Source organism: Megalobrama amblycephala, linkage group LG23, assembly GCF_018812025.1.
Source record: "Megalobrama amblycephala isolate DHTTF-2021 linkage group LG23, ASM1881202v1, whole genome shotgun sequence".
Classification (NCBI taxonomy): Eukaryota; Metazoa; Chordata; class Actinopteri; order Cypriniformes; family Xenocyprididae; genus Megalobrama; species Megalobrama amblycephala.
In genome coordinates this window covers 24,614,045-24,743,130 of record NC_063066.1, presented here as the reverse complement: position 1 = coordinate 24,743,130, position 129,086 = coordinate 24,614,045, and the positions used below count along the sequence as shown (strand labels likewise).

Below are 129,086 nucleotides of genomic sequence, written 5' to 3'. Positions count from 1 at the left end.
CTGGCCTAAAAAAGTCACAATGTATCTCAGCATTCTTGACGATCACAGGACACCCCATTCATTTAATGTGTGTCCAAAAATGGGCTTAGCCCACTGTGGCATTGGGCTTGTTTGTAATCAGACTGCTGGTGATAAACGAAGTAATCTGCGGTATTGGCAACCCGCTCACTCATGCTTTCTTTTTGTGTTGGCTGGTTGGGTAGGACTGTCAGTCAAACTGATAGGGCTGTCCAGCAGACAATCTTCCCAGCGGCCTTATGGGAGAACCGCAACAAACATGCTGGGTTTTAATCAAAATATCAGCCAATTTGCTTTTTGTATTCAATTTATATTCAGGGGCTTTTTAGGGATTATTAACAAGTCTTATGTGAAATGTAAGTACCTAATAACGAGGTTAGATATTTGACACAGTTGCTATATATTCACACTATCGTTAAAAATTTTGGAGTGTCTATTTGAACTAAGTGTAAATAAACTGTATTGTTGGCAAAGGCTATTTACACTAACTCCGCCCACTAATGTATGGTTGGGTCACACAAGATTTATAAAGACACGCATGTAGAGAGTATGGTGCGTGAAAGCAGCTTTTAACGCGTTTGACCCAAGTTCGAATCCGCCTTTTGCTGAACTCGCTCTTCTTCCTTTTCCCTTTTCCCATCACATATCAGACCGGAAAGGCATTTATTTTCAATAAAAATGAAGAAAATATTTGAAAAGTGGAAATATAGTGCATAATGACTGTTTAATAATAAAGTATTTATCAGGTAGAGTTGGGGATAGGTGTAGGGAGGGCTTTATTGTCCCAGTAAGGCTGCATCCATTTAATAATTTTAATAAATATAATCATTTACACTCTGTTATTAATGCATCCTGTTAATGTACAACAATCCTGAGGTGCAAATAGTATCTGCCACTATTTATAAGTATAAAAAAACTATTTGCATTTGTTGCAAAGAACTGCTATTTTTATATAGTGTAAATAGAATATATAGAATATTAATTAAGAATATATATAGAACATAATAGAAAATAGAATATTTTCACTCAGTGTAAATACCATATCACTAAGAAAATGTTGCTATTGTCACTTTGTGTAAATAGAATATATTGCTATTTTCACTTATTGTAAATAGCATCTACAGTTATTTGCACTTTGCGTAAATAGCATCTATAGCTATTTTCACTTAGTGTAAATAGCACCTTTGTATAATTTGCACTTAATGCAAATAGCCGCTGCCTAAAAAGTCTCTTATGCTCAACAAGGCTGCATTTATTTGATCAAAAAGTAAAAACAGTAACATTGTGAAATATTATTACAATTTAAAATTACGGTTTTCTATACACTATATTTTAAAATGTAATTCATTGATGGTAAAGCTGATTCTTTTGGCAGTCATTATTCCAGTCTTGATCCTTCAATAATCATTTTATTGTACTGATTTGGTGCTCAAAAAACATTTCTTATTATTATCATCAATGTGTGTGTGTGTATATATATATATATATATATATATATATATATATATAAGCTACATTCCTTGTCCTACAGTAAACAGTATTCCATAATGCACTGTGCTGTTATTTTAATTCAAGGGTCCACGGTGAACTTCCTGCTAAATAATTGCCCAAATGGACAGAGTAATGAACACGTGGCGATGAATGCTCTCTGAAGGCCGACATAAAAACATGAAACAGCCGTGACAATCAAAGGGGAGCAGCAGTGTTTTATCTCGGAGATCAAAATAACCATGTCACGTGTCACAGTGCTTGATATCACCTCATAAACATTAAAGGCTCTACAGTATTTTCATGTTAGCTGTGCAGACATTTGATATTCAGTTACCAGTAATGCAACGAACAATGTTTCTTTGATGGATAAAGAAAGGGATCGAAACACTGAACGGCTGCCATAACAGTGTGATGGTGAGGGGCATGATATAAGAATAAAGGCAAACAGTCACCAAAAGATCTTCTACAGTCCTCCTTACCATGGCATTTTAGCTATCACAGCAAACTTAATACTGACTGACTTGACTGATAACAAAACTACAATCCCTTGCCCTTTTAAAAGAGTGTGAAAGTTTTATCCAATCTGAGCTCCTCCACTCCATATGCTGTAGGAGTACAGTTTGTGATTCTATAGATAAAAAGGATCACAGGACAGTACATTTTGCTTCCCTGCCTCAAATATACATTCTCTCCTTGAACGTTTCTACACAATCTGAGAGGTGAATGAATGCCTTCGAGCACTTAGCTTGCCATTGGAGTCAGGGAAATGAACAAACGACCTCTCTCTGACTGAAAAGCTGCACAAGTGTGACAGGAAGATGAATTTACTGAATTGCAAGAAATGCAACACATTGACACAACAGAGAATTTTGAAGTGTTCTGTTTTGAGGAGTGTCTATTTTGAAGACTTGGGAAGATAATGTATTAAATATAATAAAGAATTAATGCATTCATTATATGCATGCTAATATATTACATCTAGGGCTGCAACAACTAATCGATAATAATTGATAATGAAAATCGACAGCGATTGTCATTATTGATTAGTCGCGTCTGCTCACTGTGCATGGAAAACTTCCGCCAGTCGTATCAAATTACGGCACTGAATAATGCATTTCTATGGACAAAATGCATATAAAAATTGTGGAGGAAACAGAGTGAGCTGCTGCGGCAAAGGTATGTGACCCAAGCAGCCCAAAACATTTCGAGAATTCTTTATTTTTAAAGATGCCCTAGAACTTTTTTTAAAAAGATGTAATATAAGTCTAAGGTGTCCCTTGAATGTGTCTGTGAAGTTTCAGCTCAAAATACCCCATAGATTTTTTTTAATTCATTTTTTTAACTGCCTATTTTGGGGCATAATTACAAATTAGTTGATTCAGGGTGTGTGGCCCTTTAAATCTCGTGCTCCACACCCCAAGAGCTCGCACTTGCCTTAAACAACATAAAAAAAGTTCAAACAGCTAATATAACCCTCAAAATGGATCTTTACAAAGTGTTTGTCATGCAGCATGTCTAATCGTGTAAGTACAGTGTTTTGATGATTTATTTTGATGTTTACATTGATTCTGAATGAGTTTGAGGCTGTGCTCCGTGGCTAACGGCTAATGCTACACTGATGGAGAGATTTATAAAGAATGAAGTTGTGTTTATGCATTATACAGACTGCAAGTGTTTAAAAATAAAAATAGTGATGGCTCTTGTCTCCGTGAATACAGTAAGAAACGATGGTAACTTTAACCACATTTAACAGTACATTAGCAACATGCTAACGAAACATTTAGAAAGACAATTTACAAATATCACTAAAAATAGCATGATATCATGGATCATGTCAGTTATTATTGCTCCATCTGCCATTTTTGGTATTGTCCTTGCTTGCTTACCTAGTCTGTTGATTCAGCTGTGCACATCCAGACGTTCTGCCCTTGTCTAATGCCTTTCATAATGTTGGGAACATGGGCTGGCATATGCAAATATTGGGGGTGTACACCCCGACTGTTACATAATCATGACATATTACACACATTACATAACATGTCATTTCCATGTACTGAACTCTTGTTATTTAACTATGCCGAGGTAAATTCAATTTTTGAATCTAGGGTACCTTTAAGCTTCAAGCTAAAGCATTAGCTTAATGTTTGATATAGCTTGCCCTGTCAAGACTCGTCCTCACAGTCTGGTTAAACCTTCAAACCTTACTGAATGAGCGCTGGTGTTACGAGATTTTCGGTTTTTGAGATTTTCGGTTTCAGTGGGCGGAGCATACATGAATATTCATGAGTTTTCCAGGCATGTGCGTGGAACCGAACCGAGACAATTAAAATTCAGCGCAAAAACATTAATTTTGCTGAAATATCTGTTGTTGGATGTTACATTTAGGTTTAAAAGTCAACATGTAATTCAAGTATTTTATGAGAGTGGTAACTGTAAAGGGATAACTGTGTCTAATTGAATATAAATGTAAGACATTTCTTACATTTACAGGATAAAGATGTTACTGTGTCCAGAGTGAATGTTTGTTCCTGCAGAACATTGTGAGTTGTGTTTTTGTTTTTGTTTATTATATTTATAATTAACTTATTTTTATATTCATTTTTAATGGAGGGATTTAAACTGTCTTTTTCCTTTATAGCTCTTTTATTCACTACTGTATATATGTTTTCATAGCATTCAGTTGGCACGTTTGTTTGAAGGACAGCATTGGGCAGGATGTGGAATAGTGTGTTTTGTCAATAAAATAAAATAAAAAAATAAAATCTGTATTTTTATCAGATTAATCGTTTAATGGCAGAAATAATCGGCCAACTAATTAGTTGCAGCCCTAATTACATCCATTCCAAATTCAAATGTATCTTGTTTGCTACCTCAAATCAAATTCTGGAATTGATTTAGGATTTAAAACACATTCTCAATTAAATTCTGCATAACGTACAACCCTTACGAGTAATTCTGGATTTATCCACCTGTTTCCGCGGGCCGCTACTGTAAAAGAGAACGTGGGTACAACTTCCGGTGAGGCGGCGGAAGTAGCATACCAATGGTATTTAGTGTGCTAATTAGCGAAGAGGCTACGTGTTTTTTGGATCATTGTTTACTTTGCAAAGTTGCAAATCTTTATGAGATATGTCGTTACGGCGCTCAGGGACAACATTTCAGTTTAGTACATTTATTAGTTAATAATATCACAATACAATAAATAGTTTTCGTGCCCTTAATTGCCCTTTACTTTACTGACCTTCCACAAAAGTGCTGCTGCATGACTAGAGCATCCTGACCCTGCAATACATGAACAACCCGCTGTCTGTACTTCACCTGTCACTGATGCACCAAAGCCATATGATGTGATATTTTACTCCTAACGTGTCGTGCGTGCCAGAGCCAGTCGCGTTTCCACTGTCATATATGCGATGCTAAAGGCTACTGATGTTAACCATTGCGATAAATATACACGTTTATGGAAAATATCAGAGACTGCTTGAGGAACGAAGACAATTCTTATATGATTATAATCGTGTATTTATTTAGTTTAATGTTTTATCTGTCTCTTCCCTGTGCCTGTTGATTCCTGACAAATGCATATCTTTCACAGATTCACACACTCCGGTTAACTCGTATAACTCATAACTCCTGTTGCCTTCTCATGAGCTCCCTCTGTTGCTCTGGTTGAAAGGATCAGGATAGATAGACAAGAGATCGCGCTAACATCCTCGGATTGCAATCATCGCATAATTTAGAGGAAAATAAATGCTCAGAAAAGTGACGTAAACATAGAGTATGTTATCAATATATTTCTAAATGTGTAAGCCTTTGGATTTAAAAGCCTTAGTGGAGTTGTTTTGTGCATTCTCGTGATCGTAAATAAATGGAAGCAGGCGCAACTGAATAGGTCTGTTAGATTTAGCATGATTGATCTGCACTCCTGACATAAATTAATACATTACTATTAATGTAACATTTTTTATTGTAAAACATTGTATCTTTGGAATCATTGGAATCTTAAATCTTTAAGTAAAAAACAAACGTTCGCAAGTTTGGATCGTTAAATCTTGAATGACTGTCAAATGTTGAATGAATGAGTGTCACGTCCAGCTTGTTTACTTCGAACCGGAAGACGCTCCCACGTTTGACGCAAGGCCTCATGGGGCGTAGGAAACTTGTGGATAGGTTTTGCAGAGAGAACATTTAAACTTAAAAGTGATATTATTATAAAAGACATCTTAACAAGTGAAGCTCACAATAATCTCCCCCAAAAATCTCCAGAGGTTTCAACGTCTGACAGTAACGGGTAACATCCAGAACATTCATCTTTCCCACTGATAAGCTAGCAGGGTGTTACTACATTCTAGCTAGGCAGAAGCAATTGTCCTCCCCAAGCTTACTTCGCTGCTTTGCTAAGATTGATGACAGCAGCCGTCGGGTTCTAGACGAAAAGATCCATGAGACAATTCCGAACCTCAATTCCCCATATGACAGCAATTCAACACAAAATGGGCCATTGACTTTTTTTCCTTTAAGCAGTCCAATTCAACTAAACATCACTATGGCTAAATGCACAGAATTCATCTTCATTCCAGTGCAATAAGAGAGGTGAGATGTCCCATCCATCTACCCGTAGACCAAAGAATGTCCGTGATGAAATAATATCATATTCCTTGGGTGGCTAACCAAATTAGGAGATCTAAATTGGGACAGAGCTTCTCCATCAAAACAATGAGTCAATTATCTTGAATGTTATTTCTCCACTAACCATGACATCCATCTTCTTTCCACTCCTTTTGTCTTATTAAATAAATCATTAAAAAAAAAGAAGAAGAAGAAGTTCCAACATGTTCCATCATAAGGGGCACATCAAGTATTCCAGGCTTTCTCTTGCCTAAAAGTGGCTATTACACCTGTTGACAATACCTGCCTTTATTATTAAAAGGGAAGAGTGAGGACTTTGAAGCCTCCAGAATCAGATGTGAGGAAAGCACTTCAAAAAGCGGATGACATTCAGCATTATCATTAATCGCTTGAGCTGATGATGAGATTTACAATTCCAGGAAATCCTGTTGAGATGCACAGAAACCCTTTTAGGTAAAACTGTCAGTTGCACCAACAACCCTGAAGTGCCAAAAACTATGATTTCCTTTCATGAGCTCACATTTAATCTGCTAATATATCCTCACTAAATAGCTTACTGTATATTTTAAAAACCAAACACCCTTATCGAGCTGTACCAAACAAACCATCAAACCTTGATCTTGTGTGTCTGCATTCATGATTTTAGAGCCTTAATAAGGTTCCTGTGTCTCACTTTTTGGTACAGATGTGATTGTGGTGATGCTGCTCTAATCCTGCTCACGATCAGATAATCCCACGGGGGTGGGTTGAAACGTTTAATCACGCCTTCTGGAGCTTCGCCATGCATGACCTCATCTTTACCTCTCCAGCTTCCCTAAAATTACAGAACAATTAAAATGTGAGCACAGTTACTGTGCATCTCAGATATGCTATTTTTCCCTAAAATCGTGTTTGTTAAAACAGCTCTCTATATACCAGAAAATAAACAGTTGGGTTAAAGTGGTGTAAGGTTGTGTTTACATCATAAACCAGGCTGGATTCTTGCAACAGTCTGGCTCTGTTTAATGTGGATCTTAGCACAGATGTCTTGTTTTCTGGAGGAAGTCAATTCTCTTGATAGTAGACATCAGTTTTGAACTCATTTATCTGTATTGACAAGTTCTGTTTTCTTGAAAGTGGAAGTTGGAAAGTTTGAGATCTGGGATGGTATAACGTGAACCACATTTGAACCCAGAACTTCCTCAGGGGTAAATAGATATCGAAAAGTACAGTAAATAAAGAACATATTTCTTTTTGAGCCCCCAATATAAGAATTCTTTTTCACTTAATAAGACAAATTTTTCACTTTATATTTGTGCTGTTATTTTGTCCATGTAACACAAAAGAAGAATTTTGAATAATATTCACACAGCTGTTTATAATGACCACAAAACAGTAGTCCATATAACTTGTAGATTTTTTTTATAAATATTTTATATATTAATAACATTAATATTTATCTTTAATAAAGTAATTAATAATAATTGAATAAAATAATAATTAATTAAATAATATGAGTCATATGCACTACTTTTATTGTGGATTTTGGTGGCTTTCTTGGAACTTGACATGGTCACTGTTTTATGAATATTCTTTTTTGTGTTTAGCAGAAAAAAGAAGCACACAGCTTTAAAACGATATGGGAAAAAATAAATAACACAGAATTTTCCCTTTTTTGGTCAATTAATACATTGAAAAAATTGCTTCCACAACAATAATAAATCTCAAATCAATTGCAATCTAATAGAAAAAGGGGACTAACACTACTGACTATTGGGGGAAAAAATTTTGAGTTTGTTGTATAAAATGTCTTGGATGTGTTATTTGTCCCAAACGAGGGGCGACAGTGCCTCAACTTCACACAGCATCTGAATAAGTACAGCATGAGTGTTTTCAAAAATAAATAATAATTAAAAAAAAAAAACCTTGTCTGGATATATTTATTGGTAAGAATTAATGAGGGTGGTTGTTTTTAAAGTTGGTCTGAACATATCAGTGAACAGGGAGGGTTTTTGTCTCAGGCACATGTATCTTCAGTGCATACTCATTAGAGTAAATCAAGTTTCCCTCTCTGTTCCTCATGGCCTTAGTGTTTTTTTTTTTCTTTTTTTTTTTTTTTTTTTCCTTCTAATTCTCATTTTATCCCTTTAATCCATGTCTCAGCATCCAACAGGTAGTGCTGTGCCTAATAGGCTCATTAGCAGTCTGGGCTGCAGTAGGAGGGAGGGCCAGGGTGGGTCTCTCTCAAAGGACACCGCAGCTGTCCCCCAGGGAGAGAGCTTTAATTAGATGTCACTGCAGACTCTTTCAATACTCTCTGGTACAGGGTGACACTCGAAACAACTGACATGTCTGGGCACAAAGCCATGTGGGGAGTTATATTTTCATGTGTGAACTCATTAGAATTCTGTGATAATGTAGCTGGGATAACAGATTTTATTTTGCAATAAATAGTATAAAAGATAAATAATATAAAAGATAAATGGTATAAAAGATTCAATGAATATCATTATGTTTTTTTAGGAATGTTTATCATGTTTATCTAACAGTTGTATTCAAGTCACATTTGTATGCACTGAAATTGTATTATATTTTTGAAGAAATGAACAGATAAAAAGTGACAAAAATTTGCTTCATATTACTAAATAACATTTGATCTTACATAATATTTATATTTCATAAAATAAATATACATATAATTTTATTTTACACTACCATTCAAAAGTTTTTGGTAAGACCTTGAGTCTTCAGTGTCACATGATCCTTCAGAAATCATTTTAATATGCTGATTTGCTGCTCAAGCAACATTTCTTATTACTTATTACTTATTTCTTATTACTTTTTTTTTTGGAAACCATGATACATTTTTTAAGATTCTTTGATAAATAGAAAGTTAAATGTCTTTACTGTCACTTTTGATCAGTTAAATGCACCCTTGCTAAATAAAAGTAATTTCTTAATAAAAAATTCAAAAAATTAAAATTCCCCAGGCTTTTGAACAGTAGTGAATAGACGTACGCAATGACCATGAGGTTCTTTTATCCCAGTTCTATCATGACTTAACCATAAAATTTTGAACACTTGAAGTAACTCATTTGAAGTCTGTCAGTCCTTTCAATTGTCAGCAACATTCAAAACAACAGAAGAAAAAAACAAGACATGTGAAAGACTGATGGCTGAATGGAGTTACATCAGATAGACCACAAGCATCATTAATTTTTTATTCTTATGAAATAAATTGAAGTAATGGGAAAAAAAGAATGAGATGAATATATCATCTTCGAAACAACCCAAACAACCCAAACTTACACAGCGTATGCATGGAGCAAAGTGCAGAATTCTGAAAGAGCCATTTAATTTCCCCAGTGCAAATAGTCATATAGCGGGTGAGTCACTGAAATAAGGGACATAATTGAAGCTTAACAGACAGAGGAAAGCTTAATGGGGGGATATTTTTCCCTAACAGTTGATGCGGCAAGAAATGAACCTTTTTTTTTTTTCTCGCTCCGACTGACAGTAAAGCTGTCTTTTGAGACGTCTACCGATTATTCATCATAAGTACTTTGAAAGTTTAAAACTTTGACGCATAATATTTTTCCTTTGTTTGATGTATTAAACAGGACGAGCATGGTACCATAAATCTTGGGGGTCCCATGTAAAACTATATGACAGGTCTTCCTTTTTTATCCTTTTCTGTGCAGATTTTCTGTCCATCTTTGTAGATTTCGGTCTTTTAGAAAGCATTCATCTGGTGGGGGATAGATAGATAGATAGATAGATAGATAGATAGATAGATAGATAGATAGATAGATAGATAGATAGATAGATAGATAGATAGATAGATAGATAGATAGATAGATAGATAGATAGATAGATAGATAGATAGATAGATAGATAAATATTTAAGTAAATATCTACACTGTAAAACATTTCAGCTGGTTAAACTTAGAAATGTAAGTTCACCTGCTGCCTTAAAAATGTGAGTTAACTCAACTTGAATATAAGCTTTGTTTCAACTCAAAAATAGTCAAGACAACGCATTACTTTAAGTTAAAGTTTAAACTTAAAGTAATGCATTGTCTTGACTATTTGTGAGTTGAAACAAAGCTTTAAGTTGAGTTAACTTATGTTTAGTTGAGTTAACTCACATTTTTAAGGCATCAGGTGAACTTACATTTCTAAGTTTAACCAGCTGAAAATGTAAATATCTAGTAACACTGAATTAAACACGAAATTCTAAAGTAGAAACACTGACATTGTATTTTTATTTACAATTTTAATAAATTGCGATTGGTCAGGCCCCTTGCCACCAGTGGGTATCCCGTACGACACTGAACAAAAGATGTTTCTCTGAAAGTAATGCTTTGTAATTGCACATAATGTACTATTGGGCTCGAATGTATGCGAAGAACAATTAGAAAAGCATTTACAGTTTACTTTGCCAGCCCAACAGCTTGCATCCCATCGTTATCCAAACCCAGAACCTCGTGCCAAACCACACAGCCCTACAGGCACGCAAAATCCGAAACCTCTTCCTTGGCTAGAGAGAACTCCTTCACTGCCTTCCTACTGGGACACAGAAGTTCTGTAGCCTACAGCATATGTTCTGTGATGTTTTATTACTTATTATGGCATCTACCCTGCTACTTCTCATCTTTGCCCTGGTCAGCACATAGTTTGGGAGGAATCAGCAGTCTCTTGATGTTCTGTGAAGCTTTCATCCTGCTGCTTTTGGTTAATTTGCTCTGGCGTATGCACAGGCCCCAAATCACTAGACTTTGACAATATCAGTATTTGTAAACACCGCCTAGCCAGACAATCAAAAGCCCTGAGAGACAAGAAAAATATTGGAGCGGTACAGAGAAGGAATCGTGGAGTATAAATGAAGCATTAGAGAACACTAGTATGCAGAATACTTTGGCACTTAATTGGCCACTGCTGTGTGCAACTAGTGCAGAAATGACAGATTTCTACACAGAAAAAAGATGATAAACACACACACACACACACACACACACACACACACACACACACACACACACACACACACACACACACACACACACACACACACACAAAAACACTATACACAGATAAAAACACATTTTTTGCACCTACAATAATAATTTAACTTAATTATGAAAAGGTACAAATGCTTCTGCATTTTCTGATCTGTACACTGTTCACATTAGATTTATCTGTGGTCCAATGCATTTACTGTTTATCAAATCCAGTGCATTCACTGTTTTATTTTCTTCTTCTTCTTCTTCTTGTTTTAAGCACACATCTAAAAATAAAATTTGATGAGGTTTGTTCTTGAAACAAGAAAAGAAAAAGCAATTTGGCAATGGAGGAAAACAATAAAAATAATAAAAAAGATATATTCTCTTACACAATTTCGCATCAAATTCAATAAAATAACCTTGTTTATATATTTGTACTGGAAAACAAGTGGAAAATACGAAATAAAAATTGCAGGATGGCACATTAGAATCAGAATTAAAGGGTTAGTTCACCCCAAAATGAAAATTCTGTTATTAATTACTCACCCTCACATCGTTCCACACCCGTAAAACCTTAGTTCATCTTTGGAACACAAATTAAGATATTTTTGATAAAATCCGATGGCTCAGTGAGGCCTGCGCATTGCCAGCAAGTTAATTAACACTTTCAGATGCCCAGAAAACTACTAAAGACATATTTCAAACAGTGCATGTGACTACAGTGGTTCAACCTTAATGTTATGAAGTGACAAGAATACTTTTTGTGCACCAAAAAAAAAAGAAGAAAATAACAACTTTATTTAAAAATATCTAGTGACCGGCGATTTCAAAATACTGTTTCATGAAGCTTCGAAGCTTTATGAATCTTTTGTTTCGAATCAGTGGTTCGGGGCGTGTATCAAACTACCAAAGTCACGCCCCCCAGTGGTGAACCATTAAAATTTCGAAACACGTATGATGTAACGAAGCCTCGTTTACTGAAATCACATGACTTTGGCAGTTTGATACACGCTCCAAACCAATAATTCGAAACAAAAGATTTGTAAAGCTTCGAAGCTTCATGAAGCAGTGTTTCAAAATCGGCCATCACTAGATATTGTTGAATAAAGTCACTATTTTGTTTTTTGGTGCATAAAAAGTATTATCGTCGCTTCATAAAATTAAGGTTGAACCACTGTGGTCACATGAACTGTTTTAAATATATCTTTTGTAGCTTTGGGCATTGAAAGTTTGGGGCACTGAAAGTGTTACAGTAATTATCTTGCTGAAAATGGAGGCCTCGGAGTTTATCAAAAATATTTTAATTTGTGTTCCAAAGATGAACAAAGGTCTTACGGGTGTAAAAGGACATGAAGGTGAGCAATTAATGACAAAATTTTCATTTTTGGATGAACTAACCCTTTAATTCTTAAAGCTCATCTCTGGTTTTCAGTTGAAGAGAGACTTTCTGAAAGGTAAAAAACTATGCTTAAAGTTCAGATAATGGTCGCCAATGCAGAATGTTATTTTGCTTCCAGAATTACAAAAAGCTCTTTAAACTTATCAAAAATAAGCACAAAAATTATGTTTTGAGTGCCCCTGCCATTGTGAAAACCATTAGTGCCTATTTGATACTTTGTGGACACCTAATTATCCAATCCAAACATCTCTCTAATTATCAACTTTCTACAGTTTAATATTCAAAGTTTTCAAGTAAGGAGAACAAACCAATCATTTTCTAAAACCACATACATGATTGATATGCTAACAAAGATATACACGAAAATGCTAATAAAGCTATGTAAACAACTAAAAATGTATGAATATTCAGAGGGCAATTTTGCAATCAGACATTGCGGTGTCTTCCTGAATTGCAGGACAATCATCTACACTAACCATACATCTCTCTGGCTCTCCAAACTTACACTGATTGGCCCAAGCAGGTCAATATCATTGTCTGACAGCCAAATGCTCTGACTGAGATTTGATTTGAGAGGGCATTTAGAGGTTTGATTTCTTGGTAAGAATGTGGAAGTGCTTGGCTTATTGCCTACTCTTTCTGATGGAGAGATGGAAGAGTTTTCCTGCACATGTATGCAGTAGTTAAGGTGGTGTTTTGCATTCATAGGGCTGTCTATAAAATAATAGTGAACTTAGTGAACTTGACAAACTCAAAAAAAAAAAAGAGCCACTGAGATGATCTACTGTGGTACAATATGAGAGCATACAATTTCAGCATTGTTTTTAAAATCTTTCATATATCAATTTGTTTGGAACATTTGATATGATGGTCCATTAGTTCAACGGACACATTTAATATGCTATAATTGTTCATCTAAAGTCATCTTTAAAAAATATAAAGTTTTTTTTTTTTTTTTTCTTATCCAGAAATTAAACCTAATATAAATTAGTCAGCAGAACAGAGCAAAACAAAATGAATGATGATTTAAGAAAGTTAAGTTTCCAGTTCTAAATCAGATTTTACAAGCACAACATAATATTTTTCCATTCATTAGTGGCCATTACTACTGCATTAGGGCTGGACATAATTTCTGAGAATTGTATCTTGATTATTATGCTGAACAAAACAGCCTCTCTTTTTCTTGGAAAAGAAATTTGTCAAGTACGTCTCCTTTGCCTCGCTGTACACATCAGGATGTGCTGTTCTTATAACTCAACTCAACATCCTTTTCAGAATTTACAAAACCACATCTTTAAACAATTAAGTATGCAGTTCACATAAAAATGGCTTTAACAACCACCTTAATCAAACAAAGTAGTCCAAATATGCAACTGGACAATGATGGACAAAATACCATTACAAATCATATCAGGTTCTTTACCTTTGTAGAAGCATTCCTCGCTGTGCATGATGGTTATTCTCTGATGGGCCAAACAGGAGGCTCTGTGAAGCTCACAGTGGTTCTGGTAGAGTTTGCCGTCAGATCCACACACAGGTTTGTAATGTGGTTTGCAGCGATCCAGGCACTGACATTCTCCTTCACCTGTTTCTTGGTCAACCACACAGTGCTTCCCCAAACCACAGTACTTATGTTCACAGGGCCCAGGATAACCATTCTGACCAAAGAACCCTGCAAAGAGAGGAGAAATTGTAATATTACACATATATGAAGAAACATGTCATGTTCATTCACTTGACTTCATTAGAAGTCGATGTGTTCTTTAGAGTTCATATCATGGAATCAAAGTATAAATATGTGTTTCATCCCACATCCAACTGAACAATTAACTTACTGTAATTTAAAACACCAACTTTACAAAACAAAGCACAGTAAAAAGAGTAGAGCTAGAGAAGTTATGAACAATCTCACAATTGTTTTGTAATGCCATACAGTTGCTTTGTATTTTTGGTGTTTAGTCAATGTTGGAAGTTAAGAAGCAATGTGGAGGAAACAATCCCACTGTACTGATAATATGAAGGCCGTACGGGCTTCACATGAAATATGTATGACTGCAATAAAACATAGCCTGAGCTCTACCACACTTCCCTTTATTATCAATTACAGAGATGTGAGCTCTGCTCCTCCTTCAGCTGATCATTTCATAAATACTAAGAATTGAAAATGCACAGTCACGTTTCAGATCTCAGTTCCCCTGTTAGACAATGGCAATTACATTTGAGTAAGGGAACTTGATAAATAAAGCTTGTAAAAGCCATTAAAAAATCTCAGGGAATGTATAAAAATGACAGAAGGGCTTTTTGTATGTTTGAAAAGTTAGAACATAGTCTTTAGTATTTCTTCTTAAAATGTACATAACCTTTTGATTGTATTACATTTTTTTTCTCTGAAAGAAACTAAACTAAATCAGAAATTAATATTTTGTTTCTTAGTACATATACGAAAATTACATTTAACTAAATTAAAATGTAAACAAAAGAAATATTAATTGGATTGACTGCACAGTAAGAAGAGAAATGTGTATTAAGAAAACTGCTATAAATTCATAAACTTTTGCTGGTAAATGGTGGCATATGCCACACAATATTATTGATTTTTCAAGTCAAACCTGTAATTTCAACAAAACTCTAAAGCAAAATTCCCATCTAAAAACTCTATAGCAAAATTCACAACAATCATGATGTTCAATACATCACAGAAAATCAAATACATTTGTGAAGCATAAAAACACACAGTCGTGCTTTTAAGTCCAGGATACACCAAGCTGACATCAAAGAACTAGCGGCGATGAACGCTGACTGTGTTGTTGCCTCTCGTCGGCTGCGTCTCAGCCAAAAAGCTGCGCTTGAACACACCAAAAGAACTAATGGTGACTGTCAACTAGCATGTATGTTCTGTGCCTGCATGTAAGTAAATATATGTCTATTAGGGGTGTAACGATACCCTCATGTCACGATTCGATACATATCACGATACTGAACTCACGATACGATATTATTGCAGTACTCCAAGACATGGTAAATGGTTAACAAAAAATGTACTGTTGGTTAAAATGCTAAATCTGGTATTACATTGGGTGTGGAAATTAATAGGCTTGGTGCTGGTAACCCAATGCACAAGGACAATAGTGACTAGAGTTGTCAAAAGTACTGACTTCGGTACCTAGTCGGTACTGAAATTTTAAAAATGTGATGCTTTGAGCACTGTTGAGCAGATTCGTAAACACCTCTGATTGGCCATTGTGTTCACGGCTCATCAGATATGTCTGAGATTGGCTTCAATGATCAACGCTGTAAAAATTTTGTAAATAGTCATCAATGAAGCTCTTCACTGTGCGCTTACACAGATAAAAAAACACTTTCAAATTCAAACACTTCCGCGTACTTTGAAACGCTGCCGTGCGTTGATCATTGTAGCCAATCACAGACATATCCAATGAGCATGAGAACACAATGGCCAATCAGAGGTGTTTACGAATCTGCTCAAAGCGTCACATTTTTTTAAATATCAGTACTGATAGGTAGCGAAGTCGGTACTTTTGACAACTCTAATGGTGACACCAGATTACAAATCTTCATGATTCTGAAGCTGAAAATACAGAATTATTTTAGACTAATATGCTTGTACTCTGTCACTGACTATGTATATTTAAAATAATGTAGGCCACTTTTTACATTATCAGGACCCACAAATGATTATTATATTACATTATCATACATTATATTCAACATTATATATATAGTAGTTTAATGTTGTACTGACACCAAAATGTTGTAAACTTGAATTTCTTCACACAGTAATTTTCATATTTGGTGAACTATACACAATACATACTGTCACTATCCACCATACAAATTGTGGCATTTTTGTATTGTGATATATAGTGATAAGATATATTGTTACACCCCTACTGTCTATATCAGCAGGTATCTATAGTCTATTTTCATCATTCAAAAAGGGCAACCGAAACTAGGACTGCAGATATACAAATTATAAACAAAGCAGAGCTTGCTTACCGTTTTGAATATCAATCACACTGATCAATTTCTTCATTCCAGTCGGCTCATGTTATTACGAAAGTATTTGTGCATTCGAATGCTCAGGTAAGATGATGTAAAATTAGAACAGCCTTCTGTCGGTACCATCTTGACTTCTTTGCTCGCTTTCATTACTTTCGCTTTTATTCTTGTGCACAGACTGCATAGACTAATTTGCAGCCAATCAGAGTTCTCTCTCTCACCGACGGCGATTCAACACGCTGAATCGGGCCAAAATTCCGACAATGTCTGTCCAATGCTGAAGAACACACTGAAAAAACGAAGCTGGACAACACTCAAAAACGGCACTATATTGCCCGACGGCTGACTGTCGGCTTGATGTGTCCCTTTAGGCACACTGTCCTTTAGAGAGTTAGAGACCTTTTAGATGTGTGTAATTAAATGATGACTTCTTTCATCAAGTACCACATAATGAGGACCTTCTCACTGCAGGTTGTTGTAGTAAAAAGAGAAAATTGGCTTTTGCCAGCAGGGTGGACAGAAGCCAAGATAGCTTCTGATTGGTATGCACACAGTGCCTCACCGTGACCACGGTGACATCAAAGACAAATGACTAATTCAGTCGCAACGATTTGTTATTGATGAGTCAGCTTTTCAAAGAGAGAACAGAGAGTCCGAGACCGAGAGAAGGAACGCTTGATTCTGATGAAGGGTTTGGGTGAAGGTGTGGTGTCCGGCTTTCATCTGCCCACCATCAAACATGGACTTTTCATCCCAGTAAAAGCCAACGCAAGAATCCTAAACAGAGCACCATATGAAAATGGAAAAAAAATGATCAGTGTCTGCACTAAAGTAACAGCACAAAAGAAGTAGTAATCAAAAAAGTGAGCCAACAAAACGTTGACAGCAGCAGAAACAGAAGACAAATTCTGATGACCTGAGGAGGTCAAAGTAATGCAGCAGTCTTCACCGGGGAGCGATTCCTCTACCTGACACCGACAGCAAAGCCATGACTGAGCGATAACTGAGCTCCGCTCTCCCGGCTGGTCTCTGAACCCAGTGTCAGCCCTTAGGTGCTGATTATAGCAGATCCATGGCATGCATGATAACTAATAAGAGCTCGGCACAAGGCTTCAGAGTCAGATATATAGTCATATCTCTTCATACAGATGTACACCCGAAGACTGCCAGACAAAATAAAAGGACGAAAACATCAGTTACTCTGTATTTGTGCAGATTTTATATTAGCTGTGTGAAAGAGCAATGCAGAGAAGAGCTGTGAATGCTTGTCATATCTTGTAATGTAGTGTAATTGATATCTGTCTACACAAAGCCATTTGTGGTGATAAATAGAGCACTCTCTGGTTTCAGAAGAAAATCCCATTCTTTTCTCCATACTGACAATTCGGTATAAACATTTCAAGGCAGACCTACCATGAGCTCTGAGGTTATTGATAAATGGTACAATACTGTATATGCTTCTTTTGAACCCATCATAAAAAAAAAAAAAAAAAAGCATTGTGAATGGTCTAACGAACGTCTTATATATTTCTGTGTTTATTTGTGAGTGTGTATGTGTTTGTATAGTACATATACATATATATGTGACATGACATTACATAAAAATGTAATATATATTACAATTTTATATTGTAATAATATTTCACAATAGTATTTTTTACTCTGTTTTTGATCAAATAAATGCAGCCTTGGAAAACATATTTTTTTTTAAAAAACAAAACAAAAAACAAACACACACACACACACAAACAAAAAAACATTTGTACAGTTGTTTTTAATTATTTATGTGTGTGTTGTGTGTGTGTGTGTGGTCCTGGTAAACCCTACGTTGTTGGGACCAAATGTCCCCACAAAGATAGTAATACCAGTAATTTTTGACATAGTGGGGACATTTTTTTTTTTGGGTCCCCATGAGGAAAATAGCTTAAATTCTACTAAATTATGTTTTCTCAACATTTAAAAATTTATAAAGTTTTCTGTGATGTGTAGGTTTACAGATTGGGCTAGAAAAGGTCTTTAGCTCAGTATAAAAGCCAATGGAATGTCCTCATAATGATAGGTGTACCATCATGTGTGTGTATGAGTGCATGAGGAAAACAGCTTATAAATCATACTAAGTGATGTTTTTTTGAAAATCTAAATATGTAGAAAGTTTTCTGTGATGGATAGGTTTAGGGGATAAAATATACAGCTTGCAGAGAAAAATCATTATGTCTATGGAAAGTCCCCATAAAACATGTAAATACAATGTGTGTGTGTGTGTGTGTTTGTGTTTTGTGGCATATTTTTGTTTGTGACAAATTTGAAATCCCTATGAAGTTCTCTATGGAGAAAATAAATGGGAAAAAATACCTCCGGAATCATACTGATAAAAAAGACAGCTGGAATCACTTTCTATACAAAATGCTACACAATTTAGAGATGTAGTGAGACAATGTTTTCTTTATGCATTTCTGTCACGAATAGTCCAAAGATGAAGACAGTTTAATAAAAAACAAAAACGAGGTTTATTTAAACAAGAAGCTAACACGAGACAGTGTGCCACTAAAACACAAACAATACTGGACAAATGAAGAGTATACAAGAAGGAACTTAAATACACAATGGTGATGAACTAAACGACGAACAGCTGTGATGATTGAGTTGGTGTTAATGGAAACAGATGAGTGGCGAGTGACTGAAAGGGTTAGTTCACCCAAAAATGAAAATTCTGTCATTTATTACTTACCCTCATGCCGTTCCACACCCGTAAGACCTTCGTTAATCTTCAGAACACAAATTAAGATATATTAGTTGAAATCCAATGGCTCCGTGAGACCTCCATAGGGAGCAATGGACACTTCTTCTCTCAAGATCCATAAAGGCACTAAAAACATATTTAAATTGGTTCATGTGAGTACAGTGGTTCAATATTAATATTATAAAGCAACGAGAATATTTTTGAAGTGCCAAAAAAACGAAATAACGACTTATTTAGTGATGGCCGATTTCAAAACACTGCTTCATGAAGCATCGGAGCATAAATGAATCGGTGTGTCGAATCATGATTCAGATCGCGTGTCAAACCGCCAAATCATGTGACTTTGGCACTGCGAACAGCAGATTCGACACAATGATTCATCTGTGCTCCGTATCTTCCTGAAGCAGTGTTTTGAAATCGGCCATCACTAAATAAGTCGTTATTTTGTTCTTTTTGGCGCTCCAAAAATATTCTCGTCGCTTTATAATATTAATACTGAACAACTGTACTCACATGAACCGATTTAAATATGTTTTTAGTACCTTTATGGATCTTGAGAGAGGAAGTGTCCATTGCTCCCTATGGAGGCCTCACAGAGCTATCAGATTTCAACTAAAATATCTTAATTTGTGTTCTGAAGATTAACGAAGGTCTTACAGGTGTGGAACGGCATGAGGGTAAGTCATAAATGACAGAATTTTCATTTTTGGGTGAACTAACCCTTGAAGATAAACAAACTTGTCTGCTACAAGTTTGACTGAATTGAATCTTAGAAATAAATTAAATTAGTGTTCAAATATAAGAGCCTTGAGGCTGTTAGTAACAAGTACAAAAGACATCACTGACTATATATACTGTTATCAGACCTGTGCTTTACCTTTGTGCTTTGGGGACCAAAAGTAATATTGCATTTTATTTGTTTTATTCACATGCCTAAACAATAATGAAATTGGATGTAGCCACAGGGCACTTTTTAAATATATATAAAACATTTTATATAGCATGAACACATCCTAAACATTAAGATTAATGATGTTGGTCATGAAAAAAAAAAAAAAAAAAAAAACTCACTTTAGTTGCTCTCAGTGAATTTGGCATTAAAGTGTTTTCAAAGTCTCCATAAAGTCTTTCAACTAAACACTGACACCACTGCGCTTGAATGAGCGGTGACATGCCAAACTTTCAGAGCCTTTGTTTAAACACATGGGTTTTGTCTCTTTCCTCTTAACACTGCATTGTCGTTTCATTCTCTTGTCACCACCAAAGGTGCGAGTCCCAGGCCATCTGATGTTTTCCAGCACAGAAGCCGGTCCTTAGGGACTTTGGGTAATGTAGTAAACAACACTCGGCAGCTTTCAGCTCGGCTCGCTGCAGCCCTTTAAGCAGCCTCTGTGGACTCTACTCCTCCAAAACAGAGGAAACGCATCCGGATAAACAGCCTTCAAACAATGCTTCAAACTCCTCATGAAAGATGACACAGAAACACGCTGCGCTCACCTGCCTGCCATTACTCCTCCATCTGCTGTCTCTTTACCAACTACTCTGCAATTCCTTTAAACAAACCAAATCTCTCCCGTAGTTGTTGCTGGAGTGCAGAATGAGATATCACAAAACGATGGCGGGTTGTATTAACAAGCACCTGGCTGAGAGGAGCCGTATTTATAGAACGCTTCGCTATGGGAAAGGTGGAAAAACACTAAGTTTGATGCGTTCCGGTTTTCATTCATTAAACATGCTTCTGTACAATCACTGTGCATAACAATTCACGTCTCAGCACTGGCTAAATTAAAGTGAGACGCTGCAGCATCTCAGGCATAATGATCTGCGATATGCTTCCTCCGAGACACGTCACTTTGAATCAGTTGTGGCATTATTTCTCATTTATTATTTTATTTTCCTTTATTACCTGACACTGATCAGCTCTAATAAATCTGCTGAAAGGAACGAGAGCAGCTACAGAACATCATCAACAAACTGCAACGAGAAGCCTTAGCAGGACAATAACCACAGGAAGAGTGTCACAATTCACATATTTAAATTATTAATAAATACAAATATCACTCTATGATGAAGTGCTTCAAACAAAGTTTGACCCTTAAATTTCAGTTTACAAGTATTATTTATAGTCAGCTTATTTGATAGCTCTATTCAAGGAGATGTTTTTATGAATTGCATAATATTTATTACTAATAATACATGGTGCTCTACAGAATTTCAAAAGGAAATATTTACAGTTCTACACTCAAAAATCAATAGGCAGTAATAGTTTTCAGCCAGTCAATAACCTGCTAAAAATGCTCCAAGCAAAGAATTTCACTTTTTCTCCTTTTTTTCTTTTTCGTGATGAAACTTTGTATAAGTACTCTGCAGCATTTAAGTATAATTTTCTTTAGAGAACAACAGATTTCAATTTAAAGATGTTTAGGTTTCATTAGTTAATGTATTAACAAACATGAACTAACAATGAACAATTCATTTGTTACAGTATTTATTAATATTTGTTGATGTTAGTTAATAAAAATATAGTTCATAGTTAGTTCATGTCAGTTCACAGTGCATTAACTAATGTTATACTACGGGGCTGTTGAATGCTCGAATCTGATTGGTTGACCATCGTTCTAAGATGTGCAGTTGTTTTCAGGGAAACGCACAGCTAAAGCAGTTCTAGCAGGTCTTGACCGCATTGCAGTTCCATATCACTTCGCCAAATGTTTTCAGTTATTTCAATAAGTCTTTACAGCCTACAACCGCAAAAGAACCAAAACCTACAATGACACTGACCGAGCAAATAAATATAGTAAACAATAGGATGAAAACTACAAATTATTGTCATGGTTTTTGCTACAAAATACGTTTTATTGTCCTGAAAGCGTATACTCTCTCGCACGCTCTCTCTCTCTCTCTCTCTTTTTCAAACGTACACACGTAATGTTACTGTATAGTGCGGATACAAACTCGCACAGAATCATTTGGGCAGCCCTGCTCTGACGAATTAATCAGTAAAATAGTTTAGCAACTTAAGCTACATGACTCACTAGCGAAGTAATAACTGTGCGGTTCTTGAGATAAACATATAGTTTCGCTATTAGTAGAGACACTGCTGCCGTTAGAGATGCACAGATCAGGTAGGCTAATTCACATATGCTGCTTATTCTCTCTCTCTCTCTCTCTCAACTGCGTTACTAACTGTATCAACGGTATTATTCTGTTATCAAGGCTCAAGCCTCCGTTAATAGTTCTGAAATGACGTTTTGGAATTAGCAACGGAGGCTTGGGATGCGATCCGTAAGAAATTAGTCCCACACAAAAGAGTGTTTTAAGGACAAAAACCTAACAAATGTCTTGAAATACACCATTGGAACAGTGTCTTTAGGTGTTGTAACCGTAGTATAAGTGGAATAATTGACCCCAGGCCGTTGAATTCTTAGAAAATAATCCGCTTTGTGTCGTGGCCGCATTACCACCTCGGGTGTGCATTATTTTCTAAGAATTCAACAGCCCAGAGTCAATTATTCCTTACTTAAAAAACACAGCTTTTGATTTTAATAATGTATTAGTAAATGTTGAAATTAACATTAATTTAGATTAATAAATGCTGCAGAAATTTTGTTCGTTCTTAATTAATATTAACTAAAGTAGTTAAAGGATTAGTTCACTTTCACTTTACTCACCCTTAAGCCATCCTAGGTGTATATGACTTTCTTCTTTCTGATGAACACAATCAGAGTTATAATAATAAATATCCTGATGCATCTGAGGCCGAGCTTTATAATGGCAGTGAGTGGGATCAATGGGAGTATGAGCTGAAGAAAGTGTCTCCATCCACATCAATTCATCATAAACATGTACTCCACAGGGCTCCGGGGGGTTAATAAAGGCCTTCTGAAGTGAAGCGATGTGTTTGTGTTTAAAAAAAATAATAATAAAAAATATAGCTGCAAGCAGCAATTACGGGGCCAAGCACAAAAACGGCACAAGAAGCCAGCCAACATGGCTGGGAGCATCAGACCAACAGCAGCAGTGAGCAATTAAAGACCTATTAAGATTATTTTAGGCAAAAGAGCTGAAAAATGATCAAAAATGATGATTTACTGGTTCATCACTTTCGACCAATAGGTGGCGCTATGACCAAATTAATGTGGTATAGTCAAAGTGAGGTGACAATGACACTTGCAAAGTTTGGTGTCAATATGTCAAAGCATTGCAGAGATACAGCTTCAAGAGTGGGTTTTGCATCATGCCTCGAATTAGTTTCTCCGGTGTATGAAATCAGTTTGATGTATCGACTTGAAATCCATAACTTTTTGTCGTCATGGTCTGAAGATGATACGGTTCGATTTTGGTGAAAATCTGAGCAACGGTCTAGGAGAAGTTCGAAAAAGTATGTTTTTAAAGAAAAACAATACGGCGGATAGGAAGTTCAGCCAACTATGGCAAATTTGATATCTGTGTTCTCAGCATGACGCAAGGAATCTACTGAGACCAGTTTCATTACAATCGGCTAATAAAGTCAAAAGTTATTAACATTTTTGTAAATTTTGTTATAAATTTTGACCACAAGGTGGCGCTGGTCCAAAACTTCTCAGGCACCTTCAGGGCATTGTCCTGATAACCCATACCAAGTTTCGTAACGATACGCTAATGCATTCGTAAAATACAGTATTTTAGCACAAAATTCAAAATGGCCGATGGACAAAATATGGGAAAATTGGATATCATTCGACTCGACATGATGCCCTGAATCTAACGAGACCAAATTTATGATTTTTTAGCCATTTTTCATATCTCCACTCCAGTAGGTGGTGCTGCGCTGAAACACTGCATGTTGCCTCAGGTCATGCTTGTGATGACATGTACCACGTTTGGTCTGAATACGATAAAGCATTGCAGAGATACAGCTTCAGGAGTAGGGCTGGGCGATATATCGCATGCGATTGTCAGGCACATTTCGTCAGTAAAGCCGGTTCCCTGATCACCGCTAAATCGCCATCACCTGCTTTAAAAAGAAGCGGCATTTAATAGACAGAGCCGTAGATCACTGACAAGCCACGCAATATTGCGTTCATTATCGCAGATGAATCGCCTTCAATAATGAACTTGATATTGCGTAGCTTGTCAGTGAACTACGGCTCTGGCTATTAAATGCCGCTCCATTTGAAAGCAGGTGATGGCGATTTAGCGGTAATCAGGGAACCGGCTTTACTGACGAAATGCGCGTGACAATTGCATGCGATATATCGCCCAGCTCTATTTAGGAGTAGGTTTTGCATCATTCCTCAAATTCGTTGCTCCGGTATATGAAAACGGTTTGACTTATCGACTTGAAATCCATAACTTTTTGTCGGCATGGTCTGAAGATGATACATTTCAATATTGGTGCAAATCGGAGCAACGGTCTGGGAGGAGTTTGAAAAAGTAGGTTTTTAAAGAAAAACAATATGGCGGACAGGAAGTTCAGCCAACTATGGCAAATTTGATATCTGTGTTCTCAGCATGTCACAAGGAATATGCTGAGATCAGTTTCATAACAATGAGCTAATATAGTCAAAAGTTATTAACATTTTTGTAAATTTTGTTATAACTTTTGACCACAAGGTGGCGCTGTGCCGAAACTTGTTGAGTATTGTCAGGGCATGGCGCCAAAGACCCATACTGAGTTTCGTAATGATACGCTAATGCATTCGTAAAATACAGCATTTTAGCACAAAATTCAAAATGGCCGACAGACAAAATGGTCGATAAGGAAAAATTGGATGGCATTCGACTCAACATGATGCCCCGAATCTAACAAGACCAAATTTATGATTTTTGGACAAACCCATCAGAAGTTATAAGCAAAAATATCCATTTTTCATATCTCCACGCCAGTAGGTGGCGCTGCGCCGAAACACTGCATGATGCCTCAGGTCACGCTTGTGATGACATGTACCAAGTTTGGTCTGAATACGATAAAGCGTTGTGGAGATACAGCCTTATGTCTATTTTCGTAAGCACTGTGTACAATTCGTTTGCGTGTTTTACAAAAACGGTTTGAGGAATCGACTTGAATTCCATACATTTTTGTTGGCATGGTCTGAAGATGATCTGGTTCAATTTTCATGAAAATTGGAGTAACGGCCTAGGAAGAGTTCGAAAAAGTACGTTTTTCAGAAAATTCAAAATGGCGGAAATATTTTCATGACGGAAAATGACGTCATAGGGTGCAATCGAATCGGCTTGACCCAAGGAATCAGAGGAATTTTGTTTCTAGCCCTTACGGTTCAAAAGTTATTAGCATAAACATAAGTGCAAATTTGGACAGCTGGTGGCGCTAGAGGGATTGAGTTAGAGACTCCAAATTTGCTATGGACAAAGGTCAGACTGTCCTCTAACTGTGTGCCAAATTTCACAACTTTCCCGTAAGCGGTTCTATGGGCTGCCATAGACTTCAAGAGCGGAAGAAGAAGAAGAATAATAAAAAGAAATCTAACAGATACAATAGGTGCCTATGCACCTTCGGTGCTTGGCCCCTAAAAATCCATATTTAGAAAGTTATGAAGTAAAATATCTAGCTTCCGCCAGACCGCCTTCCGTATTCTACTTACGAAGAAAGTGAAAGTCTTGCAGTTCAAAATGTTTCTGCTACATCCTACGCCTTCCCTATTCAACTTATGGAAAAAAAAAACGTAACTGATGCGATGCCAGTTCCATTTTCCGTAATTTGAATACGGAAGGCGGTCTGGTGGAAGCTAGATATTACTTCATAACTTGTTAAATATGGATATTTTTCTTACACAAAGGCATTGCTTCGCTTCAGAAAGTCTTTATTACCACCGGAGCTGTGTGGAATATGTTTATGATGGATGGATGTGGATGGATGGAGACACTTTCTTCAGCTCATACTTGTTGATCCCGCTCACTGCCATTATAAGGCTCGGATGCGTCAGGATATTTATTAATATTTCTCTGATTGTGTTCATCAGAAAGAAGAAAGTCATATACACATAGGATGGCTTGAGGGTGAGTAAAGCTTGGGAAAATTTTCATTTGAAAGTGAACTAATCCTTTAATGTTAAATAATGAACCTTATTGTAAAGTGTTACATATGTTCTCTCATACAACATAATGCTGGTATGTTCCAGTGACTGAATAGGAGCTTTACATGTAGAAATGAAGGATTCAATAATGTTTCCTGCTCTTTAATCACATTTACCCAAAGCTAGCAACATACTGTGCCTCAAAGAGAATAGACTTCTCAAAGGGAACAAATGCTGAATTCATTTCTTTTTCATCCTTTTAGTTCTGAGATTAAGCCAAATTCAAAGTCAATATTGTGAATGTTTCTATGTAAGTGCAAAAGGGTGAGACATTGCAGGAATGTTTTCCTTATTTCCAATAAGATATTTTTATTGTTTTTTTATAGTTTATTGTGCACACCTTTACATTTTTGACATTAATAAATACATTATCATTATAAATATACTTATATATTATATAACACATTGTATATAAAGTATATAAATTAATGCACAATATATAAATCATATTATCAATATGATATTGTTTTCTTTAACTGGGGACTTTAAGTTCTGAAAGTTATAGCAAGCTTTACAATGTATAAGGCTGTTTGATTCCACCTTTAAGATTGAAGACCACTATTTATTTTTCTGTATCTTCTAAATTAATATTTAGATCAACAATGAAAAAATGAATGACCATTAGATGGCAACATTGTTTATCTTCAATCAGTCTCTGACAAAATTATGTGCTACTGAGAAACTCGACTTTTTCCTGAACTTTAATAAATTACAAACTGTCTATCAGTGTAAAGGCATCCAACAGCTAATGACTAGCCAGATGCAGATATAGACTGGTTCCCATAAAGCAGTAGATATAGTGTTCAATAGAAAACAACACTGTGGCAAAGTCATTGGTTGCAAGATCAATTCGAACTCAGGAGGTGGAATCTGTATAGTGTTAAGATCTGTACAGCAAGTGGAGTTAAACCCTATTAAAATGCAGCAGTCATTAAGTCCCACTGAGTTACACTATTTATGAGGCACCACCATGCTTCAGTAATTGTACACCCCGCAGAAACCAGCCCTGCTAATTCATATAACATTAAACCATTTCTGTGCCATTGAGCAAATCCATCGACTATCACTGTATCCATCATCTGTACTCTTTCAGGGTGTTTCAAAAGTATCTTGTAGAACAAGGCAAATCAAATCAAAAACAAAACGAAGACAAAAGGAAGCAAACGACACCATTACAACCAACAACTGACAAAGAAACAAGAGAAACACAAGGGCTATATATCATATATGGAGGTCTGTGGCATGTAAAAGATTGAAAACCCCTCGTTGAGTAATGTTTTGAAGGTCGTTCATCTGCCCTAACCTAGACAGATTCATCATGATAAGGTTAAAAGAGAAAAATGAAAATGTTGCCATTAACAAATGCTGAGAGTCCACCAAGACCGAAAGATTCAGATGGATCTGCTCTAAAAACTGATGAGTTACCTGTGTAGGATAATAAAAGCTCTCCCATAATGCACTGCAACATGCACTATATAATGCCGAAAAGCACTGATTAATACATTTAATCTAATTAAAAGTGAACTATTTCACCCAAACATGCTAACACCAAATTCTATTGAAGTTAATAGTTGCTTTTTGTGCTATTTGTATAACACACAGAGTTGCTGCCAATGTAGAATGTTCCAAATTAGTCACTTAGGACTGACAGAGTGAAAGGGATAGAAAGAGATACAGTAACATAAGCAGGCATCTGTTACAAGAGAAGAACAACAACAGCAACAACAAAAATAGTTTAGATTTCTGCACTTTCAGCCACCACACAGCAAACCATTCTCTGCTTCAGGTCTAAATGAGCAAATATCACCTGTCTTGTTTATTCATATAGTCTTTCGTTCATTTAATTGTCTGTTTTTATGCTACCACTGCAGTTTACTTTACTGAGTTGGCAAGATTCAGTCCTGGCCAGATGCACCAGAACTGCAACAATAGAAAAACTGAGATAAAAACTCTACAGTGGTTTTGGAGAAAATGAAACATTTTGTCTGAAATAGTCTTATTTGTACTTTGTGAAGGCATTACTTACATTAAATAACTTATTAGCATTACATTAATGGATTGTAGATGGGCTATAAGAGCTGCTAAAGTGGGGCTTTTAAAAACACTCTCAGCAAGCGTTGTCAGCTAGCGATGATGCTGAGACAACATCTGTTAAGAACAACAACAGAAGCGTTCATCTCCCATATGAGTCTTTTTAGATTCATTACCTTCCATGTGCAAATCCCTTTGTTGAAATTAGACACCCTCCCGCTTCATTGGCTTTTCCACTAATGAATATTCATGGGATTCAATATTAACTTTTCCTACTGGGTTGAACGCTTATTCTGAAATTAAATTAAAGGTCTTAATGGTCAAAGACCAATTTGAGACGTAGTATTGTTCAGACTTTTACCACACTTTTTTTCCTTTCTTAAAGGAATATTCCAGTTTTAATAATTAATTGTGATATAATGTTGATTACCTCAAAAATAATTTTGATTCGTCTCTTGTTTCTTTAAAACAACAACAACAACAACAAAAGCTTATAATAATAAAAGCTTATAATTTTATAAAAAAACACAAATATGTGCATTATTTGAGCTGTAAAACTGTTTAAATAATCATTTTTTTACAGTTAGTTTAGGGTTTTAGTGCTTATAGCATTGCAGTGTCATGGCAATAAAGTTGTAAAAAAAACATTAGTATGCAATGTTTTCGTAATACAGTCAAATTATGTGGGTATTTGTAAGCAATAAGGTACGAAAGGCTGTGCTGTATCGTGAATAAGTCATGGCTGAAGGCCGTTGTTAGGCACGATGTGAAGCAGAGTGCCTGCAACCCCTTCAGCCATGACTTATTCATGATACAGCACTAGCCTCGAGTACCTTATTGCTTTTATAAAACGGTTACCACACAATAAAAATATTAAAGCCAAAAATATGTATCAATGCAACTTTCATGAAGTAAACTTTAACTAAAAGCCTTCCTTCCGCCGGAAAAAAATAGTCCCTGAACGTGAACAGCAACAGAAGTTACATTATTATGCCATTAGATGGCAGCAAAGACCGCCATCTTTATAGGTGTGCCAGTCAGTAGTGAAGATTTTCACATTGAAAAGACTGAATTGCTGTGAACACTGAACAAGATGCAGCTGACAAATGCTTTGACCAGCGTTGTCAGTCACAGGAAAACCCCTTAACTGTTAAAAGGACAAGATAATACATCGGACATTTAAACAGGTTTTTTATTATGAACATAGGACTGACCTGCAGGAAAATGCTAAATCTGAATGCAGGTATTAAACTCGCTCAATCGATATCTTTCTCACAATACTGTTCTAATTCTACATAATACAGTAAGCTTCAATTCAGTTTAAGTTGCTAAGAGTGCTTGCTAAGGATATTGTGTATTGATACACAGAACTGTTGGGTGAAGCGGCCATAGCCGTGTTTTATTATGAATAAAACACAGCTATTGACCAATCAGAATCAAGGACAGGATCTAACCAATTTATAATAATGTTTACGGATTGCCCGCTATTGATTTCCATTGTAAGTATTCCTCATTGCAACCCAGATTGAGAGGCAACCAAAACTTGTTTTTTTGTGGTAATCAAGTGATGTTGCTTGAGCTTACTGAACCAGGAATGTTCTTTCAATCAAGCATCTAATTACAAAATATCATCTTCCTCTCCTCTTCAGGCATGCAAAACAACATTTACATTTAGCGATCGTACTTTAACAAGTACACATGGGATGTTCAGTAGCTAGCTGAACGGTGGGCAGTTGTCCAAAAAGGAGATTCTGTCAAGTAAAATTACTGCAGCCTGGCAGTAAGTCTAGCAACAGTCTCACTAGACACAATGCAATGTTCCCTTTCAAGAAGTGAAAAGGAATCCCAAAGAAGCAAAAGAGATTTCAGGATTAACATACAATTTAGAGTTAAAGCCTTTAGCATTTCAAAATGTTTCATCGACTGCAGGCCAATGAGGGGTCCCTGTGTGCACATTATTAAATCGTATCGTAATGACAAAGTTGACACAATATATTGAAAGCTAGGATCAGGGGACCAGGCCTGCTTTTGTGCTATGAGCATGCTAAGAGCTCTATGGGCACACCCTGTCATGTTGGTATTTGGATATAAATAAAACAGAAATAAAGTTTTTTGTCTGTGAAATGTTTTGTGTGAGAGCAGGATATGAGTAATAGTGTCGAGTGGCTGGTGGTCCAAATACATTACCTCCAATTTTCATACTATTAAAAAAAAAAGCTATTCTTCAACCCAAAAAGAAGTGATTTCACCCTCAGTAGTAAGATATTTTGTGTTCAACTGCACAGTGGAACTGTGGAAATCCCAACCACTTAATTTAAGATTCCAATTACAGGGCATTCTGCTATGTGCTTCTGCATGCTTTCTTAGTTTTTCTCTTTTTCAAATTCCTGACAGCCAATTTCAGTTGGCTTCATATTCTTTCCAGCTATATTTTATGTGCTGCACTCTGCAATTTGAATTCACAAAGCAGGAAACATTTGCCATGTCACAAATTAAGCCGAAAGCAGTTTGTCTTGACTGTACTGAATGTGTTCACCACTGAGGCTTAATGTACTTCAAAAGATGAAATAATTATTCAATAGATGAGCTTCATCAAAAGAAATGAATCAGCTTCATCAAAAGCCTTTAACATAGTCACAGGAATCTTCCAAAACCTCCATTAAGATAATATACCTAAGTCAGAATTTAATCCACTTAAACATGGAGTAATTAGACTGAATAATTAAAAATGATTAATAAATAATTGAAACGGCCCCTCAAAAATAATTTCCAGACAAAATCTTAAGTGGAGTATGGAACAAGCCATCCAAGCGTTTCTACATTGGTTTTCTTATTTGGGTAATATGAAAAAGAAAAAAACTATTTTATGCATTTGTTAGGATTATGAGAATACTTTTTTTGTTTGGCTTAAAGAGTTAGTTTACCCAAAAATGAAAATTCTGTCATTTATTTCTCACCCTCATGCCGTTCCACACCCGTAAGATCTTCGTTAATCTTTAGAACACAAATTAAGATATTTTAGTTGAAATCCGATGGCTCCGTGAGGCCTCCATAGGGAGCAATGGAAACTTCCTCTCTCAAGATCTATAAAGGTACTAAAAACATATTTAAATCGGTTCATGTGAGTACAGTGGTTCAATATTAATATTATAAAGCGACGAGAATATTTTTGGAGCACCAAAAAAACTAAATAATGACTTATTTAGTGATGGCCGATTTCAAAACACTGCTTCAGGAAGCTTCGGAGCATAAATGAATCAGTGTATCAAATCATGATTCAGATCGCGTGTCAAACTGCCAACGGCTGAAATCACATGACTTTGGCGCTCCAAACAGCAGATCCGACACACCGATTCATCTGTGCTCCGATGCTTCCTGAAGCAGTGTTTTGAAATCGGCCATTACTTATTTAGTTTTTAGTTAATATTCTCGTCGCTTTATAATATTAATATTGAACCACTGTACTCACATGAACCAATTTAAATATGTTTTTAGTACCTTTATGGATCTTGAGAGAGGAAGTGTCCATTGCTCCCTATGGAGGCCTCACGGAGCTATCAGATTTCAACTAAAATATCTTAATTTGTGTTCTGAAGATTAACGAAGGTCTTACAGGTGTGGAACGGCATGAGGGTAAGTAATAAATGACAGAATTTTCATTTTTGGGTGAACTAACCCTTTAAGAAGATTTTCAAATGTATCCAAAATGTACGTACTAAGTATTAAATTCAAAATGCATTCTTGTTCGCAACCCATTGCACTTAAGTTATGTTAAAAATAGAGGCGGGGCATGATTTTATCCATATAAAACTGATTGGATGGACTGAATGTCAGTTTGCTAAAACAATGACTAATTAGCCATTAGGATGTTGGCCAACATTATCCAATAGCTGGTGTGGTGATATCATCAAAACAGTTATTTTAGAGGAGTATCTATGAAGAACATTTTAATAACCAGCAGAGATTAACTGTTCACAATAAGACCAGGAACATGAATGAATAAAGTAAATAGTGTCAGTGTAGATTTCACATTGAGCACATTTACACGCACATTCTTATTATTATGCTTAATAAGCCAACATGCATGTGGTCGTGTAAATGCGTTAACCTGTTTTCCTTTATCGGGGTAAGGTGATAAATGGCTTAAGCATAAACCGATCGACAAAGCTAGATTTTTGCCCCCTTCCCAGATTTCTCCCAGCATGTAAACACATTAAAGGGTTAGTTCATCCAAAAATGAAAATTCTGTCATTAATTACATTAATTACCCTCATGTTGCTCCAAACCCATAAGACCTTTGTTCATCTTCAGAACACAAATTAAGATATTTTTGATGAAATTCATGAGCTATCTGGCTTCCAGTAGACTGCAACACAATAACCACTTTCAAGGTCCAGAAAGGTAGTAAAGACATCGTTATAGTCCATGCAACTACAGTGCTTCAACCTAATGTTAAGAAGCGACAAGAATACTGACATGGAAGAGAAGACATTGTTGAATAAGGTCATTATTTTTTCTTTTGTTTTTGTGCACAAAAAGTATTCTCGTCACTTTATAACATTAAGGTTGAACCATTGTAGTCACATGGACTATTTTAACTATGTCTTTACTACCTTTCTGGGCCTTGAAAGTGGTATTTGTGTTGCAGTCTATTGGAGGCCAGATAGCTCATGGATTTCATCAAAATATCTTAATCTGTGTTCCGAAGATGAACAAAGGTCTCACAGGTGTAGAACGACATGAGGTTGTGTAATGAATGACAGAATTTTAATTTTTGGGTGAACTAACCTTTTAACCTGCGTTCCTTTGGCTTATTGATCTGTGCATGTGTGATAAGTGACAGAAAAGCATCCTTACATGTGAATTTAAAAGGTGAGTTCACCCAAAAATGAAAATTTGTTCACCATTTGCTCACCCTCATGTCTTTCCAAACCCATAAGACTTTAGTTCATCTTCAGAACAAAAATGAAGATTTTTTTAATGAAATCGACAATCCTTTGGCATTCTGTGCAACTACCACTTTGACGCTTCAAAAAGTTCATAAAGAGATCATAAAACTAATCCATATGAATTAAGCGGTTTAGTCAAAATTTTCTGAAAGGACACGATTACTTGAATTTAGGCTTTTATTCACATATAAACATTGATCAGTGAACATTAAAGGGATAGTTCACCGAAAAATGAAAATTTTATGTTTATCTGCTTACCCCCAGGGCATCCAAGATGTAGGTGACTTTGTTTCTTCAGTAGAACACAAATGATGATTTTTAACTCCAACCGTTGCCGTCTGTCAGTCAAATAATGGGAGTGAATGGGAACTCGAACAATAAGAGTCGAAAAAACTACCATAGACAAATCCAAATTAAACCCTGCGGCTCGTGACGACACACTGATGTCCTAAGATACGAAGCGATCGGTTTGTGCGAGAAACCGAACAGTATTTATATCATTTTTTACCACTAATACACCACTATGTCCAACTGCATTCAGCACTCATTTAGTGAGGTCTGATCGCGCTCTGACAACGGAAGTAATGTCTAGCACTCATTGAAGTATATATAATTTGGATTTGTCTAAGCAAGTTTTATTTACTCTTATAGTAGAAGTTCCCACTGACTTGCAAAATACGACTGACAGACATCAACGGTTGGAGTTAAAAATCATCATTTGTGTTCTACTGAAGAAACAAAGTCATCTACATCTTGGATGCTCTGGGGGTAAGCAGATAAACATCAAATTTTCATTTTTGGGTGAACTATCCCTTTAACAGAAGCTCAACCGAACCTGCATGATGCACAAGAACAAAACTTTTGCGGAAGCTCAAACATGCTGCGTAACATGAGAATGAACCTCAAGTTCCTTGCACGTCAAACAAACATGCTTGAGCTTCTCTTTACCACAACTGATGTGTGGGTTAATGAATGTTTGTTTTTATGTGAATAAAAGCCTAAATTTAAATCTGTCCATTTGGAATAAACCTCTAAATTCATAAGGATTAGTTTTATGGTCTCTTTATGAACTTTTTTGAAGCATCAAAGTGTCAGTTGCGTAAACTGTGAATTGAGGGACAAGCTCTCAGATTTCATTTAAAATATCTTCATTTGTGTTCCAAAGACGAACGAAAGTCTTACGGGTTTGGAATTACATGAGGGTGAGTAAATGATGAAAGAATTTTAAATTTTTCAACAAACCCTTGGGTGAGCAAACGCATCCAGACAGAGCAAACATTTTGAGAAAATACAATATATAGCATATATATAACTCCTAAGAAATTATAAAACTCTTGGTATAAAATGTTCTCATCTCATTGATGCGTTATTTAACATCATACCCGACATAACATATGGAATTCTCTGAGTCATATACACAAATGATTACATTTTGATGTCCCTGTCTTGTAAACAGTTTACTTGCATTGCTGGGTTATTGGTTTGTATGTAAAATGGGACAACAAGTTATTTCAAAGCTGATTTTTGCGAGTTATCAGAGTATGGATGTGCATGTAAACAAGCTCAATGACTTTAAAAAGGCAGAGAAGATAAAAACAAAGAGCATCCATTTGATTGAGCAGCTGTAGATAAGTGAGTTCCTGTCTTTTATCACAATGCCAACTCAGCTTTGACCTTCTGCAGTAATACAGTCTGTTTCTCTATTAAAGTCTGATTATATTACCTGTAGCCAAAGGAGCTGCTAACATATGCACCTTTGAGCTGACCGGAGATAAAATTTATGGTGGGACTTCACCTCACACAGAGACTGAGTGAGATGGATTTTTCACATCTCAGCGCTCTCTGTAGGTTCTTGGCATCATCTGACCAACTCTTGTGCCATCTTAATTACAGATGACTGCTGGGAAATAGCCAATACATGATTTACACCTTCAACCACAGACTGTTTGCTAGCATGATAATTAATGTGGCTATATGCTGCCTGCTTGATTACCCAATGCCGCTCCAAAACAAAGTCTCAATACTAATACTCTATTAACAAAGTACTACATCATAACCGTGTACCGTGTCCCCCTAAGCTGCCCCCTAAAAAAAAAACATGGTAAAATCCTGGCACCTTTTGGTCCTTTTTTTATAATACATTTGCATTGTGAGTGTCTAAAAAGGGAAAAAGAGAGAGAAGTGGGGATTGTACATACCTTTAATCCGTAAACTCTCTGAGATCCCATCCTGCTGGAACAAGAACAGAGAGAAAAACAATACTTACAATACATTCACAGTACAGTATGTCAATAGAGTCCGGATCATAGACATCCACACACTTTTTTTTTTAACCACTTCCCTTTTTTCTGTGCTTCTAATATGTAAAGCTGCTTTGAAACAATTACCAATTGTAAAAGCGCTATATAAATAAATTTGACTTGACTTGACTTGACTTGACTTGACATTTAATGTTTTACACACCCCACATACATCTGATTCCTGTTTTACTTCTACATACAATTGCATTATTAAATTAACAATGCAATTTTTTAACCGACTGCTGCTCCTTTCTTTCTTTAAAAGTATGTTGTACATAATTTCTATGGCATATTGCCATAGAAAGCTGGAATATTCTTTCAAAATGTCGGTGCCTGAATTATTTGTCAGTATGAGTTAAATGATTCATTCATTCAGACCAGCCAGGGTGCGGCAGTCTCTCAACAAGTCTATTTCTAAAGGTTAAAGGATGCTGTATTCCAACGTTAAGGAGACAAATGGGAAATGTTAATGTTAGCTATCATTTTGCTTCCAAGGAAGACATACAACAGTGTCATAGGATGAAAAATAAAAGAAAAAGTGTAACAAAATTCTAAACCAGAAGCTTTAGCTGACCCAAAATGAAAACTTAGTCATCATTTACTCGTCATTCTGACCTTGTTTTATTTTCTTGTAAAATACAACATAAGATTAGATTTTCCAAGCCGTTCTTTTCCATATGATGAAAGTCAATGTGCATATAAAATGTGCATATAAAGTGCTTCATGAATTACAGTATGTGTGAGTATGTATAGTGACTTTTTTGTTGTATAGTCGAGCATTAAAATCTGTAATCAGTAAATATATCAGTAATTGGCCTTGATATAAATAGATCAATGAGATAATTAGGATATCTAGAGGGATTATTCGTTTAATTTTGATTACAAGCTTTCTCTGTTTTCCAAGGACTTTGGAGCCATTTGTCCAATCTGTCTGAAATGAAACCAATGTTGCCCCTCCCCTTCCGGTGCCAGTCAAAAAGACAGTTTCACCACAGCACCTTCCTAACTGGAGCATAAACACCATCAGTTATGCACTTACAATTGAATGGTGTCTGTGTCACCAACACTTATCCCTCTTACTTTTTTCCTCTTTTCTCTATCTAACCTTGCAGTTCTTATTTAAAACGTACATACACGGTTGGTTGTTTCTTGATTCAATGTATCAAGGAAGGAGTATAACTGCCCTGAACTGTTATTCATTTCATGTTCAAAGTCACATTCCTGCAATAGTCGAGGGAGCATTTATCTTATGGTAACAGCTCATTCATTCCGTTGTGACGCTCTGAAGACTTTTGAGTCTATGTGAATAGATTAACTTCCTGGAATCAATTGTACATCAATTACGCAACTGAACTACAGAAATGAAATCGCAGCTATAATAAGATCCTACGAGACCCCGCCCTCCTTGCTTTATCTGACATGTGCGCCATCTGTCACTCAAAAAGCTAGTTTTTTTATTGGTCTAAATGTGGGGTGGAGCCCAATTTGGGCCATAATCTGAGTGTAGGTAGAGGAAGGATGGGGCTACTGTGAATTAAACCTTTGGCTTTGACAGGAGATTGGCTTTTGCAGAGCAGGACAAAGCTTCATACTATAAGCTGAATTACTCATGATGATTGAAGCAGGCCGATTTGAGGGAAAGCTAATGGGGTCACCGCTTATCTCTGTGCCTGTGCCAGAAAAACAGGCTCAACCCTGCAGCCCTCGCCCAACACACCTCCCTCTGTTTGAAACACATGCTTGGTACGTCAGTTCCCTTACCCTAGCCAGCCATCCTTTTGAATTTATATTGCTGGAATAACTCCACTCAAATGACACGATATAACCCTTAATATACGATTCTATTATAACACGAACACTAAGTATAATTATAATAAGAATTAATGGTTCTGGTTTGTTCTATAAAATACATTCTTATCTGAGGCTGTGTTTTGCAATTAATGGATATTTTCACACATTGTGGTCTGATGAGGAAGTTATTGTAAGAAAAACGCCAACTACATGTTCCCACAGTGTGCATTTCGACTATATATGCCTTCTGATAGGCCTGTGACAGCATTAGCAATTAATAGTGAAAGAGAAGACCGAAGGGCATCTTCTTTCATAATTTCCAGCTTTATTAAATGTATGTCTACATAAGAGGGTTGTGAGCATTAGGAAACAACACTGATACTTGAGTGGAGTGGGATATTCAAGGTTACCTTCAGAGAATTAATGAGAATTAATGACATAGTCAATAGGTTAAATGTGCACTTAAACCACATTTGTAACCACAATGGTAGTAGTGATCTTCCACTTTTATTAGTGGGGCACATTAAAACTGAGCTCCGCATTAATTTAATGTCAATTGATGCTCACTGCTCATAATCTGTGTTGGGGGTAACGCATTACAAGTAACGTGTTACGTAATCAGATTACTTTTTCAAGTAACTAGTAAAGTAAAACATTACTTTTTCAATTTACAATAAAATATCGAAGTTACTTGTGGCGACCAGGGCGGGCGAGAGCCGTGAGGGAATGGCGCGAGGCCAGTGGCGCGAGAGTTAATGAGCTCCACCTGGGAGCAAACAACACTGATACTTGAGTGGAGTGGGATATTCAAGGTTACCTTCACAGAATTAATGAGAATTAATGACATAGTCAATAGGTTAAATGTGCACTTCAACCACATTTGTAACCACAATGGTAGTAGTGATCTTCCACTTTTATTAGTGGGGCACATTAAAGGTCCCGTTTTTCGTGGTTTTTTGAAGCTTTGATTGTGTTTATAGTGTGCAATATAACATGTGTTCATGTTTCGCCGCGTGTAAAAAAACACAGTATTTTTCACATAATTTACTTATCTGTATACCGCTGTTTCCACTGTCATAAAAACGGGCTGATGACTTCCTTGTTCTATGAAGTGCCACCTTCAGAAATACGTAACGAGTTCTGATTGTGCCAGCGGTTCCTGTGTTGTGATTCGACAGCTCTGAGCGCACCGTGCCCGGAAACGTCACGCCTCTTACCATAACGTGGAGATGGACACACACAGTCAAATACCAGCAATTGAGGCGTAATGCAGCTCTAACAAGCTCCACTGGTTCCCTCTTCTCTTTTTCCTTCATCATGTCCATGAGCGAACGTTCATATTATGTAACGGATCAATTAAACTCCAACTGAGGGAGGGCACTGAGTGACAGAACAGGGGAACACTTTCATTTTTTATGAACATAAACAGCTGGGTAGGGGGTCACAAAAATCATCCCTTTAAGACATGTTCATTTTCCAGCTACCAGAAACTCTAAACCTTTGATGAAAGCTCCTCTTGACAGTGTGGTCTGGAGAGTTAATGAGCTCCACCTGGGAGGCGCACCGGCCTTGAGTCTCTCACGAAGGAGCTCCGGAAGAATAAAAGGAGGAGCGACGACAGTGAAGGAGGAGAGCGGACCAGGCCTGGACTTTATTTTATGTTTTATTATGTTTGTGTGGCCGGCAGACGTCCGCGAGGGTCTGCCAGCATTATTATTGTTTTGTTCTTTTTGAATTAAAGTTATGTTGAATGTTCGCCGGTTCCCGCCTCCTTCTTCCCGTACATGTGAACTGTGTCACATTACTTTTTCAATTAAGTAACGCAAGTTACTTTTTCACATTTATTGACTGACAGCTCTCCTGTCCCCGTGTTGAGAGAAATAAAGTGCAGAGGTGTTGTGTGCGCTGTGTAAACATGATGGTTATTGTAGTTCTAGACTAAATGTGAACATGCATTTACTCATCTCACTTGCACGAAAACATTCAGTATTCTTCAAAATGAATAAAAACTGTGAAATGCAATCTCAGAATTTTACACAATCCTGTAATAATTAATAATATTAAATACACAAATTACACAAATAAATACACTTTATGTATTAATCTCACTTTATTAACCAGTATCTTTGCTGCTGACCTTCAATGATCTAATTCAGCCATACTGTACTAATAAGCAAAAATTACTTTAGATTAGATTTAGAAATAAGTGTTGAAATTCCTTCTCCTTGAGCTGCGCCCTTTACTGTACAGGCATGAATATGCATTTTCTTCATATACTTGCATATACTTTATTCAGTTCACTTTTGGTGTGAAAGAGCTTTAACATTTGCCAAAAATAAAACTTTTTTTTTATTATTATTAAAAACATAATAACGCAATAGTAATGTAATGCACCAGGTAATGCAACACTGCACAAAATATAATAATAATAATCTTATTATTATTATTATTACTACTACTATCCCTATTTCTCAGATGCAAAACAAATGTAAAACCTCCCATTCTTTTCCTCTATTGCTAAATAAATAAAAAATGCTAAAATATTTATTGTAAATAAATCAGGCTTAAATTGCACCGCACATAAGAAGAATAAATTGAACTGGCTGACATGATACTAACGCTCTAGTATCAGTTCCCTACAAGAAATATAAATTCACAGGAAGCCCATAACCTATAAAACACCGCATATCTGCCTATGCCATCTGTCAAATTCTAATGAACTAATAATTAGCACCAAACTGCATGCATAAATGGAATATTTTGATAGCATGACAATACTAAAAGCTGTCTGAATCGGTAACAGATGAAAAATGGAGAGAATATTTTCTAAAAGCCTGGGTGTGTTTTTCCTCTCAGGCTGTTTTCCCATTCGGTTGAACTGCTTGGTTCTATCCACATTGTACTTTTGGGTCAGGGCTCTGCCATGACTGCATCCTCTCTAACAGTAATTCCCTAATGGCAGCTGTTTACTGTAGCAAGGTAACGACTCAGGAGGAGAAGACGCCAGTTTCACTGTGTTATTGAAGTACTTGTCTCTTTGGATTTACCAGCAGGTTTAACATGCAAACAAAGACACTTCAGTTTGTCTGTTTGTAAGCTGCAGATGTATTGCAAAAGGTGCAAAGAATGCAAGATGCTATGAGAAATGCTTTAAAGTGTAATGAGTGTGACAGGAAGCATGCAAAGATGTAAATTTTACATCATCAATAACAATTCATTTACTTAATTTACTCCAGACCACACTGTCAAGAGGAGCTTTCATCAAAGGTTTAGAGTTTCTGGTAGCTGGAAAATGAACATGTCTTAAAGGGATGATTTTTGTGACCCCCTACCCAGCTGTTTATGTTCATAAAAAATGAAAGTGTTCCCCTGTTCTGTCACTCAGTGCCCTCCCTCAGTTGGAGTTTAATTGATCCGTTACATAATATGAACGTTCGCTCATGGACATGATGAAGGAAAAAGAGAAGAGGGAACCAGTGGAGCTTGTTAGAGCTGCATTACGCCTCAATTGCTGGTATCTGACTGTGTGTGTCCACAAAGCTCGCTGCAATGGCCAGTCAATAAACATTCAATTACACAATCACGCTGCGCTCTTTCATCATGATGTCAGCGCAGCAGGAGTTTTCGCCTGGAGTTTGAAATGTCCAGACCGAAAGATCCAATACGTTTTAGTCTAAAGAAATACTATTATGCGTATCTGATATTCAGTTCATGACAATAATCAAACAAGAAGTGCTCGATGCCATTCGGATTTCCATAGCAATTAGCATCGTAACCGACCACACGGAAGTCTCCTCTTGTAACGGGATGGCTAATGAAATAGGAAAAATCGATACCTTGTGACGGAATCTGACGAGAGGTCGATACGCCAGAGGGCTAAATCCTTCTTTGCCTGGACGTGCCTCTGCGATCAGCGCCGCCCCCCAGAGCAGGACAGCTGCCCACCATCTTCTGGAGCCTCTCATTACCCTCCTGTAATAAAATAAAAGACATGAATACACAAATAAACAACTAACCATGTAGGTTAAGTCAAGCAGAGCATTTAAAGCCTTTTGAAACAAACAATGCATCACAGCTCAGCTAATTAGAGCAGACAAAGGAGGATGCCAATCTACTGTGGGTTTAAACTAATGCTTTCAATAAGAAGCCCACACTCAATGGCAAGATTAAATCTACTTTGAATCAATTAAGGAATAATGAGCACCATGAGGAAATAAAGATAAAGCTGAGGAAAAGGATCAATATATTACTGTGATGACGGAGAGTGCATTAGATTGCAGTTCTTTTTAAGTCAGGTACACATACTGAGGTAACATTTAGATTAAGTCCTGATATGAAACAGTTTCATGCCTTATATCAGTGGTTTAAAAAAAAAAAAAGAAAAAAGAAAAAAAGAAAAACTGTGTAAAAGTTTAGAGAACAAAAGTGTAAAAATAAAAATATATATATATATATATATATATATATATATATATATATATATAAAGACATTAAAAATAATAAAAAAATGATTAAAACAAACAAACAAATAAAAATAGATTTAAATAAAATAAAATAATTAATAAATAATAAAATGCCTTAAAGGGTTAGTTCACCCAAAAATGAAAATTATGTCATTAATGTCTCACCCTCATGTCGTTTCAAACCCGTAAGACCTCCATTCATCTTCGGAACACAGTTTAAGATATTTTAGATTTAGTCCGAGAGCTTTCTGTCCCTCCATTGAAAATGAATGTACGGTATACATATACATGTCCAGAAAGGTAATAAAAACATCATCAAAGTAGTCCATGTGACATCAGTGGGTCAGTTAGAATTTTTTGAAGCATCGAAAATACATTTTGGTCCAAAAATAACAAAAACTACGACTTTATTCAGCATTGTCTTCTCTTCCAGGTCTGTTGTCAATCCGCATTCATGACTCCGCAGTGACGCTGCTGATGTAAGACGCTGCTGACGTGTTATCTGGTGCGCCTGAGCTTCGTTTACCAGAGATGTTCACAAGTCTTTATTACTGGAGTCCGAGTCAAGTCGAGTCTCGAGTCATTAAAAAAATTTTTTTTCTCATAATCAAATCCTATATTCTATCCTTGTTGTATTATATAAGACACAATTATATGATCTTTCTATAATCTGTTTTATTTGAAATTAAGGTCCTATGATGTAAGGGATAATGTACATCCAGTTTGTTACTTTATAATCCATTAATAATAATGAACAAAACAGTCGAGGCAACACGAGTAGTCATTTTCAATACAGTCGCTAAGTGGACACAAGATGGCGCCAGTGAGTCACGGTTTGTTATACAGCAAATTGTTATACAGCTTCGTTGTTATTGACGACAGTCATTATCAGAAAATATCAAACTTCGGAATGTTTAAGAATGTCAATTAAAAACTCTACATATGCTGATTGTGATACGTTAAAATATGAGCTTTAAGTAATAAATGGATTAGCATCTCTTTCTATCTCTCTCTCTTATGGACACACATTAAGAAATAGAAAAGCTGCAAATAATACGAAGATTGATAAAACGTAGTGCTAGGTTTAAAGTGTAGTTGTTGTTTTTTTTGTTTTTTTGTTCATATTTTAACAGATTGGCAATCCAAATAAGTCATGCAGCTACACCACAGTATAATAGCTAGTTGTGTGAGTTAATGTGACTAACCTTGTGGATGCGATGTCTCATAAAATTTGATGTTGTTCCGGTGTCTTTAATTGTTTTCCCACATTCTGTGCGTCTAGCAGATCTGACATGACAATAAACTCAAACGAAAGAACATATGGCACAGTGGCTCCCGTCATGTTGCATAGGACTCTTATTATGACATTTCAGAGTTTATGCGCACGGACATACGTAATCAAATTCTATGACAAGAGTCCAATCTACCACGACACGTAAGGAAATAAATGTAACGCAGATATTATAAAAACATTTAAAGACAACACAAATTCTTTATTTATTATATCAGTAATTATGGGTAAAAGACTTGAGTCGTTTTTAAAATATTCAGAGTCTTTTGTGCCAAATCGAGTCAAGTCTGAAGTCATTTCAGGCCGAGTCCGAGTCTGAAGTCTAACTCGAGTACCCATCTCTGTCATTTACAGTCTGAGGGAGACGCACGCTGTAAACAAAACAACTTTCGCAAACATGTCTAAGGATTTCGACACAGAGGGAGACTTGCATTTTTTTGCTCAGCCATATTTATTTGAACCTGAATACACGGACGAAGAACTAAGAGCGATGGAAGAAGCTCCTACACAGCAGAAACCGCTGTCACAAGCAGCGTCACTGCGGAGTCGTGAACGCGGATTGACAACAGACCCGGAATAGAAGACAATGCTGAATAAAGTCGTAGTTTTTGTTATTTTTGGACCAAAATGTATTTTCGATGCTTCAAAAACTTCTAACTAACCCACTGATGTCACATGGACTACTTTGATGATGTTTTTATTACCTTTCTGGACATGGACAGTCTACCGTACATACACTTTCAATGGAGGGACAGAAAGCTCTCGGACTAAATCTAAAATATCTTAAACTGTGTTCTGAAGATGAACGGAGGTCTTACGGGTTTGGAACGACATGAGGGTGAGTCATTAATGACATAATTTTCATTTTTGGGTGAACTAACCCTTTAAATTAATAAATAAATATTAGTGTATGGTAACACTTTATTTTAGTGTCCTTGTTACATATACTTACCATAGTAATGTTAGTAATTATGCGTAATTATATGCAACTAACCCTCAACCAAACCCTTATCCTACCCTAACCCTATAAGTGCATGTTGTTAATTAATCTATGTACTTAAATATATAATTACACTGTAACATAACAATGAAGTATTAATGCAATGTAAAAGAACTTATTAATAATAAACAATATCCATTTTTCACATTGGAGAATTTGGGGTTCAGTGGCATCTAAAAGACTGAAAACCCCTTCCATATGTGACAAAATAAGGTATCTAAAAATATATTTGAATTCACTAAATATATAGAAAAACAAATAAAAATCAATAAATATGGATGATAGTACAAAGCAATGGGGACCATTTTGTTATGGTTTCAAATGAGTAGGATGTACTCTGAGGCCGCCCTCATCACGGGTCCCAGGATGATTGCTGTGTGAGAGAGTTGTCCTGCAGGAGTTCAGGGATTTGGAATGGAAACAATAGTTTAGAATGACATGGCATTGGTTTTCAGAACCGAGCAATTCAGAAGATATTCTTTTCATTGAGCTGTCCAAACACCATCCATATTTCACATCATCAGTTTGAAATCAGGCACATGACTGGCCCAAAAATGAGCAAGCACTCTCGATGCAAACCTGTGCTACCCATCTGTGCTTTTATTTCAATCTTGCCATGCATGACTATCATATTTCAGGCTGTCTGTATGCCAAAATGAAAAAGAGCATTAAGGAAGAAGATTGAAAGCTGTGCAACCACCTATAGGGACAGTCATCATAACTTTATCAGGTGGCCATAAATCGTCTATGCCACATCTATGCCAAGTGTCTTGGCATTGACTTTCAAATGAGGGATGTCTATCACTCACAATGTTCACAATAGATCATTGTGTGACAGTCTCACAGCAGGAAGAGCGGTACGAATGTCTCCTATTGCATCTAAACTGTACTTGCCCACAGTCACAGCAGCAGTGATTGTTTACTGATCAGTGCTGCCATGTATTCAGAGAATGATCTTCTGAACCATCCTTGGTACACCCCCATGCTTGAGTAGACTAGAGTAATAATGCTGTGTTGGTAACACTGGCTTTGCAGACATTTGTAATCTTTGTAGTACTAATTTATGCCACCTTCTATAAAGTATTTAATTCTTGGTCATACAAAACTGACCATATGAGATTGGTAAGGTTGCCAAAGTGGCTCATCAACTGCAAAGATTACAAGATGAAATGAGACAACTGCTTTTTGTACAGTGAGAATAAAATAAAAAAGTGTAAATAAAATAGTAAAATAATAAAATAAAATAATAAAATGAAATAGAATAATAAAATAAAATAAAAAATAATAAAATAAAATAATGAAATAAATAAATAAATAAATAAAATGATAATAAAATAAAATGTACTTTTTGTACAGTGAAAATAAAATAAAAAAGTGTAAATAAAATAATAAAATAAAATAATATAAAATAATAATAATAAAATAATAAAATAAAATAATAATTACAATTAAATAAATAAATAAATAAAACCAAAAAATAAAAAAATAAAATAAATAATGAAAAAATATAAAATAAAATAAAATAAAATAAAATAAAATAAAATAAAATAATGAAATGAAATGAAATGAAATGAATGTAAAGCTTCACCAGAAATTAATGTGAACCAGACTCAAAAGTCTGGCTATAAAAGACTAACCATTGCGTAACGTCAACAAGACCAAAGAGAGAGAAAAAAGGCATTAGACAACATCTCCACTTCCTCAGGGGGCTAAAACATCTGGCCTAAATCTTGACCAACAACATCACTGTCATCTCTGACAGGAAGGTCCTTTTGAAGGTGGTGAGCACAACATATGTCCTGATGGCTATTCAGCATTTATATGGGTCCAATCGCCTTACCATGATGGACATCTCCACCATGTACATTTAAAAAAGCAGCAGTGCTTATACCTAATTCAATCTGTTTTACTCTCTGGTGAGGGAAACAGCTCTGACTAATTGAACTGTGAATTGTGACTAAAACATGCAGGGTTGCAAAAAATGCATAAATATTTGGATTACACACTGTATAACACAAAAGGACAGTGTATCAATAGTATACACAGGTTCAAGAAATACAGAACAACAGTATTTCATTGTTCACTTAAATCTGTTCAGCGGTCCCAAAGGTCTGGTTACTGGATTTCATGGCTGGCAGCTACAGCAATAACAAACACACCGTTCTATTAGCTCTTACTGTACATACAATTGTTTGCTTTGGAGGAGAAGAAAAGAAAAAACACATTTATGTGTTGGTTTCATTTGTGCACATATGTTTTCAGCTGAAATGGTCTTTTCAACATCAAACTAATCTGACCAGCTGGGGCGAATCTGAAGACCTATAAAACATTCATCATGCAACAAAGCATACAGAGAGAGTCAAAAAAAAAAAGGTTATTTTGTCTTACTTTCCCTGCTTTTATTCCCTAGCCTGTGGCTCATATCTGTGTATTTTTAAATGTTTATGCTGGACCTAATTATGCTCTGCACATTTATGATCTGTGATTGCAATTGAAAGCATCTTCCTTCTGAAATCGATCAATAAACATGAAATCCTTATATGGCACCCTTTTACCTGTTTTTCAGCAAATCAGTTACTGACGAATGTCACGCAACCTAATTAATATTCATGAGTCAGTTGTCTAATTAATATTCATAATTGTTCCTACACCCCTGGAGGCAGCTATATTGTGTTCTCAGCAAAATTTGACAGTGACATAGTGTAATTTCTTTGTATATTCATAAGAGCACAACTCAGATCTTTCTGCAATCTTGCTCCCTCCCATGTCTCATCCTGAGAATTTGAGATTCAACTGTTTACGCCACGTCCAAAGAAGTGACAGCGACTGTTAAAGTCTGGAAATGCTCCACTAACAAATCCCTGTGAAAATCTCGCCTATATTTTGCAGTCTGTCAAACCGTTGGGCTGTGGGCAGTGACAGATGTTGGCCATTTGTGTCAACGTGACTTTTCTGTCATTGTGTAAACTGTCAGCAGAACCTATAATTATACTGGACTGTACAAAGAGGCTTGTGTTGGAAAAAGACAGAATTTGCCTGCAAGACTGTTAAACCTCATGAGTGTCCTAAAGGTCATGCAAAATATCTTTCTTCGGCTTTGTTTCAATATCATTAAACTGCAGTCAGTCTTTAAATGTCACCTCACAAAATGAAAACCTGCAAAACTCTCAACCACCACTAACTATTTTTGGTTTATATTTCATATAACAGTTGATTCAATTAAAGGGAAACTTTCTTCTGTGGAACACAATGCAAAAATATATTTTGAAACTCAGAAGGCTCTAAACATATCAAACCATACTGACATTCACTGTATGAGCAAAAACACATTTTTGAAATATCTTTTGTGTTCCACAGAAGACAGTCATAGACATTTGGAACAACATGAGGGTGAGTAGGATTGATGACACAATGCAACAGTATGAAATACTCCCTAAATTTTGTTATCAAGCAATACATGCTGACAATAGAGTGCAGGAGGGATGGCATACTATTTGTAGGCCAAAAAGCATAAACAAATTAGCATTGAACATAAAACACACCGGTAATACCCCACTCGTGATTTTTTTTTAAGCTTTTATGTGTCTTGAAAAAGGCGGTTGCTAACAAGTTGCTAAATGAGAATACAGAGGTTGTCACTGGGACATTAAACATCATCAGTTAAACTCATATGCACTAGTCCACTTTCACAGCCTCATTGTGTTTATAATCATGCTCTTGCAAACCATTGGTGCTTGGTGGTGGGGAAGTTGAAGACGAGCTACCATGGTGTAGTTAGTTTATAACCTATGGTTAGCTTTTTATTTCTGCCGATTGTATTAAAGCTTCAAAATTCAAGAAGTTGTGTTCATTTGTGAAAATTACCTTGATGCACAAAATGTGTAAGTATCATAAACCTTTGTTAATCACAGAGGTTATTTTTGGCAATAAAATATATTGTCACTGCAGAATAAAAATACATTGCCACTCTATTGCAAGTCAACAATGATCAGGGATCTTGGAGATTCTAATGTGTTTATGAACATCTGCAATGCTCATAAACCCACTCCTATGGAGCGTTTCCTTACTGAAGTTGTAAAGCAGAGCTGGAAAACAGCAAAGTGATTAAAAACCTGCTGGTGCACAGGATCCTCACTCACATGCCCAACAGCCCAAAAAAAAAAAAAACATACATTTTTACAAATTATATATATATATATATATATATATATATATATATATATATATATATATATATATATATATATCAACTTACAACAACAATATTTGACCACTGTTTTGTAACAAAAATCTTTCAGTGATAGTATCATATTAATTTGTGTCACAAGTGCAAGTGCAAATCTAGGATGATTGGGATGTAATACCTATACCTATGCAATCATTCAAATTCTAGGGGATTTGTCATGTCAAGTGTTCCATTAGGGGTTTTAATTCCAGAAGCGCACACATTTAGAGAAAAAATTATGGATTGTATATGTTTATGTCGTAATTCTCCATAGTCAAATAAATACTGAGCATTCATCAGTGCAACACCTTTCTTATAGTTTCATTTATCATAGATTGCCCAAGCATTTACATGACCAGCGAAGAAAATAAGTCTGATGTCTTATGATGACAGCATTTGGGGTAAAAATTTGGGTTTTGGTAAGATTTTTTTTTAAACAAGGACATTAATTTGTTCAAAAGTGACAGTAAGGACATTTACAATGATACAAAAGATTTCTGTATCAAATAAATTATATTCTTTTGAACTTTCGGTAACAGGTTCATTAGTTAACATTAGTTAACTACATTAGTTAACATGAACTAATAATGAACTGCACTTATACAGCATTTATTAATCCTTGTTAGTGTTAATTTCAACATTTACTAATACATTATTAAAATCATGTTAACATTAGTTAACGTACTGTGAACTAACATGAACAATGAACTGTATTTTCATTAACTAACGTTAACAAAAATTAGTAAATACAGTAAAAAATGTATTCCTCATGGTTAGTTCATGTTAGTTAATACATTAACTAATGTTTAACTAATGAACCTTATTGTAAAGTGTTACAGAACTTTCTATTCCTTAGGAATAGAATCCTGAAAAAAAGTATAACCGTTTCTATAAAAATATTAAGTAGCACAACTGTTTTCAACACGGATAGCAAGAGGAAATTAGCATATTAGAATGATTTCTGAAGTATCGTGTGACACTGAAGACTGGAGTAATGATGCTGAAAATTCAGCTTCGTCATCACAGCAATAAATTACATTATAAAATATATTAAAATAGAAAACAGGCTGCTTCTGTTTATACAGAAGAACAGGAAAGAGCCAGAAACATTTTTACAGATTAAAAACATTGCCAATAAACACATTTCATGATTTATGTTCTTCAAGTAGTCTCAAGTGATTTTACAAGAAAAACTTTCTTCTAAGCCAGAATGGAAATGAAACGTAAGTGTCCTTCATAGAAAAATTACAGACACAAGCAATAATGTAAATGAAAAGCAGACTACTACACTACTACAGCAGACTAATACACAAAACAACAACAGCAAACACATGCATTCTACACACTTAACTATTCAAAGAAACCACAAAGTAAATTACATTTTACCACTAGAAAAGTACATTACAATTAACTTTAAATTAAATTAATTTATCAGGTAAAAAAACCAGGATACATTCTCGCACCACTCCGAGCAGGATTCAAACTAATGTTTCCGGCATGGGAGGCAGGCATGCTAACAAGGACGCTAAAGACTGCAGCCTCTAGCATCAGTCGCTATTGCGCCTCTTGAGGCTAGGGAAGTGAGGTTTACATGCACAGCTCTTACAATCTTGCTTCCGTTACACATTATTCCGTTCCCACCACAATGCATCCATGGTAATCCCACATGCACCCCTTTATTTGCAGTATATTGGAAAATGTATAAAAAGCCACAAATCTATTTTGTATTTTCTCTCATTCCATGATAAGGATCCAAATAAGATAAAAATGAAAGTTGCTTTATACACATCTTGGTGTATTGTGAGCAGAATAAATAGTCAAAAGTGTTTTTTTTTGTGTGTATATTTAGCTTACTATGCTAAGCTAACACTATTATAGCTTACAGTATGTTGTGTTCAGGTCCCATTGGGAAGTTCCAGCTTACAGGTTTGTCAATTTACAGAAATCGTAATGACAATGGATAATTTTAAACAAGGCAGCATCACATCATGTTTTTGAGTCATGTACATATAAGACTATATTTTTTTTGTTAAATGTTCTTTTGTTGAGTTGTTTACATGTTTAAGATGTAATGAAAACTCCATAATGAAGGTCTGTCATTCTCCATATTTAATTTTCCATCTGTGTATTCTGTTTCTGTGCAACATCTCTTACGTAAATCAATTTAACAATCTTCAGTAAGAGTAATGAAGTGTAAAATAAAATGGCTTAAGGCATATATTTGAGTTTACTTCAACTAGAAGCCAAGGCACTAACAAAGAGATAATTAATTTATCAAAGAGTTAAATATTTTCTATCATATCACAAATGTTGCAAAACATTCAAGCTCACACATAGAGGTCTTCATGTGACCAGATAAACCTCGCATAACCAGGGTTTAGCCAGGCAGGTCAACCACGTGCTGGTTCTTTAACCAGATTAGCATGAGGAGAGTAAGCTTTATCCATCCCAGGGTACATAAATATCCCTGACTCATTACACCCGAAGTTCTGCAGAAAAACAAAGATAAAAACATGCTGGCAGGGACACAAAATCACAGATGAGAAAAGAGATCAGGACTTGTGTAAATGCTCTGTTCATGGTGGCATTATTTATTGTTGCTCATCATTTTCATAGACGTGTTATCTTTTTGTACAGATATCTCTCCCAATGCAGCACTGTAATCACAAAAAGCGTGATTTGCTGCATGCTTTGAACACGGTGCTGTATTGCATATCTCCTAGTAAGTCCTTTGTGCATTAAAGAAATGTCACTGATAAAGAAATGTCAAAAGTTGAGAATGTGCAACTGTGTGTGTGTGTGTGTGTGTGTGTGTGTGTGCTCATGCACATGTGTCAACAGTGCACTGATTTTTTAGTTATTTTTTAATTTTTTACATGGACATTTTGCATCTGAAAATATCCAATAAATTATATCTCATCCCAGATTTCCATTAGGAATCAAGTGCTGACCTAACACTGTACCAAAATTGCTTAATAATAATAATAATAATAATAATAATAAATTAGTTAATGAACTAGAAGTCCTAATTATAAGGAAATAAAGGTACACAAAAATACCTTTAAATTCAAACTGTAAAAGTTATTAATTTTAACATAAATGGCATAAGCTTAGTATAATGCAAAGTAATTGTTTCATTTTGTCGAGAGTGCCAAAGATGTTGATGATGTTGTTGAATATTTTATTTTATTTTATTTTCCAATCAGAAAATATATGTTAATGCTTTACTCATAAACGTTTTGGGTTCCCTCAAGAAACTTTGTGCTTCCTTGCAAAACTTTTGTGTTCTTTGCGAAAGACATAGGGCCCTATAATACACCCGGCGCAATGCGACGCAAGGAGCAGCGCAAGTGTGTTTGCTAGTTTGCGTCCGGCGCCGTTGGCGTTTTCCCGTTCAGCGCCACGTCCTTAAATTAGTAAATGCATTTGCGCCAGTTAGTGCGCCCATGGGCGTGCTGGTCTAAAAAAGAGGCGTGTTCAGGCGCATTGCTATTTTAAGGAGCTGAAAATAAACTGCGCCATAGACCAACTCAAACCTGGTCTAAAGTCTAAAGTCTAAAGTCAATGGCGCAATATTTTTTTGTTAGAGCGCGTTGGTAGAAACTGGGCGCGTCCACAGCGCGCGTTGACTTTGCTTATTACACACAGGGATGCGCATCACACAAACATGCCAAATATTAAAAACAAAAGGATTACAGTGTAAAAGAATATTATTGTGTAGGCTACATAAATATAAAAATGTAATGATGAATAGTCATTGCGTGTATTAGAATTAGGCTACCTATTTTCAATTCAGCCTATTACTACTTATAATGATGAACGAAATTGGCTAATTAATTGAACAATCATGCCAACACACACACATATATATTAACTGACTCATCGAGCTATTTGAAAGCCTGCATTCAACGCAGACGACTGAAAGACTGACTGGCCACTTAACAGGTAATTTCAGCAAAACATCACTCGTTGAACTCAGTTGAATCGGTGTGTTTAATAAGTTAGTGTATTTTATAATGTTATATGTTATATAATATATAATTATATAATATATATAATGTTATATCCTGCTTGTCCCGTAGATTTAACGCTTTAACTTCACGCACGAGCAGATCGGTTTCTTCGCTTGAAAAGCGTTCAGCTTTTCCGCCAACAAATTCCGCCATGTAAATAGCAATCCGCCATGGCGCGAGCGCATCTCGCTCTTAAAGGGAATGGGAGATGACACTCTGATTGGTTTATTGAAACGTTACGCCCATTACTCATTAAGAGAATAGGGACAACCCATTTCAAAAATGCGCCCCGGCGCACGGACCGTTTTTCTGTCGTTAAAATAGCAAAAGTGGATTTGGACACGCCCTGAGTGCACCTGCGCCGTGCGCTTTACACTTTGCGTTTAGATCGTTAAAATAGGGCCCATTATGTTTCTGAGGGGAACTGTTATGTCCCGTATTGTTTTAGGAGGGTTGTTCTCCTTTTTTTTCTCTCTTCACTATCTCATCTCATAGGTCCTGTGATTGGATGATGTTCCTGCCAGTCATCGAGTCCATGCGCCACCCTGAGAACCAATCAGACGCATATGCAGATGCACGTATAAAGACCCGGTTGTGGCACGAGCGCGGGAGAAGCATTTGCTTTTCCTTTGTTTGCTCACCTGCATTTGACTCTCGGTTTACCAGAGCTTATTCAAGTCCTTCTCCGATACATAGTGATGGGACCAGGTTAGTATGTCACGTAACTTACATCTCACAGCACATAAAGTTATTTAAACACACTAGGTTATGAGCGGGTGCCATTCTATGTATTTATGTTTATTAGGTAGCGTAGTTAGTGGCGTTCTACGCTGAAGATGTTATTTTCCTGTTTTCTTTTGTTTAGCTTAGCGTTTTTGTTGGGGTTTAGTTAACATGTTTATGTTTTATTGATTTATTTTCTTTAGCACCGCTCTTGTCCCTCACCTTATTGTTAATCTTTTACTTTTGCATATCATTTGTAAATAGATATTTATTTGTTTTGGATGTATATTTGGTTCACTCTTTATTGTATTATTGGGTGTTTTGTTACATTGAATTATTTTTCTTACTAAAAGCAAGTACAAATTCAGTTTCTGTCTCTGCCTGTTTCTTAATTTCACACATTACATCTCCTTAATAGAGCAAAGCATCTTACTTTTAAATTTTCATGTGTTACGTCCCCATAATCTCTAGACGCCAAGTATATAGGGGGATGTAACATAATTGGGGGCTCGTCCGGGATTTAAACCTGGGGGGCTCGTCCGGGATTTAAACCCGGGGCCTCTCGCAACGCAAAACATTTTGTCAGTAAATGCAAAATTTATAGGGGAATGCGAAACATTAGCGAAAAAACGCAAAAGCATTGACAAGTAATTGTTTTTTTCTCCCATCTCTCTTTTTTTTTTCCTTCACCATGTCCCTTTAGAGGCTCCGTAGTTTTCAAACCAATATGTGTGTGTATATAGCCTACATAAATACATTTAAAAAAAAAAAAAAACTATGCATGGCAACAGAAGATGAATGTATGTGCAAAAAGGGGAATCATTCATTGTAGGTATTAAAACAAAAACAATAGGTTCAACATTTTCAAGTGTAAACTTGAACTTTATCTGTTTCCTTTCTTGTTCAGCTCAGAAGGGTCTAACACGGAGAGGAGACACAAATGTGTAAATCCTTCCAGTTTTACTTGGAAATTGAGCTCAGAGCTAAATCACTCTTTAGAGGTAATCTTTCTTGAAATCCAGCACAGACGTACATATCCAGGAGGATAAACAAGTTTCAAATCAAATTCAGAATTGAGGCAACTGAGCCACCAACTTCAGTAGAAGACTTGTCTGTGTTATCACAACTGCGCTACATTGCTGAAGGGAGATTACGCACAAGGGCTCACATCTCATCTCTATTTCTCTTGATAAAACCATTTGGCCCCTATTGGAGCCAATGTTCAGCTGGACTAAAACCAGATTAATGTGCAAACTTACTTATGAGCATTCTGAAATATCTCCCATAGGGGTTCTCCCACCTTGAATGACTCACTTTGCAGTCTCCCCCACCCACAAACATGAGTTCTCTGAGCACGCTGGGTAATATGCTAATCAGCCTAGATTGTAAGGCACTCCCTGGGCAGAGCATAAGGATTTCTCTAAATGGTTCTGCTCTCGTTTTTGAGCATGTGTGGTCTTGCTCTTTGAAATCTAATAAGATGAGAGGCGTAACAACAGGACCAAACACTCGTAAAGTAGTCATGCCTGAGGGAACTCTCTTGCTTGCACTCCCCCTCAAGTACTGTATCCTCTAACTGAGACCATCCCCAAAATGTCCATCTCAACCTACATTTCACTAAATTCACTTGAGGGGTGTAGCCTTATGGGAAAGATGAGATCTTAAAGTGATATTTCACCCGCAAATGAAAATTGTGTCATCATTTACTCACCCTCATGTCATGTCCAAACCTGACTCTATTGCAGAACACAAAATGAGATATTTTGAAGCATAATCCATATTTTTTCATGAAATTACAATTAATAAATCATTAAAGTTTCAGGATGTAAAAGTACTATAAAAAGTAGTTCGTAAAAGTAGTTTACAGAACTTCTGTGCTGTAGTCCGTAAGTTTTGCCTCTCTGTTTAAAACCTGCAATTGCAGTTATTTGTGGAATTATCATCTTTACGTGGGTTGTGCATCGGCACGGCTCCTCAGTGTGGATGAATTTGTTTGCTGTCAGTCACCACATCGGTGTGGATACTGTACTTTGGAATCACAGATTCTACGTCTTGGAAGTATGACCAAAATAAGAATTTTCACCAGAAAATGTCATCTGAAGGAGTAAGTAAGAAATCTGCCACTTTTATTCTGACTAACTGAGAAAAAAGCATAAATCGCGCTGCCAATGGTGATTAAATCTAATGATCGCTTAGCTTGGATCACGGCAAAATGTGCAAATGACTATTATTGTTATATTTCATTCTCAGAATTTGTTCTACATGTTAACAATATCAGTATTGCGCGCTTATGTGTATTTAGTGTGTATTAGCGTTACTTGTAGATTTCAATTTATGTAGCCACTCCGCAGTCTTTTGCTTTTGACTACAGGTGAATCTCCAATCTCATGATTGTCATTTGGACCTTTCTGGATTACAATCTGCCATCAGAATGATTAGTTTAATTATTCCAGCTGCTGTGAGAAAACGCTATAAATGATCTGCTACTAGTAGCATCCTCACATGCTATATAGCCTACTAGCTGGGACTCATTCTGTTTACAGACCTGACGTAATTACTCAAACCCACCAATGAACCAGTGGTAAGGTAAGGAGATAGTTTTGAACACTGGCTGGTTATGTACTTGCTCAAAAATTGATTTTTGATCATTTTTAACCAAAAAAAAAGTTACAGACAGCAGCTTTAAGTTTATACAAAAGAAATTGTGTGACAAACAGACAGAATTTAAATTATGTTCTGATAATGTTTCTGTGAGCTGCCACAACCTTATTTCTGTTTCAGTGAATTTTTCAGAATCAGTCAAGGTTTTTTTAACAAAAACCAATGGTTCACTTAAAAGATTTGACTCAAAAAGAATCATTATTTATCTGCTACATCTCCAATGATTTTTCATTTATTATAAATACAACACAAACACAACCAGGAAATTGTTCACAGTTTCTTTGTTTGTGCTCCTTGGTAGAAAGAAACTCACTCGAGTTCTAAATGACATGAGGGTGAGTAAATGAAGACAGAATTAAGTTGGAACGAACTACGTATTCCATTAACAATAATTTCATCCTTAATATTTTTAGACACAACAAAAGCATCTGTATTCCATGATGAAATTTCTGCAATTAACAGTGCAATTTAAAGTAATTTATTTTATTCATAGTCTGAGTCAGTGTCATTACAAAATTTTGATCTGCAATGAAGCATCCTGAGGTTTTAGTTTAGTTTGTCATGACATTGCTGGGCTGCTTAGCGTTTCTCCCCGGGTAATCTGGAGTCATTAAATGTGGTGCACACGCTCAACCTTAGCAGCCAGCCGAGGTGAGATTAGAGTGGAGAGACAGGACGCAGCTTCTGTTACGTTATGCAACAGATACACTGCTTTCTAGAGCTGTACCTGTGTTTCGGGAGAGATGCTACCATGTGAAATTGGCACCTGCATCCATTAAAATGTGACATTCAGTAAGGCAGCTCATGCTGTCAAACTGAGTCTCTGCGTATCCCACAACATGAACACACAAACACACACGCATGCAAGCACACACGCACAGAGAGAAACACACATATAATACACAAAGGCAGTCCAAGAGAGCATGACCCCATTGGCCAGAGTTTAAAAACCAAAAACCCTCCTTCACAAAGACTGGTCTTTTTGTCTATGTGCAGACATGCTCCAGAGCTCACACCTAGAGCAATGTGGGCACACACACACACACTGCATCAGTAGGATCAGACAGCCAGCCCACCAATCTGGGAACAAGCCTGAGAACAAGCTGAAAATATCCTGACAATTTCCCTATGTGAGTTCAAATCACTTTTCCAAGCTTGGCTTTGTTCTTTAATCTATTCAACTTCAAAACGATGGTTGTACAATATAATTAATTTTTTCCAAGCCCAAAGCCAGATCCAGTATGTTGTGAATATGCCTTGTCAAATTCAAATGTTCCCTATCAAGCAGAAATCAAGTCAGCCATACAGATTTGCCATATTCAATAGAAATGGACAACAAATAATAATTAAAATAAAAAAATAACAGAGATAAATGCATAAAAGGGGATAAAAACAAAACCATATTAGGGGTCATGAACTGCATTTTTTATTTTATTTTATAATGTTCTCTGAGGTCCATTTATAATGTTATCATCCTAATTTAGAAATAATAGACTCCAATAGTTTTGATGGTCGTGTCTCATTCAAGACTTGGAAGTAAACACCCGCTGCTATGATTGGGTAATAGTTTTGCATATTAAAATAATTTCAACGTCCCCGCCATTACACACGTGGAATTGTTTTGCAAACTCCTGATGCTGAAAAATATCTAATTACATAGTTGAAACAAATTGAAATGTTTATGCATATTACATATGTTTATAAGTCTGGGTTGTGGCAAATAAAGTATTTGGAGTTACCACAGTTATAGTTGACAAATGATAAACAGTGTTTAATGTAAACAGAATTATGAATGAATGTGCCACTGTTTGTCACACTGTCGTTCTTATTGGCTATTAATAGTTCATCCTCCTCGACAAAGTGAAAAACGTATCCACCTTATTCCTGACGAGCCTACTGCGTTTTGAACAAATGGGTGGCTCTTCCGGTTTGGGGAACTTCCATTCAAAAAGACTGAAACTAATCTTAAGGTTGCCCTACAAATAAAGCTTATCTATCAGTTTGACTGAATAAGCTGTCCATTTTCCTTCATGTTTTATTTTCAGACATCATGAGAGTAATGTAACACATGGTATTTTAGCATGACAAGAATATTTATGGCAAGAGGTCTTTCAATCACTGCTTTTTCCTCATGATTATTTTATTTTTTCCCTTTGCATTCCGCTGTAACAGTATGAAAAAGGACAGCATATACTGCAGATTTGTGGTCTGTTCTCCCGATTTAAGATATATCCCATTAATAATTCACTGGAATGCACAAAGGATCTCTCGTTTTTCTCCTCAAATGCTTGTGTCTCTTTCCAGGTTTGTTTTCACAGGTAAATACAATTAATTATCTGTCAAAATGATGGAAATCACTTTGAAATAGTATCACGCAATGCTGAAGTTAATGAACATTTTTGATTAAGGCAACGTTTGTTATATCATATATCATATATATATATATATATGTATATATATATATATATATATATATATATATATACATTATTCATGATTACAGCGAATGACTTTGAACAAAACAATAACAAAAAGCAGCACTTTATTCCATATGCGATAATCCAATGCATTAACCCCATAAACGCCGGAGCAAAAGAAAGAACAGGAAATCACAACTATCAAAACTATCATCAGTTTGACTGCAGCGCTACAGTATAAATACTCGATATATATATCAAACGATCTGTATCAGACAAAGCAATAGTGACACATGGTAAAAAGACTGTTACTCACACTTGTGTTGCGAGATTACTGTCAATCCAATGTAGTTGACACTGCATCATCTTTTATTTTCAGTCTCTCTGAAAAGCCTGCATCAAACTATGTCTCGTTTAAAAAACATGATACGATCTGACTGGTCCATCCAAGCTTTCTTAATCTTAGTGTAACTTAGCGGTGTGGGACGAATGCGCACAACGAAGGATTGGAACCCAGTCTTTATTAACTCCCTGAGGTCTGAAAACGCGCCGGCGCGTTTTGCAGGATTTTTTTCACATTGCAGCAAAACAGACTTAAAATACTCCGTCATTTCTTGTCATAGAGACATAAGTAATATATCAATTGAAACTATAGAATGTCATCTTTTATTTGTGTACACTCAGAGTAAAAACACAATGTTGTGCTTTTTGTAAAATAAAGAAAACTAACATGATGCATGATCTCTCCTCTCCCTCTGAACGAAGTCCAATCTGATAGTTCTCAGAAAAAGAACTGTAACTTATGAATACTAATGACAAAAAAAATGACACTTATGTCTAAAGAAACGTTGAAATGTCAGGTTTTAAATCGTGCAAGTCAAATCGAAAACAAACATTCTGTGTTAATGTAATCTGTATGAAAAGAGAGCCATGTCAGAAGTCTGTGATTCAGCTCATTACCCGCTAATGCGGCCACGCCCACGGAGCCAGCGCTATTCAGACGCAAATTCAGAGGCAATACATGCATTCGTCATCTCAATCGTGTATTTATTGTCTTGAAAAGTGTTTATTTGGATGTTAAAGCAATGGTTAGCGATCTCAAGAAGACATGCCGTTAGTTCCTAGTTCCTTTTCTTCTTTATATGAATTTGTGGCCTAAAGGTGTACAGAGAGCGCCCTCCGGCTGCAAGTATGAATTGAAAAAACAGTATCCAGCACTCATAGTGATGACAATAAATATTACTTCTCAGTATAGAAAATTGACATAAATATATAAGAATCCATCAATATTTCTCCAAATGTGCATGCTTTTAAGCTAAAAGCCTATATGAAATGCCATAGAGGTAACAATTGTTCAGACACTTTGCATCACAGAAATACATTTTATTTTAAAGAATATAATAGAATACCATTATTTTAAATTGTAATAATATTTCACAGTATTGCTGTTTATGATGAGCTGAGACATTATTACAGAGGGTTTTTTTTCACAGCCTACCTGACTGAAAGGCCTCATTAATATGCAAGTCATTTCAGGTCATTATTATGTAAGCTAACTTTTGAGCTCCGAAACTTAAAGGATATTTTTATAATACCATGACCTCTTATATGTCAAATGATCAAGGTAAATTGATTTCTCAATTCATGACCCCTTTAAATGGTTTTATACAAAACAGCTCATTAGAGCTCTTTATGTGATTCTTTTGTCTTCTCAGGTGAGAATCACCCATTATTCATGATGATTCATGCCTCCACGCATACTGTGTTTCTTGACCAAAGATGTTTTAGAAAATTTAAATCTCTCTATTGTTTTATATGAAGGAGTAGGAAGGATAATTTTTACATAATTTTGAAGCAAAAACTCTAGTCTACAATATCCAATACCCAGAAGTCTTGTGAACACAGATTTAATATTATTTTTTTGGCCTTATTTCAGTGACTTAAGTTTTTTGTTTTTTCAATAACCACGCATAAATGTTATTCCTTCAAAAATACAAACATGTACATACATGTTCCTCACATATTATTGTAGCCTAGTTTGTGCTGAATACAGTGTAATGACACTTTTTCCATTAATATGTTTATGAACAACTGAAAAAAGCACAAATGTCAGGGCATGTCAAAACTTCTCCAGGCCCCAAATCAGCCTCAGACTCCAGAGGGTTAATCATGATTAATCGCACCTAAGTTTTTAATATATTTTTATATTGAAATACTTTCACACTGAATCTTTAAAATAATGTAGAAACAACATAAAGATGGTATATTTTATATTTGTTAAATGGCATCTTATATAGTAACAATTCCACTGCAGGTAGAACCCAAGAGCAGCATTATTTCACTAACATGACCAAACATAAAACAAACAAAGCCTTGGCTAACATGGCTTGAGAAAAATGGAAATGCCAAACAGCAGTTAAACGGACAAAGCTAGACAAGATACAATGGAAACATGAGGGCTATTTATACAACTATACTAATGACTAACAAGAAACACCTGTGAACAACCAAGACGATCAACCAATCAGAACATATCACACAAGACAAGGGAAGCACAAGACATGATCACATGAGGGCAAGGAAGTCACATGACAAGAAACCAGGTAACTGTGGTTCAAACTTAATTTTATGAAGCGACGAGAATACTTTTTGTGTGCAAAAACAAAACAAAAATGATGACTTTATTCAACAATCTCTTCTCTTCTGTGTCATTCTCATACGTTGTTTATGTTCAGCGCTTCCACGTTTTACTGTATGTCAGAACGCCGACTCATTATTGGCCGGCTCCTGCGTCAGCATCACATGCATGTGTGTGCTGCTCACGTTACAGCTTCGGCCAATACCGAGCGAGAATTTGGATGTAAACACGGAAGCCCTCACTGTGCTTACTGCATCAACTGCGTAAGGATAACAACAGGGAAGAGATTGTTGAATAAAGTCGTTATTTTTGTTTTTGCGCACAAGAAGTATTCTCATCACTTCATAAAATTAAAGTTGAACCACTGTAGTCACATGGACTATTTTAATACCTTTCTGGACCTTGAAATTAGTGATTACATTGCTGTCTACGGACGAGTCACATACCTCTTGGATTTCATCAAAAATATCTTAATTTGTGTTCCGAAGATGAACGAAGGTCTTACGGGTGTAAAATGACACGAGGGTGAGTAATTAATGACAGAATTTTAATTTTTGGGTAAACTAACCCTTTAATTCATTCTAGGTTTGAAGTCTACTCAACATTAAAGGTTACATAATGGAAATGATTGCCTTATAGATGTTAAACTGGGTTCCACAACTTCCATCTACTCTAAACTTAACAGAAATACAACAAAGTTGCCCTAAACCCAAAGTTCACAACAGTAGATACATAGAGCAAGTCAAAGAGGCCTTTTGTGAGCTGAGTCTATGAGATAGCTCTATGTTCGCTGACCAGTGAACTGTGTTATTCGCTGGTCACGGAGGATTGCACTGACCTGTCCAATCTGTGGGCAGTGTCAGGATTCATTAGTGCAACCGTAGGACTCACTCAGGTTTGTGATGAACATATCTATGGACAGGGGAATCCACAGACACCAGGAATAAAGTTTGCTCGACATATCCATCTCAGCAGCATTGTGTGAAAATAAGGCTGGGGTTTTATTTTGAATGTGTATCTCGGGGTGATGCTACGCACGTCGAGGCTGCAAAGGCAAGGCAGTCATTTGAGGAGATTAATTATTGAAAGCAATTAGAGTGTTTGTATTGCCCCTCTTTATTTTTTTGTATCGTGTGAGTGCAGCGCCTTTCAGTGCAGTAAACAACTGCAAATCTCAGACTACTATTATGCTCGCACAATAACATTTCCATGAGTTGTGATGAAGGAAGAAAATGAGAAAAACAAGAAGACAATGATGGTGATGATGATGATGGCGAAGATGCAGCTGTGGCTGACAATGTTGCTGATGATGAAGAGGATAGTGATGATGAAAATGAAAAACATGGATGTTATTTCAAAGAAAAATGATTAATGCCTCATCTGCTGATCCATTACTGGCAAGCCTGTTAGGGAAATTCACCTAAAAATAAAAATTCTGCCATCAGTTCCTCACCCTCAAGGTGTAACACTTTCTTCAGAGGAACACAAATTAAGATATTATAAAGAATGTTGGGGCCCTTTTACTTTCTTTGTACAGACAAAAAACATTTAGCAAAAGTTATTATGTCCCACAGAAGAAAGTCATACAGACTTGGAACAGCATGAGGGTGAATAAACAAGTTATAATTTGTGGGTAAACTGTCCCTTTAAGTAATTTTCTGTTACAGATGATGCATCAGAAGCCCTCCCATCTCGCATGCAAAACCACTCTCATGCGTAATGGTGCCTACATTTATTTCCACTGTGAGCAGCGCTTCTCACATCAGTGCACAGCACAGCATTACAGCAGCTCTTCTACCTGCTGCTGAAAAATTTACAATAATTGGATGAAACTCTAAAAGTGGAGAGTTGGTGAAAAACGAGAGGGCGAGGTCTTGATACAGAATCAGGAAGGATAATGTGGTCTCCTGTAGAGTATTATGGGAAGATCAAGTACTGAGGATGTACTTACATTTTCCCCTCTGTCTATGTAAATTGATATATTTCCAATAAATGTTTTTTTCTCAATCTCTCCTGCTAGGTTTCATTGTTTCTTACAGATTTTTTCTGAGTGCCATCTGCTCTGGAGGCATATGTAATGGCCTATTCAGTGCTCTTTAATGTGTGTTTGTCAGATCTGAAGATTTATTTTTGTGTCTAAATGTGAGTATGCATGTTTGCGTGTCTCTGTGTAGGAGAGGCAAATGTTTGTTGTTCCTTTTGCTTTCTGCACTGTGTGAGTTCCCTGTAGAGCCTTTGTTTTCAATGCTTCTCTACTAAGCGCGATAGAAAAAGTGCCAGGATTGCACCTATACACGTTTGATGGAAAATTTGGTGTGCATTAGAATCACTCGAGCAGAGAAGCATGGGAGCTCATACAGTAGCCGACCCTCACTGAATTCTCATACATTAACTATGAGCCTCATCAGTCACACGCTGAGCAGGTGGTACCATGCATTTCCACCCACCTTTCTGTGTTTTTACTCTTTAGTTTTTGTTTTTTGTTTTGTTTTGTTTTGTTTTGGGTTTTTTTTATCTGAATTTTCACTTTTATTCACTTCGAGTAGTAGTGGAAGTTATACCTTTCCCTTTGTAAATAAGCTGGAGTCAAACAGTGCACATAAAGCACTGGCTCCAAACAAAGCTTACAAGAGCATTTTCTATGTCAATGGTTGGCTGCGAATTCAAGGAAAAATCAAAATGTTCCTTGCAAAGCCAAACCAACAGGCAATAACAAAACAGGAGAGCTTATGAACATGGCATAGACTAAATGGTGACTACTTCACTTCAAATCTAAAATAAAATATCAGCTACAATGCTGTCTCTTGGGCTGTTGTCTCATATTGCTGCAATAAATGAAATAAAAATAAATAAAAAGCTGAAAATAACGGCAACAACCTATCACACAGAAACTGTGAAGAAGGCAAGTATTATTGATCGATGGCCGGTTTCGATTCGATTAGGGCACAGGCAATTAAAAAAAAAAAAAAAAATCTATAAAAAATCTATAAAATGACTGTCCTTGTGAACATGGTGATAAATATCATACAGTGATGCATGTCATGTTTAACCCATTCAGATCCAGCGTCAATTCTTACAGACATCACATTCAAGTGTTTTTTAATGGTTATGTCATTTGGTGCCAACCAAATTAATGGGATTATTAGATGCTGCTAATTTGATATATGAGCACAACATCACACAATCTGAACAACAGATACAATGTTTTTTAATTAACTTGTAATTTACATAAAGTTACTTGTAATATCTTAAGTGCATATGCACTACAATGTGGATGTTGGACATCAGAAATAACTACAAAATTGATCATATATACTGATTTATCATCATTTATGGCTGCATCCAGAGTAGAAATAAAGTATAGCCATATAGGCTATGTGACATAATTCGAATCTGAACGCGTCAAAGCGTTTGAGCCGTTCACACAGGACGCGTTCTTGTATTAAGTCTTCCCTATTTTCTAATAGTCGAATTATGTACGCACAGGCTACGTTAAACAGACATATTTGTTCACTGTATCTCATCCCGCTGTCAAGTTACAACAGTTAAACTAGTTAAAACGCGTCTGGAGAGCCCTGCGCTCTATTGCGATGCGCCCCTTCGATCTGTTTTTGAACGCAAGAACACGTCCTATATGAACGGCTCCGTGTAATTGCACTACAGACACCAATTTGTCGCCCGTCTCCAGCCAACCACGTCAATTACCAGCGATCGCCACACACACACACACACACACACACACACACACACACGCCAGATTGAATCTGTACGAGGAAAACAAGAGTATAATCCGCGCGCGCACGGTGTCACTCAAGGATTTGCGTGCTAAGAAAAACAAAGATAACTTGCTAAGTACCCTGCGGTTAAATTAAACAGCCACGAGCTTTGCACAGGGTCCCGTACAATCGCCTAACATTTACTTTGTTCATTCGAGAAACATTGCAGCACCGTATGGGGGAGCGTGACATCGGATCGACCGACGAGTGAACTTGTCCCCGATAACGGCTGATGAAAAAAGCTCGTCTAACTTCATCACCCTCCATCAAGCACGGCTACTGGTATTCAGTCAGTATTGCCCGCTACGCTGAATGTCACTGCACAATATGCTAAATTATTCACACTCTACAGCGAAAGTGCTTTCCACCGTGCCTCTCTATTTAATCCCTTTGAAAAACTGCATACCAAACCAAAAACAAGCACAAATAACATAGAGAATGCGTTTAAATTACACTGAAATTCATTCGTGCGGTCTCCACAGACCTGAGGCTTGATTTTAAATCACAACAGGCTATGTAGTACATCACAGAAAGAAGAAAACATACCTGTGCATCCAACTACAAGTCATCCAGAAAGGTATTTCCGATAGAGTTATTTTGATATAAGAGTATTACTTTCGGAACAACAATGTTAACTGCGAAGTAAATCCAATCCCGTTTTGGTTATGCTGTAAAGCGTCCTCTGAGTTTGTGCATTCCTTCCAACTGTCGGTTGACGTGAAAATCCTCGTTTCAGCACCTCCTGGAGTGGACAGCTCCACAGAAAGATGCTTCACCTCGCGCTTCGGGTCTCGAGAGCCACACCAGCGCAAGCCTTTCACCTACTGGCTGCAACCCCGACCGGATTTGCATACAATAATACAATCAGCCAATCAAAAGCTCCGCCGCAAACCCCGACGAGTGGAAACAGCCAGCCGACTTGTCTGAGCTCATCCGTTTAAATGAATTGTCCTTGACAAAGATGAAGAGAGTTTGTGTGCAGGCTGTCCTGTCCTCTCCCTTCATTTCCGAGCGGTGCATTTGCGTGTGCTTCCTAACTATAACCTATATGTTATTAAATCATATAATATTAATATACCAACCTATTTGAGTTGTTAAAATCAGTTTGTTACCATAAAATGCGCTGACACATATGGTACAATGAAATGGCAAAATACATGCATTACACTAAAATAATGATATAAATGAAAAAAGAAAAAGAAAAAAAAAAACACTCTGGTGTGTATACACACGTGTATATAACTTCAATAATATAATTATAAAATTTAAATAGAATTTTGAAAAATGAAATCAGCATTAGTGCAGCTCCAGGACCAGGATTGAGAACCACACACAGTGCTGATCAGCAACATTATCACTCAGGATTCAGCCCGTGTTCTAAAGGAGCATCTTCACATCTGTGCCGGGACTCTAATATCTGTCTCAAGTATCTCTCTGATTTCCACACTCATCAGTTCATCATGGTATCAAAAATGATGTAGCTCAAAGGGGATTTGTTGAAAAAAGACGACAGAAAATTCTGTCACTTAAGAAACATTATAAAACGGATAGTTCCGGCCCTTGATTCTCATTGGTTTGCCGCGTTCGAAGCCGTTGTAAAATTCCTGAAAACATACAGCTGACCGCATTACATAAGTATCGCTGCGCCACTGAGTGTGTATGTTGCTGCGCCTTAGCAACCACTCTTAGCAACGTAAACATATGTTTGTTCTCTATTGATTTTGTTCATTGAACCTTACTGCATTATGTAGAAGAGTATTGTGAGAGTGATATCTAGTGTATTACCTGCATTCAAATTCAGATCATAATAAAAAATCCGTTTGAATGTTTGCTGCAATCTTGTCCTTTTAACATTTAATGAGTTTTCCCTGCTGACACTGACAGCGCTAGTCAAAACATTTGTCATTTGCGTCTTGTTCCGTGTTCACAACAAGTTTCAATATAAAAGTCTTTGAGACTGAGTGACTCGCTCTTAAAGACAGTCTTTGCCGCCATCTAGAGGCGTAATAAATGTAACTTCTGTTGCTGTTCATGGTCAGGGACTATTTTTTCCAGCGGAAGGAAGGCTTTTAGTGATTTTACTTCATGAAAGTTGCATTGATACATATTTTTTGTCTTTAATATTTGTATTGTGTGGTAACCATTTTATAAAAGCAATAAGACCCGTGAAGTTCCTGTTTATAACAACTAAGGGGGTTTCAGGCACTCCACGTCATGCCTAACAACGCCCATTAGCTGTTATATATTTACTGTAAACTATGGCTACTTGGGGCTTATTGCTTTATTTTATTTCATTTGTGCACATTGGTTTTGGTTTGAAGTAAACATTGGGTTTTATGCACTGCTTAAAAAGAGAACTCTATTCTGCATTTCCACACTACAAATATTGGCAATCTTCTTTTTTTGAATCTATAAAATGACTGTCCTTGTGAACATGGTGATAAATATCATACAGTGATGCATGTCATGTTTAACCCATTCAGATCCAGCGTCAATTCATACAGACATCACATTCAAGTGTTTTTTAATGGTTATGTCATTTGGTGCCAACCAAATTATTGGGATTATTAGATGCTGCTAATTTGATATATGAGCACAACATCACACAATCTGAACAACAGATACAATGTTATTTAATTAGCTTGTAATTTACATAAAGTTTCTTGTAATATCTCAAGTGCATATGCACTACAATGTGGATGTTGGACATCAGAAATAACTAGAAAAATAATCATATATACTGATTTATCATCATTTATGGCTGCATCCAGAGTAGAAATAAAGTATAGCCATATAGGCTATGTGACATAATTCGAGTCTGAACGCGTTAAAGCGTTTGAGCCGTTCACACAGGACGCGTTCTTGTATTACATCTTCCCTATTTTCTAATAGTCGTATTATGTACGCACATTACACACAACAAATATAGGCAATCTTCTTTTTTTTGCCATTCAGAATTACTATCTCTATAGTGCTATTAAACACAAATATTTCCACAAACGCGTCAGCCATCCCAGCTATTACACTACAGTGTACCATTTAGACTTCACAGACCTCCTGTTTGGGGCAGCCAGCTGACATGGAAAAAGTTATTATGTTTGTGACTGTACATTGGAGTATATCAGTAAGACAATGCATCTGGTTGGGCTCCAAGTGGACCAATAACTCACTGTAAGGACACAACAGAGAAAGCTAGGAAGTCAAAGCAACCTTACACAGACAATCAGAGTGGAATTCTGAGGGCAACTAGTCTGAAGGGTAGAGAGCCAAATATTGGAAGAGCACCAAAAACAGCTTGCTGAGTGAGAGAGGAAGAGCGAGAGAGCATCTTCATATAATTGTTTTCACTACAGACCCACTTAGCTGTCTAAAAACACCTACAGTAAAAATGACAGAGAGAGAGAGAGCTACAAAGACAAAGCCCATATGGCTCAAGCAGATAGGCAGAGGAAATAGTACTCACACAATAAAGCTGATAAAAGCACTCACAAAATGAATGATGCAGACAGAGGGGGTGCTGTGGCTGGATTTAACCACCCACACTACGTAGGAAGCTAATTGCACGGTCTCAATCAGCAACAGGACACCACTGAGCTTTACACACTCTCTCACACACAGAGAGACACACACACACACACACACACACACACACACATGCACACACACACTGATTATTTGGTAACTTGTAATTTGCATCAGAACTGTTACCGGTGTGTTATGCAATAAAAAATTACTGTAAGGGAGAAAAATGATTCAAAACAAAGTCTTTTGACCTAAAAAATACATGAATGCATAACGGGTACAAATGACCTGTACTGGATTTAATGGTTTTCTTTAAGGGCATCTAGTTTTTACCTTTATTTCCAGTGTAACAAAGTCATGTAAGAATTTAATTTCATTAAAATAATGTTTTGTTCACTTAACATATAAAATAAAAATTCAATATTAAATCATTTCACAAAGTTCAAATAACCTGAAACTGGTTCTTGAACATGACATTGAGTTCACTATACTCGAATGGCCTCCACAGTCACCGGATCTCAATTCAATAGAGCACCTTTGAGATGTGGTGAAACTGGACATTCGCATCATGGATGTGAAGCTCACAAATCTGCAGCAAATGTGTGATTATCATATCAAAATGGACCAAAATCACTGAGGAACATTGTCAGCTCAATGACGTCATTGTAGGTAGAAGCCCCTCCTACAGCTGGTGACTATCTGTCTTATTAGCATAGACACCGCCCTGACTGAGAAGCACAGAGTCCACCATTTCTGTATTCTCACTGTAGCAGCTGGAGTTGTACAATGTCTGCGCCAAAGAGGCATTACAAGTGTTGTGTTTTGGGATGTACCGATGCACATAAGATTCCATAGACTACAAACATCTGAGTCACTGAGGACATTGTGGTCAAATTTCATTTTTGAAGGAAATGTCCTGAATAAAGTAGGTAAAGTCTTGCATGTTTGAGCCAATCATTTAAAAAAAAAATCTGACGAATTGCTGTTCTCACGTGCAATCGGAATTATCATAAACAAGAGTTTTCTAGTTTAAAAAATGCACATGAACGCCCTTTCTGACATTTTTGGTGTGTGAGATTGTCCTGTTTTGTTGTTGCCGGTATGCCGGAGCACGAGTTCTTGAAACTCCACCTTCTGGAAAGGGGGCCAGAAGCAACAGCACATTTGCATATAAAGGAGGGACACACTCGATATAATAAATGATTTGTGGGTTTATTTTGAGCTAAAATTTGACAGACACATTCTGGGGACATCAGAGACTTATTTTACATCTTGTAAAAAGGGGCATAATAGGTTCCCTTTAAGGCAGTTCTGAAGGCAAAAGGGGTCCAACACAAACTTTGCCCTTTTACAAACATAACATTTTTGTATTATTATTATTATTGATTATTATTAATGTAAACAAAATATAAACCTGACAGTCACAAACAAAAATCACATGATTCAGTACACTTTATTTTGATAGTCCACTTTGGACATTCTACTAATTATAAGTACCTTCGCAACTACATGCCAATTTCAGTCATTATCCCCTTTCACAAAGAAACCCTGGTAAATTACCGTAAAATTACCAGATTGACTTTACCGGTAAATACACAAATATTCTGTTCAAACAAGCAATGACGTTCTGGCTTTTTACAGTTAAGAGACCATTCACACATTGTGTGAAACACAAATTCTGTGATGTCAGTCATCGGAAATGATCTTTAAACACTGTGCCGTATTCATCCGCCCGCATGAGGAGATGCACTTTAGTTTCATTATATGTTCAATTTGACAAAATTTTTTGACGTCTGAGTAAAAGGCATAATGGATGATCAAGCAGAGCACGTTTTTGCTCTTAAAAACAGAAGATGCGCATAGTATCTGACTGCAGAGCCGCAACACTGACGAAGGGAAAAGAAGGCAGGGTCTCGAGCCCGACACATTGAAAAAGCTGTGAGATGTGGTGCAATGTTCAAAGATGATCATCTAACACATATTTAAATAGAAAAACTATAAAAAAGCTTACTTTAAACAGCGTGAAGTAATCATGTCATTGCCATAGGAACTTTGATTGGCCCAAAGCAGACTTCTTACATCAGCGCATTCTGACTTCGTACATGGTCATACCGGTAATCTTCATTCTGCATTCTCTTACCGGTAATTTACCAGTACAGATACTATGCTATTAGAGTATTAGTAGATTGTCTGCTTAATATCTGCTCACACTATATTTTGATAGTCCCCCAACAAACATTCTGACTGTAAGTAACTTTGTAATTACATGTCAACTTTTTCTACTAACTCTAACCTAACAACCTATTAATACTCTAGTAAGACAGTTTTCACCAAGAACTTGCTAGTAAATTTAATTAAAAACAAAGAAATGGCATGTAACACATTGAATTAAATGTTTAAGATAAATGCTGATATAAAATGTTATATTTACTGAAATAAAAATACCTTAGTGGTTCAATTTGTTTCTCTTTCTGCACTTGAGGGTTAATTGCTTCATTAAAACTCTTTGCTTTGTTTAGTAACTTCAGATAACTGATCTATAAATATCCAGGTGTTTAATTCAATTTTAAACCTAGCTTTGTTCTGAGCAGCGCATTTCCATGAAGCAATGCTTTTAATTACATCAGCCTGTGACTTTACAGGTTTGCCACTGTGCCCTCTCACCCAACCTGAGAAACATAACAGGTTTAACAGCAAGTGACATGATGTCACCTCCAGCCTAACCCCTTCAGGAACAGTAAGTCACCAAAACAAAATAATTATCAAGAGACAGAATTGCAGTCAACAGCAGCAATTATTCGGGCGTAACCTGGGAGACAGGACAGGTAATGAGACCTGGAGGAGCACGGTGGGTTCAACTCAGACAAAAAGGAATAGTTAGAACAGTGAAATATTAGATGCTAGGTTCATGATGCACAACGTTTGGCAGATTCTATTTAATTCACATTTATGGATTTGGCAAGCCATGAGATGCAACAATACTGACAGGTGGTAAAATGTAGCTACATATACATAATAGTAAAATGTAACCATACAAAATGTTTCATAAAGATTCACAAAATTAGATGCTATCAATATGTCTATATTCACTGTAAAAAAAAAAAAAAAAAAGTTTTTTGCTGCTTGTTAAATTACTTAAAGGGATAGCTCACCCAAAAATGAAAATTCTGTCATCATTTACTCACCCTCATGTTGTTCCAAACCTGTATAAATGTATTTGTTCTGTTGAACACAAAGGAAGATATTTTGAAGAATGTGGGAAACTGAACAGTTCCGGGGCACCACTGACTTCCATAGTATTTTTTTTCCTATGGAAGTCAATGGTAACTCAAAGTAGCCTGGTTACAAACTTTCTTCAAAATATCTTCCTTTGTGTTCAACAGAACAAAGACATTTATACAGGTTTGGAACTACCTGAGGGTAAGTAAATGATAACAGAATTTTCATTTAATTAAAATAAGTTAAACACAATTATTGAACATTTTGTTTCTACTTAATTTAATTGTGTCATCTACTTAAATATGTAAAACTGTTTACTCAGTTTCCTTTTATTGCCATAAAAGTAGAATGCTTACATGTAAGCCATTCTACATTTTTGGTTAAGTGTTGAATGTGTGCATTTTTGGCAACATACTATCTAAAGGTGAAAGAGTCATTACATTATAGAAAGTGCAGTAGAAAAGAAAAAAAAGAAGAAGAAGAAAGTAACAGAATTGCTAAGGGCAGCCACTGGTCAAATGCAGAACTTCAGCTGCCCCCTTGGTTGAAATTGCTTTCTGGGGGTGGGGTGGTGTGTTGATGGTGCCCCCTTAGAGGGTGGGATGGTGTCCCCTTGGTAGTTAGTGCCCTATGCAGACCACATATTTTGCATATACGGAACAGTGGTAGTGGTAGCCTCCTCTTCCATACCTCTTCTTTTCTCTTGTCCTGATCCAACTACTCCTCTCCTCCTTCATCTATTCCTCTCCCTTACCTAGACATTTTTTTCATTCTGCTCCTCTGTGTTGTTCTGCATCCACACTGAACAAAACCAATTCAAAGAGTCCTATTTTACTGTATATCCATGTTATGGAAAGATATTCAACACCTTACTATGCCTAGTAAGATTGTCACTAATATTTCAGTGATCTGCTAATTAAAAATGCTTATCAATTGTTTCAGTGTTGGTTTTATATATTTATATTCATCTCTTTATGAATGTTTTGAAGCATCAAAGTGTCAGCTGCAAAACTGTAAATGGAGGGACAAGCTCTCAGATTTCATCAAAAATATCTTCATTTGTGTTATGAAGATGAAAGAAAGTCTTACAGGTTTGGAATGACATAAGGGTGAGTAATTAATGATATCATTTTCATTTTTGGGCGAACTATCCCTTTAAGTGTTATTGTGTTTTTGAGTAAAGGGAAAGACCTGATAGTTTTAATTGTTCAGTTACGTTTAACACTGACATGACATTGACATGTTTGAATTTCTGTTATGAAGAAGTTTTGGTGGTTACCATCGTGCTGAAGCATAGAGCTTGTGGTTGGCTTCATTCATTGAGAGATAGCTGTACCAATATAAATGCAGTGACAAGTAACTTCTTAATTGACAATATCAATTAAAAGTTCATTTTACACTATTTTTAAGTAATTAGTTTGAAAAATGTAATGTAATGTATTGAAATTTTTTTTCTTTTAGTGTGTCGTTGCAGTTAAATTTAGGTAGTCAACACATGGAGTGAAATTTACAGAAACAAAGTGAGTGCAAGTTAACTCAATTTTGTAGGTTTTTATTTACAATGTAAAACAATTCGTGCTTTAGTGTATATCCAATTTACAAAGTACAAAAATGTGTTATAAAATGGTATAATAAAAGGTACAGATACCTCATGAGATCAAGCTGTAATGTCAAATTTACCTTTTTTTGGACAAATTTCCACATTTTTAAAAGTTTAATGCCATACTTATGTTGCTCTACTTGCTTCACAGATAATTTTTTAAATTTATGATTTAATACATGGTCTACAAACTGGCAAATTTCTCAACTTAAAAATTAATTTTCCTGGACACTGAAAGTACCATCTCTCCAACAACATCATAAAAACTCCATCTTCGTCAGCAGAAATCCTCAGATCTGTATATCTTTACCCCACACCCACACGTCCTCCTCCTTCTCTCTCATTTCATGATCCACTGCCTTTGTTTTTCCTTTATTGTGTGGCTATACACACAAACCTCTACAGTGCATATTACTTATGTACCTGTATAAGCAAAATCTGCAGTTAAAGACCCCCTGTGATAAAAAAATCAAGTTTTTAATGTTGTTTATGTGGTGTTTTAATATGCTTTAAGACAAACCATGTGCAAATTCATATGTCAACAACATTGCTGAGTATTTTCTCCTTAAAACTGCAGTAAAAAAAAGTCTGTGACGTCACAAACTACCTTGTAACCAATCACATCAACGTGTTGGCTGGCTTTAGCATTTCATTAACAGCAAACTAGCAGGGGAGTCTTAGAGAAGCCTAGTTATCCCAGTATATTTTTCTGTTGATATGAAAAATCGTGAGATTTAGCAATATGGCGGGTGTATGGTGTATTTTACAATGTTATGATGAACTATATGCCTTCTGAGTTGTTCAAAGCGTTTGTAAGGATACTGATTGTTAGAAGGCAGCTGTCTGACATGGTGAATGGGTAAATGGTTTATGTAACATTAGCAACACATTATTAGCTGTTTGATAACAGTAAAGCTAAAGGCTAATCGTATTAATTACCGTTATGTGTCTGATGTTGTAAAGAGTGATACCATTGTGCAGCGTTTACCTCAGTAAGTTGACCGAGTGGATCTCTGAGCTGGCGTGAGCAAGTGGAGGTGGGGCTAATTTGCATATTCATCAACCTGCGTATGTTAAATGAGGCAAAGTTGTAGAGTTACATTCTAGCTATTTTAAAGGTGCCCAAGAATGCTTTTTCACAAGATGTAATATAAGTCTAAGGTGTCCCCTGAATGTGTCTGTGAAGTTTCAGCTCAAAATACCCCATAGATTTTTTTTAAATTTATGCCTATTTTGGGGCATCATTAACTATGCACTGATTTTTTCAGTGCGCCGCCCCTTTAATTCGCATGCTCCCTGCCACACAAGCTCTCGATTATATTACAGCACATTTACAAAGTTCACACAGCTAATATAACCCTCAAATGGATCTTTACAAGATGTTCGTTATGCATGCTGTATGCATGCTTCGAATTATGTGAGTAAAGTGTTTATATTTGATTCTCTATGAGTTTGAGGCTGTGCTCCGTGGCTAATGGCTAATGCTAACGTTACACTGTTGGAGAGATTTATAAAGAATGAAGTTGTGTTTATGAATTATACAGACTGCAAGTGTTTAAAAATGAAAATAGCGATGGCTCTTGTCTCCGTGAATTCAGTAAGAAACGATGGTAACTTTAACCACATTTAACAGTACATTAGCAACATGCTAACGAAACATTTAGATAGACAATTTACAAATATCACTAAAATATCATGCTATCATGGATCATGTCACTTATTATTGCTCCATCTGCCATTTTCGCTGTTGTTCTTGCTTGCTTACCTAGTCTGATGATTCAGCTGTGCACATCCAGATGTTACTGGCTGCCCTTGTCTAACGCCTTTCATAATGTTGGGAACATGAGCTGGCATATGCAAATATTACGTAACAGTCGGTGTTATGTTGAGATCCGCGTGTTTTCCGGAAGTCTTTTAAACAAATGAGATTTACATAAGAAAGAGAAAGCAATGGAGTTTGAAACTCAATGTATGTCATTTCCATGTACTGAACTCTTGTTATTCAACTATGCCAAGGTAAATTCAAATTTTGAATCTAGGGCACCTTTAAGGCATGAAGAATTTTTTTTTCACAGGAAAAATGTTTAAATATGTCCTTTTGGTGATTCAAAGATGAGTTTTAAGGGATAAAATTATTGACTACAAGGGGGCTTAAAAAAAAGAAAAAAAAAGCAAAATATTTAATGTTAATAAAGGCTCTACTACTTAGCTTCTACATCAGGACATGGGCTTTCAATCTTTTTGATGCAACTCTAAGCATTTATTCCTGTTTACGATATTCCTGTGTATGATCCTGGACTGTTACCTTGTTTTATGATACCTCGCTGCCTGCCTTGATTACTGCTCTCTGTCTGCCTGGATTGTGTTTATACTGATTGCTGCCTGCCCTGATCTACTGCCTGATTTAAGATTACGCCTCTGCTTTGCCCTGTTTGTACCTGATGCTGTTGATCAAGCCCTGCCTGTTTGTTCTTCAAAATATCTGTTAATAAAGGACATGGATCCCAACTCTGTTGACTCAGCGTTACAGACCTATTGTTTAATGTATCAAGGTCGATTTATAGATACGTAAATAAATCTGGAAAATATAACATACAATAATAATAACACAATAAATGGAGCACAATTTAATTCCACTAGATCACCTTGTAATACATTTTGATTCCCCAGGTAAAGGTCCTACAGATTATAGCCACAATTTAAAAATCTCTCCATAATCCTGTTTAAGCAACGCTGCTCAGAAGCTGACACACTAGAGAGAGAGAGAGAGAGAGAGAGAGAGATAAGTCTACAGCGCCGTCAGGCTCTACCACAAGAGTTTCAACATTCACAGTAAAGCCAAGCTCTATAGCCATTAACACCCTTAAGATAGTCACATCCCAACGGTCCTAAGAGGTTACTCATTCTACCCATAGTGTCCCTATAGTGATGCAAAATTCAGAACATGTTCAATAGATTCTGCTTTCTGTAGACATCTCTAACTGCTGATAATAATGTACATCATTATATATGCTGCATGTGTTGTTTAATTTAGATCTGTCTAATTCAGCCATCGTGTATGAATTGCTAACCTGTAATGAGCAAGTGAAGTGCATGAAATGAAACATCTAACCACTGTGAGCTGTAGATTGTAGAACAGGTGCAAATGAACCGCTCACTCTCACATGGCAATCTCAGGTGCACTTGAGGAGACCATGCTGAGATCATTCAGCAGTTTGCGGTCAGAAATCACAGACAGTTTGTTTCATGCAGATTTAATGGATTGCTGCTTGGTTATTTTTGCCCTTCCAAAACTATTTCACAGCATGACTAAAAAATATACACTTTTGCATTTGACTGTTACATGAAGCATTTGCATTCAGAGTTTTTGTGGAATATTTCAGTGTTTCTCACTTCTTTTGGATATGTTCCTCATGTAGGGTTCAACCAGGAGCCTTTCCTCCTAGGAGGCAAGGGAGGCAGTGCCTCCTCAAAAATTTAATGAGAAAATAATCCATTGCAATAAAGTAATTACGTTTGTTCTCAGTCGATTTGACACATTTCTCCAAACTCGGATCACTGTTCTCAAAACAGATAACACAGTGATCTGAACACTTTGTAATTGTCCTAAACAGATTGTACGTTTTCATTCATTTCACACAAATTGCAAATCATGTGAATCATTTTCTCAAAACTCTATGCACAAAATTTTCAACATATAGAAGGAGATCATATATGAGGAGAGAGGAGGAAGTAAAAAAAGAGAATAGGAGAAGAGCTGGGTATAGAGGACATTTGTGTAGTGGAAAGAGTAAGAGTTTTAAAGCTGTTGAGATAATTGAAAAAACTTTTGCCTGGCAATTTGTACATTCTCAAATGTTAGGGTGGCACAACTGCAAATATTTTTTTATCAACTGACAAGGTAATAATGTTAAGCCTGATGCTAAAATGCAACATTCAGAGGACCCCGATAGATCACTGTGGCAGAGTGAAATGTTTGTAGATCTCTCTCTAATACTGATAAAAACCTGCTAATTTCATGTATAGGTAGGTATATATTTACAAATATTTGGTTGTACCATCTGACAAAAAAAAAAAAAATAAATAAATAAATAAATAAACACTTTATAATGTAAAAAATGTAATGTTACAACTGAAATTTGTTTAAACACATTGTTTATGATCCAAAAATATGCATTTCATCAGTTTTGAAAAGATTTTTTGGTAACACTTTCTATGAAGACCATGCTTATAATGATTTATAGCCATATTTATACCCATTTATAAGTAAGAATTACTATTCCATAAATATATTTATAAAGACTCATTAAGATCTATACTGCATTATAAGAAAAGTTATAGATACATTTACATTATTTTTATAATTACTTATAAGCCATGCATTTGCTTTTTCAGTGTGCATGTTCATGAGCCATTATACACTGATTTATAAATGATCAAATATAAAATAGTTCCAGAGACACTTGTTTGCTGTATCAACTAGTTATTATATCTTTAATGGCTTAGAGGTAATGAATGGTAATTTTGACTTGTTAAAATCTATATCTCCTCAGCCATTTGCATGGTATCGCTTATAGCAGTTTGGAATTATACTTTAAAAATATTGTTGCAGTGTTTTGCTAGTATGTAAAAAAAAGATATATTTTTGTTTGTATTGTACGGTTTGAATTATAGTTTTTTACGATTGCTTAAGCACAATTTTAAAAACAAGGCTCATTTTGTCAAAACACTACACACAATTCACAGATCCACACATACATGTAGAAGAACACCTCAGTTATTTTGCAAAATGAAACACTTCATTCAAAATTTTACATTAACTTAACAAAACTCAACTTTGACACCGTATGGAACACACATGGTTCATATATTCTGATTCTGTTTGATTCATTTACACACTGCTGTGCTCAATCTTACAGTTTTTCTTGATTGTTTACACACATTTTCTGAAAGCATGCCTCATACTCTCAGAACTCTACACACAAATCAAAAAACACACACACAATGGGCAAAACCCCTCAATTCTCCTGCAAAATGAAACTTTACATTCAAAACAATGTTCTTTCTTCTCAAAATGGTATTTTGTTTTCAAATGACACACACAAACCATCATATGAATAGACATTTATAAGAACCAGTTGAAAACTGATGTGCTCTATGTAAAACACTATGATGAATGGAAAACACTTCTCCATTCATCATAATGACTTTGGTCTTTATTTGGTTCAGAGTTACACTTACTACAGACAGTACATACATAAGTGTGTTGTAAAATATTTGTAGTATACATACATACATACACACACGCACACACATATATATATATATATATATATATATATATATATATATATATATATATATATATATATATATATATATACATACATGTAATTGTAAAAATGTGTGACAGGTGTTTGCCCATGTGATGAGTCAGTGTGCATATTTGAATGGCAGTGTTCCTTGTGAAAACAAGTGATTTTTCTGCCCGAAAATTGTGCCAAATGCAGAGAATTGTGTGTAGTGTTTTGAAAAAAGTGTGTTTTAGAACTGCAATGTGAGTGTAAAGCAGGAATTGTGCTTGTAGTTTAGCAGAATTGGTTCAGGGGGTTGGTGCATGAGTTACATGTTGTGGTCATTGTGTCTCAAGTACCAATATTTGTGTGTAAACAATTGAGAAAAACTGTAAAGACTTGTACCTTTATACTTTTCTAATGATATAGTCTGGGTTTGATTTTTTCAGAGATATTGTGAGTAATGCACATGAATATATTAACAAAACAAACAAACAAACAAACAAACAAACAAAAAAAAACAAAAAAAAAACACACAAGATCAGTACTGCACACTGATGAAAATATTTATCTCTCACCACATTGTAAAACCATTCAATACATCAATGCCTTTCCAAAGGTTACATTTTGCACTGAAAATCAAAACATATTCTAAATACAATATATTACACAAACATAAACGTCTGTGAATGTGTCTGTGAAGTTTCAGCTCAAAATACCCCATAGATTTTTTTAAATTATTTTCTTTAACTGCCTATTTTGGGGCATCATTAAATATGCGCCAATTCAGGCTGCTGCCCCTTTAAATCCTCGCGCTCCCCACCCCCGACCTCGCAACTCTAATACATTACATAAACAAAGTTCACACAGCTAATATAACCCTCAAATGGATCTTTACAAAATGTTCGTCATGCATGCTGCATGCATATATCGGATCATGTGAGTATAGTATTTATTTGGATGTTTACATTTGATTCTGAATGTGTTTGAGGCTGTGACCTAAGTGTCTGCACACCTGACGGCTGTGTTTGATCAAATGGTTTATAGGGGTGGTATTTTAGACAGCAGTGTCTTGAAATGGCAAAGAAGTGACATTGTGTTAGATTTCTGTGTCTAATGTAGAGAAGTGTGTTCAGTGTTGTGACAAAACAATGCCTGTAGTGTTTTGCAAAAAGTGTGAGGCTGAGAATGTGCTTATAGTTGTGCAAATTTGGGTTAAAGTTTTGCTCCTTGAGTGTAAGGTTTCAGTAACTGTGTGTTATGTTTAATTTTAGTGTGTAAGCAATCGTAAAAAAAACTGTAATGATTTCTTTTTTGATTACATGAATTGTTGTTCATTAGTTACATTTACAAGTAAGCAACTTAAAATGTAAAATGAGCACATATTCGTGATTTCTTAACATTTGATTTATGTTTTCACTTTACTTAAAGCCAACAATGATGCATTTATAGAGATTAGAAACTATTACTCACAATAAGTATTTATAAGAACACAACACAGCTATTAATAGCAATATATTCATTAATTTGACAGAAATAAATCTGAATAAAAAGTCATTGTAACTATAATATAACATAATGCAAGCTGCATCTTTATAAATACATTCATGGAACCATACGACAGACTAATTAATGCTTATGAATCAGTGTATAATGAATTATGAACATGCATTGAAAAGGAAAATGCATGACTTAAGAAATTATAAAAATAATATAAATGTAACTATAACTGTTCTTATAATGTGGTATAGGTCTTAAATAGTCTTTATAAATATGTTTATAAAATAGTAATACTTGCTTATAAATAAGTATAAATGGAGCTATAATTCATTATAAGCATTATAAGCAAACTTGACTTGCAGCACAAGTCCACTCACAGAACCACATGCTGAAAGCAGAAGCTATAATTCATTATAAGCATGGTAGAAAGTGTTGCCAATTTTTTTTAATACCTTTTTTGAAGCTTTATTTGTGAATGACCCATATAACAAAAGCTGTTGGAAATACATTACAATAAACGTGTATTTTCATTAGTGTATTTTCATTAGTTGAAAATGTTCTAAAATCAATAGACGATACACCTGTAGTTTTGATGTTAGTATTTACTTTTGATAAATGCATTACTAGAAAAAAAAAGCTGTGTTTTATTTTGCAGTGAAGTTGAACTGTTTGGCTAAGGTAAGAGTGTGTTTAGATCACAGTGTTAAATGTTTTGAGAGCAGTTACATTACTTTGGAGAAATGTGTTAAATCGATTGAGAAAAACTGTATTAAAGGTGCTAAAGAGGATCTTTTCGTCGACTGAGAAACCAAAGACTGTTACTGAGTTTTTGAAATTTCAAGGGAACGCCTCCCGAAACTCGCGCACGAGTATTGGAACACAAGTGTTTACCATCGGCATTCGCTGTGTCGTGTTTAGTGGATTCATTATGTCGGACTCACCACAGGTAACTCATAATCTGCAGTTGTTACTCCTGTCTCCTGACAAAAACACTGCATGCGGCGCCTGTGGAGTGTGGAAAGTTACTGGAGCGCGCAGCCACGCACGTCTCTCACAAGGAACGTCATGGCAGTGATTGACAAGCCAGAGGGACAATCATTTACGCAATGAATAAAAAAAAAATCTATGGGGTATTTTGAGCTGAAACTTCACAGACACATTCAGAGGACACCTTAGACTTATATTACATCTTTTAAAAAGACGTTCTAGGGCACCTTTAAAGTTTTTTTTTTCTAAACTCTTAACACAGCAACACACCTACATCACACAATTAGCCAGATAGTTAATTTTCTGCCCAAAACCATATTTTGTTATATAAACACAAACTATACATTTCAAAATGCTAAAAACCTTTTTCAACACATATTAACTCTATCAAAACACAGCAAACCTGATTCAAAATATAGTTGTTCTGTCAAAACATAGCACTAGTTTTCTATCCAACATGAACATATAGTCAAACATATTGCAATGACTTGCAAAATACTAACAGTTGATGGCATTATGAAAACTGCATTACTTGTCATGTTTCAGTTCTACCTGCAGAAAATATGAAATCCATTGTTTTTATAATTCAGTTTCCTTTTTACTGCAGTAATAGTATAATGCATGCAAGCCTACATTTTTGGTTGAGTGTTGAATGTGTGCATTCTTGGCAACAGAAGCGAGTCATTATTTTATAGAATGTACAGTAGAAAAAAGAAGAAGAAATAACAGAATTACTCAGGGCAGCTACTGGTCAAATGGGTCCCCTATGCAGGACTTCAGTTGGCCCCTTGGTTGAAATCTCTTTCTGGGGTTGGGTGTGTGGTGTTGATGGTACCCTCATAAAGGGTGGGATGGTGTCCCCTTGGTAGCTAGTGCACTACACAGACTACATATTTTGCATATATGGAACAGTGGTAGTGGAATTGTTGTAGTAAAATCATATAAAGCTTTTACTGAAATAAAAACATGAAATTGCTGCCATTGATCAACAACAAATCCAATAGAAAACTAGTGTTATGTTTTGACGGAACGACTCTATTTTGAATCATGTTTGCTGTGTTTTGATAGAGTTAGTATGTGTTGAAAAAGGTTTTTAGCGTTTTGAAATGTAGAGTTTGTGTTTATTTATCAAAATATGGTTTTGGGCAGAAAATTAACTATTTGGCTAATTGTGTGATGTAGGTGTGTTGCTGTGTTAAGAGTTTAGGAAAAGTACTTTAAGTATTGTTAAACGCTTGTTAGCGATTGAAAAAAACTGTAAGCGGACACCCGAAGCCCAAAGTTGCCTAAACTTGCCTGTGCTTCACTACATCTTGGATCACGCACCCAGAAAGCTGCCTGGGGAACAGTGTCTCCTTCCCAGCTGAATAGGCTTTTATCTTTTTTTTTAATTATTTTTATTTTTTTATTATTGAGCAAGTCCGACAGGATACTGTATATTACAACTGTCATGTTACTTGATTTGACTGATATGCTTGTTATATAGGAAGGCGACAGCGCACCATTTTAAAGGAAAATAACGGAATGCGGCATTGTGTTTTCGTAATTGTTGGAAGCCAAAATCAAAACTGAAACTAAAATTCTATTCATTACATCTCTAGTCATTAAATCATCTTTGAGGGCAATGGGGCCCCCTGGTGGTTCGGTGGCCCTACGCAACTTGCATACTTTGCGTACAGGGAGGAACTGGCACTGTGTCTGTGACTCAGAGTCATACAGGGTGAAATGCGTTTTGACTTGAAATTACATTGGTGACGACGTACAGCCAATGATAGTGCAAGATACAAGGGAAAGTTCCAGGGGAGGAATCCTGCAATAAAAGTATTATTGTAATATTTAAATCATCCTAATATTACCATCCTAATATTTAAACCATCCTAATTAGTGTTAAATAAATATTATTAGTAGTAGCTATTATAAATAATAAACATTAATAATAAAAGAATAACATCTAAGGTTGTGAATTACTGGTCTACAGCATGATGTTTGTTTAAAAAAGGAAAAGAAAATAAAGCACATAAGAAATAGAACAGGACATGTGGTGTTAAATGAATTACTTATCACCTCTGATTGTTGTAACCAAGCGCCTACAGCAGCAGAAGTAAGGAGTGTGAGCTAATGAGCAGTTTGATGCTGACAAAAGTTAACATGTGCAACAGCAAATTAATGATGACATAAAAGAAATACTATGGGTCACCTCGGTGTCCCTCTATCTCCCAGCCTTATGATGAAGTGATACTCCAAGCTTTGTGACTACAGCACCAAACAGAAAGCCCTTACATCAGTCACCTCTTGCCCATGGTTATAATCGACCATTAGCAGGAGCACTTGGTTACAGGAGCAAACCACCATCCATTTTGACCTAAAATCAGACTTGACTTGCAGCACAAGTCCACTCACAGAACCACATGCTGAAAGCAGAAAAAAACAAAAACTAATGTTTACAACACGCAAAAAACAAAAAACAAAAAAAAAAACATTCTTTGCCTCCAGCCACCCCTCTAAAACAACAAAGTTTGTTTACTCTTTTTTGACATCAAATGATTAACTAGTCCTCTGTCAACCCCTTTTCCCTCACACTTAAGCCGCCTTTCCACTGCACACGACATTCGCATCCGATTGTTGCATTTCGCCTCCTAGCGGCACGGAACTTTGAAACTGGTCGTGAAGCAACTGTTACCCTCGGCTTATTCACCTTAGTAAACTGAAAGATTTTAATGAATGTAACGTTAATGCATGTATGAATATATCCACACAAAGCAAATGACCCTCAATACATCTAAAATAAAAACATAGTAGATTTTATAGAGCTAATCAATGTAAAAATTGATTTAATAATTATATTATATATATATATATATATATATATATATATATATATATATATATATATATATATATATATATATATATATTTTTTTTTTTTTTTTTTTTTTCTGACATAATTTTTAATAACCGAAATTTTACAGAAATAGTGTTTACAGAATAACGTTAAAGTGTTAAAATATTGGTAATTCTAACTCCACGCTCATAGAAAAAAATCTTGCATGTCACTCCTCTTCTGAAAGACTTGAGAATTGAGTTTAATCCTATTACTTTTTTATTTTTGTATTGCACAGCACTTTGGTCAGTCTTGTTGCTGTTGTTAAAAGTGCTTTAGAAATGAACTGAACTGATGAAGTGCTCACTGAAGAGATGAGTTTTCAGCTGTCTTTTGAATATTGTCAGGGATTCTGCCTTCTGGATGAAGGTGAGGAGATCATTCCACCAGCAAGGAACTGTGAATGAAAATGTTCTGGATATCAACAGGGTGTTGAGCCCTGTGATAGATCTGTAAGCAAGCATCAATGACTTGAACTTGATGTGAGCTGCAACTGGTAGCCAGTGCAGAGAGATAAAGAGAGGAGTGATGTGGGCCCTCTTGGGCTCGTTGAAAACAAGATGTGCTGCAGCATTCTGAATCATTTTTAGAGGTTTGATTGCACATGATGGAAGTCCAGCTAGAAGAGCATTGCAGTAATTAAGCCTAGAAATGACCAGGGCCTGAAGAGAAGTTATGTTTCATGTTCTTTTAGGAAAGGCCTGATCTTCCTGATTTTTTTGTAGTGCAAACCTCCATGACTAAGCTGTCTTTGTAATGTGGTCTTTGAAAGTCAGCTGGTCATTAGGGAGGTTGGAATAATATTATATATATATATATATATATATATATATAATAAATAAATAAATAAATAAATAAAATAAATAAATACTTAGGTAGGGAGGTTGTAATGAATGAATAAATGAAGGAAGGAAGGAAGGAAGGAAGGAAGGAAGGAAGGAAGGAAGGAAGGAAGGAAGGAAGGAAGGAAGGAAGGAAGGAAGGAAGGAAGGAAGGAAGGAAGGAAGGAATGAATAAATAAATCTCTAGGTAGGGAGGTTGTAATGAATGGATAAATGAATCAATGAATCAATGAATGAATCAATGAATCAATGAATGAATCAATTAATCTCTAGGTAGGGAGGATGTAATGAACAAATAAAGGAAGGAAGGAAGGAAGGAAGGAATGAAGAAAGGAAGGAAGGAAGGAAGGAAGGAAGGAAGGAAGGAAGGAAGGAAGGAAGGAAGGAAGGAAGGAAGGAATCCCTAGGTAGGGAGGTTGGAATGGGCAAAAAAACAAATGAATAAAATAAATAAACAACAAACAAACAAACAAACAAACAAACAAACAAACAAACAAACAAACAAACAAACAAACAAATCCCTATGAAGGGATGTTGGAATAAATAAACAAATAAATGAATGAATGAATGAATGAATGAATCTCTAGGTAGGGAGGTTGTAATGAACAAATAAAGGAAGGAAGGAAGGAAGGAAGGAAGGAAGGAAGGAAGGAAGGAAGGAAGGAAGGAATCCCTAGGTAGGGAGGTTGGAATGGACAAACAAATAAATGAATAAAATAAATAAACAACAAACAAACAAACAAACCATCAAATCCCTATGAAGGGATGTTGGAATAAATAAACAAATAAATAAATGAATCTCTAGGTAGGGAGGTTGTAATGAACAAAGGAAGGAAGGAAGGAAGGAAGGAAGGAAGGAAGGAAGGAAGGAAGGAAGGAAGGAAGGAAGGAAGGAAGGAAGGAAGGAATCCCTAGGTAGGGAGGTTGGAATGGACAAACAAATAAATGAATAAAATAAATAAACAACAAACAAACAAACAAACAAACAAACCATCAAATCCCTATGAAGGGATGTTGGAATAAATAAACAAATAAATAAATAAATCTCTAGGTAGGGAGGTTGTAATGAACAAATAAAGGAAGGAAGGAAGGAAGGAAGGAAGGAAGGAAGGAAGGAAGGAAGGAAGGAAGGAAGGAAGGAAGGAAGGAAGGAATCCCTAGGTAGGGAGGTTGGAATGGACAAACAAATAAATGAATAAAATAAATAAACAACAAACAAACAAACAAACCAAACAAATCCCATCATGAATCCCTGGAATGAATTGGGATGTTGGAATAAATAAACAAATAAATAAATAAATCTCTAGGTATGGAGGTTGTAATGAACAAACAAACAAACAAATCAATAAAATAAACAAACAAACAAATCCCTATGCAGGGATGTTGGAATAAATAAATAAATATGGAGGTTGGAATGAATGAATGAATGAATGAATGAATGAATGAATGAATGAATGAATCCATCCATAGGTATGACGGTTGGAATAATAATAATAATAATAATAATAATAATAATAATAATAATAATAATATATCCCTATGAAGGAAGGTTGGAATGAATGAATCCCTATGGGGGAAGGTTGGAATGAATGAATGAATCCCTATGGGGAAAGGTCGGAATGAATGAATGAATGAATGAATGAATGAATGAATGAATGAATGAATGAATCCATCCATAGGTATGATGGTTGGAATAAAAATAAATAAATAAATAAATAATAAATCCCTATGAAGGAAGGTTGGAATGAATGAATCCCTATGGGGGAAGGTTGGAATGAATGAATGAATCCCTATGGGGAAAGGTCGGAATGAATGAATGAATGAATGAATCCATCCATAGGTATGATGGTTGGAATAAAAATAAATAAATAAATAAATAAATAATAAATCCCTATGAAGGAAGGTTGGAATGAATGAATCCCTATGGGGGAAGGTTGGAATGAATGAATGAATCCCTATGGGGAAAGGTCGGAATGAATGAATGAATGAATGAATGAATGAATGAATGAATGAATGAATGAATCCATCCATAGGTATGATGGTTGGAATAAAAATAAATAAATAAATAAATAATAAATCCCTATGAAGGAAGGTTGGAATGAATGAATCCCTATGGGGGAAGGTTGGAATGAATGAATGAATGAATGAATGAATGAATGAATGAATGAATCCCTAGGTAGGGAGGTTTGGAACGAATGAACAAACTAATTATTGAATGTTTAGTTGAGTCTTATATATTTATAAATCAGACAGACAAATCAGATATGATCAGCATCAAATTGTATATATTACAATGAAACAGTAACACACTCAGTTTAAGACTAAATTCACTGAAGCATTTTCAGTAACCTCCATACAGTGGTACTTATGAAACATATTCATCAGCACTTCTGAGCATTGAGACATGGAAACTAGTCAGCCATCTGCTCTGTTGCCACACGAATGCAAACTCACTCACTCACTCACACGCACACACACAGTCGCCTGGTATTGTGCCAAACTCAATCAAACCCCACTTTACCCTACAGATGCGCTGCTTTTCTTATAAGCTGCTCTCTTAGTGTAAAACATTTGCTGCTTCCTCTTACAATATCAATTTTCTACTGTAATTAAAAGTGAAAATTCCTCCACAATTTATTTCAAGAAATGTAGATAGACCACATTCACGCCATAATCACCACATGATGTGATTGGTATTTCATAATGACAACCAGCAGTTTTCTGTTATTAGTCCATCTATTTATAAATGCCTATATCTTTACTAAAAAAAAAAAAAAAAAAAAAAAACATATGCTGTAAAAAGCATTATTTATTCTTTCTAAATGGAATATGCATTCAAGCTACAAGCAATATTTGAATACTTAGTAGTATACTTTCATTGTCCTCAAAAAGTATTTTGTTGTGGACTTCACATTGCTGCAAAGATTACTGTGGACTACATGTTGCTGCTACTTATATTTATATTTAAATATAATGTTGATATAATTTGCAGCTTATATGAGCTTTAATCCTGCTCACAATAAAAAAATAAATAAAACAAAGACCTGAGGAAAGGTGTGGCACTGTGAGATGAGCACTGCATACTCAAAGTCATCTTTTATTTTCCTTGCCAACTTTCTGCCTTGAAAACCTGACACACAGTGTGAGAAAATAAATGATAGATGAGTCTGCTGTCTTGAGAGACTGAGAGAAAGCCAAAGGGAGAAAGAGGAAGACCACTAGGAGGTATTTACAGAGTTCGAAGTATAAAGAAATATCTTCTGTAAAGAGCCTTTTTGGAGGAAGAGGCTTACTTTGAGGCCTTCACTTCTGACATGGTTATCTCTTTCCAGAGCCCACTATTATCTCTGAGCAACAAGAAACTGAAATAGACATCCATACTGTATGGAGTACAGTATATAGGGGAGACTGGGGCTATTTGTCACAAATGGTTCATTTCAGTAACTTTACATTTTGTCAGAAGTCAAATTGCGCAAATTCTTGTTTTCCCAGCAGAGGATAGCCTATATCAGGGGTGGGCAAACTCGGTCCTGGAGGGCCACTGTCCTGCAGAGTTTAGCTGCAAACCTGAAAAATTCACCTGTGTGTAATCCTGAAGACCTTGATTAGCTGGTTCAGGTGTGTTTGATTAGGGTTGGAGCAAAACTCTGCAGGGACAGCGGCCCTCCAGGACCGAGTTTGCCCAGCCCTGGCCTATATGTTACTTTCAAATAAGTGAACATAATAAAAACAGACCAGCATTAAATAAAAACAAAGGTCAGCTATATGTTGTATTGAACATAGATTTTAACCTATTTGAAGTGTATTCTAACGCTGCGTTCCAGACAGGTTTTTGAGGCCGTAAGTCACGACTTCAAACCACGACTCACGACTTTGTAGCGTTTCAGAGGCAAGTCACGCCAAACTGCCTGAGTGCAAACAAACCAGCATGGCGGACCATACGGGGCTTATGCTCATGTAAAATTATTTCTATCGCCAAAGGTGCTTACTCCTTGCTTATTTGAGGGAAACGGAGGAGGAAAAACAGTGCATAAGTAAAGAGAAGCTTTTTATTTTACGTTATTTTACCGTGCACTTGCAAAAACACCGCATCCGCCATTGTTGTTTCGTGGGCTATGTGACATCAGAGCATGGAACTGGGAGTACATCGATCCAGTACGAGTTCACGGGTGGGAAGTCAAGGGTTGGACAGACGTTCCAATGCACTTTCACAGGTAGAAGGTTGGAAAAACACAGGTTACGGGTTGCCTGGAACACGGTATAAGAACAAGGGTATTTTCCATGAATGGCAGTTCAGGTGAAGTTTTCACAAGTTGTATAGGACTGGTTGGGTTACCATACTTTGCCTTCACGTCACTGTTTTTTTGTTTGTTTTTTACCATACAGCAATAGAGTGCCTCAGGGATGACGCATTTTTGTAGGCAAAACCCGGAAGCGAGTTAGCATTTTTGGACTTCCGGTTCCAACGCCGTAAAGTCTATGTGTTTTTTGAATGGGTTTTTGCTAAATTGCCTGAAATAAGGTCTGTGGTTAACAAAGCCTCTAAATACTTTCACGTTTTGATCTATGATATAAAACACACCAGATATACCCCACTTGTGATTTTTTAAACTTTTACTGTGTCTTAAAATCGGCGGTTGCTAACAAATTGCTAAAAGGGACTACTTCCTTTGGCGGGGACTTTAGACGTCATCATTAAAAACGGGACATTTGGACAGCATTTCTCATGAAAAAGTGGAAAAGTATTCATAACAGCACAGATCATAATCAGTGAGCATGTTTGTAAATACAGTGTTTTTTAAATACAGTTTGAGGAAGCTTGGTGATGACGACGTTGATCCGCGACCATGGTGTGCTGTAGTCCTTTTATAGCCTACTGTTAGCCTTTTATATCTGACTGATTATTTTCTGCGATTTTCCAAAAGTCTTTGGGAAAAATGCATAGGCTTTCAACCGAGGGAACCCGTGCGCCGCTAACTTCCGGGTTGGCCTACAAAAACACGTCATCCCTGGGGCACTCTATTTAACATAAGATTCAGTAAAACTTCACAATAAGGTCCCATTATTTAATATCAGTTTATGCATTAACTAACATCAACTAACAACGAGCAATACATACAGTATTTATTAATCTTTGCTAATATTTGTTGATAAAAATACAACTATTCATTGTTAGTCCATGTCAGCTCAGGTCCATTAAATAATATGATGGATACATCTTTTGATTTTAATAATGTATTAGTAAATGTAAAAATTAATATGAACCAAGATTAATAAATTCTATAGAAGTAGTTTATTGTTATAATTCAGTAAAAGTAAAAAGTGTGATGACTAGCCACAGTCTCCTATTGAATACCAATATTTTAATAAAGTTTGGTACTTCTATGAGCTTTAATCTTTGTTTGAACAGCAAAACAAAATCCATAGATGTTTAGGATTTCTACATTTAGGAGCAGTGAGTAGTGAACACTGCAAACTGTGGACGGACGGACGGACACACACACACACACACACACACACACACACACACACACACACAGACACACACACACACACACAAAGCAGTGGGCAGCCATTCACCGCGGCGTTTTAAGTTTGAACTTCAGGGCCCTAACCTAAATGTATATACAGAGAGAACCTTAAATTATACATGGGGGGGAAATATGGAATGCTAGAAGATACAGCTTAAACAATAGATGGTCATACATTATTCAAGAGAAAACAGCATGGCTTTGGTTGTAGAAAAAATGAGTATTAAAATATGGAGCTAAAAATACAAAGCAAACTTTATGAACCATACTGCTTCTGTGGGGAGCAGAAACTAAACAGCAAAAAGTACAAATACTAAAATAACTTCTTCAAAAATACTGACTACATAATGACTTCTACGGATTTATCTACTTGTGTTCAAGCTTTAAAAACCTTGTTGCTGTTTGACTGATAGTGGCTGGAAAATGTCATCAGTACAATGTCTTTAGTTGGCTTAATGAAAAAAGGAAATTAGATTTTGTTATCAAACTTTGGTGTTGGTGGGTAAGATGTTCTTTACAAAACAGAACAAAATAGCTTTCACATAAATCACCGCTTTTTTTTTAGGTCCTTCTTTAATCACTCACGTAAAAAAAAAAAAAAAAAAAAAAAAAAAAAAAAAAAATCATGAAAAATCTAGCAGTGCTACTATTTAAATGTAATTTGACAATGAAATACATGTTCTGGCGGTTGCTTTGTTCATTTGTCCAAACTTCCTGGGCTCCATCTATTCAAACATGCAATCAAATATCCATTTCTAAAAGATATATATATATATATATATATATATATATATATATATATATATATATATATATATATTCTTTTTTTTTCTTTTTCCAAGGTCATTGAAACATTCATTCTCAGTGAAATTCGTAACACAAAGCAGGGGAGAGGGGGAATTAAAAATAAAGCCATTTCTTTGCGATGACTCCCTTCGTGTTAGGCTTTGCTTTGGCAGTCAACCTGTACACCACAGCGTGAAGCTAATCCACTCACTTGGCTTTAACATTGAGTCCATGCTTGCACCTGAAACATGTTTGTCAAAATAAATAAATAAATGAATGAATAAATAAAACATAAAAAATGAGCATAATAGAGGCTTCTGATGCAATTTCATTCATGCTTTGTTTCAGTCATTGAGGCATTAAGTTACATAATATGTTCCGTCTGTTTGTGTACATAATCATGCCACATCTTGCACAAAAATCATTGTTATTCACCTGCATTTCTGTTATAATTTTGTTATTAAAAAATACTCTAAAAACAAATTAACACTCTTTTACCAGCCTATTTAAAACCATCTGTTTTTCACCTTTAGCTGTAAAACTGAGGTGATATAATAGATTAAATATAATTATTGTACTCATTGGAGTCTCCACAAAAAAAAAAAAAAAAAACACTTTCTATGAAGATCATGCTTATAATGAATTATAGCCACATTTTATACTTATTTCTAAGTATTCTATAAATATATTTATAAAGACTCGTTGAGACCTATACTGCATTATAAGAACAGTTATAGTTACATTTATATTCTTTTTATAATTACTTATAAGCCATGCATTTGCTTTTTCAATGTCCATGCTCATGAGCCATTATACACTGATTTATAAATAATCAAATATAAAATCGTTCCAGAGACACTTGTTTGCTGTACCAATTAGTTATTAATTATGTCTTTAATGGCTAATGTTTCCATTAGAGGTCATGAATGGTCATTTTGATTTGTTCAAATCTATATCTCCTCAGATATCCTCATAGTATCACTTATAACAGTTTGGAATTATACTTTAAAAAATATTGTTGCAGTGTTTTGCTAGTATGTTAATTTTTTTATTAATGATTTCTGTGTTTTTTTATTATTATATTATTACAGGAATTATTGTTAATTAATTAGTTACATTTACAAGTAAACATGTTTTCACTTTACTTAGAGAGTTAGTTCACCCAAAAATGAAAATTCAGTCACTAAATATTCAACCTCATGTCGTTCCACACCTGTAAGACCTTTGTTCATCTTCAGAACACAAATTAAGATATTTTTGATGAAATCCGATGGCTCAGTGAGGCCTCTATTGCCAGCAAATTAATTTACACTTTCACTGCCCAGAAAGGTACTAAAAACATATTTCAAATAGTTCATGTGAGGACAGTGGTTCTACCATGATATTATAAAGCGACGAGAATACTTTTTGTGTGCTAAAAAAAACAAAATAATGACTTTTCCACAATACCTAGTGATGGACGATTTCAAAACTCTGCTTCGAATCTTTTGTTTCGAATCAGTGGTTCGGAGCACAAAAGTCACGTGATTTCAGCCATCGGATTTTATCAAAAATATCTTAATTTGTGTTCCGAAGATGAACAAAGGTCTTACAGGTGTAGAACAACATAAGGGTGAGTAATAAATGACATAATTTAAATTTTTGGGTGAACTAAGCCCTTTAAAGCCATCAATGATGCATTTACAGAGATTAAGAGATAATATGTAACTATAACTTTTCTTATAATGCAGTTTAGGTCTTAATGAGTCTTTATGCATATAATTATAAAATAGTAATACTTAGAAATAAATAGAGCTATAATTCATTATGAGCATGGTCTTCATAGAAAGTGATTAAAAAAAAAAAAACCTCAAAACTTTGAAATCAAACACTTAACTGAAACTTCACTAAGGCTAAATGCTGACTTTCATTTCACCCTGACTACTAGAGGATTATGAGGGTGTAATCCTGATATGGCAATAATATGTGGCTGTGTAATAAACACCTGTAGGTCACACATTCATCAGCTTTATGTAGTAGTGCCAAGGAGGTTTATAATAGCTGGAGAAAGCTTTCCTGTTAGCGTTCTCATTCACCTCAAATGGCAGTAACTGTGCTGGAGCAGTACATATAGGTTTACTGTCCGTATATTTATATTTTTACAGAGAAAAATAGAATGATACATGCGAAAGGATGACATGCAAATCCGCGAAGCTGTGGTCTTGTGGTCAGAGACTCGTACTCGTAACCCGAAGGTCGTGGGTTCACGGGCACCTAACCCCCAGTTGCTCCCTGGACGCCACAGTGAATGGCTGCCCACTGCTCGGGGTATGTGTGTGTGTCCACGGTTTGCAGTGTGCGTTCACTACTCACTGCTCCTTACGTGAGTGCACTAACTTGGATGGTCAATGTCAAAAGCAGCAGTCAGTATGTGGTGTTAAAGAGTGCATCTCATCCTCATGCACTAAGCCAGATTTGTCAGTTCTTGTGGTGAAATGTTACTCCACTCTTACACAATAAGGCACTTGCAAGTTCTCAAACAAGTCTGGGAGGGAGGACACATTGTTACACATGGTTTGGCACTGCAAGGATGACTGTCTTTGGCGTCTTGTGTTACGGACACGGCAGTTTATTGCTCTGTTCACATCTGCAGTCCTCATGTCTCCTACAGCAGGACTATGGCATGTTCACACAGGTGATGATCAGGGATTCGGGCATCTTTCTCCTGGTGTTTATCAGAGTCAGTAGACTCTTTGATGTCTCTTTAAAGTTATTGGAACTGTGACTTTAATTGTCTTCCACCTATAAACTGTTAGTGTCGTAAGGACGGTTCTACAGATCATTTTACATAATTATCTTTAAAATACAGTATACCGAAAAAGGGACATTTCTTTTTTGTTATAAATATATTTTTTTTATTTAATATAGTGTTACTTTGCTTTTAATTAATTTATAAAACAGTTAGTTCCTGTCCTTGATTTTGATTGGTCAATAGTTGTGTTTTATTGACGATAAAACATGGCTATGAGCGCTTCACCCAACAGCTCTGTGCATCAATACACAACACCCTTAGCAACCACTCTTAGCAACATAAACTGTTTGTTCTCAGTTTATATTATTTATTGATGTTCACTGTATTATGTAAAAGAGTATTGTGAGAAAGAGATTGTGAGCGAGTTTATTACCTGCATTCAGATTTAGCATTTTCCTTCAGGTTAGTCATATGTTCATAATAAAACATCTGTTTAAATGTCCGATGTATTATCTAGTGATGTGACGTTTAACACCGAGGCTTCGAAGCTTGTATCAAAAAAATGAAACATCTCACACTGAAGCACTGTATCGGAGCTTGATTCGTTTTGCTATAACCACGTGATCCGTGACATCCGAAGACTTCTACTGCTCATGTGAATCGTATTCTGATTCACATAACGTGAACCCTTGCGCAGATGTGAAGTGTCATTTGCTTTTTAGCAAAAAATATGCCATAATACGAATAAATATTTACATGTGTTCAGTTTGTATTTATTCCCAGTTCATACTTCATTCTATGACAATCATTTATTTTTATAATATATGCCAAAGCTTGCCTATTTGTCCCCCCCAAATTTTATTCAGATTCATTTATTCAAATTGTGTAAGTGAAATGACACGTGAAAGACCTTTTTTAATGTATAATAATAATTTACATTGTTTTATACGCTTTTCATAGCACAAACTGATTTATTACATGAAACTCCAAAAATAGATGCGTCGTATGGGACGCAAAGGCAGTTTTTTCCACCTTTTGACCACAAGATATCGTTAGTGTGCACTGTGTTGAAAAGCTTCGAGTAATGAACCTTTTTACGATACACTTGAGAAAAAGCTTCATTTCGCCATCACTAGTATTATCTTGTCCTTTTAACAGTTAAGGGGTTTTCCCGTGACTGACAGCGCTAGTCAAAGCATCTGTCAGTTGCGTCTTGTTTTGTGTTCAGAACAGTTCAGTCTTTTCAATGTAAAAGTCTTCATTACTGACTGACACACTCATAAAGACAGTCTTTGCTGCCATCTAATGGCATAATAATGTAACTTCTGTTGCTGTTAACGGCCAGGGACTATTTTTTCGGGCAGAAGGAAGGTTTTTGGTGAATATTTCATTCATAAAAGATGCATTGATACATATTTTTCGCTATAATATTTGTACTGTGCGCTAGACATTTTATAAAAGCAATAGGGTACTCAAGGCTAGTGCTGTATCGTGAATAAGTCACGGCTGAAGGGTTTGCAGGCACTCTGCTTCGTGTCGTGCCTAACAACATCCTTCAGCCGTGACTTATTCACGATACAGCACTAGCCTCGAGTACCTTATTGCTTACATATATCATTAATTAATATAATATTAAATATGCTATTATATATGGCATTACTAACCAGCCAAACCTTAATCCCTAAAATAATGCTAAACCTTCTCAGAGCATGACAGAATTAAGACAAAATCCTTTTGCTAATGAATACCATTTATGCAAATTTTACATTATAAACATTTTTAACAACCAAAGCATATTATACCACCATTCTGTTCAAATCTGTTCTTTGGAACAGATTTTGCATGCTGTCTAGTTCAGATATTACCATTTTTTTCAAGGAAGTTATCTCATTATATATTAAAAGAGTTAGCCAAATAGCAAAATGAGGCTCACAATTTGTTAAATTTAAAAAGAGATAAATACCTTATGCTCAATCGAGACAATTTCTATGTGGGTATTCTGGGATATATTGTCTGTATAGCTCATTTAAATATGATGGCAATTAGGTTGGCTGATCTCAGTGCACCTTTGAAACCAACTGGGAGCATAAGCAGTGAATACAGCAGATTGTAATATTAAAACAAATGCAACAGTCGCCTCTCTGGAACAGATTATGAATGAATTTTTTGTAGGAAAGATTGTTAGTTGTAGCGTAGAGCCTTTTATTTGATATAAAAATAAACCCACATGATCTTGACTCCTCAAGGCCTTCTGCTTTTCCTGCACAAGGCTTTGTGTTTATGTGTGATGGGTTTGGATGATTAGGCAGAGACAGTGCTGCACAGACAGTTGTATAGTTGCCTGTGTCTTTCTGTCCCCTGCTGATAACACTGATGAGCCTTTACCTTTCAGCCTGTCTGTCAAAGCTGTGTGCCAGTCCAGACACACAAAGGAGAGAGAATAAGAGAATGAGTGAGGGAATGATAGGATGTGAGGAAAAAGCAAAGACGGAAAAGTGAAAGATGGATGACAGACTGACCTTCTGTGTGAAAGAATGACCCCCTATAATCTATTAGATTGCAGCCGATAAGGCGATCAAACGATTATCATGGTTTCTCTTTTGTTGTAGAACAAATGATGCAAGTAATGTCAACATGGCTGTCAAAATGACTTTCAGAAGAAGATCCACCACTTTTTAAGAGTTTAACAATTGCTAAAATGGTAAAATCGTGGGACAGTTTTGTTTAGCTGGGCAAATATCAATTAGGGTTGTTTAATTACAATTTCAGAATTAATGGATCAATGGATTTCTAGAGTGAATTTCAGACTACTTTCGATTCTTAAGGGGTGAGATTCTGTAAACAGTGCAATATAAAGCAGTAGCTTATAGACCACTTTGGAGCAGACGTCACAATTACGTCACTTGCAGCTGCGCGCACATACTGGTTGCAGAATAATAGTGGTAGCAATTGAAGGAAAATGTGCAAAATCCACAGAAAAAGAGAAAAATGTTTTGTTGTGCCTCTGGATGTTGGAATCGGAATGCAAAAAATATAGTCTTCATTTTTAAAGAAAACCATCGTTAAAAACGTCCTTTGAAGATAAACAGAGACGTTTCACAGACTGGACTGATGACATCTGTAAGGATTAGTCTACTATTAAAGCAGGAATTTGATGTAAACAGTAAGTGTACATAATATTCACATATGCAGTTCAGAGGACATACATACATAGCAGTTACATCATGAAATAATTATAATTAAAATAATTTAAACCTATAGTATTTTACATAGATAACTTTTAAACATAATAATTTTTATTTCACAATTCTGACTTTTTTTTCTTGCATTTGCGTGTTTATTACTTCCAGTTCGGACTTTATAACTCGCAATTGTGAGTTTATTTCACAATTCTGAGGGGGAAAAAGTCAGAATTGCGGGATTTGCAATTGCGGAATTGCAATTCAGAAAAGACAGAATAACGAGTATATCTGACAATTCTGTTTTTCTTTGTAAGAAATGTGAGATGTAAACTCAGATTTGCGAGAAATAAAAGTCAGAATTGTGAGATATAAACTCGAAATTAACTTTTTTTATTCTTTTATTTCGTGGCTTCCATAGACTTCTACTGCTCAACTGTCATTTTCTGCAACCAGCTAGGCTCCGCCCACAAAAAAAACGTCATCGCTGTTTGCAAACACCAAATTGGTCTATATTTATAAATCGGCAAGGAAAACACATGCTAAATAGAAATAATAAAATGCTAAAATGCTAAAATTCTGTCATCATTTACTCACCTTCAAGTTGTTCCAAACCTTTATGAATTTCTCTTTTGCTGAACACAAAAGAAGATATTTTGAAGAATGTTGGTAACTAAACAGTTGATGGGCCCCACTGACTATAGTATTTTCAGTCAATGGGGCCCATCGACTGTTTGGTAAAGGGGACCTATTATGCCTTTTTACAAAATGTAATATAAGTTTCAGGTGTCCCCAGAATGTGTTGGTGAGGTTTCAGCTCAAAATACACCACAGACAATTTATTATACCATGTTGTAAATACCAATTTTTGAGTGGAAGGAAAAACCTGCTTTTTTCGTGCATGTATCTTTAAATGCAAATAAGCTGCTGCTCCCCACTCCACTTTCCAGAAGAGGGCGGAGCCTGTACAACTCGTGCCTGTACAACACAGATAGCCAAAAACTAACAAAACATCTGTTTGGTTTTCATTATCATCCCTATCGCGGCCAAACTCACGTGACATTGCAGTTCTTCGTCATCATGAAAGTTGATTATTTGCATGCGTTTAAAGCCATAACAGTTTAAACTTCTGATATAGTTTTCTGAGCGCACACATCCGAAGCACGCTCACAGAAAGCTGGATGTCAGATGGAGCTGATTTCTCTTGCACATCTTATTGCACTTAAATTGTCAAATACACACAAAGTTATGTTGAAAACATAACTTTGTCTGTAAAAGTAAACAGCAGGGAAATAAATCCCACTTTCTTTCTCCTGTTTTTATAACAATATTATGAATGAACCGTCTTGTTATATCTAACGTTTTGGTCAGACTCGGCTCAGAAAGCACAGAAATGATCGCAAATAAGTAATGCTATAGTCAGCGGCCATGTCACTGAACAAGCAATCATTATTATAGTTCAAAAGAGCAAACAGTCGAAGTTATTTTATTATATGAGTTGACTCGAGATACAACAAAATGCACAACTGCAAAGTCGCATTTGTCATCGTGACAGCAAGTAGACTTTTAAAGCTGGAATAATGAGTGGATTAAGCATTTCAATCGCAAGAGAGGAATAACATGGATGGAACTGTCTCGTCAAGGAGGATTGTGCATCACAGTCAGGTACAAGGGAGAAGGCTACTAACATTAGGTAAGACAAAACGTTTTATTTTCGCAACTTGTTTATTGACTTGTTAATAGCAATTTGCTGTGGAATAGACCTATGTGCCGATCGGGTCCAATCGGGTCTGTGTCTTCCCGGCCGGGATCGGGTCCAGCTTTCAAATAATAGACGGGTCCGAGTTGGTTCTGGGTAGTACATTTATGGCATTTCTCGGTTTTGCAACGGGTCCGGGTCCAACTTTCATAATATAGTTGGGCCCGGGTCGGTTCCGTGTAGTACATTTACGGGTCTCTTCGTGTTCGGGTAAGAATTTTTGGACCCGTGAAGACCTCTGATATACAGTTCCAATGCTGTATATGCTGATAATATGATCCAAACAACAAAAGAAAAACAGAAAATTACTCACTGCTTTTGATTAAAAAACTTTAGTAGCTTTAATAAGAATACATTTCTTACTTGAATGCCGCTATTAAATGCTCTGGCGAGGATATAAACATGGTTGACTGAGGGGAGGAGCTAAGCTAATCGAGCAGATTCTGTCACCAGTCATGGGTGGGGCGGGAACCGCTCGTTTGGAGAGACTGTTTATGATTCATGGGGATTAAGGAGTGGATGGATTTTTACCATTATAGGCTGGTTGTTTACACACACTGTGGACACACATCTGTGTTCAAACACCTTATAAAAAAGTGAATTTTGCATTATAGGTTCCCTTTAACTGATGACAGAATTTTCATTTTTGGGCGAACTATCCCTTAAATAATTTACACATAAATTGTATTATAATTAAACATTTTCAGTCAGTCTGAAGCATCCCAGGTGGAAACACATCCTGCCTAAATCTTTGCAAATCCAGAAATACATGGCACTGGGTACATTTTGCTGCACTTTTCAGGTGACACGTCCACAAGAGGTGCTTCATAAGCGATAAGCTCAACGCATAGCAGTTTCAAAGTGAAATGTCCAGAGACTGGCTCTGAATAGTGTGTTCAATCTAAAAAACAAAACACTTAAATGTCAATTTGAAACACTTAAATGTGACTGTGGCAACATTTTATTATGCTGGTTGTTGTACTTATGACAGTTCAGAAATGAAATGCGTGCTAAAAGGTTAATTCTCTATAGACCCTTTTCACATCTCCAGGTTTCTCAAAGCGGAAGTCATCATAGTTGGGTAAAATTCTATGGTGGTGAATGAGAGAATACATTAAATATATTTGTGTCCCCATTTTCTCAAATAGCAAAAGAAAAACTCAACAACAGTGTTTTCACAACTTTCAAAAACAGGAAAAAAATAGAGAGAGATTGATGCTGATGACCGTTAAAACTCCTTTTCACAGTCTGCGAAAAGAGTCCATTGTGTTGGAAATTAACATAACCCCTACACCAGGGGTGTCAAACATACGGCCTGCGGGCCGAATGTGGCCCACAAAGGTGTCCAATCCGGCCCGGGGTATGATTTGAACTATAATAAAAAAAAAAAAAAAAAATAGAGATGAACTAGTCCACTGGTCATATTTTTTAAACAAATAAACAACAAATAAATTTGCTTTTAAAAAAAATAATAATAATCTTCAACCAGTATCTGAATCAGTTAATTTGCTTCTAAAAAAAAAAAAATGGAATTGGCCATGAAAAATCAAAAGAGGTGCATCACTAATAAAATAAATAAATAAATAAATAAAGCATTATTTTAAAAATCGAATAGTTTTTTTCACTGTAAAACATGCAGTTTTAAAGAGCAGTGTATTAGTTTTCTTGCAAATTAATTTGTTGTTTATATGGTTAATATTAATGCAACTATCAGAACATTAAGTTTTTTTTCATTTTTTTTTTAATTAAAGGTGCAATGTGTAAAATTTTCTGTCCGCTAGAGGTCGCTAGAGGCCTATTCAAAACAAAGGTGTAGCTTGATGACGCCAAGTTTGAGCGAGGAATCTTGGGACATGTGGTCTTCACCTGACAGCCGGTGGGAAATAATCAGGATAGGACTGATGTTCATGGCCATCCTCAGCTCCAGACCTGCCATGGCCGCCCACGGCTCTAGACCCTCCATGGCCATCCTCAGCTCCAGACCCGCAATGGCCATCCTCAGCTTCAGACCTGCCATGGCCGCCCACGGCCCCTGACCCACCATGGCCATCCTCAGCTCCAGACCCGCCATGGCCATCCTCAGCTTCAGACCTGCCATGGCTGCCCACGGCCCCTGACCCGCCATGGCCATCCTCAGCTCCAGACCCGCCATGGCCATCCTCAGCTTCAGACCTGCCATGGCCATCCTCAGCTCCAGACCCGCCATGGCCATCCTCAGCTTCAGACCTGCCATGGCCATCCTCAGCTTCAGACCTGCCATGGCCATCCTCAGCTCCAGACCCGCAATGGCCATCCTCAGCTTCAGACCCGCCATGGCCATCCTCAGCTTCAGACCTGCCGTGGCTGCCCACGGCCCCTGACCCGCCATGGCCAACCTCAGCTCCAGACCTGCCATGGCCGCCCACGGCCCTGACCCCTCTCGGCCACTTGAGATTCCTGACCCACCATGGCTGCCCACGGCCCCTGACCCGTCAGGGGTCCTAGACCTGCCCTGGAGACCTCCGCACCCGCCTGCACCCCCGGACCTGCCTGTAGGTCTCCTGGGCGCCCACCCCCTGGGCGCCAGGATGCGCCTACCGGGGAGGGGGAGGTAATGTTACATTCACGCCTTCCCGGACTCCAGTTCCCAGCATCCTCCTGTTCTCCACACCTGTCTTCACTTCCCTCATCAGTCTTCCCGCCATCTCCCCGGATTCCCAGCACCTGTTGTTCCTCGTCAGCACTCCCTTTAATTTGGACTCACTCCCTGCACTCCTTGTCTGTTCTCTTGTTTGCTTAAACGTGTATGTTGTTCTTGTATTCCTGGATTGTAAATAAACCACTTTAATTGTGGATCTCCGTACTCGCCTCATCTCTCAGCAACAGCACGTAACAGTAACACAGCTCTGCTTATAATATTAGAGTGTATTGAAAATGATGTTATATAACGTTACTCTGTGCGTTCGCTCTGTGGCTGCTGTGAGACACTTGTTGCACACTGCAGTAAGCTAGATCGATTTTAGAACATAATATTAAACAATGGATAGCTTGTGTTGATAAATGCAATTAATTTTAAAACGTATTGTATGATGGAGTTTCTGTATTACTGTTACTAATAATAAAGCTGTATCTGATTATCAGAGATGGGCGTAAATACATGGAAATGTATTTAAAATACAAATACAAAATACTGTGTGGAAAAATTTATTTAAATACAAATACAAAATACTGTGTGGGAAAATGTATTTAAATACAAATACAGTATTTTGTATTTTGAAAATACACAAAATACATGTGAAATTGAAGATTCAGTGCAGGTATCCCTATTAGCCTGAAATCTATCTGGGCCTATTCTGAATGCCAAAAAGCATTTAGATGTGTGCAACTACTTAGAAACTTTCGTTTTAATTTTTTACTTTTATTATGTTTTATCACCATCATTAAAAGACAATGTGACAATGTGTAATTTGTTAAGCTAATTATAAATAGTCACAGTGAATTAAGAAACTACATAGGCTTACTGACTTTTAATTCCTTACCTCATTTCTGCTCTCTCTGTCATTCTCTCTCTCTCTTTCCTAAGTGCTTGCTTCCTTGCTGGTAATTACAAATAAACTTATGTAGTGCAAAATAGCAGCCATTTATATACTTACTTCTGACAAGGTTACAATGTAGTCTATTACTTATGGTGAACACCACTAAAAAACTGTAAAACTGTGGGAACCTTTTCTGCTATATACAGTGGCATGAAAAAGTATGTGAACCACTTGCAGAATCTGTGAAAATGTGAATAATTTTAATAAAATAAGTGAGATCATACAAAATGCATGTTATTTTTTATTTAGTACTGTCCTGAGTAAGATATTTTACATAAAAGATGTTTGCGTTTAATTCACAAGACAAAACAATAGCTGAATTTATTAAAATGGCCCCATTCATAAGTTTGTGAACCATTGATTCTCAATACTGTGTGTGGTTACCTGGATGATCCCTTACAAGGGATGAGTCCCTTGTTTGTCCTGAGCAGTTAAACTGAGCTCTGTTCTTCAGAATAATCCTCCAGCTCCTGCAGATTCTTCAGTTTTCAAGGATTTTTTGCATATTTGAACCCTTTCCAGCAGTGACTGTATGATTTTGAGATTCATCTTTTCACACTGAGGACAATTGAGGGACTCACTATTAAAAAAGGTTCAAACATTCACTGATGCTCCAGAAGGAAACAAGACGCATTAGGAACCGGGGGGTGAAAACTTTTGAATGTAAATATCAAGGTAAATTGTACTTAATGTTTCTTCCGGGAAACATGCAAGTATCTTCTGTTGCTTCCGAAGGGCAGTACTAAATGAAAAACAACGATATTTAAATATAACAAGAAAAATTGTGACATCTTCATCCTGTTCAAAAGTTTTCACCCCCAGCTCTTAATGCATCGTGTTTCCTTCTGGAGCATCAGTGAATGTTTGAAGCTTTTGTAATAGTTGAGTTTGAGTCCCTCAATTGTCCTCAGTGTGAAAAGACGGATCTCAAAATCATTCAGACACTGCTGGAAAGGGTTAAAATATGCAAAAATGCTTGAAAACTGATGAATCTGCAGGACCTAGAGGATTTTTCTGAAGAACAGAGCTCAGTTTAACTGCTCGGAACAAACAAGAGACTCATGAACAACCACCACAAAACAAACAAACAGTCGTAGATCATCCAGGTAACCACACACAGTATTGAGAATCAATGGTTCACATACTTATGAATGGGGTTATTTTAATAAATTCAGCTATTGTTTTGTCTTGTGAACTAAATGTAAACATATTTTTATGTAAAATATCTTACTCAGGACAGTACTAAATAAAAAATAACATGCATTTTGTATGATCTCACTTATTTTATTAAAATTATTCACATTTTCACAGATTCTGCAAGTGGTTCACATACTTTTTCATGCCACTGTAGCAAAGAATAGGGATGGGTGATATGACCAAAATCTTAATTTTACTTCACTGTAACAATATATGGCATGGTTTCACAATTATCAATATCAGTTTTGATACCACAGCAAAAACTGAATTTCAAACTCTTTTGATGCTTTTTTTTACGCAAGTAGTATAGTAACTTTTATATTTATTTAATATAAAGTTTATTTGTTTCTATATACATAATTAGAAAATATAAAGTTTATCTAAAATAAAAAAAAAAATTTAATTAGAAATCACTTAATAATAAAAATAATAATAAAGTAATGGTCTGTGTTTAATACAATCGTTAATTTAAATAAAATAATTAATGAATTAAAAAACATATATAACACAGTATTGTTCAATTTAGTGTTATACATATGTTATCATATTAATATGTTTTGTTCTAATGTCTCAAGTCACAATTTCAAGTTTACTGGGTTTAACTTGATTATTTGGTTAGGGTTTAAGAAGTGTACTAAAAAACATATTTCACATGTGTTGTCAAAATGACCCACAACCTAATCAGTTTACATGTGAAGAAATCCATTTATTCACAAACTTCTCACGAGACGAGTGTTTGACAAATTATTCGGCAAACTACTTCCTCTCATCGCTGCTTTTTGGTGGTTTGGAGAACAATTACTCAGAGTCGCCCTCTGTCGTTTCACAGAATTATACAACGGAGAGCACGTCAAGCATAAAAACCTCGTAGGTTTACTGAGGAGCACTCGCAGTAAGCAGGTTCATGGCGTAGAGCCATGCGAATTGCGAAAGTATAAACAAGGCTTCAACTGCACAAAGCTAAAGAGAAAGCGGAAAGTCCTATCTATGTAAATGATTTAGAAAAAGTTTCATCGATTCACAATTTATATCATCGCTACGAATCTACGATATTGTCATATGATATCACCCATCCCTAACATGCAGTAACGTTAATGCTTCAAACACATTTGACAAGCTACTTTAATCAACAAGTAGCACATCCTCACCTTATTCCAGAAAAGTTGCCGATCCAAGCCTGGGTTGTACAGCTGTGGCTCACATGCATGAATGTTGGGGTTGGGGGGGAGGGGCATGTCTGGTCTGAACTAGTTGATGCATGAAAACAACACCCTGATAAAGAGGTTGGCTGTCTCAAAGTATTTTGAGTATTTTGAAAATACAAAAATACTCATCTTAAATGTATTTAAATACAAATTACATTTGATTTTTTCCAAAGGCTTTAAAATACAAAATAGTATTTTGTATTTCAAATACGTATTTTAAATACATGTATCTGAAATACTGCCCATCCCTGCTGATTATGCTATGTTAGCTACTTCACAAAATAGTGTTTTTCTCTGAGGCATGGTAAAGCATGGTCCTCGCAAAAAATCAAGAAAATCTGATTTAAACAATAACGTTAAACGTGTTGAGCTATATAACAATAACTAGTTTTTTCTGTCTATACATATATCAAAATGGTTGTTACCTTGTCTGTTAAAACATGTACATATTAAAGTGTCTTAGGTGTTTCCATGGTTTCTACAAAATAAAACCGGAAACCGAGGGTAACGCGGGTATGACGCAATTGACAAGCGACTCCTCACACGTCCCGGAGCCTTGGTTAAAATTGCAATTTTCTAACGATTTACAATTAGTTGCAAACATTTGGGATATTGTAAGTACTCAAGTAAACAAAATATATAACACTGGCCTAGTGATTTTTGGATATTTTACTGCAAAATTCTTACATATTGCACCTTTAATTCGGCCCACACATGGTTATTTTTTTCCAATCCGGCCCTCAACCTACAATGAGTTTGATACCCCTGCCCTACAGTAAACCCTACCCTAAAACTAAAAAAGCTAACTAGAAAAAAAAAAGACATTTGCTAAATCAACCCTGCGTTTTAGCTTCCTTCTGAGGCTTTGAGTTCTTGTATTGCGTGTCGTAACTCATACCTGAAGTGCAAAGTTGTACTACCGAGCAAGTTTACTACATCAGAAAAGCCATAAGGAGCTGGTTATGCGATGAAAATGTCAACATTTATTAGTTTACAAATCATGCACTATGGTATAGGTGTTTTGAGGTCATAAGATATTGTGAATCACTAAATCAAAGACACTTGGCTTTCCTCATCTACTGGTGTATTTGAATTAATCTTTTGAGTGAATAAAATAAGATATTTAAATACCCTCTCTTTTTCCTGCCAACTGGTGTAATGATGTAACCTATAGAAAGAGTACCTAAATGAATCAGTGAGTCTTTTGAACAGAATCAAAAGATCTGAGTCACTGGGATTACTCAAATCCTAATCTAATCTGTTCTACTAACTGTTAAGGCTCTCCTAGTAGTAGTCAGGAATTTCAAGTCAACTCTCAATTCCCAACACCTCAAAGAATCAATTTTTTTCAGCATCCACTCTAAGCTCCAACACTGATGCAAGTACAATTCATGAAAGAAAAAAAAAATGTAAGGAAGAAGGATAGAAAAACAGAAAAAAGGAAACTTTGTGAAAAAAATAGCAGAAGACCAGAGCAGTGCTTCATTGTGTGAAACAGCCTGATAGGATGTGAGTGAGCAAATGCAAGCCTCTCACACAGAAAATACATTGCAACTCTCACTTCCTCTGCTTCCTATTAAACACATCCTGCCTCCTATTGCTCTCATAGTCTATGCCAGAGTTGTGAAGGGAAAGGTTATTCAGACTAGCCTGACGTGGTCATACTCAATTCTAGTTCGAATATGAGTCTGATACTGCTCCATTGGGCTTTGATTATGGGGGCGTATTTCAACCGATCCAGGAAAGACCTCAATTGGATAGACCTACAACCAATCAGAGCTACAGAGTAAGTGACGTATGTTGAGCGACGCATAGTTGTCAATAGAACTCTTCTTAGCGACCATCGGGGCCAGCTGATAAATCAAACTTTTGCCGAATCCCGTAGGAAGGACGGCAAAGACATCTTTCCCTTCGACAAATGCCTTGATCGCGGTCCTCTGTTCCTCTTTTAAAATTAATGCGCTGTCGATATCTTCTATAACGGACGTGATGGCGGAATCTACACATCTCAGTTCTTCGCCATCACCTGCTTTCAAATGGAGCACCATTTAATAGACAGAACCGTCGTTCACTGACAAGCTACGCAATATTGCGTTCATTATCGCAGATGAATCGCCTTCGATAATGAACGTGATATTGCGTAGCTTGTCAGTGATCTACGGTTCTGTCTATTAAATGGTGCTCCATTTGAAAGCAGGTGATGGCGATTTAGCGGTAATCAGGGAACCGGCTTTACTGACGAAATGCGCGTGACAATCGCATGCAATATATCGCCCAGCCCTAATAAAAACCCTCCCTACACCTTTCCCTAACCCTACCCAATAAACACTTTTAATATTAATAAACACTTGTTCACAGTTTATTTCCACCTTTAGAAATTTTTTATTTTTATTGAAAAAAATGCGAGCTTGGCAAAAGGCAGATTTGAACTCTTGTCGAGCCAGGTCTGCAAGCCTTACTTGCTTACTGCTATGACACTGAAGATGTTGAATTTTGCGTGTCTTTTTTAAACTTTGAGTGACCCAGCAAGACATTGGATGGAGCTAATGTAAATAGCGTTTGCCAACAAGGGATGCTATTTGCACTTAGTGTAAAGAGACACTCTGTTATTTATTTATTTTTTAGATTTAGAGTAGATTAGAATCTTTAGATTAGATTAGATAAACTTTATTAATCCCCAAGGGGAAATTAAATTGTCATGGCAGCTTGATACAGTCAATAAGCACTTAGAATACATGTGACTACATACCTATTAACTAACACAGTTCAATCCTAGACAGATGAGATATATACTCTAATAGCACTAGGCAGGAATGATTTCCTATATCGTTCCTTCAAGCAACGAGACTGAATAAGCCTGTTGCTAAAACTACTCTTGAGTTTGTCCAGAGTTTTATGGATATATGGTTTATGGTTATAGCATCATTGTCCATGTATAAGGGGTGTAATCAGTCGAGAAAGACAATGCATGATGTGTACAGTAGCCTATCAGTGTACTGGATCCATGCATTACATCTTAAAGTACACAGACGTGTATTAAATTGATGTATATAGAAATGTGTATATAAAAAATGAAAACTGATGTGTGCAAATGTATGTGCAATGTGTGTTTTTCCCTGTGTCAGGAGTGACTGTGACGTGAAATGCTCGGCCAGCTGCTGCAGGCCACCTGCCTCCCCACATAAAGGTGACACAGTGACCGCAAGTCCTCCTGCTCCCTCCTGCCCTAACAAACATTCATTAATGACTGAATCACTGTCCTGCATTAGTAACACACTCTCTCATTAACCGCCCAAGAAAGCAGCTCACATTAATACAATCTTACCAAGCTGGTTTCAGTCTGGTCCTGTAGGAACATACCTATTCTAACAAAGAGATTTAAAAATATATCTGATTTTTCAAGTTCAATTACTCGTTTAAAATAATGAGTACAGAACTCCACTGCAAAAACCTAGCAAAAAACTTGGGATACTTTGCTTGCCCTCATGTCATTCCAAACCTGTATGAACCTTCAGAAGGTATTTTGAAAAGCGTCCCATTTTTATTTTTATTTTTTTTGTCTGTAAAATGAAAAAGTTAGTAGAGGTCCAGTGATGTTTAGGACTTTCATGCTACGAACAACATAAGCGTGGGAAAATGATGACAGAATATTAATTTTCAGGTCAACTATACTTTAAATAGAAAATCTCAGGACCATCTGCTGGTCGTATAGAATCTGCATACAGCATTTTGCTTTGTAATGCTTGCTCAGATTTATCGTGCTGAATCAGGATTTTGCACTTTGTTGTTGCCTCAGCTGAAAATTGTCATATGAGGTCATAACAAAAATGTCTCATAAATATCAGTTCTTCCTAAATGATCCCTTATATTTCAATTGAACAAAATGTTTCTGGCCATTCGTGCTCATCCAGTCCATCAGCAATGGATTGCAACCATCATCCCCATAAGATAACCGCTTGATGCAAGGCCACTCGACAGTCTGCTGCAATCGTGTTTTAGAGTTGAAGTGAGCTTTGGGCCGTTGGCTCCTCTGAGCAGAGGACTTGGCAGAGCTTTCGATAGAAATGTGAGAGTGGGAAGTCTCTGATAGTGTGAATCCCTTTGTAGTCAACTAGAGGAGCTTTATTGGTAGTGTACACTGACAGCTCAGGGATGCAGAGTAATTCATTAGTTAAGGAAAATGCTTGCGGGTGGGGAAGAAAGCAAGACAGAGGGAAAAAAGAAGGGTTAGCTGTTTGGTACTATGGCATTTAATTGCATTATATCAAATTCCAGGTCCTTGTACATCTTTAAAATCTGATCCAGATTAAATTGCATGTTGCAAAGATTTATGAAACAGTGCTTTCTGAATTAGTTTACTACCTTGCTTAGCAATGTTCAAGAAACCAAACGTACCCCAAGGCTCTTGATTCAACCACAAATAACGCTAAGCAGAAATGCTCATGCATTCAGTATTCAGACGTTTAGGCTTATTCTAACAAATGGAAAAACAGAAAGGGCTTTACAGCGACATCATTTGTTTTCATACCTGTCTCTCAGTTTAATTAGCATCGCTAACCATGTGTTTCGTAGCTGTACGGCTAACTAGATCACAATGACATGGGATCTCAAGCATCTCTCTAGCTGAATGTAGCGGGTCTACCACTGGAGATTGGGGGATCAGAGTGTCTTAAGTGTGATTTCAGAGGCAGCAGGTACTTCTGAGGTGAGGGCTACTCTGATCGGTGAGAAGTGTCATAGCCAGGTCTCCTGGAGTGTCCAAACACAGCTCTCAAACAACTATGTGTTCGTTATGTTTCAACAGTTTATTGTTAATACATTTAACAATTTATAAATATATTTAATATGTTAAAAACAAATATTATTTATGTATTTAATCTCACTTTATTAACAACGTATTTGCTGCTGACTCTCGATGATCCAATTCTACCACACTAAGAAGCAAAAATGACTTTATATAAACTGTTTTTGCATATAAATTGTTTGCTGAAGTAAGAGTGTTGAAATTGCTTCATCCTGTTCTTCTGCAACCCAGAATGGTGGCACAGCGGAAAGGTTTGTTTGAGCTGCGCCCTCTTCTGTACAGGTGTACATTTGCATTTCCTTAAAGGGTTAGTTTACCCAAAAATGAAAATTATGTCATTAATGACTCACCCTCATGTCGTTCCAAACCCGTATGACCTCCGTTCATCTTCGGAACACAGTTTAAGATATTTTAGATTTAGTCCGAGAGCTTTCTGTCCCTCCATTGAAAATGTATGTACGGTAGACTGTCCATGTCCAGAAAGGTAATAAAAACATCATCAAAGTAGTCCATGTGACATCAGAGGGTCAGTTAGAATTTGTTGAAGCATCGAAAATACATTTTGATCCAAAAATAACAAAAACTACGACTTTATTCAGCATTGTCTTCTCTTCCGGAATCCTTTCCATTGAATTGATTCCATTGAATCGATTCCATTGAATCCTTTCATCTGTTGGTGTTGGTAATGCACTTTTATGTTTGCCGTAGTTGTTTTTGGTGGTTAGGACATCCGCAACATTTTGAAGCATCGAAAATACATTTTGGTCCAAAAATAACGAAAACTATGACTTTATTCAGCATTGTATTCTCTTCCGGGTCTGTTGTCAATTTGTGTTCATGACTAATCCAGCTAATTGGTGCATTACCGCCCCCTTCTGCTCCGGAGTGTGGTTCACGACTCCGCAGTGACGCTGCTGATGTAAGACGCTGCTGACGTGTTATCTAGTGTGCCAGAGCTTTGTTTACAGTCTGAGGGAGACGCACGCTGTATTCAAGCTATTCTACATTGTTTGTATTTTGGTATTGCTATATTTTTTAAAATGGTGCATAAGTGTGCATGTCGCGGATGTCTTAATCGCCAAAAACAACCGTAAAAGTGCAGTTTTTGTTATTTTTGGACCAAAATGTATTTTCGATGCTTCAACAAATTCTAACTGACCCTCTGATGTCACATGGACTATTTGATGATGTTTTTATTACCTTTCTGGACATGGACAGTCTACCGTACATACATTTTCAATGGAGGGACAGAAAGCTCTCGGACTAAATCTAAAATATCTTAAACTGTGTTCCGAAGATGAACGGAGGTCATACGGGGTTTGAAACGACATGAGGGCGAGTCATTAATGACATAATTTTCATTTTTGGGTGAACTAACCCTTTAAGACCGAGACTTATTCATTTCATTTTTGGTGTGAAAGGGCCTTTATATTTGCCAAAAATAAAACTTTTTGCTGTTGTTTTTGTTGTTGTAGTTAAAATAAACAAACAAGCAAGCCCAGCCCAGGTGAGAAAAAGTAATGCAAAAATAATTTAATGCATTACTGTCCATAAAATGTAAATAAGTAACTCAATTAGCTACTTTTTTAGGGAGTAACACAATATTCTTTTCAAAGTAACCTTCCCCAAAACCGTATATGATGCTTTCTGCAGCCAGATGGTATTATGATATCATCAAGACTAACGGGGCCATGCCTTTGTAGATGAGTTCACTTCATCACTCTCATTAATGTGCTAAAGGTAATTTTTCGCATTTAAACAAACTTCACACACATTGTTCATATAGCTCAAACAATAAAGCATGTGCTCAAGGTAATGCAAGGTCATGGGATTCCCAAGGAATGTATGAATTGATAAAATGGTTTACTTGAATGCAATGGAAGTTTTTTAATATTATTATAAAAGCGGCTACCAAATGCATTAGAAAGATTCTTTTCTTAAAATAAAACAATTATGAAAATGGAAAAATATGAAGTTAATAATGATTTAACTAGCTAAGAATCCTCCTAGGATTCCCAAAATAAACGATGTTCATGTAAATGCTTTTGATGTTCATTTTTAAATTATTAAAAAGGTTCAATAACACCTCATTGTTACAATAGTGAATAAAGTTGTCAACATGAACAAAAACACTGGAAGCTCTCTGCTACCACTTCAAATGCTTCTCTTCCTCTGCAGAGAAATTCAAAGTGCCTTTGAATAACAGCACCTGGAGTTGGTCTACGAGGTCAGGCTGTGTGGTCAATATCTCAATCAAAGCAAAAGAAAATTCCCGTCGGCTTTTATGTGCATAAAGTGCTTGCTTTTGAGGTACCAATAAACTTTTCATTTGATATGGTAGTCTAATCAATATCCAGGTCTGCAGACACTTACTGTGCAGCTCTCTGAAGAGGTCTTTTGAGTGTCCATATACATACAGGTCTTGTCACATAAAGCCAAGCTATATCTGTCCAACCCAATTGTGAGGTATGGCCCAACTTGCTTTGAGGACAGTGATAGATAACAAGTAAAGCAACCAAAAAGCTGAATGTTGCTACTGATTCAGAGTAAATAAAAATAGGCTGACAAGAAATAGCTCAGAGGGAGTTTTCATTGCAGGGCTAGAGTTTAGACAAGATCAAAAGGAAAAGAGGGTATCTGTATGTAATGGACTACAGCTTTACTGTACAACCATCATGTGTGTTTATATTAATGTGCATGCATAGATACATAGCATAGAGTAGGGTCCAATACAGTATTGAATCAGAGAAATACAAAAAAAGAAGCATTTTCACTTGCATACATACATCTTTTCCAAAACGTATACTTACAACTAAGTAGTTTTCAAAGCATAGCTCTTCCACTCTTATATATAAACATTATAAATATTTCAGAATTATTAAAACTAAAACATTAATATGGAATGGGACAATCAGATGTATATATGCATGTATTGTAGATCATTTGAAACGGAGCAAACATTATAAATCAAATATAAATGTGGTTGATGCTTCAGACAGGGCACAGACTAACTCAAGCAGTTCCAAGTTGACATGTTTGTTTGATTTTTAATGCCATGCCAGCTTCTGTGGCTACTTTCATGGTTAGAAAAATTCATGGTAGAACTATTTTTGCAAACAAACAAACAACAAACAAAGGGATGCTTCGGGATTTTTGACAAAAATAACATCATGGTGGACCTTCTCTTAATATTAAAGACTTGTGTTGTGTGTCAGGAAATTGACATCATAACAGTGCTGTGGCAAACTGTATATATGTTTGTCACAATGTACAGTATAATAGATAAGTAATGCTTTGATATTTGCAATGGGAAAAAGTACAACCGTTTTAATTATTATTTTTTTTAAAAAAGTGCTCATAATAACAGAGAAGGGAGCTCTGGAGTGCTAACTTGTTTGAGAATAGAGAATATTTCAAAGTAACATAAATCAAGGATGCTGTATTTTTTCAAGAGGCTAATTTTTATGCACAAACACACAGCAACTCACACCGAAATTCACTCTTAAAGCTAAAGATCTCTTAAAGGGTCAAATATTTGCTGCAGTCTATCGCTATCCCTTTATGTCTGTGAATAATATGTCAGTAAATGATAATCTAAATCCTAAAACAAGTGAAAACAATTACATATCTGATTGATGAATAAATAAATAAATAAATAAAAAAGTTTTTAATGCAGTAGTGGGTTTAGTTTTACATTACCTTTAAAAGACCAGAGCAGCTGAGCTTTAATTTGACTCCGGTAATTAATGCACCACTGATTCGGTGTGACCATAAGGACTTGCACAGCTGACATCCCATTCACCTTGTATGTTTGTGTGAGTATGTGTGTTTATTTGGTTGGGCTCAATGCCACTGAGGTCTCCAGATGTGTATATAATTGGAAAATTGTAAAAGGGAATGGAACCAATTAACACTTGAAGCAGATAAAGCCTCAGTCTCCCTTGGCCGTCAGATGCTCTCAATTTAGAAAAGATTTAGTTCCACTCCCATTAGCACTGTGTCCTCATACTATATTTGAATAAAGTGGAATATATGGCGACTTAAACATTTTATGGCACTACTGTACAACATCGATTATTTCTACATTACAGCTGCAGAAGCACACAGAAGTCACTGAGTTTGTTTTCCATGTGTATAGGTTTAGAGGTATATTTACATCAACAGGCAAATCTTAAATGTACGCCATCATAACAACAAGCTGTTGCAGTGACAATCTCAGCAGGGAAGTTAAATTATTCCTCACGGAGATGAGAGAAATCTCCTCTCGCTCGCCTGTTTCTCACAGCAGGTGGCAGAACACATGATATATTTCATATGTAATTTACACAATTTAACTTGTATAGAAACTCCACATGCATCTGGTCCTCCACTTAAGAATTCATTCTAGACTTTCTGCACTTGCACTGATATGCTAGCTAGCTAATTTGCCAAACAATAAATCAAGAGCTGACAGTGCTTTACAAAACACCAACAGTGGAAAAACTTGGCAATAAGCAGGACTGTCACTCAAACTTCCCGAAGTGAAATTTGCAATTTGGTATCTGCATGCTTCATCTATCACATTTAAGCCAGACGTCTATTAGCGCTCTGTAACTCGTTCGAGATAAGCTCTCATCTAATTGCTCACACCCTTAAGTGCTTCACATCACTGATGACAGCATAGCCATCTGCATTTTAATATGCTATCATGATAAAAGAAGTGGTGTGGGGTCCTATATGCTTATGAGTTTGTCTGAAGTTAGATTGAGTTATTTTAGGCTAACAACTTCAGATGTTTAGCATCCGGTTTAATTAGCAGGATGTGCTAAGGAACTGTAATGTAACTAAGGTTACGTTTACATGACAACGATATGCTTAAAACAGAGTTTTAAGTTTTCCGTGTACAGATGACACCATTGCCAAAACACTATAGACTGCACGTGATACACGTGTGCATGATGTAATCGTTTTGACAGATTCACGTTTTTGTTATTTACACGGAGACCATTGTCAAAAACTTGCACTTTAAAACCTGTTTTCAAAAGTTTGCGTTTTCAGGCCACCAAAACGCCATTGTCATATAAATGAACTGTCATACAAAGTTTTTGGTAACACTTTATAATAACTGCACACTATGAAGCATTAGTTAAGCATTAGTTAATAGTATTTAATCACTTATAAAGCATTAATAGACATTAGTAAGTAGTTTATAAATACAGCTATAATTGCTTTATTCTTGATTTATAAGCATATCTATAATGTGTTTAATAATTGTATTTTCATACTTTATTAATAATCAATTTATCATTTCTAAATTAAGTATTACATTATTTACAAACCAGTTATTTAGGAGTTGTCAGTAGTTCATTTAGTAAGTGTAAGTAAATGATTAATAAACTATTTAAACATTCATTTATACATCTTATTATTTAGACACATAGTAATAGTTACTTATTGTGTTAGTAAATGTTTTATTAACACATATTCCTACTGCAATTCATGATTAATTCAGGTAGTTATAAAACATTTAGAAGTAGTCAGTTAACTATTTTTGTGAGCTCATCTAAAGTGAGGATTTATGCTTTGTAAAGCTTTTATAAATGAGATTTAAAGGTTCAGTGATCTTCTGCACTGCTGTTCTCTAATGTTTTAAAGTTAGTACCGAGGTAGTTTTGACACTAGAAATATGTTAATAAAGCATTTATTAACACACTGAGTAACTAATACTATATGTCTAAATAATAAGATGCATAAATGTACATTTAAATATTTTATTAATCATTTACTTACACTTCCTAAATGATCTTATGAACCACTGACAACTCCTAAATTACTGGTTTGTGAATAATGTAATACATAATTTAGAAATGATAAATTGATCATTAATAAAGTATGAAAATACAATTATTAAACTCATTATAGATATGCTTATAAATCAAGAACAAAGCATTTATAGCTGTATTTATAAATGGCTTACTAATGTCTATTAATGTTTGATAAATGATGAATTAACTATTTACTAATGCTTCATAGCGTGAGTTATTCTAAAGTGTTACCAAGTTTGTAGTTAAAAACGGTGTCGTGTAAACAGCCCCAACATCACAAATGAGTGTTTTTATTTTTTTGCTCAAAAACACCCAAATTTTGGTTTTGCTGTGCCTATAATCTCATATATAGCCACCTTCTGTGCATGAGATAAGAACAGGGTATTTGAGGACGATTATGGTGTCTGTTGATTTGTTTGCATGCATGAGAAGATGGTTTGGGAGATGCTACTTTCATATTTCGCATCTAGAAACTTGCCTTTTAAATCATTGAAACCTTCCCATAGATTTGCATAAAAGAACAAACGAGCCTTAAGCCGGGTTCACACTGTGCAATTTTGGCCGTCTGAGACAAATTCTGAGAATCCTAAAAGATTCCTGTAATCCTAGGCTAAAATCTGTAGTCTTTGATCGCTAGTTTTACATGTTCACAGACCGTTGTGATTAAATTTTACCTCTGACGAAATTCTGGCAATGTCAGAAGATTTGGCGCACAGTCCTGCAGTGTAACTTCTCCTACGACGAACGTCAAATTGTCTTAGTTTTTCAAGACAAGCCGTGATCAAAATTAACGCTAGAGATGTCTTTTTTAGCCACCATTTCAGTGCCGTGTGTAATGCAGCTCACAGACACCGAATGTGTGTGGGTTGATTATGTAAAACTCCAGACAAGTTTTCATGAGCGCGTCTGTTTTTAACGCGTCTTGACTGTCGTACAGTCTGATTAAATGACAGCTGAGATCCCACAATGTGACACGAAGATCATGAACATAAAGTCTGACAAGCAACAATCCTAAAGGACTATTATAAATCGCACAGTGTGTACCCTGCTTTAGTGTCTTAAGGCAGGAAAAAACCAAGCCAACAGTCGGCCGTTGGGCAGTTTTCCTTCGTCGACCGACTACGTTTTCTCAGTGTGTTCTGCACCGTCGGCTGAAGTTGGTCCTCGTCTGCTTTTTTTCGGCCGATTCGACATGTTGAATTGGCGTCGGAGCTCGTCTGTCCGTCGGGCCATCAGATCATTCTGATTGGCTGTTCAGCTGCTGCCACCTACTGGTATGGAAAGGCATTTCATCTCACGCAGGCGCAGAACGGACATGCTACTTGGCCGTCGGCTGTCGAGCGTCGGTTTGTTGTGTCAGGGCAACTTTGGACCCAGACGCTGCCGACGTGAGCCAACCCCGCAGTCTCCTTTCGTCGCCACTAGTTCATTGGCGTCGGCTTGGTGTGTCCCTGCCTTTAAGGTGTTACTTCAAAGTTGGTCTATGTAGTGTTGTCAAAAGTACCAACTTCGATACCTATTGGTACTGAAATTTTAAAAATGTGACGCTTTGAGCGCGGATTCATAAACATCTCTGATTGGCCATTGTGTTAACGCGCTCATCAGATATGACTGTGATTGGTTACAATGATCAACGCGTGGGAGCATTTGAAAGCACACGGAAGTGTTTGAATTTGAAAGCGTTTTGAAAGTGGGAGCGCGAGCGATTGAAAGTCGGTACTTTTGACAACACTAGGTCTGTGCAGTGAAACTGATAGGTTGTCTTGGCTTTCTCAACAAGCACTACCAACTCCAGTATCCGTGTCCCCTGCTGCAGCCATTCGATGACAGCTAGCTAAACTACATGGTGATCACCATCCATCACAGGGGTCCACGGTTATAATTCTGTGTTCTATACCCCTGCCTTTCATTACTCTGACTTACGGAGTGAAAAGGGAGGCAACGTTGAACGATCCGTGCTGTTAATTCTCTAGTCCGGTGCTCCTTTATACCCTGTTCTCTCCATCATCGAAGTAATTACAGTTCCCGTTTTCCCAAGCTGAAGGTGTAAAATTCAATCAGCAGTCAAGCAAATTTAAATCCCTTGCTCCCATATGTAGAGGCAACAGAGCACAAATTATTGATTTATCTGTTAAGCCCTTTTTTTTGCTTGCTGTAACTCTGCGTGTGCACATCCACGGCACAGACATTCCCTTCCTATTCTCTTCATTTCCAAAACAATGAATTATGCACCACGTAAAGTATAAAACAAGCAGTTATTTAGCATTATTTCAAGGGTTATCGATCATAACTCCTAAGTTAAGTGCTCTCTCAGGTACTTTGTTTTATTTATAAATATTTTAAATTAAAATTACATGCAACTATTGAGTTTTTTGAGTAGGAAGGTAAAATATTCTAACATGACATGGTATTGAGAATAGAAATGATTTTCCAGTACTGAACAGAATAGTGGCCAGCATAAGAAGAAATAAAAAATAAATAAAAGCTAGTTGCCAAGGCGACATTTCTCATTTTCATAATAAAATAGTGTACTAAAATAACTAAAACTTACTAAAAACTATATAGACATATTCAACTAAAATTAAACAAAAAAAAAAAAGAAAGAAAACAAAAGAAAATATGAAAACAAAGTTTAATTGAAAAATATTTTCAGTTTTATATCAAAGTAATATCAATGATACTAAAATAACAAAAAGTACATTAAAAAAGCTTAACCACCATTATATTATTATTATTATTATTATTTTAATAATTAGGTACTGTACATCAATGCTTTCGACAACAAAACAAAAATACTATCCCTAACTTGACCTGCACAGACTAGTAGGTAAAGAGAATTTACAGGTCAAGAGCAAACCACTACCCTACTTTTTTAAAATGTTGACAGACAGCACAAGTTAGAGGCGGTGGACAAGTACAGATAGGATAGGATAGGACCCAATTCATTTTCAATGAAAAGGGTGAGAGTAACAAGAGTGCGGGCGCAATCTCATGAAACTGCTGTGATGAAGTGAAATGCATTTCCTGTAAGCTGTGTATGCCACATGACACCTTAAGCAAATTCTTAGCCTATTGCTGGCAGTCTGTTTGATATTGTCTGTCCGTAATACTTTTTTATGAATAAAATAAAGAGCTTGTTAGAGACTATGTTATTTCTTTTCCTTTTGTGTTATGTAGAAAAAATGTCATACATATGGGCTTAGCTGGTTTAATCTGGTCTCCCCAGCATGGGAAAGCTAGAGTTTAGTTCGTCGACCAGCTGGCCTCCCACCCTGACCAGATGACAAGTGCTCAAAAGCCCCCTAAAACCAATCAAAACATTAAAATATCTAGCTTCCGCCAGACCACTTTCCGTATTCAAATTATGAAAAAAATTAAACTTGCATTGCGTCAGCTTTTTACGTAAGTTGAATAGGGAAGGCGTAGAGGTCTGCACGGGTTTTAAACTGAGGCCCGTACCCGAGATCGTTTGACCCGACCTGACCGAAACGGTACTGTTATAGTTTAACCTGAACCCGAAATCTCTATAGAGATGTACCGTTCTTGCTATCATAAGCCAAGACAGCTCTGTAAGACCTACGCTGCATGTACCCGCTGATCTATTTATTGGTTGAATGACAAGATCATATCTTACAATATTTAAATAGACAGAAACATCAGGCTAAGTCAGTGGTCTTCACTATGTTTTTCATGAGAGCCACACTGATAGGACTAAGTCAATAGGAGAGCCACTTTTACCGCAAAGTATCAAAAGTTACATCCAGTACATGAAAAAATATGATTTATAAAGTGATTTATATAGTAAATACTATAGTATTTACTATATAAATAGTGTTTTTGAACCATACTATAGTAAATTGTAGCACTGTATATATTATAGTATTTACAACACTTTGTTAATGAATGCAACAGCATACTGCAGTATTAACTATAGTGAACTGATAAACTGTAATAATTACTGAAGTATACTTTAGTGGTCACCGTGATTTTGCCAATTAAGACATGTTCCTGGATCACCATCTTTGTTGATCCTGGAACAACATTCCAATCAACCAATCATATTTGAGAGACAAGTTTACCGTTTCTGTCCAGTTTAGTCTTGCAACCAGGGTTAGGTAGTGTACTGTACTTTAATATACCCTATAGTGGAAGAAAACTTAGTACAGTATTGGGTAATTTGTTACTATAGTTGTTATATTACCACAGCAACTATAGAATTACCACAACAAATTAATTCAAGTACTTTACTATAGTATGGTTCAAAAACACTATAGTATTTAATATAAATTACTATAATAATTTGTCATCAATCATCCCTGAACATACAATATGCAATGCAATAAATACAAAAGGTGGGAAAATAATAATTCTTTATCATTATTACCAGTCAGATTTGTAATTGAGACAAGATGATTTCCCTTAATGACAAAAAAGCAGGATTACCGTAATGCTGGGATGAGCGGAAGCATGCATTTCCTTGACTTTCTTGTAACTTTGTAGATTGTTGTTTGCAATCCTTGTGAGGCATGCAAGATGTTCATTGGTGAGGTGATTTCTCAGTTTCCTCTTTATAGTGTTCATGGTTGAGATTTTTTATTTTTTCGGATTTTCTAGACTATTTTAATGCCGCGTTCCAGGTGTTTTTCCAACCTTCTACCCGTGAAAGTGCATTGGAACGGCAGTCAAATCCGTGACTTCCCACCCGCAAACTCGTACTATAGATCGATGTACTCCCAGTTCCGCGCTCTGACGTCACATAGCCCGCGAAACAACAATGGCAGCCCTTACGGATGCGTTGTTTATGCAAGTGCACGGTAAAATAACGTAAAATAAAAGGTATAACAACTTCTCCTCCTCCGTTTCCCTCAAATAAGCAAGGAGTAAGCACCTTATGGGCTCAAAAAGCTGCCTGGAATGCAGCATGTCGTAAAGTGAGCAGGATATATTAAATGTAGCGCAAAGCGCATGGATTCGGCAGGCATGTATTCATGATACTAAGTAAGCGGGCAACCGGTATCTCGGATGGTGTGTGGAGCCCTCCCTAGCTCTACAGCGCCCCACAAATCTCATAGAGAGCCATTGGGGCAGTTTTCTGTTTAAACATTTAAATACACATGCCAAATAAAATAATACAAAATGTGTATGAAGTAGTGTTTTAGATGATATAGCCTACTCTTGACAAAGCTGGTTTCTGAGAGACGCAAGAGAAACGCGGCTATTTGATTTATGGACAAGCTTGGCTCATTTCATTCATAGAGTTTACACTTATTCATCTATGATATCATACAATGTTTAAAACATTTAAATATACATATAAAATGATGTAGTATATCCTTTAAGGTTGAACCACTGTAGTCACATGGACTGTTTTAAACATGTCTTTACAACATTTCAGAGCATTGGAAGTGTAAATTAACTTGCTGGCAATGGAGGCCTCACTGAGCCATGGAATTTTATCAAAAATATCTTAATTTGTGTTCCGAAGATGAACAAAGGTCTTACGGGTGTGGAACGACATGAGGGTGAGTAATTAATGACAAAATTTTCATTTTCGGGGGAACTAACCCTTTAAACATTGTCAGCTAAACTGCATTTACATATTAAAGTACTAGAGGCCCTTAAGGAACAAACATATATGGGAATATGCTGCAAAATATAATGTGATGTATTACATAATACATTTTCATATATGGGAAACTAGTGCTTATATTTTTCAATATACTGCAATATATGCATTTACCATGTATAGCTATATATTGATACATATAAAATATTTATAAATGAAGACAAAACTAGCATTACGTTCATAAAGTTTTATCCTTTACTATGTACATATATTGCACATACATGTTCCCATATAAATGTGAATGTATTGTACACACATATATACACATATTCATGGAATGAGTTACAATCAGTGATAACAACAGACTTCTAGTTCCCAGCATGCTTTGCTTCTGACTGTTAAAGGAGAGTAAATGTTAAAATGTAGTGCTATTTCATGTGTTTTGCTCAATATTGATATAGGGGGAGATCTGTTAGTGTTTAAAGTTGTATTAATTTGGAATTTAAAAGGTTTTCTGGTATGTGTGAGTTTTTGGGGTTACACTTGTGCTGAAGAGTAGAGCCTGTGGTTAGGTTTATGATTGGCTGAACACCATTAAGACTATAATAATGTTATTTAAAAAGTAAAGGCTGTGCACATTATACCACAGTGATGGTCTCTTTGGTAAAAACTTTAGTATATGCAGTTGTTAACTTTAAAATATGGAACATTTAAAATGTAAATTACTATAAAATATAAGAAATGTGTTACATAATATATTTTACCATATATGTGTTTATACTGCATGAGTAAATATATCTGCAATATATTATGCATGCAGTACCATATCTGATCACATATAAATATATTATGAAGTATATTACTGAATATAAAATTACATACATTATGAGAAATTAGTAAATATATTATCACATATTTTTCAATATATGAAAAGCGGCAATTCCTTATATATTATTCAATATATTGTAATATATTTACGCAATATATTTTTCTGTACATTTTCAAATATACTGTTAAATCATCTATATGGTCAATGCATATATTGCAGTATATTGACAATTATAAGCACTAGTTTCCCATATACGAAAATGTATTGTGTAATATATCGCATTATATTTTGCAGTATATTCCCAAATATACTATTGATCATTCATAAATGGGGAAATATATTTTCTTTCCATAAGTGGGCTAATGTTGTTGTATTGATAAAATAAAGAGCATTCATCTTCATCTCTCTCTCTCTCTCTCTCTGACAGATTCATTTGGGAGAGGTGTGGTGCTTTAGGTGGCGTGTATGCTGAATCTTCCTGTGTACTGTATGTTTGCCAATGCCAAGGCAAAAACAATGACTCATCCCGCAGGTCCGGCAACAACTTCCACTCCGTCAGCAGCGCTGTACCTCTCTCATCTCACTCTCTCTCTCCTGTTACACTGTTTCCATTTACAAAGCCCACATTTGTGCTCAGCTTACAGAAGAGAAAGACTGTCAAGTGCCATGTAAATAATAGGCCTATTACAGTTCTTCTCATTTTCAGGTACATTATTCATTATCATGCAGCAAATGCTGAGTAAAGAAAATGCAATTTTCTAGAAATATTTGTAATTTTATATTAAATGAAATATATTTTTTGACAAAAATATTTTTTCTTTACAAAAAGAAAATATGCAATATGATTATAATTTAACTTTATAAACTGAGGATGACAACACAAGTATGGCATACGATGCAAATGCAAAATATTGCTGGTTGGTTTGTATTTTTCAGGACATACTTACTGTTGCTTCCAAAACTATCACAAGCCATTTTTGCTATTTTAACAACACCTTATCTATTAACCTGGATAACACTATCTTGTTGGGAAAAACAAACAAACAAACAAAAATGTAGAATACATCACAGAAAACCAAAAATGTGTTCTAAGTGCAATTTTTATTAAAAGGATAGTTGGAATTATTTTCTGTTGTAATCAACATAATGCCAGAAATGCTGCTGAATAATCTAAAATTTGGAACCTGAAACATTCCATTAGGAGGCTTTTGCATACCTGAAATTAATATCCTCCACATTTGTGGGAAAAATCTAAGCTAAGTGCCATGAATTCTCAGATACTTTGGCTCAAACCCCACACAAAAGTGAAAAAGCAAAACAGAGTCTTAAAGGATTAATAAATTATCCACTTACTGAGCCCCTTTCAGTCTATGTTTGTCTTAAAAATGTCTCTTCCCCATCCCTCTCTCAGCGTGTCTGTGCTGCTGTTCTCTCTGAAGGAGAGCCTGTGAATCTGAGCCCATTACAGCTCTGTGCTGTTGATTTACTACAGTCCTGTCTAAGAGCGCCGCACACTTCTGTGTGTGCAGGCACGTGTTGCACTCCACTGATACATGGCCAGCTGTTTGCCCATGATAAGGCCTTTGCAAGGAAAAAGAAGAACCTTAGAGAATTCCATTAATCTAAGAAAAGCAGTGCACTCTGCTGGTAAGGCGTATCAGTATAGAAAGAAAACATCTTTCATAGGGTTAAATCTATGAGATTGAGTCATAGTTTAGATACTGATATGTATAAGTGGTCCTCACTGTGATTACACTGCAATAGTAATCTGGATTGTGTACAGATGGAGTACTAGTCAGGGCTCAACGCTAATGATTTGTTCTTCTGGTCCAAGTACTTGCGCCTGCCAAAATTTTCACTGTCCCCCGACAAAAAAGTAGTGAATAAAATAAAAGTTATTTTTATTTATTTGTCATTTTTGACACATGTGGCTTTGTATTAAATAAATTAGATACGAATGAAGTTTCACAATTCTCGATTCCAATTCTGGTACCACAGAAAAAACTACTAGCCTAACAAATAAATAACAATCATCATAACATAACAAATAAACAAATTACAAGCAATAGCACAAGATTTCAAGTGCAAGAAGAGAACTCAATTCAGTATTTGTGCAATGCCTGAGAGGCACGAGTACCAAATTAAGTTCTCTTTCAAGTCTTCTTGTGCATGAATTAGGGGTTAAAACAGTTAAAGGTGCCCTAGATTCAAATTTTGAATTTACCTCGGCATAGTTGAATAACAAGAGTTCAGTACATGGAAAAGACATACATTGAGTTTCAAACTCCATTGCTTCCTCTTTCTTATGTAAATCTCATTTGTTTAAAAGACTTCCGGAAAACACGCGGATCTCAACATAACACCGACTGTTACGTAACAGTCGGGGTGTACGCCCCAATATTTGCATATGCCAGCCCATGTTCCCAACATTATGAAAGGCATTAGACAAGGGCAGCCAGTAACGTCTGGATCTGCACAGGTGAATCAACAGACTAGGTAAGCAAGAACAACAGCGAAAATGGCAGATGGAGCAATAATAACTGACATGATCCATGATAGCATGATATTTTTAGTGATATTTGTAAATTGTCTATCTAAATGTTTCGTTAGCATGTTGCTAATGTACTGTTAAATGAGGTTAAAGTTAGCATCGTTTCTTACTGAATTCACGGAGACAAGAGCCGTCGCTATTTTCATTTTTAAACACTTGCAGTCTGTATAATTCATAAACACAACTTCATTCTTTATAAATCTCTCCAACAGTGTAGCATTAGCCGTTAGCCACGGAGCACAGGCTCAAACTCATAGAGAATCAAATATAAACATCAAAATAAATACTTTACTCACATAATTCGAAGCATGCATACAGCATGCATGACGAACATCTTGTAAAGATCCATTTGAGGGTTATATTAGCTGTGTGAACTTTGTAAATGTGCTGTAATATAATCAAGAGCTTGTGTGGCAGGGAGCACGCGAATTAAAGGGGCGGCGCGCTGAAAAAATCAGTGCATAGTTAATGATGCCCCAAAATAGGCAGTTAAAAAAATTAATTTAAAAAAATCTATGGGGTATTTTGAGCTGAAACTTCACAGACACATTCAGGGGACACCTTAGACTTATATTACATCTTGTGAAAAAGCATTCTTGGGCACCTTTAAATGTTAAAATTGGCAAGACTTCACAACACGTCCAAATTCTGTCAACTGTCCCAAGTGTCTTTCATGCTGGCCCTATAGGCCATCGGGCAGTACTTATTGTCATGTCCTGCTAGTTTGTTGAATGGAACCCACATGGCGATCAGACAGGTAATCAATTGTTGCGTACTAGAAATTATTTTATTATAATAATATGTATCTACACTGCTGAAAAAAGTTAAAGTGCCCCCATTATGCCATTTTAAAGGTTCCTAATATTGTTTTGGGATAACAGGTTTAAATGCATACAAGGTCAAAAAACACTTTTGTTTTCCATGAGCCTACTCTGCTCTGATTGGTCAGATGGCCCAGTCTGTGATTGGTCTACCGCGTACAGCATGTGTCAGAAAAGAAACGGCCATTGCCATAACTGAATTACAGCTCTGGAGGCTTATTAATTCTCAAGAGATTATATAGAAAGTGGACAGCAAAGATGGAATTGATTTTTATCTTATCAATTCAAGCTGAGTTCAACGATGAAACGTCTGTAGTCAATCAACCAGAAACTCAGTTGCAAGAATGACTTGAGCAGGACGTTTCTCAGTGGTAAGTGTCAACTTTGTGGTATGTTCTAGGACATTAATCGACACATTTTTAGACAATATGGTGGCCACAGCTGATTAGCAAATCTACAACGTGAGTTAGCCGGAGACCTACAGCTGCACTGGGTGTACACAACATAACATACAAAACTATGTATTCTGAACAATCGATAGAAACTATAAACATCAATTATTAATCATACTTACAAGTTGTGATTCAGAGGAGCAAGCTGGTCCAAATAAACTGGGTATTGACCCATCTTTCAAGAGCAAGTGTTTTGCGAATCCCACATTGAACTACCTGAGATTTGAGAAGCAGTTCAAGCTAGTGTTTGAGGGTGGGACAAGTTGTTCGCGGACGGACAATGTAGAACATAGGCGGGAATTTGGCAAATGTGTTACCCAGTGATGTGTACCCACCATGGAAATGGGATTTGAATTAATGATTACTTGTTTAGGCTGTTCAGAGTCGATTTTTTCGACTTTATTTACCGTGCACTTTCAGCTTTACAACTTTGCAGTCATTTACATTCACAGACAGCTACATTACACATTGCATGAAAAATAATTTTTGAAAAACCATAATAGGGGCACTTTAAGAAAAATAAAATAAAATATAATAAAATATTAATGACATGATGGTGGAAAAGTGATATCTATGGAGTTTGAATGTCAGCCAAGTGAAACTGTGTCTGTTTATCAGCTGATACACATTGGCAGCCAAGGCACATTTGTGATTCGATTAACTTGACCTGTACTGTACAGTGGGAAGAAACATTTTGTCATGGGTAGATCACATTCCTACTCTGATAGTGACAGATAGCAGCTGAAGTGAGAAGGGGCTGAGAGGTATAGCACAGGAAGATGCTCAGACAAAGTTACCCTGTAGGTCATGGTTTATTTTCAATAAGTGGCACAAGTGAAATGGATACTATTCCTTGAAACTGCTGCGATGAGTGATAAGATTTAAGTGCACATCTAAGAGCAGCCTGCTAGAATGTAGCCAAGCTTTTTTAAAAAAAAAAAAAAAAAAAACAGACACAAGATGCCAAGAAAATCTGTATTTCCATTTTTGTTAGCACAAGCTCACTTTCCATTTCTGATAGTACAAGAAGCCCTTGTCTGCTGTTTATGCAGACCCTGGAAATCAATCAGAGGTTTATGAGTGTTTTTAGCTCTAAATTGAGTTTCTGTCTGCCATATTAACTCTGGTGTTATAAAATTTGTGATGCTTGGAATTGTGAGTCTGTAAATCATCTAATACGCTTACCCCGTGTGATCACAAGCTTCACAGGTTTGGGACATGCATTGTCTTTCAGGTGTTATATTTCCATTGCATGGTTTAAAAGGCAAGGCTTAGGCCTTAATGGATGTAAATCTGATAAAACCATATTATACATTTAGAAAGATGACTTACTGTTGCTTTGCCAAAAAAGTTGCCTAAAAGGCACTATCAAAAGCTATTAAATCAATAATAATAATAATAATAATAATAATAATAAATAAAAATAAACTAGTGACTGACGAAAAAAAAAGTAGCCTTATTCGATGCCTATAGAAAATGTTTAAGCCAACGTGAAATGAAAATGTATTAATCTATTTTCTAAATGCATATTATAGAATTGTGAATACATGTGCATATGTTTATTTATATATTTGTTTTAAAACTGGACATTGCAATGTTTAATATGTCATATCTGGACATTCCGGTGAAAACTGTAGACTTTTTTGGTTACATATGCAGGAATTCTCCAATCGTTTAGTTTGCTTACACCCCGCCCCTGTAATCTTGCTTTAATCTGCCTCCACTTTTGAGTGCAATGCCCACAACTCAAAATCCAATCAACAACTGATACGTACAGAAACAAATCCCCACCCCACATGTTTTCTTTTCGATAATCCACTTACACTCTGATGTACATCACAATACATAAGAAAAAACTTTAAGCTCACTATAATCACATTTTTGCATCGTGATAGCTCTCTGAATGGAGGCCGTTAAACAAAAAACAAACAAAAAACAACAACAACAAAAAAAAAAAACAGGGATAAATCAATAATGCCACCAAGATACGCATGAACAGAGCAGCACTTAAGTCCTGATCTCTTTTCTCATCTGTGATTGCATCCTGGAGACAGAACACGGTGTGAGGAGTCAGGGATATTTATGGATAAAGGATAAAGCTTACTATCCTCATGCTAATCTGGTTAAAGAACCAGAGCACGTGGATGACTTGCTGGATAAATGATGACCTCTAGGTGTGAGGGCCTGCTGTTTGCTACACCTGTGACTTCTAATTATGTACGACTGAAAAAAATGCACAAAGGAATATCAAAGACAGCTGAAGAAGGATTGTACTTTATCAAGAAGAACAACTCAAGAACTTCAATAAACTTTGAAAATGTTTCCCCCACTGACCCCTGAACACGATTTCTCCCCTGCCCCAGCAAAGGTCTGTGCACACCACTGCACCACAATGTCGTTTTAGCTTGTTTTGACAGAGACTGCTGCAAAACTTCCAAAACAATATCAGGGACCTAATAAGAGTACTTCAGTAAAAAGCATACTATTTTTGAGAGCTCCTGTTCTGATGGTTTCTTTTCAATGCATTAGAACTGCATTTATCCACTACATTCATTCATCTTTGGTCTCCTAAATTTCTGTACAATTTCTGGAACACAAAGGAAAAAATATGTTTTTGTTAACCATGCAATCATTATGTCTCCATCCAAAGTTGCAAATTTAACTTATGCACAAAATTGGAAATTGAAAAATTGGTGCAATATATCTGTAATAAAAATGGAAGTTGCTGCACTCAGGGAAGCCACTGTAGCTCTTTTTCCCTCCATCATAAATGACTTGTGGCTCAGAGCGTTTGTTTCTTTGGGTTGAATGGTGTTTGTGAATGCAATCGTGTGAGACGCTTCTTAAAGAGAAATAAACTAAAATAGGTGGATGGAAACATTGCTAATGGTAGTGGTTAGGACCCCAGTGTTCTTCAAAATGTCTTCTATTCCTGTTCCACACAAGAAAGTCATACAAGTTTGGAACGATATGAACATGAGTACATGATGACAGAATTAGACATGATTAGTTAGTTTGCTGCTGCAGAATAATTTCAGCCTTCTGGGGTTTTAAAAAAATACAATGAATACAACACCATGTTTCTCAGGTCAGTAGACTCCCTTGTTAGAGAAGGATTTATTAGGAAAATTTTATTTTGGAATTTACTGGGCATCCTGTCCAAATGAAAAGCTTTAGCGCGGCCCCTGGGTATATAAGACAATGAACACAGCTCATAAACACACACAACATCAGCACAACATTCACAGTTCTTGACTGTCTACATGGAAATGGAGGCAAATCAAGTCAAATAGTGGAAATGAACGAACTACAACTCATTCACACAGTTATAATAATTTGTCATGCTTGAATCAACTTAAAATTACCCAAAACTATGACCTGTGAGAGTGATTTAGTGACCCTTCAGGCGAACAACCGAAATTGTAGATATTTTTAAGCAATAACAAAATTCAGATACATGAACGTGATATATTATGTGATTAGCTGTATTTTTTTTTTTAAATAGTAGGCTATGCAGTAAACAAACATACAAAAATATTACAGTATTGGTTACTGGTTGATAGTGTAAGCTAATTGTCCCTCTAACCCAGTGTTACGTTTTAACTGGTTACCGTGTTAAGTTGTGACCTTACGCCCGATGTGAACGATCAGCCGCAGATTCGTCAATTCCACAAGCCTGTGCTGTGTAATACGTCCATTACAATTAAACCTTTGCACTACATGATGCTGGTATTATTGTAAAGAATAAACAATTAGGGATTTCATTATTTGTAATGGTAAGTTTGTTTACCAAAATAATCAATAAAGTCATACTTGTT

At 36.2% G+C, this 129,086-nt stretch overlaps 1 protein-coding gene across 2 annotated transcripts; it reads right to left on the bottom strand.

Moving 5' to 3' along the window:
- Window positions 1–12,493: 12,493 nt before the first annotated feature.
- Window positions 12,494–65,766, bottom strand: LOC125259454 (follistatin-related protein 5-like). 2 transcript variants are annotated; one of them, XM_048177087.1, is made up of 4 exons: window positions 65,180–65,766; window positions 41,263–41,398; window positions 35,534–35,567; window positions 12,494–14,191 (listed from the first exon to the last, which is right to left on the bottom strand). In XM_048177087.1, the coding sequence occupies exons 1-4, from the start codon at window positions 65,200–65,202 to the stop codon at window positions 13,863–13,865; spliced, it is 522 nt and encodes a 173-aa protein (XP_048033044.1). In that variant the 5' UTR covers window positions 65,203–65,766; the 3' UTR covers window positions 12,494–13,862. The 2 variants fall into 2 exon arrangements, with proteins under 2 accessions (XP_048033044.1, XP_048033045.1); XM_048177088.1 differs by having other exon boundaries at window positions 12,499–14,191; window positions 35,534–35,564; window positions 65,180–65,722.
- Window positions 65,767–129,086: the final 63,320 nt, after the last annotated feature.

What these genes read in the sequence shown, in the direction of transcription:
- LOC125259454 (XM_048177087.1), bottom strand. Translation starts at nt 65,202, where the DNA reads ATGACTTGTAGTTGGATGCACAG. An exon ending in ACTTGTAGTTGGATGCACAG is followed by an intron (nt 41,399 to 65,179) that starts GTATGTTTTCTT and finishes ATTTTATTACAG; the next exon opens with GAGGGTAATGAGAGGCTCCA. An exon ending in TCGTCAGATTCCGTCACAAG is followed by an intron (nt 35,568 to 41,262) that starts GTATCGATTTTT and finishes TTCTTGTTCCAG; the next exon opens with CAGGATGGGATCTCAGAGAG.